This window comes from Oncorhynchus kisutch, unplaced genomic scaffold (assembly GCF_002021735.2).
Source record: "Oncorhynchus kisutch isolate 150728-3 unplaced genomic scaffold, Okis_V2 Okis09a-Okis19a_hom, whole genome shotgun sequence".
Lineage (NCBI taxonomy): Eukaryota > Metazoa > Chordata > Actinopteri > Salmoniformes > Salmonidae > Oncorhynchus > Oncorhynchus kisutch.
The window spans coordinates 17,560,076-17,704,254 of NW_022261985.1; the positions used below are offsets into that span (position 1 = coordinate 17,560,076).

The window sequence follows — 144,179 nt, forward strand, 5'->3', positions numbered from 1 at the left end:
GTCTAAAGATGCATCTGACGACCTCCAGCGGGGGCAGGATGATCTCATCTGTCTAAAGATGCATCTGACGACCTCCAGCGGGGGCAGGATGATCTCATCTGTCTAAAGATGCATCTGACGACCTCCAGAGGGGGGAAGGATGATCTGATCTGTCTAAAGATGCATCTGACGACCTCCAGAGGGGGCAGGATGATCTCATCTGTCTAAAGATGCAGCTGCCTACCCCCTCTATTCAACCTCCAGCTGCCTACCCCCTCTATTCTACCCCCTCTATTCAACCTCCAGCTGCCTACCCCCTCTATTCAACCTCCAGATGCCTACCCCCTCTATTCAACCTCCAGCTGCCTACCCCCTCTATTCAACCTCCAGCTGCCTACCCCCTCTATTCAACCTCCAGCTGAGTACCCCCTCTATTCAACCTCCAGATGCCTACCCCCTCTATTCAACCTCCAGCTGAGTACCCCCTCTATTCAACCTCCAGATGCCTACCCCCTCTCTTCAACCTGAATTTGTCACAACCCGACTCGTGGGAAGTGAGAAAAGAGCCCATCAGAACAGGGCACAAATAATAATAATAAATGTTGCTCTTTATTTAACCAGCTACATATAAAACCCTCTTTATTTAACCAGCTACATATAAAACCCTCTTTATTTAACCAGCTACATATAAAACCCTCTTTATTTAACCAGCTACATATAAAACCCTCTTTATTTAACCAGCTACATATAAAACCCTCTTTATTTAACCAGCTACATATAAAACCCTCTTTATTTAACCAGCTACATATAAAACCCTCTTTATTTAACCAGCTACATATAAAACCCTCTTTATTTAACCAGCTACATATAAAACCCTCTTTATTTAACCAGCTACATATAAAACCCTCTTTATTTAACCAGCTACATATAAAACCCTCTTTATTTAACCAGCTACATATAAAACCCTCTTTATTTAACCAGCTACATATAAAACCCTCTTTATTTAACCAGCTACATATAAAACCCTCTTTATTTAACCAGCTACATATAAAACCCTCTTTATTTAACCATGCTACATATAAAACCCTCTTTATTTAACCGTGCTACATATAAAACCCTCTTTATTTAACCGTGCTACATATAAAACCCTCTTTATTTAACCAGCTACATATAAAACCCTCTTTATTTAACCAGCTACATATAAAACCCTCTTTATTTAACCAGCTACATATAAAACCCTCTTTATTTAACCAGCTACATATAAAACCCTCTTTATTTAACCAGCTACATATAAAACCCTCTTTATTTAACCAGCTACATATAAAACCCTCTTTATTTAACCAGCTACATATAAAACCCTCTTTATTTAACCAGCTACATATAAAACCCTCTTTGTTTAACCAGCTACATATAAAACCCTCTTTGTTTAACCAGCTACATATAAAACCCTCTTTATTTAACCAGCTACATATAAAACCCTCTTTATTTAACCAGCTACATATAAAACCCTCTTTATTTAACCAGCTACATATAAAACCCTCTTTATTTAACCAGCTACATATAAAACCCTCTTTATTTAACCAGCTACATATAAAACCCTCTTTATTTAACCAGCTACATATAAAACCCTCTTTGTTTAACCAGCTACATATAAAACCCTCTTTATTTAACCAGCTACATATAAAACCCTCTTTGTTTAACCAGCTACATATAAAACCCTCTTTATTTAACCATGCTACATATAAAACCCTCTTTATTTAACCAGCTACATATAAAACCCTCTTTGTTCATTGAAAATGGTGAATAGCTCACCACACATTAATGTTGGGTTGTATTGGAGAGTCTCAGTCTTAAATAGCTCACCACACATTAATGTTGGGTTGTATTGGAGAGTCTCAGTCTTAAATAGCTCACCACACATTAATGTTGGGTTGTATTGGAGAGTCTCAGTGTTAAATAGCTCACCACACATTAATGTTGGGTTGTATTGGAGAGTCTCAGTCTTAAATAGCTCACCACACATTAATGTTGGGTTGTATTGGAGAGTCTCAGTCTTCAATCATTTTCCACACACAGTCTGTGTCTGTATTTAGTTTTCATGCTAATGAGGGCCCAGAATCCACTCTCACATAGGTACAGTGGGGCAAAACAATTAATACAGGTAACGAGTGGAGGACAGAGGAGCCTCTTAAAGAAGAAGTTACAGGTCTGTGAGAGCCAGAAATCTTGCTTGTTTGTAGGTGACCAAATACTTATTTTCCACCATAATTTGCAAATAAATTCATAAAAAATCCTACAATGTGATTTTCTGGATTTTTTTTCTTCTCATTTTGTCTGTCATAGTTGAAGTGTACCTATGATGAAAATTACAGGCCTCTCTCATCTTTTTAAGTGGGAGAACTTGCACGATTGGTGGCTGACTAAATACTTTTTTGCCCCACTGTATGTGCACAAATAATATAAAGGGCATCAGTGTCTTAACAGCAGGATTTGCCAAGGCAGGATACTCTGAGCGCAGAAATCTGGCTGTGGCTTCTGATTAAATTAAATTCACAGAACCGCTTGTTGCAATTTCGATGAGGCTCTCTTGTTCAGATATCGGTAAGTGGACTTAAGGCAAGGCATGAAAAGGGATAACATATCCAGTTGTGGCATCTGTTTCAGGAAATTACCTGGGTAATTGTGCACCCAACTCACTCAGGTGCTTCACTATATCACATTTGACATTGTCCATAAGCTTGAGTTCATTTGCACACAAAAAAATATTTAATAATGGAAATACCTGTGTTGTCTTTGTTAATGCAGACATGGAAGAGCTCCCACTTCTTAATCATAGCCTCAATTTTGTCCCGCACATTGAGTATAGTTGCGGAGAGTCCCTGTAATCCTAGATTCAGATCATTCAGGTGAGAAAAAACGTCACCCAGTCAGTCGTGTGAGAAACTCATCATCAAGCGATCAGAATGAATGGTCAATCAAGAAAACTTTAAGCTCGTCTCTCAATTTACCAGGAGCTGAGCCAGGCCTGTTGACTCATCCAGCTGTAACAGACATATACCAGGAGCTGAGCCAGGCCTGTTGACTCATCCAGCTGTAACAGACATATACCAGGAGCTGTGCCAGGCCCTGTTGACTCATCCAGCTGTAACAGACATATACCAGGAGCTGAGCCAGGCCTGTTGACTCATCCAGCTGTAACAGACATATACCAGGAGCTGTGCCAGGCCCACCACGTCTGTTGACTCATCCAGCTGTAACAGACATATACCAGGAGCTGTGCCAGGCCTGTTGACTCATCCAGCTGTAACAGACATATACCAGGAGCTGAGCCAGGCCTGTTGACTCATCCAGCTGTAACAGACATATACCAGGAGCTGAGCCAGGCCTGTTGACTCATCCAGCTGTAACAGACATATACCAGGAGCTGAGCCAGGCCTGTTGACTCATCCAGCTGTAACAGACATATACCAGGAGCTGAGCCAGGCCCTGTTGACTCATCCAGCTGTAACAGACATATACCAGGAGCTGTGCCAGGCCTGTTGACTCATCCAGCTGTAACAGACATATACCAGGAGCTGTGCCAGGCCTGTTGACTCATCCAGCTGTAACAGACATATACCAGGAGCTGAGCCAGGTGTCTGTTGACTCATCCAGCTGTAACAGACATATACCAGGAGCTGAGCCAGGTGTCTGTTGACTCATCCAGCTGTAACAGACATATACCAGGAGCTGAGCCAGGCCTGTTGACTCATCCAGCTGTAACAGACATATACCAGGAGCTGAGCCAGGCCTGTTGACTCATCCAGCTGTAACAGACATATACCAGGAGCTGAGCCAGGTGTCTGTTGACTCATCCAGCTGTAACAGACATATACCAGGAGCTGTGCCAGGCCCTCCACGTCTGTTGACTCATCCAGCTGTAACAGACATATACCAGGAACTGTGCCAGGCCTGTTGACTCATCCAGCTGTAACAGACATATACCAGGAGCTGAGCCAGGCCACGTCTGTTGACTCATCCAGCTGTAACAGACATATACCAGGAGCTGTGCCAGGCCCTCCACGTCTGTTGACTCATCCAGCTGTAACAGACATATACCAGGAGCTGTGCCAGGCCCTCCACGTCTGTTGACTCATCCAGCTGTAACAGACATATACCAGGAGCTGAGCCAGGCCTGTTGACTCATCCAGCTGTAACAGACATATACCAGGAGCTGAGCCACGTCTGTTGACTCATCCAGCTGTAACAGACATATACCAGGAGCTGTGCCAGGCCTGTTGACTCATCCAGCTGTAACAGACATATACCAGGAGCTGAGCCAGGCCTGTTGACTCATCCAGCTGTAACAGACATATACCAGGAGCTGAGCCAGGCCTGTTGACTCATCCAGCTGTAACAGACATATACCAGGAGCTGAGCCAGGCCTGTTGACTCATCCAGCTGTAACAGACATATACCAGGAGCTGAGCCAGGCCTGTTGACTCATCCAGCTGTAACAGACATATACCAGGAGCTGAGCCAGGCCTGTTGACTCATCCAGCTGTAACAGACATATACCAGGAGCTGTGCCAGGCCCTCCACGTCTGTTGACTCATCCAGCTGTAACAGACATATACCAGGAGCTGAGCCAGGTGTCTGTTGACTCATCCAGCTGTAACAGACATATACCAGGAGCTGAGCCAGGCCCTCCACGTCTGTTGACTCATCCAGCTGTAACAGACATATACCAGGAGCTGAGCCAGGCCTGTTGACTCATCCAGCTGTAACAGACATATACCAGGAGCTGAGCCAGGCCTGTTGACTCATCCAGCTGTAACAGACATATACCAGGAGCTGAGCCAGGCCTGTTGACTCATCCAGCTGTAACAGACATATACCAGGAGCTGAGCCAGGCCTGTTGACTCATCCAGCTGTAACAGACATATACCAGGAGCTGAGCCAGGCCTGTTGACTCATCCAGCTGTAACAGACATATACCAGGAGCTGAGCCAGGCCTGTTGACTCATCCAGCTGTAACAGACATATACCAGGAGCTGAGCCAGGCCTGTTGACTCATCCAGCTGTAATGCATATAATTCACTGGCTGTTGTGTGAAGCAGTAATTGTTTCAAAACATCTCCTGCCATGTCACTGATGCGTCATGAAACAGTGTTTGATGGAGCCATTGTCTGTATAGTTTTTTGGGGCCTTTTCCCCCAGCATTGTCCCAGCCAACAGGAAGAATGAAGTCCTCCACAATAGTATGGGACTTGCCTATCCCACCCACTCGGTAGCTCACCATATAAAACGCTTCTAGCTCCTTCTAATTAATGGTATATGTTGCTTTTATACATGTCTTACTACTCAAAAGTCTTTATTTTCACTCAAAAAACTCCTGTGGATTATTTTTCAAATTGACATGTTTTGTTTCTAAATGTCTTTGCAAGAGAGAAGGTTTCCTGTGAGAGAGTAACGGTTAACGTGATTGGATGAGCAACGGTTAACGTGATTGGATGAGCAACGGTTAACGTGATTGGATGAGCAACGGTTAACGTGATTGGATGTTAATTATTTGACTAGGATACCTGTATGTGACTTTGTTATTACACTGAACACTAGATGATAATTGTATTTTTGGAAACGAGGCTGATCAGGCGAGAGAAAAAAAACATTGGAAAATATAAAACGGACCGTTTGAAAATGTGAATCACATTTTTACTTGGCGTACCCCCGACAGCACCCCGTACCCCAGTTTGGGAAAACCTGGACGAATCAACCTTGATCTGGCAGTGTTCCTGTTTGAGGTAAGTTAGTGCTGTGCTGGAACAAACCCCTGCACCCCTTCTCTAGGACCAGGGTTAGTGACCACTGGGGTAACATGTTGTACTACAACTGTGGTCAGATCTCTGTTTTCCAACAGTACATTTTAAACACCACGAACCAGGAAGTGATTTCAGAATACCGTTAGTTTATTGGACAAAACAGCCAGAAATGGAAAAACCGCATAACTAAGAACTACTATCGAGAAGAAAATAAATGTGCAAAACCATGGAAAGACATTGACAGATTGGAAAGCGGATCAGAGGCTGGCCAATGGATCAGAGGCTGGCCAATGGATACGGTTGAATTATATGATTGGCAGGTTCGCTGTGTGTGATTAGTCTGACTGTGTAGAGACAATCCAAACAGGTTTTAATGGAAATTAAAGTGGACATTTATTTCTGTAACGTAACTAAATGCACCCTGTAGATAGATATCCATAAGATCAGTTATAATCAACAAGAAACCCTCTGGAATTACAAACACAAAGTTGATGCTGGTTGATGTGCTGCCATGGCAACACATCAGAAGATGTTCAGTTAAAGGCCCTCAGTCTCCCTGACCCCTCCACTGTTTCTGGCCGTACCACCAGACTACCCCTCCACTGTTACTGTCCGTACCACTAGACTCCCCCTCCGCTGTTACTGTCCGTACCACTAGACTCCCCCTCCACTGTTTCTGTCCGTACCACTAGACTCCCCCTCCACTGTTTCTGTCCGTACCACCAGACTCCCCCTCCACTGTTTCTGTCCGTACCACCAGACTCCCCCTCCACTGTTTCTGGCCGTACCACTAGACTCCCCCTCCACTGTTTCTGTCCGTACCACCAGACTCCCCCTCCACTGTTTCTGTCCGTACCACCAGACTCCCCCTCCGCTGTTTCTGTCCGTACCACTAGACTCCCCCTCCACTGTTACTGTCCGTACCACTAGACTCCCCCTCCGCTGTTACTGTCCGTACCACTAGACTCCCCCTCCGCTGTTACTGTCCGTACCACTAGACTCCCCCTCCACTGTTTCTGGCCGTACCACTAGACTCCCCCTCCACTGTTTCTGCCCATACCACTAGACTGATACAGTGATCTCCAACAGTATTGAGACAGGGACCCATTTTGGTTGTTTTGGCTCTGTACTCCAGCACTATGGATTGGAAATGAGACAGTGACTATGAGGTTAAAGTGCAGACTGTCAGATTTAATTTGAGGGTATTTTCATCCATATTGGGTGAACCGTTTAGAAATTACAGCCCTTTTTGACCATAGTCCCCCTATTTTAAGGGACCAACAGTATTGGGACAAATTCACTGGTGTATTACAGTGGTAAAACACATTGTCCCAGATTCTTAGAACACGATGACGACATCCAGCTGTGACTCTATAAACGTGGATGTCCCAGATTCTTAGAACACGATGACGACATCCAGCTGTGACTCTATAAACGTGGATGTCCCAGATTCTTAGAACACGATGACGACATCCAGCTGTGACTCTATAAACGTGGATGTCCCAGATTCTTAGAACACGATGACGACATCCAGCTGGGACTCTATAAACGTGGATGTCCCAGATTCTTAGAACACGATGACGACATCCAGCTGTGACTCTATAAAACGTGGATGTCCCAGATTCTTAGAACACGATGACGACATCCAGCTGTGACTCTATAAACGTGGATGTCCCAGATTCTTAAAACCCGATGACGACATCCAGCTGGGACTCTATAAACGTGGATGTCCCAGATTCTTAGAACACGATGACGACATCCAGCTGGGACTCTATAAACGTGGATGTCCCAGATTCTTAGAACACGATGACGACATCCAGCTGGGACTCTAGAAACGTGGATGTCCCAGATTCTTAGAACACGATGACGACCTCCAGCTGTGACTCTATAAACATGGATGCATTGGCTGTTTGTTTTGGTTGTAGATCAGATCATTTTGTGCCCAATACAAATAATGGTCATTTGGAGTCACTTTTACCTTTTTAAATAAGAATAGAACATGTTTCTGAACACTTCTACATTAAAAGTGGATTAATTCAGGATTATCCGTAACCATGGTAGCATCTACATTAATGTAGAAGCGTTCAGAAACATATTCTATTCTTATATACAATAAAAGTGACTCCAAAGGACCTGTTTCTAGTCCTACTGGGAGAAAGAGGAACAACCAGAATGGTTTCTAGTCCTACTGGGAGAAAGAGGAACAACCAGAATGGTTTCTAGTCCTACTGGGAGAAAGAGGAACAACCAGAATGGTTTCTAGTCCTACTGAGAGAAAGAGGAACAACCAGAATGGTTTCTAGTCCTACTGGGAGAAAGAGGAACAACCAGAATGGTTTCTAGTCCTACTGGGAGAAAGAGGAACAACCAGAATGGTTTCTAGTCCTACTGGGAGAAAGAGGAACAACCAGAATGGTTTCTAGTCCTACTGGGAGAAAGAGGAACAACCAAAATGGTTTCTAGTCCTACTGGGAGAAAGAGGAACAACCAAAATGGTTTCTAGTCCTACTGGGAGAAAGAGGAACAACCAAAATGGTTTCTAGTCCTACTGGGAGAAAGAGGAACAACCAAAATGGTTTCTAGTCCTACTGGGAGAAAGAGGAACAACCAAAATGGTTTCTAGTCCTACTGGGAGAAAGAGGAACAACCAAAATGGTTTCTAGTCCTACTGGGAGAAAGAGGAACAACCAAAATGGTTTCTAGTCCTACTGGGAGAAAGAGGAACAACCAAAATGGTTTCTAGTCCTACTGGGAGAAAGAAGAACAACAGGAATGGTTTCTAGTCCTACTGGGAGAAAGAGGAACAACCAAAATGGTTTCTAGTCCTACTGGGAGAAAGAGGAACAACCAAAATGGTTTCTAGTCCTACTGGGAGAAAGAGGAACAACCAAAATGGTTTCTAGTCCTACTGGGAGAAAGAGGAACAACCAAAATGGTTTCTAGTCCTACTGGGAGAAAGAAGAACAACATGAATGGTTTCTAGTCCTACTGAGAGAAAGAGGAACAAAAGGAATGGTTTCTAGTCCTACTGGGAGAAAGAAGAACAACAGGAATGGTTTCTAGTCTTACTGGGGGAAAGAGGAACAACAGGAATGGTTTCTAGTCCTACTGGGAGAAAGAAGAACAACAGGAATGGTTTCCAGTCCTACTGGGGGAAAGAGGAACAACAGGAATGGTTTCTAGTCCTACTGAGAGAAAGAGGAACAACAGGAATGGTTTCTAGTCCTACTGAGAGAAAGAGGAACAACAGGAATGGTTTCTAGTCCTACTGAGAGAAAGAGGAACAACAGGTATGGTTTCTAGTCCTACTGTAGCAGGTCAAGACTTGTTCATTATTTGAAAAACAGCTGATTTGAGGTAATTGATTTTCCTCACGGAATTAACAAACACAACATGTAAAATTTAAATCAGTCAAACAGTGTCTTAAAATATCCAATCAATGGGTGATACTGTGTCCAAACACAGGGTAGATGGGGGGGTGTTGTGTACAGACTGTTAAAAGTGCTGTGGAGTTTACAGAAGGTCCCCCTCCAACCCCTACAGGGCTGAGGTCTCAGACACTAGGGAACAGCAACACGGGCTCAGACAGCCCTCCTCTCCTCCTGCTCTTCTCATTTCAGGCCCGTCTCAGCCTGTTGCGCCGGTGGCTCCTGTTACTGAACATCAGGTGAGGGTCAAACGTATATCTGCAGAGAGAAGAACAGAGGGGTGGGTTAGAGCTAGGTGGTCTGTAGAGAGGAGAGGGGTGGGGTAGAGCTGGGTGGTCTGTAGAGAGGAGAGGGTTAGAGCTGGGTGGTCTGTAGAGAGGAGAGGGGTGGGTTAGAGCTAGGTGGTCTGTAGAGAGGAGAGGGGTGGGTTAGAGCTGGGTGGTCTGTAGAGAGGAGAGGGTTAGAGCTGGGTGGTCTGGGGAGAGGAGAGGGTTAGAGCTGGGTGGCCTGGGGAGAGGAGAGGGTTAGAGCTGGGTGGTCTGGGGAGAGGAGAGGGTTAGAGCTGGGTGGTCTGGAGAGAGGAGAGGGGTGGGTTAGAGCTAGGTGGTCTGTAGAGAGGAGAGGGGTGGGTTAGAGCTAGGTGGTCTGTAGAGAGGAGAGGGGTGGGGTAGAGCTGGGTGGTCTGGGGAGAGGAGAGGGTTAGAGCTGGGTGGTCTGGGGAGAGGAGAGGGTTAGAGCTGGGTGGTCTGGGGAGAGGAGAGGGTTAGAGCTGGCTGGTCTGGGGAGAGGAGAGGGGTGGGTTAGAGCTAGGTGGTCTGTAGAGAGGAGAGGGGTGGGTTAGAGCTAGGTGGTCTGTAGAGAGGAGAGGGGGGGGGGGGTAGAGCTGGGTGGTTGGTCAGTGTACCGTGCATACCGTGTATCGTAGACCCCAGGGGTCCTACAGGACTGTCCAGAACAGGACTGGAGCATCATCAGTCTGTGGTTCATCTTCTCCAGGACTTCCTGGTCGATGGTCTTAGCCAGGTTAATGAGCTGGTAGGGGTCAACTGTAATGTTATATACCTCTACAAACACCTGGGGAACACAGAGAGAGAGTTAGTTATTACTAATGACCTGGTAGGGGTCTACTGTAATGTTATACACCTGGGGAACACAGAGAGAGAGTTAGTTATTACTAATGACCTGGTAGGGGTCTACTGTAATGTTATACACCTGGGGAACACAGAGAGAGAGTTAGTTATTACTAATGACCTGGTAGGGGTCTACTGTAATGTTATACACCTGGGGAACACAGAGAGAGAGTTAGTTATTACTAATGACCTGGTAGGGGTCTACTGTAATGTTATACACCTGGGGAACACAGAGAGAGCGTTAGTTATTACTAATGACCTGGTAGGGGTCTACTGTAATGTTATACACCTGGGGAACACAGAGAGAGAGTTAGTTATTACTAATGACCTGGTAGGGGTCTACTGTAATGTTATACACCTGGGGAACACAGAGAGAGATATTAGCTGGTGAGACATGTCTACACATCCCTAGTGACTAAACAGTTCTCTCCCTTTTACCTCGTTGTCATCAAACTCGCAGTACTGGAGGTTGGCAGAGGGGGCGACGGTACGAACGCAGGCATATGTGTTGTTGAAGGAGTCCTCACACACACAGTCAGGGAAACATACGGAGACCCCAGGACCCAGCAGGGGGCAGGCGGGATCAGACACATTAGACCCCTCCCCTTCATACTCCACCAGGAAGTCTGTTCTCCACGTAGTGCTGTTCACAGATCCCTCCTGACACAGAGAATACACACACCAGTTAAACACAGATCCCTCCTGACACAGAGAATACACACACCAGTTAAACACAGATCCCTCCTGACACAGAGAATACACACAACTGCCACCATGTCTAGGCTGCGTTGCGCTAGGCTACTGGGCTGCGTTGCGCTAGGGCCTACATTGCGCTAGGGCTACTGGGCTGCGTGCGCTAGGCTACTGGGCTGCGTTGCGCTAGGCTACTGGGCTGCGTTGCGCTAGGCTACTGGGCTGCGTTGCGCTAGGCTACTGGGCTGCGTTGCGCTAGGCTACTGGGCTGCGTTGCGCTAGGACTGGGCCTAGGCCTGGCTGCGTTGCGCTAGGCTACTGGGCTGCGTTGCGCTAGGCTAACTGGGCTGCGTTGCGCTAGGCTACTGGCTGCGTTGCGCTAGGCTACTGGTTGCGTTGCGCTAGGCTACTGGCTGCGTTGCGCTAGGCTCATTGCGCTGCGTTGCGCTAGGCTACGTTGCGCTAGGCTACTAGGCTGCGTTGCCTAGGCTATAGGCTGCGTTGCTGCTAGGCTACTAGGCTGCGTTGCGCTAGGGCTACGTGTGCTAGGCTGCAGTTGTGCTAGGCTACTAGGCTTGCGTTGTGCTAGGCTGCGTTGTGCTAGGCTGCGTTGTGCTGGCTGCGTTGTGCTAGGCTGCGTTGTGCTAGGCTGCGTTGTGCTAGGCTGCGTTGTGCTAGGCTGCGTTGTGCTAGGCTGCGTTGTGCTAGGCTGCGTTGTGCTAGGCTGCGTTGTGCTAGGCTGCGTTGTGCTAGGCTGCGTTGTGCTAGGCTGCGTTGTGCTAGGCTGCGTTGTGCTAGGCTGCGTTGTGCTAGGCTGCGTTGTGCTAGGCTGCGTTGTGCTAGGCTGCGTTGTGCTAGGCTGCGTTGTGCTAGGCTGCGTTGTGCTAGGCTACGTTGTGCTAGGCTACGTTGTGCTAGGCTACTAGGCTGCGTTGACGTTGTACTAGGTGTGATATATAGTATAGTGGGTCTGTATGGGGTTCTCACCAGTACAGACAGGTAGGACATGACTTTGTACTAGGTGTTTATATATAGTATAGTGGGTTCTCACCAGTACAGACAGGAAGGACATGCCGTCCATGGCAGTCTTGCTGACGTTGTAACCGGCCATGTCCAGGATGGTAGGACCCAGGTCAACGTTCTGGACCGCCAGGCCCGGTGGTCTGGTTAGGCTTGATGTTGGGCCCTCGGATCAGCAGAGGAACTCTTATATCAGACTCATACAGCTGCCTCTTATCCAAGGGGAGAGAGAACTGACCTGGGGGGAGGGTGGGGGGAGGAGAGGGGATGGGGGGGGGGTCAGCAGAGTGGTATCCAGTGGGAGGAGAGAACTGACCTGGGGGGGTGGGAGGAGGAGGAGAGGGGGGGGGGGGGGGGGTCAGCAGAGTGGTATCCAGGGGGAGAGAGAGAACTGACCTGGGGGGGTGGGGGGAGGAGAGGGGGGGGGGGGGGGGGTCAGCAGAGTGGTATCCAGGGGGAGAGAGAACTGACCTGGGGGGTGGGAGGAGGAGAGGGGGGGGGGGGGGGGTCAGCAGAGTGGTATCCAGGGGGGAGAGAGAGAACTGACCTGGGGGGGGGGGGGGGGTCAGCAGAGTGGTATCCAGGGGAGAGAGAACTGACCTGGGGGGTGGGAGGAGGAGAGGGGGGGGGGGTCAGCAGAAGTGGTATCTATCCTCTTAGGAGGGGGTGGAGCTTACTTTTCTGAAGGCAGTGTGTGTGTTGTTTACCTGAATCAAGTGTGTTGTGTACCTGTGTCAGGTGTGTTGTGTACCTGTGTCAGGTGTGTTGTGTACCTGTGTCAGGTGTGTTGTGTATCAGGTGTGTTGTGTTTTTTAAATATATTTTACCTTTATTTAACTAGGCAAGTCAGTTAAGAACAAATTCTTATTTTCAATGACGGCCTAGGAAGAGTGAGTTAACTGCCTTGTTCAGGGGCAGAACGACAGATTTGTACCTTGTCAGCTGGGGGGTTTGAACTTGCAACCTTCTGGTTACTAGTCCAACGCTCTAACCACTAGGCTACCTGCCGTGTACCTGTGTGGTATCCGTTGTCTGAGGTAAAGATGATGTAAGTGTTGTCCAGTTCCCCTCTGACCTCTAACCTCTTCACCACCTTCTCCACCAAGTCATCCACTGACAGCAGAGTACGCCACCTAGTGGGGTGGAGGGCAAACATTACTCAAAGGATAGGGGGGGATACATTATAACTCATAAAGGATACATTATAACTCATAAAGGATAGGGGGGGATACATTATAACTCATAAAGGATAGGGGGGGATACATTATAACTCATAAAGGATACATTATAACTCAAAGGATAGGGGGGGATACATTATAACTCATAAAGGATACATTTATAACTCAAAGGATAGGGGGGGGATACATTATAAACTCATAAAGGATACATTATAACTCATAAAGGATAGGGGGGGATACATTATAACTCATAAAGGATAGGGGGGGATACATTATAACTCAAAGATAGGGGGGGATACATTATAACTCAAAGGATACATTATAACTCATAAAAGGATAGGGGGGGATACATTATACATCATAAAGGATAGGGGGGGGATACATTATAACTCATAAAGGATAGGGGGGGATACATTATAACTCATAAAGGATAGGGGGGGATACATTATAACTCATAAAGGATACATTATAACTCCATAAAGGATAGGGGGGGATACATTATAACTCATAAAGGATACATTATAACTCATAAAGGATACATTATAACTCATAAAGGATAGGGGGGGATACATATAACTCATAAAGGATACATTATAACTCATAAAGGATAGGGGGGGATACATTATAACTCATAAGGATAGGGGGGGGGATACATTATAACTCATAAAGGATAGGGGGGGGATACATTATAACTCATAAAGGATAGGGGGGGATACATTATAACTCATAAAGGATAGGGGGGGGGGGATACATTATAACTCATAAAGGATAGGGGGGGATACATTATAACTCATAAAGGATAGGGGGGGGGATACATTATAACTCATAAAGGATAGGGGGGGGGATACAGTATAACTCATAAAGGATAGGGGGGGGGATACATTATAACTCATAAAGGATACATTATAACTCATAAAGGATAGGGGGGGATACATTATAACTCATAAAGGATACATTATAACTCATAAAGGATAGGGGGGGATACATTATAACTCATAAGGATAGGGGGGGGATACATTATAACGCATAAAGGATAGGGGGGATACATTATAACTCATAAAGGATAGGGGGGGATACATTATAACTCATAAAGGATACATTATAACTCATAAAGGATACATTATAACTCATAAAGGATAGGGGGGGATACATTATACTCATAAAGGATAGGGGGGGATACCTTATAACTCATAAAGGATACATTATAACTCATAAAGGATAGGGGGGGATACATTATAACTCATAAAGGATAGGGGGGGGATACATTATAACTCATAAAGGATAGGGGGGATACATTATAACTCAAAGGATACATTATAACTCATAAAGGATAGGGGGGGATACATTATAACTCATAAAGGATAGGGGGGGATACATTATAACTCATAAAGGATAGGGGGGGATACATTATAACTCATAAAGGATAGGGGGGGATACATTATAACTCATAAAGGATAGGGGGGATACATTATAACTCATAATGTATCCCCCCCCTATCCTTTATAACTCATAAAGGATAGGGGGGCATTGTGAGAGAAGATGGGAGGAGAGAGAAGAGGAGGTACTACTAACCGTTTCCTGTAGGCCTCGTCCAGCAACTCGATAGAGGAGTTGGTCATGGGAGTCTTGGCCTGTCTGATCAGCCAGTGCTTGTCCTGGAGGTCATTATGGGACAGACAGAGCACTAATTAACTGGTAGGTCTCTGCGGTGTGTTGAGAGGTCAGACGTGGCCATCAGACAGTGGGAAAGGAGAGGGGATACCTAGTCTGAAAGCACTGAAATGTGTCTTCAGCATTTAACCCAACCCCTGAGGTGCGGGGGACTGCCTTAATCCACGTCAACGACATCAGCTCCCGTAAAGCATTACTGTTAGGGGTAACTGCCTTGCTCAAGAGAAGAACGTCTCGGGGGTTCGAACCAGAAACCTTTCGGGTTACTGGCCCTACGCTAGGCTACACGTCACCCCTAAAAACGGTAAGAGAGGACGAAGAGACGTTCCCCCCTAAAACGGTAGAGAGGACGAAGAGACGTTCCCCCCTAAAACGGTAGAGATATGGTATGGGTGGTGTGGTATGATTGGTGTGGTGTGGTTGGTGTGGTTGCTGTGGTGTGGTGTGGTTGGTGTGGTTGTTGTGGTGTGGTTGTTGTGGTGTGGTATGGTTGTTGTGGTATGGTTTGGTTGTTGTGGTATGGTATGGTGTGGTTGGTGTGTGGTATGGTTGGTGTGGTATGGTTGGTGTGGTGTGGGTGGTGTGGTATGGTTGTGTGGTATGTGTGGTGTGGTTGTTGTGGTATGGTATAGGTGGTGTGGGATGATTGGTGTGGTGTGGTTGGTGTGGTATGGTGTGGTTGCTGTGGTATGGTTGGTGTGGTATGGTTGGTGTGGTATGGTATGGTATGGTTGCTGTGGTGTGGTGTGGTTGGTGTGGTTGTTGTGGTGGTGTGGTATGGTTGTTGTGGTATGGTTTGGTTGTTGTGGTATGGTATGGTGTGGTTGGTGTGTGGTATGGTTGGTGTGGTGTGGGTAGTGTGGTTTGGTTGTTGTGGTGTGGTATGGTTGTGTGGTATGTGTGGTATGGTATGGTGTGGTGTGGTTGTTGTGGTATGGTTGGTGTGGTGTGGTTGTTGTGGTATGGTTGGTGTGTGGTATGGTTGGTGTGTGGTGTGGTTGGTGTGTGGTGTGGTTGTTGTGTAGTGGTTGTTGTGGTATGGTATGGTTGGTGGGGTATGGTTGGTGTGGTGTGGTTGGTGTATGGTATGGTTGGTGTGGTTGTTGTGGTGTGGTATGGTTGGTGTGTGGTGTGGTAGGGTTGGTGTGGTATGGTTGGTATGGTTGTTGTGGTATGGTTGTTGTGGTATGGTTGGTGTGGTATGGTATGGTTGGTGTGGTATGGTTGTTGTGGTGTGGTATGGTATGGTTGGTGTGGCATGGTTGTTGTGGTGTGGTATGGTTGTTGTGGTGTGGTATGGTGTGGTATGGTTGGTGTGGTGTGGTTGTTGTGGTATGGTTGGTGTGGTTGTTGTGGTGTGGTATGGTATGGTTGTGGTGGTGTGGTATGGTATGGTTGTTGTGGTATGGTATGGTTGGTATGGTGTGGTTGTTGTGGTTGTTGTGGTGTGGTATGGTATGGTTGTTGTGGTATGGTTGGTGTGGTGTGGTTGGTGTGGTGTGGTGGTTGTTGTGGTGTGGTGTGGTGTGGTATGGTTGGTGTGGTTGTTGTTGTATGGTTGGTGTGGTGTGGTTGTTGTGGTATGGTGTGGTTGTTGTGGTATGGTTGGTGTGGTGTGGTTGTTGTGGTATGGTTGGTGTGGTGTGGTTGTTGTGGTGTGGTTGTTGTGGTATGGTTGGTGTGGTGTGGTTGGTGTGGTGTGGTTGTTGTGGTATGGTGTGGTTGTTGTGGTATGGTGTGGTTGTTGTGGTATGGTTGGTGTGGTGTGGTGTGGTTGTTGTGGTATGGTTGTTGTGGTATGGTATGGTTGTTGTGGTGTGGTATGGTTGTTGTGGTATGGTATGGTTGTTGTGGTATGGTTGTTGTGGTATGGGTGGTGTGGTTGTTTTGGTATGGTTGTTGTGGTGTGGTATGGTTGTTTTGGTATGGTTGTTGTGGTGTGGTATGGTTGTTTTGGTATGGTTGTTGTGGTGTGGTATGGTTGTTTTGGTATGGTTGTTGTGGTGTGGTATGGTTGTTTTGGTATGGTTGTTGTGGTGTGGTATGGTTGTTGTGGTATGGTATGGTTGTTTTGGTATGGTTGTTGTGGTGTGGTGTGGTTGGAATGGGTGGTATGGTGTGGTGTGGTTGGTATGAGTGGTATGGTGTGGTGTGGTTGGTGTGGTGTGGTATGGTGTGGTATGGTGTGGTATGGTATGGGGTGGTTGGTATGGTTGGTGTGGTGTGGTATGGTTGGTATGGTGTGGTATGGTTGGTGTAGTTGTGGTATGGTTGGTGTGGTAGGGTTGGTGTGGTAGGGTTGTTGTTGTATGGTTGGTGTGGTGTGGTTGTTGTGGTATGGTGTGGTTGTTGTGGTATGGTTGGTGTGGTGTGGTTGTTGTGGTATGGTTGGTGTGGTGTGGTTGTTGTGGTATGGTGTGGTTGTTGTGGTATGGTTGGTGTGGTGTGGTTGTTGTGGTATGGTGTGGTTGTTGTGGTATGGTTGGTTGTGGTGTGGTTGGTGTGGTGTGGTTGTTGTGGTATGGTTGTTGTGGTATGGTATGGTTGTTGTGGTGTGGTATGGGTTGTTGTGGTATGGTTGTTGTGGTGTGGTGTGGTATGGTTGTTTTGGTATGGTTGTTGTGGTATGGTGTGGTTGTTGTGGTATGGTTGGTGTGGTGTGGTTGTTGTGGTATGGTGTGGTTGTTGTGGTATGGTTGTGTGGTGTGGTTGGTGTGGTGTGGTTGTTGTGGTATGGTTGTTGTGGTATGGTATGGTTGTTGTGGTGTGGTATGGTTGTTTGTGGTATGGTTGTTGTGGTGTGGTGTGGTATGGTTGTTTTGGTATGGTTGTTGTGGTGTGGTGTGGTATGGTTGTTTTGGTATGGTTGTTGTGGTGTGGTATGGTTGTTTTTGGTATGGTTGTTGTGGTGTTGGTATGGTTGTTTTGGTATGGTTGTTGTGGTGTGGTATGGTTGTTTTGGTATGGTTGTTGTGGTGTGGTATGGTTGTTTTGGTATGGTTGTTGTGGTGTGGTATGGTTGTTTTGGTGTGGTATGGTTGTTTTGGTATGGTTGTTGTGGTGTGGTATGGTTGTTTGGTATGGTTGTTGTGGTGTGGTATGGTTGTTTTGGTATGGTTGTTGTGGTGTGGTATGGTTGTTTTGGTATGGTTGTTGTGGTGTGGTATGGTTGTTTTGGTATGGTTGTTGTGGTGTGGTATGGTTGTTTTGGTATGGTTGTTGTGGTGTGGTATGGTTGTTTTGGTATGGTTGTTGTGGTGTGGTATGGTTGTTTTGGTATGGTTGTTGTGGTGTGGTATGGTTGTTTTGGTATGGTTGTTGTGGTGTGGTATGGTTGTTTTGGTATGGTTGTTTTGGTATGGTTGTTGTGGTATGGTTGTTTTGGTATGGTTGTTGTGGTGTGGTGTGGTTGGAATGGGTGGTATGGTGTGGTGTGGTTGGTATGAGTGGTATGGTGTGGTGTGGTTGGTGTGGTGTGGTATGGTGTGGTATGGTTGGTATGGTATGGGGTGGTTGGTATGGTTGGTTGTGGTGTGGTATGGTTGGTATGGTGTGGTATGGTTGGTGTAGTTGTGGTATGGTTGGTGTGGTAGGGTTGGTGTGGTAGGGTTGTTGTAGTATGGTTGGTGTGGTGTGGTATGGTGTGGTATGGTGTGGTATGGTGTGGTTGGTGTTGTATGGTTGTTGTGGTATGGTTGTTGTGGTATGGTAGGGTTGTTGTGGTATGGTATGGTATGGTTGTTGTGGTATGGTATGGTTGTTGTGGTATGGTTGGTATGGTATGGTGTGGTTGTTGTGGTATGGTTTGTATGGTGTGGTGTGGTTGGTGTAGTATGGTTGGTGTAGTATGGTTGGTGTGGTTGTGGTATGGTATGGTGTTGTATGGTTGGTTGGTGTGGTTGTGGTATGGTTGTTGTGGTGTGGTGTGGTATGGTTGTGTATGGTTGGTGTGGTATGGTTGGTATGGTGTGGTTGGAATGGTATGGTATGGTTGGTGTGGTTGGTGTGGTGTGGTTGGTATGGTGTGGTTGGTGTGGTATGGTGTGGTTGGTATGGTATTAATTTTTTTTAATTTTACCTTTATTTAACCAGGCAAGTCAGTTAAGAACAAATTCTTATTTTCAATGACGGCCTAGGAACAGTGGGTTAACTGCCTGTTCAGGGGCAGAGCGACAGATTTGTACCTTGTCAGCTCGGGGGTTTGAACTCGCAACCTTCCGGTTACTGGTTGGTGTGGTGCGGTATGGTTGGTATGGTGTGGTTGGTGTGGTATGGTGTGGTATAGTGTGGTTGGTATGGTGTGGTGTGGTATGGTGTGGTTAGTGTGGTGTGGTATGGTTAGTGTGGTGTGGTGTGGTTGGTGTGGTATGGTGTGGTTGTTGTGATATGGTTGTTGTGGTATGTTGTGGTATGGTGTGGTATGGTTGGTGTGGTATGGTTGGTATGGTTGGTATGGTAGGTGTGGTGTGGTGTGTATGGTTGTTGTGGTATGGTATGTATGGTGTGGTATAGTTGCTGTGGTTGTTTCCATGTTTAGAGCCTACCTTCCCATGGACGTTGAAGTTGGGGTCTCGAGGGGCCTTGAGGTCCTTGAAGCGGTCCTGGTACTGCGGGGCGGGGGTCCAGGGGGCGTGGGGGGCGGGGGTCGAAACCATCATGAAGAACGGACGGTAGTTAGACTTATACTGGAGGAAGTCTAGAGACATGTTGGTCTGGAGAGGACAGAGACAGAGGTAGTTAGACTGGAGGAAGTCTGGAGAGGACAGAGACCGAGGTAGTTAGACTGGAGGAAGTCTAGAGAGGACAGAGACAGAGGTAGTTAGACTGGAGGAAGTCTGGAGACATGTTGGTCTGGAGAGGACAGAGACAGAGGTAGTTAGACTGGAGGAAGTCTAGAGACATGTTGGTCTGGAGAGGACAGAGACAGACTGGAGGAAGTCTAGAGACATGTTGGTCTGGAGAGGACAGAGACAGAGGTAGTTAGACTGGAGGAAGTCTAGAGGCATGTTGGTCTGGAGAGGACAGAGACAGAGGTAGTTAGACTGGAGGAAGTCTAGAGACATGTTGGTCTGGAGAGGACAGAGACAGAGGTAGTTAGACTGGTGTTGATCCCAGACTGATGCTGTAGTGATCAGACCAGGAGTTAGTGGACAGAGATAGAGGTGGTTAGGTGTGTCCTTCAGTAGGACTACTAGCAGATCTTCTTACCAGTACGTCTGTCAGGTAGTCTTCACTGTAGTTCCCTCCATGCTTCTTAGGCTTCCCATTCACAGACAGTGTGTAGTTGTAGTACCGAGAGTTCCTCTCCTGAATAGAACACAGACAGTGTAGTACCTAGAGTTCCTCTCCTGAATAGAACACAGACAGTGTAGTACCGAGAGTTCCTCTCCTGAATAGAACACAGACAGTGTAGTACCGAGAGTTCCTCTCCTGAATAGAACACAGACAGTGTAGTACCGAGAGTTCCTCTCCTGAATAGAACACAGACAGTGTAGTACCTAGAGTTCCTCTCCGGAATAGAACACAGACAGTGTGTAGTTGTAGTACCGAGAGTTCCTCTCCTGAATAGAACACAGACAGTGTAGTACCTAGAGTTCCTCTCCTGAATAGAACACAGACAGTGTAGTACCTAGAGTTCCTCTCCTGAATAGAACACAGACAGTGTAGTACCGAGAGTTCCTCTCCTGAATAGAACACAGACAGTGTAGTACCGAGAGTTCCTCTCCTGAATAGAACACAGACAGTGTAGTACCTAGAGTTCCTCTCCTGAATAGAACACAGACAGTGTAGTACCTAGAGTACCTCTCCTGAATAGAACACAGACAGTGTGTAGTTGTAGTACCTAGAGTTCCTCTCCTGAATAGAACACAGACAGTGTGTAGTTGTAGTACCGAGAGTTCCTCTCCTGAATAGAACACAGACAGTGTAGTACCGAGAGTTCCTCTCCTGAATAGAACACAGACAGTGTGTAGTTGTAGTACCGAGAGTTCCTCTCCTGAATAGAACACAGACAGTGTAGTACCGAGAGTTCCTCTCCTGAATAGAACAGACAGTGTAGTACCTAGAGTTCCTCTCCTGAATAGAACACAGACAGTGTAGTACCGAGAGTTCCTCTCCTGAATAGAACACAGACAGTGTAGTACCGAGAGTTCCTCTCCTGAATAGAACACAGACAGTGTAGTACCGAGAGTTCCTCTCCTGAATAGAACACAGACAGTGTAGTACCTAGAGTTCCTCTCCTGAATAGAACACAGACAGTGTAGTACCGAGAGTTCCTCTCCTGAATAGAACACAGACAGTGTAGTACCTAGAGTTCCTCTCCTGAATAGAACACAGACAGTGTGTAGTTGTAGTACCGAGAGTTCCTCTCCTGAATAGAACACAGACAGTGTAGTACCGAGAGTTCCTCTCCTGAATAGAACACAGACAGTGTAGTACCTAGAGTTCCTCTCCTGAATAGAACACAGACAGTGTAGTACCTAGAGTTCCTCTCCTGAATAGAACACAGACAGTGTAGTACCTAGAGTTCCTCTCCTGAATAGAACACAGACAGTGTGTAGTTGTAGTACCGAGAGTTCCTCTCCTGAATAGAACACAGACAGTGTAGTACCGAGAGTTCCTCTCCTGAATAGAACACAGACAGTGTGTAGTTGTAGTACCGAGAGTTCCTCTCCTGAATAGAACACAGACAGTGTAGTACCTAGAGTTCCTCTCCTGAATAGAACACAGACAGTGTAGTACCTAGAGTTCCTCTCCTGAATAGAACACAGACAGTGTAGTACCGAGAGTTCCTCTCCTGAATAGAACACAGACAGTGTATCTATGTCACTACAGTATTTAAATATTAAATGAATAAGTGAAGGAGATAAAGTTGACCGTCGTATCTAGATTCAGTAGACTACAGAGGTGATAAAGTTGTCTGTCGTGTTTCTAGATTCAGAAGACCACAGAGGAGATAAAGTTGACCGTCGTATCTAGATTCAGTAGACTACAGAGGTGATAAAGTTGTCTGTCGTGTTTCTAGATTCAGTAGACTAGAGGTGATAAAGTTGTCTGTCGTGTTTCTAGATTCAGTAGACCAGAGGAGATAAAGTTGACCGTCGTATCTAGATTCAGTAGACTACAGAGGAGATAGTTGTCTGTCGTGTTTCTAGATTCAGTAGACTACAGAGGAGATAGTTGTCTGTCGTGTTTCTAGATTCAGTAGACTAGAGGTGATAAAGTTGTCTGTCGTGTTTCTAGATTCAGTAGACTACAGAGGAGATAGTTGTCTGTCGTGTTTCTAGATTCAGTAGACTATAGGTGATAAAGTTGTCTGTCGTGTTTCTAGATTCAGTAGACCAGAGGAGATAAAGTTGACCGTCGTATCTAGATTCAGTAGACTACAGAGGAGATAGTTGTCTGTCGTGTTTCTAGATTCAGTAGACTACAGAGGAGATAGTTGTCTGTCGTGTTTCTAGATTCAGTAGACTAAGAGGAGATAGTTGTCTGTCGTGTTTCTAGATTCAGTAGACTAAGAGGAGATAGTTGTCTGTCGTGTTTCTAGATTCAGTAGACTAGAGGTGATAAAGTTGTCTGTCGTGTTTCTAGATTCAGTAGACTACAGAGGAGATAAAGTTGTCTGTCGTGTTTCTGCCGGAACACTCAACTTTTTCCTGATCCTGACTTTTAGTGACCTCTAACCCCAGTTACCCTTGCAGATATAGTAAACAAGGTATGTCAACAATCTTTGATTGATGTGATTTTCCTTCCCAGAGGAAAAACTAGGCCAGAGCAAGCAGCAGACACAGCACCGTTGATTAATGATTGAGTCAGGAATACTGGCAGAAATACGTCTCTGGGGGTCAAAGTGGACCATTAGATTAGACTCACTAGACTGCTGAGGTGACATGTTGTTCTCACCAGAGTCTAGACTGATGTTGTGACGTTAGTAATATAGTGTATAAATGTAGTCTCACCAGTCCGACCCAGTAGTCCCATCCCAGAGGAACGTGCTCCACTCCTCCTGCATCTGGGTTCCCATACTGAAACAGAGACAGTTTTCATACTGAGACAAAGGCAGTTTCCATACTGAGACAGAGACAGTTTCCATACTGAGACAGAGACAGTTTCCATACTAAACCACATGTATAGCCAGTTTCCATACTGAAAGAGTCAGAGAGCCAGAACGAGAGTCAGTTTCCATACTGAATCACAGAGTCAGAACGAGAGTCAGTTTCCATACTGAAAGAGTCAGAGAGACAGAACGAGAGTCAGTTTCCATACTGAAACACAGAGTCAGAGAGACAGAACGAGAGTCAGTTTCCATACTGAATCACAGAGTCAGAGAGACAGAACGAGAGTCAGTTCAGAGATTCAGAGCCAGACAGGGTGACCTCCTCTACATAGATGCATAGTGTGTGACTCAGTAGTTAGGAACAGACTCAGTGGTAAGGGTTAGGGTTAGAGGGTAAGGGTTAGGGTTAGGAACAGACTCAGTGGTAAGGGTTAGGGTTAGAGGGTAAGGGTTAGGGTTTAGGGTAAGGGTTAGGAACAGACAGAGAGTTAGGGTTAGGGTTGACTCAGTGGTAAGGGTTAGGGTTAGTGTGTGACTCAGTGGTTAGGAACAGACAGGGAGTTAGGAACAGACAGGGAGTTAGGAACAGACAGGGAGTTAGGAACAGACAGGGAGTTAGGAACAGACAGGGAGTTAGGAACAGACAGGGAGTTAGGAACAGACAGGGAGTTAGGAACAGACAGGGAGTTAGGAACAGACAGAGTTAGGTGACTAGGAACAGACAGAGTTAGGTGACTAGGAACAGACAGAGTTAGGTGACTAGGAACAGACAGAGAGTTAGGGACATAGGAACAGACAGAGAGTTAGGTGACTAGGAACAGACAGTTAGGTGACTAGGAACAGACAGAGAGTTAGGGACATAGGAACAGACAGAGAGTTAGGTGACTAGGAACATATCAGCATCCTTCTACTGTTACCTACATGTTGATGATGCTCTCTAGTGTAACCTACATACATGACAGGACATGATGATGCTCTCTAGTGTAACCTACATACATGACAGGACATGATGATGCTCTCTAGTGTAACCTACATACATGACAGGACATGATGATGCTCTCTAGTGTAACCTACATACATGACAGGACATGATGATGCTCTCTAGTGTAACCTACATACATGACAGGACATGATGATGCTCTCTAGTGTAACCTACATACATGACAGGACATGATGATGCTCTCTAGTGTAACCTACATACATGACAGGACATGATGATGCTCTCTAGTGTAACCTACATACATGACAGGACATGATGATGCTCTCTAGTGTAACCTACATACATGACAGGACATGATGATGCTCTCTAGTGTAACCTACATACATGACAGGACATGATGATGCTCTCTAGTGTAACCTACATACATGACAGGACATGATGATGCTCTCTAGTGTAACCTACATACATGACAGGACATGATGATGCTCTCTAGTGTAACCTACATACATGACAGGACATGATGATGCTCTCTAGTGTAACCTACATACATGACAGGACATGATGATGCTCTCTAGTGTAACCTACATACATGACAGGACATGATGATGCTCTCTAGTGTAACCTACATACATGACAGGACATGATGATGCTCTCTAGTGTAACCTACATACATGACAGGACATGATGATGCTCTCTAGTGTAACCTACATACATGACAGGACATGATGATGCTCTCTAGTGTAACCTACATACATGACAGGACATGATGATGCTCTCTAGTGTAACCTACATACATGACAGGACATGATGATGCTCTCTAGTGTAACCTACATACATGACAGGACATGATGATGCTCTCTAGTGTAACCTACATACATGACAGGACATGATGATGCTCTCTAGTGTAACCTACATACATGACAGGACATGATGATGCTCTCTAGTGTAACCTACATACATGACAGGACATGATGATGCTCTCTAGTGTAACCTACATACATGACAGGACATGATGATGCTCTCTAGTGTAACCTACATACATGACAGGACATGATGATGCTCTCTAGTGTAACCTACATACATGACAGGACATGATGATGCTCTCTAGTGTAACCTACATACATGACAGGACATGATGATGCTCTCTAGTGTAACCTACATACATGACAGGACATGATGATGCTCTCTAGTGTAACCTACATACATGACAGGACATGATGATGCTCTCTAGTGTAACCTACATACATGACAGGACATGATGATGCTCTCTAGTGTAACCTACATACATGACAGGACATGATGATGCTCTCTAGTGTAACCTACATACATGACAGGACATGATGATGCTCTCTAGTGTAACCTACATACATGACAGGACATGATGATGCTCTCTAGTGTAACCTACATACATGACAGGACATGATGATGCTCTCTAGTGTAACCTACATACATGACAGGACATGATGATGCTCTCTAGTGTAACCTACATACATACATGACAGGACATGATGATGCTCTCTAGTGTAACCTACATACATACATGACAGGACATGATGATGCTCTCTAGTGTAACCTACATACATACATGACAGGACATGATGATGCTCTCTAGTGTAACCTACATACATACATGACAGGACATGATGATGCTCTCTAGTGTAACCTACATACATGACAGGACATGATGATGCTCTCTAGTGTAACCTACATACATGACAGGACATGATGATGCTCTCTAGTGTAACTTACATACATGACAGGACATGATGATGCCGTCTAGTGTAACCTACATACATGACAGGACATGATGATGCTCTCTAGTGTAACCTACATACATGACAGGACATGATGATGCTCTCTAGTGTAACCTACATACATGACAGGACATGATGATGCTGTCTACTGTAACCTACATACATACATACATGACAGGACATGATGATGCTCTCTAGTGTAACCTACATACATGACAGGACATGATGATGCTCTCTAGTGTAACTTACATACATGACATGATGATGCCGTCTAGTGTAACTTACATACATGACAGGACATGATGATGCTCTCTAGTGTAACCTACATACATGACATGATGATGCTCTCTAGTGTAACCTACATACATGACATGATGATGCTCTCTAGTGTAACCTACATACAGGACATGATGATGCTCTCTAGTGTAACCTACATACAGGACATGATGATGCTCTCTAGTGTAACCTACATACATGACAGGAGATGTGAAGATGCTGTGTGTGGTATGGTTGTGGCATACTGTAACCTACATACATGACAGGAGATGTGAAGATGCTGTGTGTGGTATGGTTGTGGCATACTGTCATATTGCTGAAGACTTGTCCAAAGTAAATGCTGTTTTGAATTGAATAACCTGGTTGAGGTGTTTCCCAGTGGTAGGGTTAGTGGTAGAGTTAGATAGGTGAGGTATATTTACCTGGTTGAGGTGCTTCCCAGTGTAGAAGGTCTGGTAACCAGCGTAGGGTTAGTGGTAGAGTTAGGTAGGTGAGGTATATTTACCTGGTTGAGGTGCTTCCCAGTGTAGAAGGTCTGGTAACCAGCGTAGGGTTAGTGGTAGAGTTAGATAGGTGAGGTATATTTACCTGGTTGAGGTGCTTCCCAGTGTAGAAGGTTTGGTAACCAGCGTAGGGTTAGTGGTAGAGTTAGGTGGTAGAGTTAGATAGGTGAGGTATATTTACCTGGTTGAGGTGCTTCCCAGTGTAGAAGGTCTGGTAACCAGCGTAGGGTTGGTGGTAGAGTTAGATAGGTGAGGTATATTTACCTGGTTGAGGTGCTTCCCAGTGTAGAAGGTCTGGTAACCAGCGTAGGGTTGGTGGTAGAGTTAGATAGGTGAGGTATATTTACCTGGTTGAGGTGCTTCCCAGTGTAGAAGGTCTGGTAACCAGCGTAGGGTTAGTGGTAGAGTTAGATAGGTGAGGTATATTTACCTGGTTGAGGTGCTTCCCAGTGTAGAAGGTCTGGTAACCAGCGTAGGGTTAGTGGTAGAGTTAGTGGTAGAGTTAGTAGTAGAGTTAGGTGGTAGAGTTGGGTGGTAGAGTTGGGTGGTAGAGTTGGGTGGTAGAGTTAGGTGGTAGAGTTAGATAGGTGAGGTATATTTACCTGGTTGAGGTGCTTCCCAGTGTAGAAGGTCTGGTAACCAGCGTAGGGTTAGTGGTAGAGTTAGGTGGTAGAGTTAGTGGTAGAGTTAGGTGGTAGAGTTAGGTGGTAGAGTTAGGTAGGTGAGGTATATTTACCTGGTTGAGGTGCTTCCCAGTGTAGAAGGTCTGGTAACCAGCGTAGGGTTAGTGGTAGAGTTAGGTGGTAGAGTTGGGTGGTAGAGTTGGGTGGTAGAGTTGGGTGGTAGAGTTGGGTGGTAGAGTTAGGTGGTAGAGTTAGGTGAGGTATATTTACCTGGTTGAGGTGCTTCCCAGTGTAGAAGGTCTGGTAACCAGCGTAGGGTTAGTGGTAGAGTTGGGTGAGGTATATTTACCTGGTTGAGGTGCTTCCCAGTGTAGAAGGTCTGGTAACCAGCGTAGGGTTAGTGGTAGAGTTAGGTGGTAGAGTTAGGTGGTAGAGTTAGGTGGTAGAGTTAGGTGGTAGAGTTAGATAGGTGAGGTATATTTACCTGGTTGAGGTGCTTCCCAGTGTAGAAGGTCTGGTAACCAGCGTAGGGTTAGTGGTAGAGTTAGGTGGTAGAGTTGGGTGGTAGAGTTGGGTGGTAGAGTTGGGTGGTAGAGTTAGGTGGTAGAGTTAGGTGGTAGAGTTAGGTGGTAGAGTTAGGTGAGGTATATTTACCTGGTTGAGGTGCTTCCCAGTGTAGAAGGTCTGGTAACCAGCGTAGGGTTAGTGGTAGAGTTGGGTGGCAGAGTTGGGTGGTAGAGTTGGGTGGTAGAGTTGGGTGGTAGAGTTAGTGGGAGAGTTGGGTGGTAGAGTTAGTGGTAGAGTTAGTGGTAGAGTTAGGTGGTAGAGTTGGTGAGGTATATTTACCTGGTTGAGGTGCTTCCCAGTGTAGAAGGTCTGGTAACCAGCGTAGGGTTAGTGGTAGAGTTAGGTGGTAGAGTTGGGTGGTAGAGTTGGGTGGTAGAGTTGGGTGGTAGAGTTGGGTGTAGAGTTGGGTGGTAGAGTTAGGTGGTAGAGTTAGGTGGTAGAGTTAGGTGGTAGAGTTAGGTGGTAGAGTTAGGTGGTAGAGTTAGGTGGTAGAGTTAGGTGGTAGAGTTGGGTGGTAGAGTTAGTGGTAGAGTTAGGTGGTAGAGTTAGGTGGTAGAGTTAGGTGGTAGAGTTAGATAGGTGAGGTATATTTACCTGGTTGAGGTGCTTCCCAGTGTAGAAGGTCTGGTAACCAGCGTAGAGTTAGGTGGTAGAGTTAGATAGGTCAGGTATATTTACCTGGTTGAGGTGCTTCCCAGTGTAGAAGGTCTGGTAACCAGCGTAGAGTTAGGTGGTAGAGTTAGGTGGTAGAGTTGGGTGGTAGAGTTGGGTGGTAGAGTTGGGTGGTAGAGTTGGGTGGTAGAGTTGGGTGGTAGAGTTGGGTGGTAGAGTTGGGTGGTAGAGTTGGGTGGTAGAGTTGGGTGGTAGAGTTGGGTGGTAGAGTTGGGTGGTAGAGTTGGGTGGTAGAGTTAGATAGGTGAGGTATATTTACCTGGTTGAGGTGCTTCCCAGCGAAGAAGGTCTGGTAACCAGCGTAGAGTTAGGTGGTAGAGTTGGGTGGTAGAGTTGGGTGAGGTATATTTACCTGGTTGAGGTGCTTCCCAGCAAAGAAGGTCTGGTAACCAGCGTAGGGTTAGTGGTAGAGTTAGGTGGTAGAGTTAGTGGTAGAGTTGGGTGGTAGAGTTGGGTGGTAGAGTTGGGTGGTAGAGTTGGGTGGTAGAGTTGGGTGGTAGAGTTAGATAGGTGAGGTATATTTACCTGGTTGAGGTGCTTCCCAGCGAAGAAGGTCTGGTAACCAGCGTAGAGTTAGGTGGTAGAGTTGGGTGGTAGAGTTGGGTGGTAGAGTTGGGTGGTAGAGTTGGGTGAGGTATATTTACCTGGTTCAGGTACTTCCCAGCAAAGAAGGTCTGGTAACCAGCGTAGGGTTAGTGGTAGAGTTGGGTGGTAGAGTTGGTGAGGTATATTTACCTGGTTGAGGTACTTCCCAGCGAAGAAGGTCTGGTAACCAGCGTAGGGTTAGTGGTAGAGTTAGGTGGTAGAGTTGGGTGGTAGAGTTGGGTGGTAGAGATGGTGAGGTATATTTACCTGGTTCAGGTACTTCCCAGCGAAGAAGGTCTGGTAACCAGCGTAGGCCTGTAGTAGAGCAGGGAAGGTCTTGGGCTCCTGAGTCTTCTGCCAGGCCGTGCTGCTGCAGTTCCCCTCCAGAGTGTTGTTGATCACATGGTGGTTATGAGGATACTTTCCTGTTAGGATGCTGGCTCTGCTGGGACAGCACAGTGGGCTGGCTACAAACTGGGATAAACACAACAACATACTCCCATCAGCATGTCTCCTGGTGCAGTGCAACTACACTCATTCATCTCCAGTCCTGCCCCTGAAACCCTCATCATGCATTCATCTCCTTCCAGAAGGAACCTGCAGGTAAGCATTTGGTTGTACGATGAACAGGATACTCACAGCGTTGGAGACCAACCCTAACCCCTAACAGGATACTCACAGCGTTGGAGACCAACCCTAACCCCTAACTCTGAACAGCATACTCACAGCGTTGGAGACCAACCCTAACCCCTAACAGGATACTCACAGCGTTGGAGACCAACCCCTAACAGGATACTCACAGCGCTGGAGACCAACCCTAACCCCTAACAGGATACTCACAGCGTTGGAGACCAACCCTAACCCCTAACCCTGAACAGGATACTCACAGCGTTGGAGACCAACCCTAACCCCTAACCCCTAACAGGATACTCACAGCGTTGGAGACCAACCCTAACCCCTAACCCCTAACAGGATACTCACAGCGTTGGAGACCAACCCTAACCCCGAACAGGATACTCACAGCGTTGGAGACCAACCCTAACCCCGAACAGGATACTCACAGCGTTGGAGACCAACCCTAACCCCTAACAGGATACTCACAGCGTTGGAGACCAACCCTAACCCCTAACAGGATACTCACAGCGTTGGAGACCAACCCTAACCCCTAACAGGATACTCACAGCGTTGGAGACCAACCCTAACCCTGAACAGGATACTCACAGCGTTGGTAAAGGTGATCCCTGCTTCACCAATCAGTTTCTTGGTCTTGTTCAGTGGGGTCTGAAGAAACACAAAGCGGGTTTTAGAATGTCCCATCCTGAAACCTCAGCTCACAGACACACCTGTTCCGGTAACTTATTTCACACTGATCTGTCATCAACATCTGGCGGTCCTAAACTTTACAATAATAACATCTGAAAAATGTACCTGGATTACAGCATCAAACAGTATCATAAGACTCTCCTGGCCAGACTTCTAGTATACCTACTGAGCATACTGAACTAGTTCAGACTGGCTGCCAAAGACCTGGACTGTGAGAGCAGGGCCCTGCTAAACAATAAGGTGAGAATAGAACCTACTGAAAACATGTCTGCCTTGGGATTTAGGCTAGTTTAGAGAGGAGGAACTGATCACGGGTTTATGAAGGGCCCAGTCCATCAGCTTTAGCTATTGCTGTAGTCGTGTGTATCAAGACTCTCAGAAGTAGGATTGCTGATCAGGGATCAGGTTCCCCCCGTCCATGTAATATTATCCATTATGGAAGGACATCTAAACTGATCAGGGATCAGCAGGACTCCTGACATTTGACACATCCAGTCATGATATGGATTGTTCTGTAGGCTGGTGAGATCGGGGACATGATTAGGCTAGGCAGGCTTGAGGGGGTAGATAACCTAGCAGGTCATGATCAACTTTTGCAAAACAACACACCCTCAACATAGCTGGGCTATATGTGATGGTTATCTATTTATCTAACTCCGCAGCCTAACCGTTAACTAAAAGGTAAACACTGCGCGCATCAGCCCATAGCAGTTCCAACCTAACGTTAGTTCTTCAAACACACCACCAATATATTAAACTAATGTTGTAAACTGATTTACCATGCCCCCAATATATTAAACTAATGTTGTAAACTGATTTACCATGCCCCCAATATATTAAACTAATGTTGTAAACTGATTTACCATGCCCCCAATATATTAAACTAATGTTGTAAACTGATTTACCATGCCCCCAATAACGACGTCCAGATCATCGGTGAGGATCAAAACAACGTTGGGTCTGTGATACCACTTGGCAACGACACAGCAGCGGTTATTCAACAGCAAGGTGACGCAGATTAAGAGACAATTCAATAACGTTGGCAGATTTAACCGAATCGAGCTCATGTTTCACTGTGAAATTAAAGACGGTGTCTTCTCGCTGCGACTCCTAAATTGATAAAAGCGTGAAACTTAGTTAGGAAAATGCTCCTGTGAGGGGGGTTAGAATGACTCGAATAAGTAAGAGCTTTCGGGTCACGGATTTGTATACACCTTCAGAATAAGAGTCAAATCAAGCGTTATTTATACAGCACATTTCAGACAGAATGCAACGCAGTGGAGTACCATAGTATGAGTCATATTACCCATAAAACCTAGTGGTCAAACAAGGAAATAGTTCCAGTCATTTTTCCATCATTCATTTTTCCCATAAGAGATTTTTAGAAACACGTAAAATAATGTCTGTTTTGATAACAGTGTAAATCTCCAGGACAAGGTGACTTGCGGATGTCGCAGGGTTAAATGCTAAACACGTTTCGGTTGAGTGCATTCAGTTGTTCAACTGGCTAGGTATCCTCTTCCCCTTTCCCTTCTAATTAGCTAGATCATCATATCGATGGTTAGAAAAGCCTTTTACACATTTAAATCAACATTTCGAACAGGATGCTTGACAAAAACTGCTGGGGTTTCAAACAACAATTAACTATGTAAACTATTACAGCCCAGGCTTCAACCATATCTGTCTAAATCAGGGTTGAATATTTTCCCGGTATTTTACAAATGTTCCATCCTGAGAATAAATCACTTTTCTCGCTGGTTAACCCTGTCTTTCCGCCAAAACCGAACACTCAGACATCATTACAGATAGCCAGGGACACACCTCATCACTCAGACATCATTACAGATAGCCAGGGACACACCTCATCACTCAGACATCATTACAGATAGATAGCCAGGGACACACCTCATCACTCAGACATCATTACAGATAGCCAGGGACACACCTCATCACTCAGACATCATTACAGATAGCCAGGGACACACCTCATCACTCAGACATCATTATAGATAGCCAGGGACACACCTCATCACTCAGACATCATTACAGATAGCCAGGGACACACCTCATCACTCAGACATCATTATAGATAGCCAGGGACACACCTCATCACTCAGACATCATTACAGATAGCCAGGGACACACCTCATCACTCAGACATCATTATAGATAGCCAGGGACACACCTCATCACTCAGACATCATTACAGATAGCCAGGGACACACCTCATCACTCAGACATCATTACAGATAGCCAGGGGCAGTAGGGATGACCAGGGATGTTCTGTTAGTGAGTCCACCAGATCAGAGGCAGTAGAGACGACCAGGGATGTTCTGTTTAGTGAGTCCACCAGATCAGAGGCAGTAGAGACGACCAGGGATGTTCTGTTTAGTGAGTCCACCAGATCAGAGGCAGTAGGGACGACCAGGGATATTCTGTTTGGTGAGTCCACCAGATCAGAGGCAGTAGAGACGACCAGGGATGTTCTCTTGATAAGTGTAAAGTAAATAGTAAAGTACAGTACTTAAGTAGTACTTTACACCACTGGTTGGTCTGATGGGAGTCCATGATGTCATTGGGCTCCTCCGTTACTTGACGAACAATAGAGGAGCAATAGAGAACAAAAGCCCCCCCTCCCCCTCCCTCCCCCTCCCTGACACTTGTGCTTGACGGGACTTACCTGGACCACCTTATGAGATGTGCCTTTTAAGTAGAGGAGCAATAGAGAACAAAAGCCCCCCCCTCCCCCTCCCTCCCCCTCCCTGACACTTGTGTTTGACGGGACTTACCTGGACCACCTTATGAGATGTGCCTGTTAAGTAAACCAGGTGTTAAATTAGGTAGAAGGAAGACTGAAGTGCCAATGCTATTGTTAATACTGTCAATGCTCTTGTCAATATGGTAAATGCTATAATATTATTTGTGCTATTAAGGCTATTATCTATTTCCCTTTTTTTATATTGGCTACCACAATTCTAAGTCTGGTAACATTTCCTAATAAAATGTACCACATTTCGACCATTTGTATTATTTTTTACAATCGTCAGTTCGAGACTATTATTTTGAAGGATAATGGTTCATTTGCTGCACAGTGGTCATGTGCTGCCTGACAACAGAAGCCCCGGTCAGCTGATCTACCATGTGCACCCGCACGACTTGGGGTATGACGTCAATATGAGGAAAACGTTCAATTGAACATGTCAATACAATTAAAAAATTAAAAATAAAATAAAATAATGTCAATATAAAAATAAACAACAAAAAATAAACATGTCAATATAGTCGGCAGGTTTCATTATCATGTTCCTTCGTTTTTCTCCACACAGATATTATATATGGAATAATCGGGACATATTGTTTAAAAATACTTCTTTGTTTTTAGAATATTGGTTCTGAAATAATATCCTATTGGTGCCAACTGGTAAATGCAGAGGCTCTTTTACTCAGTTATAAGGAATTCTTATCCCTTTACAAGGTCCCTGTAACACCTAAAGATGTTTCCATAGTTTTAGACGCCATTCCCTCAGGTGTTGCTTTATGATTCAGGAACGTGACCCTCAGAGCCTACCTTCTATTGACCTTCTATTGACCTTCTATTGCCCTTCTATTGACTTCTATTGACTTTCTATTGACCTTCCGTTGACCCTGTTGACTCATCAGTAGGAAAGATTTGTTTTTATTTCGGTCCATTCAACAACAATAGAGCTATAGGAACCTTGTTTCAACAGGATGTTGATTCTATCTCATGTCATGTTGGTCCATTCAACAACAATAGAGCTATAGGAACCTTGTTTCAACAGGATGTTGTGTCTATCTCATGTCATGTTGGTCCATTCAACAACAATAGAGCTATAGGAACCTTGTTTCAACAGGATGTTGATTCTATGTCATGTTGGTCCATTCAACAACAATAGAGCTATAGGAACCTTGTTTCAACAGGATGTTGTGTCTATCTCATCTCATGTCATGTTGGTCCATTCAACAACAATAGAGCTATAGGAACCTTGTTTCAACAGGATGTTGTATCTATACCTCATGTCATGTTGGTCCATTCAACAACAATAGAGCTATAGGAACCTTGTTTCAACAGGATGTTGATTCTATGTCATGTTGGTCCATTCAACAACAATAGAGCTATAGGAACCTTGTTTCAACAGGATGTTGTGTCTATCTCATCTCATGTCATGTTGGTCCATTCAACAACAATAGAGCTATAGGAACCTTGTTTCAACAGGATGTTGATTCTATGTCATTCCCTATTGGAACGGTTTTATTGATAATATCTGTTGGGGACAAGTTTGGATGTTGCTCCACACATACCTACTTATTCACAACATGAAGGAAGTTTCTTTTTAAATTATTTATAAACATTATCCTGCCAACCACTATATGAAGAAGTTTAGGAAAAGCATCAATTCAAGTTGTACCTTTTGTAATGACCACCCAGAAACAGTGTTGCATTGTGTTCATGTAAGGGATCTGGGGCAAGACATCAGTAGATTTATAATTGAACACATTTATGAAGATTTTACACTATTATGGAGAGATGTAGTGCTTGGACTCTTTACCTATGATATAAATAATTTGAAACAATTTTATGTAATTCATTTCATCAATTATTTTGGCAAAATTTCATATTCACAAATGTAAATTTACAAACATCGCATTTACTTACCTTACAAAAATAAATTGAACTATATTCTAAGACAATGGAATACTCTGTTATATGATAAAATGTGTTTATTTCCCTTAAGGGCCTTGTGTAATGTGATATTGTACCCACTAGCCCCGCCCCCAGCCCCGCCCCCAGCCCCGCCCCCAGCCCCGCCCATAGCCCCGCCCCTAGCCTATGTCCTTTATATATTCTTTATATATACTCGTGTTCCCCCATGTACTTTTTGCATTTAAAAAACATGTTAATGCAAAAATAAATGTTTCATTGGAACTTGTTGATAGGTCTATTTTATAACCTACATTGAGGTATTCCTATAAAATGGACTTTATTTGGACTGCATAGTTCAATATTTTTGTGTCACAAACCACGTTTCCATCTACCTTTTTTATGCGAGTAAAGTCATACCATATTAAAAAATAACATAATGACAGCTGTGATGAAAACAGGAAGTTTCGGTACAATTGTATACATGTTGACAGATAATTTGTTCGTTCAACATGGTGGAATCGTTTTGTGATGGTAAAATATATTATGTGAGAAATGGCGGTGGAAACGCCTTTATGTTAACATATTGATATAATAACCGTCATACTGTATCAAAGTAAACTTGGAGCGACGCGATGACATGTTGTCTCCCACGACATCATCTCCCACTACGACTCGGGAAACGGTGCGGTTTATCAGGTTACAGGTGAAATGAATTATATGATCAACTTCACCGGGTAGTGAAAGTCATGGTGATGAGCTTGATGCTCTTTTCCGACACATATACTGGGTCTCATTCTGGTGACATGATGATCAATGCTTCACTGCCGATTGACAAAAACAAAATATTCTCGCTATTGTCCATAACAATCTCATCATGTAGACTAGCCTACCCGCACTGGTGAGGGAAAACGCATCATTTCATAATCCAGAATGTTGAATATTCACATGAAAATCTATCTTCAATTGGATGAAAACATAGCTATAGTAACGGAAATATACAGTTTAAACTGTTGTTTATATCACAGGGCTACAAACGAGGGAGAAAACAGCCTGATATTGTCTTACTGCCATATTTATTACTTCATTGTAACATGAGGACTAGGCTTTAAGAATCCTCTAAATCCTCATCAATAGACGGTTATTATCTGCGCTGTAATTCTACATTGTCACCGTACACCGCTCTGCTGAGATGACCGGTCAATTCGGCTCCTCTCTGAGTGGTCAGGGGGTGTTGATGTGGAGGAGCGCCGCAGCACTGGGGAACTGTAGCGGTTGCGGCTGAATCAAGTTGGTCAGTGCTTTTCGAAACCCTTGGGACGTCCCTAACCTTAACCCCCTACCTAACCATTTAACCATCAAATTCAATGGGAGGCACGTCCCAAAGATATCGGATAGCATGGACAGAAGATGTTTCCAGTGGGCTGGACTACTCACCCCGGAGGGGCGGCAGATTGCGAACTTTCAGGAAGGAAACTAGTCGCTCCCGGTCACAGCCCTGCCTCCTGAGTAGTGGAATGGAATGCACCCGGAACTCACTTCCTCTTGAAGACGAGTGTTGAATTAAGAAAGTAGTTGCACCTGTTCCCATGAAACGTTCATGTTTGGAGAGATGGCAACTTGACAAGCACAAGAATAACAGTAGCGAACGGGACAGCGTGTTGTAATGTCGTCCCAGGCTGAGAACGTGGCGGAACTTTTAGAAATAGACATATGTGACGGCGACATCTGCTCGGAGGGGGAGAGCGGAGTGTTCATCAACTCAGGTACAGGTGCGTCATTCTTAGACGGCTTCTCGGCGTTTCAGCAGTGGACCGGACCTAGATCTCGTTCCTCTTCAGGCCACAACAACACAGACTTTGTCTCAAAGAGACCGAGAGAAACATCATCCCCGAGTCTGTATCCCCAGAACGGCCTGGGGTCTGGAGCCGGTGATCGTGTGACCCTTGGCGACCTCCAGGGTCAGGATCTCCGAGCCCCCCGCTCCTCCATAGTGGACTGTCTGTTGGTGGAGCTCTATGACACCTACAGCAGCGCTCGGCTCAGTGTTGACAGCCCGGATAGCAGTACCGAGGCGTCCAGCTCTGAGCTGTTCTGCCGCAGTAATACTGGATCCAGCTTCCTCCAGGAACTACAGGAGAAACACACCAGGAGACACCAGATCATCTACCTGTCTCAGAAAGGTGAGAGAGTTTTATTCTATTTGTATACCTTTTTTATTTAACGAGGAAAGTCAGTTAATAACAAATTCTTATTTACAATGACGGCCTCCCGGGGAACGGTGGGTTAACTGGTCTAGGAACGGTGGGTTAACTGGTCTAGGAACGGTGGGTTAACTGGTCTAGGAACGGTGGGTTAACTGGTTTAGGAACGGTGGGTTAACTGGTTTAGGAACGGTGGGTTAACTGGTCTAGGAACGGTGGGTTAACTGGTCTAGGAACGGTGGGTTAACTAACTGGTCTAGGAACGGTGGGTTAACTAACTGGTCTAGGAACGGTGGGTTAACTAACTGGTCTAGGAACGGTGGGTTAACTGGTCTAGGAACGGTGGGTTAACTGGTCTAGGAACGGTGGGTTAACTGGTCTAGGAACGGTGGGTTAACTGGTCTAGGAACGGTGGGTTAACTGGTCTAGGAACGGTGGGTTAACTGGTCTAGGAACGGTGGGTTAACTGGTCTAGGAACAGTGGGGTTAACTGGTCTAGGAACGGTGGGTTAACTGGTCTAGGAACGGTGGGTTAACTGGTCTAGGAACGGTGGGTTAACTGGTCTAGGAACGGTGGGTTAACTGGTCTAGGAACGGTGGGTTAACTGGTCTAGGAACGGTGGGTTACTGGTTTAGGAACGGTGGGTTAACTGGTCTAGGAACGGTGGGTTAACTGGTCTAGGAACGGTGGGTTAACTGGTTTAGGAACGGTGGGTTAACTGGTCTAGGAACGGTGGGTTAACTGGTCTAGGAACGGTGGGTTAACTGGTTTAGGAACGGTGGGTTAACTGGTCTAGGAACGGTGGGTTAACTGGTTTAGGAACGGTGGGTTAACTGGTTTAGGAACGGTGGGTTAACTGGTCTAGGAACGGTGGGTTTACTGGTTTAGGAACGGTGGGTTAACTGGTCTAGGAACGGTGGGTTAACTGGTTTAGGAACGGTGGGTTAACTGGTTTAGGAACGGTGGGTTAACTGGTCTAGGAACGGTGGGTTTACTGGTTTAGGAACGGTGGGTTAACTGGTTTAGGAACGGTGGGTTAACTGGTCTAGGAACGGTGGGTTAACTGGTCTAGGAACGGTGGGTTAACTGGTCTAAGAACGGTGGGTTAACTGGTTTAGGAACGGTGGGTTAACTGCCTTGTTCTGGGGCAGAACGACAGATTTCTACCTTGTCAGTTTTGGGGATTTTATCGAGCAACCTTTCGGTTACTGACCCAATGTTATAACCACTACCTGCTGCACTATATATATTGATCCTTTTGTCCAAAAAACTGTTCCATTAAATAGCAAATGTGCCATTCGCTCTAGCCACCAGCTCTAGGATACAGTGGGGGGGTCCAGCTCTAGGATACAGTGTGTGGGGGGGGGGGTCCAGCTCTAGGATACAGTGGGGGGGTCCAGCTCTAGGATACAGTGGGGGGGTCCAGCTCTAGGATACAGTGTGTGGGGGGGGGGGGTCCAGCTCTAGGATACAGTGGGGGGGTCCAGCTCTAGGATACAGTGGGGGGGTCCAGCTCTAGGATACAGTGTGTGGGGGGGGGGGTCCAGCTCTAGGATACAGTGGGGGGGTCCAGCTCTAGGATACAGTGGGGGGGTCCAGCTCTAGGATACAGTGTGTGGGGGGGGGGGTCCAGCTCTAGGATACAGTGGGGGGGTCCAGCTCTAGGATACAGTGGGGGGGGGGGGGGGTCCAGCTCTAGGATACAGTGGGGGGGGGGGGGGGGGTCCAGCTCTAGGATACAGTGGGGGGGGGGGTCCAGCTCTAGGATACAGTGGGGGGGTCCAGCTCTAGGATACAGTGGAGGGGGAGTCCAGCTCTAGGGTACAGGGGAGGGGGGGGGGTCCAGCTCTAGGATACAGTGTGTGGGGGGGGGGGGGGTCCAGCTCTAGGATACAGTGTGGGGGGGTCCAGCTCTAGGATACAGTGGGGGGGGTCCAGCTCTAGGATACAGTGGGGGGGGGAGTCCAGCTCTAGGATACAGTGGGGGGGTCCAGCTCTAGGATACGGTGGGGGGGTCCAGCTCTAGGATACAGTGGGGGGTTCCAGCTCTAGGATACAGTGTGTGGGGGGGGGGGGGTCCAGCTCTAGGATACAGTGGGGGGGTCCAGCTCTAGGATACAGTGGGGGGGGGAGTCCAGCTCTAGGATACAGTGGGGGGGTCCAGCTCTAGGATACGGTGGGGGGGTCCAGCTCTAGGATACAGTGGGGGGGTCCAGCTCTAGGATACAGTGTGTGGGGGGGGGGGGTCCAGCTCTAGGATACAGTGGGGGGGTCCAGCTCTAGGATACAGTGTGTGGGGAGGGGGGGGTCCAGCTCTAGGATACAGTGTGTGGGGGGGGGGGGTCCAGCTCTAGGATACAGTGGGGGGGTCCAGCTCTAGGATACAGTGTGTGGGGGGGGGGGGGTCCAGCTCTAGGATACAGTGGGGGGGTCCAGCTCTAGGATACAGTGGGGGGGTCCAGCTCTAGGATACAGTGTGTGGGGGGGGGGGGTCCAGCTCTAGGATACAGTGGGGGGGTCCAGCTCTAGGATACAGTGGGGGGGTCCAGCTCTAGGATACAGTGTGTGGGGGGGGGGGGGGGTCCAGCTCTAGGATACAGTGGGGGGGTCCAGCTCTAGGATACAGTGGGGGGGGGGGGGGGGGGGTCCAGCTCTAGGATACAGTGGGGGGGGGGGGTCCAGCTCTAGGATACAGTGGGGGGGTCCAGCTCTAGGATACAGTGGAGGGGGAGTCCAGCTCTAGGGTACAGGGGAGGGGGGGGGGGGGGTCCAGCTCTAGGATACAGTGTGTGGGGGGGGGGGGGTCCAGCTCTAGGATACAGTGTGGGGGGGGGGGGGGGTCCAGCTCTAGGATACAGTGGGGGGGTCCAGCTCTAGGATACAGTGGGGGGGGGAGTCCAGCTCTAGGATACAGTGGGGGGGTCCAGCTCTAGGATACGGTGGGGGGGTCCAGCTCTAGGATACAGTGGGGGGGTCCAGCTCTAGGATACAGTGTGTGGGGGGGGGGGGGGTCCAGCTCTAGGATACAGTGGGGGGGTCCAGCTCTAGGATACAGTGGGGGGGGGAGTCCAGCTCTAGGATACAGTGGGGGGGTCCAGCTCTAGGATACGGTGGGGGGGTCCAGCTCTAGGATACAGTGGGGGGGTCCAGCTCTAGGATACAGTGTGTGGGGGGGGGGGGGTCCAGCTCTAGGATACAGTGGGGGGGTCCAGCTCTAGGATACAGTGTGTGGGGGGGGGGGGGTCCAGCTCTAGGATACAGTGTGTGGGGGGGGGGGGGTCCAGCTCTAGGATACAGTGGGGGGTCCAGCTCTAGGATACAGTGTGTGGGGGGGGGGGGGTCCAGCTCTAGGATACAGTGGGGGGGTCCAGCTCTAGGATACAGTGGGGGGGTCCAGCTCTAGGATACAGTGTGTGGGGGGGGGGGGGGGGTCCAGCTCTAGGATACAGTGGGGGGGTCCAGCTCTAGGATACAGTGTGTGGGGGGGGGGGGGTCCAGCTCTAGGATACAGTGGGGGGGGGGGGGGGGGGGAGTCCAGCTCTAGGGTACAGGGGAGGGGGGAGTCCAGCTCTAGGGTACAGTGGAGGGGGGAGTCCAGCTCTAGGGTACAGTGGAGGGGGGAGTCCAGCTCTAGGGTACAGTGGAGGGGGGAGTCCAGCTCTAGGGTACAGTGGAGGGGGGAGTCCATCTCTAGGATACAGTGGGGGGGTCCAGCTCTAGGATACAGTGTGTGTGGGGGGGGGGGGGGGTCCAGCTCTAGGATACAGTGGGGGGGTCCAGCTCTAGGATACAGTGGGGGGGTCCAGCTCTAGGATACAGTGTGTGTGGGGGGGGGGGGGGGGGGGGTACAGCTCTAGGGTACACTGGCGGGGGGAGTCCAGCTCTAGGGTACAGTGGAGGGGGGAGTCCAGCTCTAGGATACAGTGGAGGGGGGAGTCCAGCTCTAGGGTACAGGGGAGGGGGGAGTCCAGCTCTAGGGTACAGGGGAGGGGGGAGTCCAGCTCTAGGGTACAGGGGAGGGGGGAGTCCAGCTCTAGGGTACAGGGGAGGGGGGAGTACCGCTCTAGGGTACAGTGGAGGGGGGAGTCCAGCTCTAGGGTACAGTGGAGGGGGAGTCCAGCTCTAGGATACAGTGGAGGGGGGAGTCCAGCTCTAGGGTACAGTGGAGGGGGGAGTCCAGCTCTAGGGTACAGTGGAGGGGGGAGTCCAGCTCTAGGATACAGTGGAGGGGGGAGTCCAGCTCTAGGGTACAGTGGGGGGAGTCCAGCTCTAGGGTACAGTGGAGGGGGGAGTCCAGCTCTAGGGTACAGTGGAGGGGGGAGTCCAGCTCTAGGGTACAGTGGAGGGGGGAGTCCAGCTCTAGGGTACAGTGGGGGGAGTCCAGCTCTAGGATACAGTGGAGGGGGGAGTCCAGCTCTAGGGTACAGGGGAGGGGGGAGTCCAGCTCTAGGGTACAGGGGAGGGGGGAGTCCAGCTCTAGGGTACAGTGGAGGGGGAGTCCAGCTCTAGGGTACAGTGGGGGGGCCAGCTCTAGGGTACAGTGGGGGGGTCTAATGTACAGTGGGGGGGTCCAGCTCCAGGGTACAGTGTGGGGGGGTCCAGCTCCAGGGTACAGTGGGGAGAGTCCAGCTCTAATATACAGTGGGAGGGGGGTCCAGCTCTTGGGTACAGTGTGGAGGGGTCCAGCTCTTGGGTACAGTGGGGGGGGGGGTCCAGCTCTTGGGTACAGTGTGGGGGGGTCCAGCTCTTGGGTACAGTGGGGGGAGTCCAGCTCCAGGGTACAGTGGGGAAAGTCCAGCTCTAATATACAGTGGGAGGGGGTCCAGCTCTTGGGTACAGTGTGGGGGGTCCAGCTCTTGGGTACAGTGTGGGGGGGGGTCCAGCTCCAGGGTACAGTGGGGGAGTCCAGCTCCAGGGTACATTGGGGAGAGTCCAGCTCTAATATACAGTGGGAGGGGGGTCCAGCTCCAGGGTACAGTGTGGGGGAGTCCAGCTCTTGGGTACAGTGGGGGGAGTCCAGCTCCAGGGTACAGTGGGGGGAGTCCAGCTCCAGGGTACAGTGGGGAGAGTCCAGCTCCAGGGTACAGTGGGGAGAGTCCAGCTCTAATATACAGTGGGAGGGGGGTCCAGCTCCAGGGTACAGTGGGGGGGTCTAATGTTCAGTGGGGGGGTCCAGCTCTTGGGTACAGTGTGTGGAGGTCCAGCTCTTGGGTACAGTGTGGGGGGGGGGTCCAGCTCCAGGGTACAGTGGGGGGAGTCCAGCTCCAGGGTACAGTGGGGAGAGTCCAGCTCTAATATACAGGGGGGCGGTCTAATGTACAGTGGGGTGGTCCAGCTCTAGGGTACAGTGGGGGGGGGGGGGGGGGTCCAGCTCCAGGGTACAGTGGGGGTGGTCCAGCGCTAGGGTACAGTGGGGGGGAGGGGGGTCCAGCTCCAGGGTACAGTGGGGGTGGTCCAGCGCTAGGGTACAGTGGGGGGGGGGGGGGTCCAGCTCCAGGGTACAGTGGGGGTTCCAGCTCTAATGTACAGTGGGGGGGGTCCAGCTCCAGGGTACAGTGGGGGGGGGGGGGGTCCAGCTCCAGGGTACAGTGGGGGGGGGGGGGTCCAGCTCCAGGGTACAGTGGGGGGGGGGGTCCAGCTCCAGGGTACAGTGGGGGGGGTCCAGCTCTAGGGTACAGGGGAGGGAGGAGTCCAGCTCTAGGGTACAGGGGAGGGGGGGAGTCCAGCTCTAGGGTACAGGGGAGGGGGGAGTCCAGCTCTAGGGTACAGGGGAGGGGGGAGTCCAGCTCTAGGGTACAGTGGAGGGGGAAGTCCAGCACTAGGATACAGTGGAGGGGGGAGTCCAGCTCTAGGGTACAGTGGAGGGGGGAGTCCAGCTCTAGGGTACAGTGGAGGGGGGAGTCCAGCTCTAGGGTACAGTGGAGGGGGGAGTCCAGCTCTAGGATACAGTGGAGGGGGGAGTCCAGCTCTAGGGTACAGTGGGGGGGGGGGGGGGGGAGTCCAGCTCTAGGGTACAGTGGGGGGAGTCCAGCTCTAGGGTACAGTGGAGGGGGGAGTCCAGCTCTAGGGTACAGTGGAGGGGGGAGTCCAGCTCTAGGGTACAGTGGGGGGAGTCCAGCTCTAGGGTACAGTGGGGGGAGTCCAGCTCTAGGATACAGTGGAGGGGGGAGTCCAGCTCTAGGGTACAGGGGAGGGGGGAGTCCAGCTCTAGGGTACAGTGGAGGGGGGAGTCCAGCTCTAGGGTACAGTGGAGGGGGAGTCCAGCTCTAGGGTACAGTGGGGGGGCCAGCTCTAGGGTACAGTGGGGGGGTCTAATGTACAGTGGGGGGGTCCAGCTCCAGGGTACAGTGTGGGGGGGTCCAGCTCCAGGGTACAGTGGGGAGAGTCCAGCTCTAATATACAGTGGGAGGGGGTCCAGCTCTTGGGTACAGTGTGGAGGGGTCCAGCTCTTGGGTACAGTGGGGGGGGGGGGGTCCAGCTCTTGGGTACAGTGGGGGGAGTCCAGCTCCAGGGTACAGTGGGGAAAGTCCAGCTCTAATATACAGTGGGAGGGGGTCCAGCTCTTGGGTACAGTGTGGGGGGGTCCAGCTCTTGGGTACAGTGTGGGGGGGGGGGTCCAGCTCCAGGGTACAGTGGGGGAGTCCAGCTCCAGGGTACAGTGGGGAGAGTCCAGCTCTAATATACAGTGGGAGAGGGGTCCAGCTCCAGGGTACAGTGTGGGGGGGTCCAGCTCTTGGGTACAGCGGGGGGAGTCCAGCTCCAGGGTACAGTGGGGGGAGTCCAGCTCCAGGGTACAGTGGGGAGAGTCCAGCTCCAGGGTACAGTGGGGAGAGTCCAGCTCTAATATACAGTGGGAGGGGGGTCCAGCTCCAGGGTACAGTGGGGGGGTCTAATGTTCAGTGGGGGGGTCCAGCTCTTGGGTACAGTGTGGGGAGGTCCAGCTCTTGGGTACAGTGTGGGGGGGGGGGTCCAGCTCCAGGGTACAGTGGGGAGAGTCCAGCTCTAATATACAGTGGGGCGGTCTAATGTACAGTGGGGTGGTCCAGCTCTAGGGTACAGTGGGGGGGGGGGGGGGTCCAGCTCCAGGGTACAGTGGGGGTGGTCCAGCGCTAGGGTACAGTGGGGGGGAGGGGGGTCCAGCTCCAGGGTACAGTGGGGGTGGTCCAGCGCTAGGGTACAGTGGGGGGGGGGGGGGTCCAGCTCCAGGGTACAGTGGGGGTTCCAGCTCTAATGTACAGTGGGGGGGGTCCAGCTCCAGGGTACAGTGGGGGGGGGGGGGTCCAGCTCCAGGGTACAGTGGGGGGGGGGGGGTCCAGCTCCAGGGTACAGTGGGGGGGTCCAGCTCTAGGGTACAGTGGGGGGGTCCAGCTCCAGGGTACAGTGGGGGGGGTCCAGCTCTAATGTACAGTGGGGGGGGTCCAGCTCCAGGGTACAGTGGGGGGAGTCCAGCTCTAATATATACAGTGGGAGGGCGGTCCAGCTCTAGGGTACAGTGGGGGGGTCTAATGTACAATGGGGGGGTCCAGCTCCAGGGTACAGTGGGGGGGTCCAGCTCTAGGGTACAGTGGGGGGGTCCAGCTCCAGGGTACAGTGGGGGGGGGTCCAGCTCTAATGTACAGTGGGGGGGGTCCAGCTCCAGGGTACAGTGGAGGGAGTCCAGCTCTAATATATACAGTGGGAGGGCGGTCCAGCTCTAGGGTACAGTGGGGGGGTCTAATGTACAATGGGGGGGTCCAGCTCTTGGGTACAGTGGGGGGAGTCCAGCTCCAGGGTACAGTGTGGGGGGGTCCAGCTCTTGGGTACAGTGGAGGGGGGGGTCCAGCTCTAGGGTACAGTGGAGGGGGGAGTCCAGCTCTAGGGTACAGTGGAGGGGGGAGTCCAGCTCTAGGGTACAGTGGAGGGGGGAGTCCAGCTCTTGGGTACAGTGTGGGGGGGTCCAGCTCTTGGGTACAGTGTGGGGGGGTCCAGCTCTTGGGTACAGTGGAGGGAGTCCAGCTCTAATATACAGTGGGAGGGGGGTCCAGCTCTAGGGTACAGTGGGGGGGTCTAATGTACAGTGGGGGGGTCCAGCTCCAGGGTACAGTGTGGGGGGGTCCAGCTCTTGGGTACAGTGTGGGGGGGGGGGTCCAGCTCCAGGGTACAGTGGGGGGAGTCCAGCTCTAATATACAGTGGGAGGGGGGTCCAGCTCTAGGGTACAGTGGGGGTGATCCAGCTCTAGGGTACGGTGGGGGTCCAGCTCTAGGGTACAGTGGGGGTCCAGCTCTAGGGTACAGTGGGGGTGGGGGGTAGTCCAGCTCTAGGGTACAGTGGGGGTGGGGGGTAGTCCAGCTCTAGGGTACAGTGGGGGTGGGGGGTAGTCCAGCTCTAGGGTACAGTGGGTGTGGGGGTGGTCCAGCTCTAGGGTACGGTGGGGGTGGGGGTCCAGCTCTAGGGTAAAGTGGGGGTCCAGCTCTAGGGTACAGTGGGGGTGGGGGTAGTCCAGCTCTAGGTTACGGTGGGGGTGGGGGGTAGTTGGTCGGAGTTGTAAATGAGAACTTCTTCTCAGCTAGCCTACCTGGTTAAATAAAGGTGAAATATAAATGTCTGTATAAATATATTAGTATTTGCGTTTATAGGCGTTTCCACGGCCATATCTTGCATAATACATTTTACGGACACACAAAGATCCCATGTAATATGAACATGATCTGTAACCATTTTATAAAATTGTACTGAAATGTTGTTAATTTTTTGTATGGTATGGCTTTACTGGCATAAGAACTGTGGCTGGAAACGTGGTCTACTGCGGGCCGTAGAGTCTACTGCGGGCCGTAGAGTCTACTGCGGGCCGTAGAGTCTACTGCGGGCCGTAGAGTCTACTGCGGGCCGTAGAGTCTACTGCGGGCCGTAGAGTCTACTGCGGGCCGTAGAGTCTACTGCGGGCCGTAGAGTCTACTGCGGGCCGTAGAGTCTACTGCGGGCCGTAGAGTCTACTGCGGGCCGTAGAGTCTACTGCGGGCCGTAGAGTCTACTGCGGGCCGTAGAGTCTACTGCGGGCCGTAGAGTCTACTGCGGGCCGTAGAGTCTACTGCGGGCCGTAGAGTCTACTGCGGGCCGTAGAGTCTACTGCGGGCCAATATTACTCTGAATCATAAAATCACATTACAGCTACTATGCCAGTCTGTCACTCACACTTAATGTATTTTGAAGTCTGTTATAAAATGCCGTTTAATGTTTAAAAATGGTTTTATAATGTATATTACTGCCTTATTAGTAGCTGCAGGAACTAATGGGGATCCATAATAAACCCCAGGAAGAGTAGCTGCTACCTTGACAGGAACTAATGGGGATCCATAATAAACCCCAGGAAGAGTAGCTGCTACCTTGACAGGAACTAATGGGGATCCATAATAAACCCCAGGAAGAGTAGCTGCTACCTTGACAGGAACTAATGGGGATCCATAATAAACCCCAGGAAGAGTAGCTGCTGCCTTGGCAGGAACTAATGGGGATCCATAATAAACCCCAGGAAGAGTAGCTGCTGCCTTGGCAGGAACTAATGGGGATCCATAATAAACCCCAGGAAGAGTAGCTGCTGCCTTGGCAGGAACTAATGGGGATCCATAATAAACCCCAGGAAGAGTAGCTGCTACCTTGACAGGAACTAATGGGGATCCATAATAAACCCCAGGAAGAGTAGCTGCTACCTTGACAGGAACTAATGGGGATCCATAATAAACCCCAGGAAGAGTAGCTGCTGCCTTGGCAGGAACTAATGGGGATCCATAATAAACCCCAGGAAGAGTAGCTGCTGCCTTGGCAGGAACTAATGGGGATCCATAATAAACCCCAGGAAGAGTAGCTGCTGCCTTGGCAGGAACTAATGGGGATCCATAATAAACCCCAGGAAGAGTAGCTGCTGCCTTGGCAGGAACTAATGGGGATCCATTATAAATACAAATATACATGACAGCCTGATTATTATTACTACAATGAGCAGCTGATATACAGTATCTATAGTGTTCCAGCTACAGGACCGGTCTCCAGTCAGCCAAGCTGATCTATATATCTATATTGTGTTTCAGCACCAGAAGAGTTGAGCTGTATCATAGGAGAGGTACGCTACAGGACAGGTCTCCAGTCAGCCAAGCTGATCTATATATCTATATTGTGTTTCAGCACCAGAAGAGTTGAGCTGTATCATAGGAGAGGTACGCTACAGGACAGGTCTCCAGTCAGCCAAGCTGATCTATATATCTATATTGTGTTTCAGCACCAGAAGAGTTGAGCTGTATCATAGGAGAGGTACGCTACAGGACCGGTCTCCAGTCAGCCAAGCTGCTGCGCCAGCTGAAGAGGAGAGACCGCCTCAGTCACAAACTCCAGAAGAACTATGACATCATCACCGCCTGTCTGCAGGCCGTGTCCCAGAAGAGAAGTAAGGAGACGCGGTGGCTCCCTGTTTAGTGTGGTGCTCCCTATTCCCTGTCTAGTGTGTGCTCCCTATTCCCTGTCTAGTGTGGTGCTCCCTATTCCCTGTCTAGTGTGGTGCTCCCTATTCCCTGTCTAGTGTGGTGCTCCCTATTCCCTGTCTAGTGTGGTGCTCCCTATTCCCTGTCTAGTGTGGGCTCCCTTTCCCTGTAGGGGTGCTCCCTATTCCCTGTCTAGTGTGGTGCTCCCTATTCCCTGTCTAAGTGTGGTGCTCCCTATTCCCTGTCTAGTGTGGTGCTCCCTATTCCCTGTCTAGTGTGGTGCTCCCTATTCCCTGTCTAGTGTGGTGCTCCCTATTCCCTGTCTAGTGTGGTGCTCCCTTTCCATGTCTAGTGTGTGCTCCCTATTCCCTGTCTAGTGTGGTGCTCCCTATTCCCTGTCTAGTGTGGTGCTCCCTATTCCCTGTATTGCCCTGACCACACCCTCCAGACGGTGTGCCCAGGGCCTCCAGACGGTGTGCCCAGGGCCTCCACTTTTCCAACATTTTATTGTTACAGCCTGAATTTAAAATGGATTCAATTTAGGTTGTTTTGCTGTGTACCGGTGTTCCCTATATTTATATCTATATTTATATCTATATTTATATCTATATTTATACTATATTTATATCTATATCTATATCTATATTTATATCTATATTTATATCTATATTTATATATATATTTATATCTATATTTATATCTATATTTATATCTATCTTTATATTTATATCTATATTTATATCTATCTTTATATTTATATCTATATTTATATCTATATTTATATCTATATTTATATATATATTTATATCTATATTTATATCTATATTTATATCTACATTTATATTATATCTATCTTTATATTTATATCTATATTTATATTTATATTTATATTTATATCTATATTTATATCTATCTTATATTTATATCTATATTTATATCTATATTTATATCTATATTTATCTATATTTATATCTATCTTATATTTATATCTATATTTATATCTATCTTTATATTTATATCTATATTATATCTATCTTTATATTTATATCTATCTTTATATTTATATCTATATTTATATCTATCTTTATATTTATATCTATATTTATATTCTATCTTTATATTTATATCTATATTTATATTTATATCTATATTATATCTATATTTATATCTATCTTTATATTTATATCTATATTTATATCTATCTTTATATTTATATCTATATTTATATCTATATTTATATCTATATTATATCTATTATATCTATTTATTTATATCTATATTATATTTATATCTATATTTATATCTATATTTATATCTAATTTATATATATCTTATTTTATCTATATTTATATCTATCTTTTATATTTATATCTATATTATATATTCTATTCTTTATATTTAATATCTATATTTATATCTATCTTTATATTTATAATCTATATTTTATAATCTATCTTTTATTATTTATATCTATGATTTATATTTATATCTAATATTTATATCTATATTTATAATCTTATCTTTATATATATCTATATTTATATCTATCCTTTTATACTTATATATCTATATGTTATATCTAAATTTATATCTATTATTTATATCTATATTTATATCTATATTATATTTAGTATCTATTTATATTTATATCTATATTTATATCTATATTTATATCTATCTTTATATTTATATCTATATTTATATCTATCTTTATATCTATATCTATATTTATATCTATCTTATATTTATATATAATTTATATCTATCTTTATATTTATATCTATATTTATATTTATATTATATATCTATATATACTATATTTATACCTCCTCATATTATATATCTTTATATTATATCTATATTTATATTTATATCATATTTATATCTATATTATATCTATATTTATATCTATCTTTATATTTATATCTATATTTATATTTATATCTATATTTATATCTATATTTATATCTATCTTATATTTATATCTATATTTATATCTATATTTATATTTATATCTATATTTTAATCTATATTTGAATCTATATTTATATCTATCTTTATATTTATATCTATATTTATATCTATCTTTATATTTATATCTATATTTTAATCTATATTTATTTATTTATATCTATATTTATATCTATATTTATCTATATCTATATTTATATCTATATTTATCTATATCTATATTTATCTATATTTATATCTATATTTATATCTATATTATATCTATATTTATCTATATTTATCTATATTTATCTATATTTATATCTATATTATCTATATTTATATCTTACTTTATCTATATTTATATCTATATTTATATCTATATTTATATCTATATTTATCTATATCTATTTATCTATATTTATCTATATTTATCTATATTTATATCTATATTTATCTATATTTATATCTATATTTATATCTATCTTTATATTTATATCTATATTTATATCTATATTTATATCTATATTTATATCTATATTTATCTATATCTATATTTATCTATATTTATATCTATATTTATATCTATCTTTATATTTATATCTATATTTATATCTATATTTATATCTATATTTATCTATATTTATATCTATATTTATCTATATTTATATCTATATTTATATCTATCTTTATATTATATCTATATCTATCTTTATATTTATATTTATATTTATATCTATATTTATATCTATATTTATATCTATATTTATATCTATATTTATATCTATATTTATCTATATTTACATCTATCTTTATATCTATCTTATATTTATATCTATATTTATATCTATATTATATCTATATTTATATCTATATCTATATTTATCTATATTTATATCTATATTTATATCTATATTTATATCTATATTTATATCTATATCTATATTTATATTTATATTTATCTATTTATTTATATCTATATTTATCTATATTTATATCTATATTTATATCTATATCTATATTATATCTATATTTATATCTATATTTATATCTATATCTATATTTATATTTATATTTATCTATTTATTTATATCTATATTTATCTATATTTATATCTATATTTATATCTATATTTATATTTATATCTATATTTATATTTATATCTATATTTATATCTATATTTATATCTATATTTATATCTATATTTATATCTATATTTATATTTATATCTATATTTATATCTATATTTATATTTATATTTATATCTATATCTATATTTATATATATTTATATCTATATTTATATATATTTATATCTATATTTATCTATATTTATCTATATTTATATCTATCTTTATATTTATATCTATATTTATATATATTTATATCTATATTTATATATATTTATATCTATATTATATATATTATATCTATATTTATATCTATATTATCTATATTTATATCTATATTTATATATATTTATATCTATATTTATCTATATTATCTATATTTATATCTATATTTATATCTATATTTATATCTATATTATATCTATATTTATATATTTTTATATACATTTATATCTATATTTATATCTATATTTATATCTATATTTATATCTATATTTATATCTATATTTATATCTATATTTATATCTATATTTATATCTACATTTATATATATTTATATATATATTTATATCTATATTTATATCTATATTTATATATATATTTATATCTATATTTATATCTATATTTATATCTACATTTATATATATTTATATATATATTTATATCTATATTTATATCTATATTTATATATATTTATATCTACATTTATATTTATATCTATATTTATATCTATATTTATATCTATATTTATATCTATATTTATATCTACATTTATATATATATTTATATCTATATTTATATCTATATTTATATCTATATTTATATCTATATTTATATCTATATTTATATCTATATTTATATCTATATTATATATATATTTATATCTATATTTATATCTATATTTATATATATTTATATCTACATTTATATTTATATCTATTTATCTATATTTATCTATATTTATATCTATATTTATCTATATTTATCTATATTTATATCTATATTTATCTATATTTATCTATATTTATCTATATTTATCTATATTTATATCTATATTTATCTATATTTATCTATATTTATATCTATATTTATATCTATATTTATATCTATATTTATATCTATATTTATCTATATTTATATCTATATTTATATCTATATTTATCTATATTTATATCTATCTTTATATCTATTTCTATTTCTATATTTTTGGGGGGCAATGAGCACATTTGAGGTCTTGGGAGCGGAAACTTGAACATTGAGAAAGTTGTGCAACTTCCGGTGCACGTTCACAGTTTTAGACAGTAGCCAATAGGCTGTGCCCTTACAGTTTCAGTAGCCAATAGGCTGTGCCCTTACAGTTTTAGACAGTAGCCAATAGGCTGTACCCTTACAGTTTCAGACAGTAGCCAATAGGCTGTACCCTTACAGTTTCAGTAGCCAATAGGCTGTATCCTTACCGTTTAGACAGTAGCCAATAGGCTGTACCCTTACAGTTTCAGTAGCCAATAGGCTGTGCCCTTACAGTTTCAGTAGCCAATAGGCTGTGCCCTTACAGTTTCAGTAGCCAATAGGCTGTACCCTTACAGTTTCAGTAGCCAATAGGCTGTACCCTTAGTTTCAGTCAGTAGCCAATAGGCTGTACCCTTACAGTTTCAGTCAGTAGCCAATAGGCTGTACCCTTACAGTTTCAGACAGTAGCCAATAGGCTGTACCCTTACAGTTTCAGTAGCCAATAGGCTGTACCCTTACAGTTTCAGTAGCCAATAGGCTGTACCCTTACAGTTTCAGTAGCCAATAGGCTGTGCCCTTAGTTTTAGACAGTAGCCAATAGGCTATTGTGGCTATTTGAGCATAATGTAGTCCTACCAACAAAACCAACAGAACAAATCCCATAACATTTTCACATGGCAATAGCTTCTGATTTCTATGGCCTACAGTAGTCTATATGTGGTGTTCAGGCCTACAGTAGTCTATATGTGGTGTTCAGGCCTACAGTAGTCTATATGTGGTGTTCAGGCCTACAGTAGTCTATATGTGGTGTTCAGGCCTACAGTAGTCTATGTGTGGTGTTCAGGCCTACAGTAGTCTATGTGTGGTGTTCAGGCCTACAGTAGTCTGTGTGGTGTTCAGGCCTACAGTAGTCTATGTGTGGTGTTCAGGCCTACAGTAGTCTATGTGTGGTGTTCAGGCCTACAGTAGTCTATATGTGGTGTTCAATTCAGGCCTACATTGAAGGGCTTGACATTAATGATAGATTTGACTTGATCTTTAACACCATGGGTCTGTACATTGTATTGTGTTGTATGATGCAAGAAACCACGTTACAAAATTAAACGTATTGTTATTACCATGCAGTAAAGTAGACCACATTGTGAGCTACCCTTCCGCCTATTGGCTTATTTGCATATTCAAGCCTGTCTCAAAATACAACACTGCCCCTTTAAGACATAAGCTTGTTTACGTCGACTTTTCAGACTGCTTGAAATGTAGCCGACACGTGTTGTGCTTTGGAAACAGTAACTCCCCATTGCTGACCTAATACGTATCTATACTTGGGCTAATAACTCGCTAACTAGCAAAGAATATCGACAATAGTGCACTGGTCTGAATAGCGCATTCACTCGCTGGTGATGGGAAGACCGCTGGTGGACAACCCCCACCAATAGAGTTGCGCTCTGGCTCTGCCTACAATAACATCACAGATTCAATCTAGCGAAGTTACATTTGTTTTGTTTCATTGAAAAGGGCCAGATTTTATTATGTTGATTTGATCACAGAAAAAATGGTTGATCTGCAAACTAATGGAGTGAATTTCCGTCTCTTGCGTCTCTGCGTGCATCATGGCGTTAAACCAGCAGTCCAGGAGGAAGTGCGCAGCCGCATTGTTGCCTACAACAAACAACACGCCACAATGTCAGCGGGATTATGCTTTTTGTAATGTTTACAAATGACTTAATGAAAAGCTTAAATGTCTTGTCATAAGTATTCGATCCCTTTGTTATGAAGAGCCTAAATACTTTCAGGAGTAAACATTTGCTTAACAAGTCACATAATAAGTTGCATGGACAATAATAGTGTTTAACGTGTTTTTTTTAATGACTTCCTCATCTCTGCTTTCCACCAGACACTGGGAGATAAATTCACCTTTCAGTTGGACAATAACCTGTAACAAGCTCAGATCTACACTGGAGTTGCTTACCAATTAGACATTGAATGTTCCTGAGGGGCCTAGTTACCGTTTTGACTTAATTCTGCTTGAAGATCTATAGCAAGACTTGAAAATGGCTGTCTAGCAATGATCAACAATCAACTTAAGTTTGAACATAAAAAAACAAGTTTTCAAATGTTGTATAATTCAGCTTTAGGAAGCTCTTTGAGATTTACCCATAACGACCCACAGCTGTAGAAAGCTCTTTGAGATTTACCCATAACGACCCACAGCTGTAGAAAGCTCTTTGAGATTTACCCATAACGACCCACAGCTGTAGAAAGCTCTTTGAGATTTACCCATAACGACCCACAGCTGTAGAAAGCTCTTTGAGATTTACCCATAACGACCCACAGCTGTAGAAAGCTCTTTGAGATTTACCCATAACGACCCACAGCTGTAGAAAGCTCTTTGAGATTTACCCATAACGACCCACAGCTGTAGAAAGCTCTTTGAGATTTACCCATAACGACCCACAGCTGTAGAAAGCTCTTTGAGATTTACCCATAACGACCCACAGCTGTAGAAAGCTCTTTGAGATTTACCCATAACGACCCACAGCTGTAGAAAGCTCTTTGAGATTTACCCATAACGACCCACAGCTGTAGAAAGCTCTGAGATTTACCCATAACGACCCACAGCTGTAGAAAGCTCTTTGAGATTTACCCATAACGACCCACAGCTGTAGAAAGCTCTTTGAGATTTACCCCTAACGACCCACAGCTGTAGAGCTGAGATTTACCCATAACGACCCACAGTTGTAGAAAGCTCTTCGAGATTTACCCATAACGACCCACAGCTGTAGAGCTGAGATTTACCCATAACGGCCCACAGCTGTAGAGCTCTGAGATTTACCCATAACGACCCACAGCTGTAATCGCTGTCAAAGGTGATTATGTAGTGACTCGGGGGAGTGCATACTTATGTAGTGACTCGGGGGAGTGCATACTTATGTAGTGACTCGGGGGAGTGCATACTTATGTAGTGACTCGGGGGAGTGCATACTTATGTAGTGACTCGGGGGGGTGCATACTTATGTAGTGACTCGGGGGAGTGCATACTATGTAGTGACTCGGGGGAGTGCATACTTATGTAGTGACTCGGGGGAGTGCATACTTATGTAGTGACTCGGGGGAGTGCATACTTATGTAGTGACTCGGGGGAGTGCATACTTATGTAGTGACTCGGGGGAGTGCATACTTATGTAGTGACTCGGGGGAGTGCATACTTATGTAGTGACTCGGGGGAGTGCATACTTATGTAGTGACTCGGGGGAGTGCATACTTATGTAGTGACTCGGGGGAGTGCATACTTATGTAGTGACTCGGGGGAGTGCATACTTATGTAGTGACTCGGGGGAGTGCATACTTATGTAGTGACTCGGGGGAGTGCATACTTATGTAGTGACTCGGGGGAGTGCATACTTATGTAGTGACTCGGGGGAGTGCATACTTATGTAGTGACTCGGGGGAGTGCATACTTATGTAGTGACTCGGGGGAGTGCATACTTATGTAGTGACTCGGGGGAGTGCATACTTATGTAGTGACTCGGGGGAGTGCATACTTATGTAGTGACTCGGGGGAGTGCATACTTATGTAGTGACTCGGGGGAGTGCATACTTATGTAGTGACTCGGGGGAGTGCATACTTATGTAGTGACTCGGGGGAGTGCATACTTATGTAGTGACTCGGGGGAGTGCATACTTATGTAGTGACTCGGGGGAGTGCATACTTATGTAGTGACTCGGGGGAGTGCATACTTATGTAGTGACTCGGGGGAGTGCATACTTATGTAGTGACTCGGGGAGTGCATACTTATGTATTCAGAGATTTGTTTTCATTTTCCAAAAATGTGCTAACATTTCTAAAAACATGTTTTCACTTTGTCATTATGGGGTTTTGTGGGTAAATGGGGGGGATTAATGCTGTAACACAACAAAATGTGGATTAAGTCAAGGGGTATGAATATGTTCTGCTGTCTGTTCTCTGCCTCCACCCAACCCAGTTGACCCCCCCTTCAGTTGGTGATGTCATTGTTTCTGGGAGGATGGATGTTTGCCCCCCCCCCCCCCTTCAGTGTGTGATGTCATTGTCTTCAGGGAGGATGGATGTTTGCCCCCCCCCCCTTCAATTGGTGATGTCATTGTCTTCAGGGAGGATGGATGTTTGCCCCTCCCCCCCTTCAGTTGGTGATGTCATTGTCTTCAGGGTGGATGGATGTTTGCCCCCCCCCTTCAGTTGGTGATGTCATTGTCTTCAGGGAGGATGGATGTTTGACCCCCCCCCCCTTCAGTGTGTGATGTCATTGTCTTCAGGGAGGATGGATGTTTGCCCCCCCCCTTCAGTGTGTGATGTCATTGTCTACAGGGTGGATGGATGTTTGCTCCCCCCCCCCCCCCCTTCAGTTAGTGATGTCATTGTCTTCAGGGAGGATGGATGTTTGACCCCCCCCCCCCCTTCAGTTGGTGATGTCATTGTCTTCAGGGTGGATGGATGTTCTCCCCTCCCCCCCCTTCAGTTGGTGATGTCATTGTCTTCAGGGTGGATGGATGTTCTCCCCCCCCCCCCCCCCTTCAGTTGGTGATGTCATTGTCTTCAGGGTGGATGGATGTTCCCCCCCTTCAGTTGGGGATGTCATTGTCTTCAGGTGGATGGATGTTCTCCCCTCCCCCCCCTTCAGTTGGTGATGTCATTGTCTTCAGGGTGGATGGATGTTCCCCCCCTTCAGTTGGTGATGTCATTGTCTTCAGGTGGATGGATGTTCTCCCCTCCCCCCCCCTTCAGTTGGTGATGTCATTGTCTTCAGGGTGGATGGATGTTCCCCCCCCCTTCAGTTGGTGATGTCATTGTCTTCAGGGTGGATGGATGTTCCCCCCCCTTCAGTTGGTGATGTCATTGTCTTCAGGGTGGATGGATGTTCCCCCCCTTCAGTTGGGGATGTCATTGTCTTCAGGGAGGATGGATGTTCCCCCCCTTCAGTTGGTGATGTCATTGTCTTCAGGGTGGATGGATGTTGGCTGTGCAGGTTTGCTCTTATTAACCAGGAAGTGGTATGGGTGTTTCCCCAGAGAGCTGAGTAGACTAGCATGTTCCACATCTCAGCACCATATTATAACCTACCAACACCATTCCTCAATATCCTGCCCAGTGCCCACCCAGACGGTGATCTATGTCTGCTTGGATAGGTTGTTTTCACACAGTACTTTCCAGCAGGGCTCCATGATCTACAGTAGATGTGGAACTGTAGACAGGCAAGTGCAGGATCTGTACATCTGGTTACTCCATTCTTACAGCTCACTTTTCTTAATGTCCTTCTCTGTTTGATCAACATGCAGCATGGCACCTACCATGGAGGTATAGTATGTAGTAACAGGGATCAGCATGGCACCTACCATGGAGGTAAAGTATGTAGTAACAGGGATCAACATGGCACCTACCATGGAGGTAAAGTATGTAGTAACAGGGATCAACATGGCACCTACCATGGAGGTAAAGTATGTAGTAACAGGGATCAACATGGCACCTACCATGGAGGTATAGTGTATGTAACAGGGATCAACATGGCACCTACCATGGAGGTATAGTGTATGTAGTAACAGGGATCAACATGGCACCTACCATGGAGGTAAAGTGTATAGTAACAGGGATCAACATGGCACCTACCATGGAGGTAAAGTGTATGTAGTAACAGGGATCAACATGGCACCTACCATGGAGGTATAGTATGTAGTAACAGGGATCAACATGGCACCTACCATGGAGGTATAGTGTATGTAGTAACAGGGATCAACATGGCACCTACCATGGAGGTATAGTGTATGTAGTAACAGGGATCAACATGGCACCTACCATGGAGGTATAGTGTATGTAGTAACAGGGATCAACATGGCACCTACCATGGAGGTATAGTATGTAGTAACAGGGATCAACATGGCACCTACCATGGAGGTATAGTATGTAGTAACAGGGATCAACATGGCACCTACCATGGAGGTATAGTATGTAGTAACAGGGATCAACATGGCACCTACCATGGAGGTATAGTGTATGTAGTAACAGGGATCAACATGGCACCTACCATGGAGGTATAGTGTATGTAGTAACAGGGATCAACATGGCACACACTATACCTCCATGGTAGGTGCCATGTTGATCCCTGTTACTACATACTATACCTCCATGGTAGGTGCCATGTTGATCCCTGTTACTACATACACTATACCTCCATGGTAGATGTAGTAACAGGGATCAACATGGCACCTACCATGGAGGTATAGTATGTAGTAACAGGGATCAACATGGCACCTACCATGGAGGTATAGTATGTAGTAACAGGGATCAACATGGCACCTACCATGGAGGTATAGTATGTAGTAACAGGGATCAACATGGCACCTACCATGGAGGTATAGTATGTAGTAACAGGGATCAACATGGCACCTACCATGGAGGTATAGTATGTAGTAACAGTGTGTAAAGTGGGAGTTGTCTTCTCACAGGACCAGCAGCATGTTACAGTACCTCTACCTGAAGTCATCTGGCTGAGACATGCCTTGTTATCTAGTGATCTAGCAGCGATGACTGTCTCTCCATTCACAATGGCTCTCTTTTTGGGGTTGTTGCTCTGCCGAGCTTCCCCTCTCCACCCCTCCCTTCACATTACTTCATCACGGCTTTCTTCTCCTCCCGCCACCATACCGCATCCATCCATCCCTCCCTCCCTGTGACGCTGGGTAGGGGTGTATACCCGGGCAGCAGCTCCTGAGACCGCTGCAGAGCCGCATCTCCTCCGTATGGTTAGAGGGACAACTGATCATCGATTAAGACAGATTTATATATTCTAGCAACTCTTGAATCAATGTTTTAAATGCATAATTGCGCGCGATATCCTCCTGGATGGATCGGACATCAAGGCCATTTCCTGTGTGCGCGAGACTGTTGACAGTTATTGGGTTGGACCGGAGACGGAAAGATCAATGTGATTGATCAACCTCCCTGCTCCCTGGAAGACATCGGGCTGTCGTGGAGCAGTTGGGCGACGGGATTCGCGTGGGACGGAGGGAATAACGGACATTTTTAGATTGAAGCAGCGCACAAAGGGGAATAAACATCAATGTAGTCTACCGACAATTACTTTTAGGCTACATGGTGCTTGTTTCGGTTTGATTGGGAAATGAAGCAGGCCCGGTTTAACGCGGGGAGGAGGGCTCGGTCTGGGCCGTGTGTGTTGCGGCAGGGTTCGAGCGGTGTCGGTAACATCATCAGTAACGTCCTGAAGAAAAGGAACGGAATCTCCCGGAGAGCGCCCCGTCTGCTCTGCACGCTCGAGCCAGGTGATCGAACGGAGCCCTTTCAGCTCCGGCCTGATTGATACTCTGTTTGTTTTTGTCTCAGGGGAGGGAGCGCTGTGGTCTTGTCTGTACAGAATAACATGTCACTGCTAGTTGTGGTGGCGTCATGGGGGTTGTTCATTCATTGTGGTTCTGAAATCATGGCGATAGTTTACAAGGCGTTTCATTCATGTGATTCCCCGTCAACCTTGTGTTAGGGCTGATAGGACTGATATAACTAAAGCCCTGTAGTTGAATTCCTTCATGTCGTCTTGTATTGGATGCAGCTGTCCGATGTAGCCTAGCTACATGTAGCCTAGCCCATAGGTCTAGTCATATCTATCTCTAGGAGGAGGGTGTCATGGTCGCTGTAATGTAAACACAGTGTCGGGGGCGACTCTGGTGGCCAGCAGCTGACCAGCTATAGAAGATCTGACCAGATCTCAACATGGAGGAGACAGACAGCGCCCAGAGAGACCCAGGTTGGAGCTATACTCTAAACTGTATAAAAGGTTAGTGTAGGTGGGGAGAGTTAGAGAGACCGGTGTGAGCTGGTAGCATGAAGCCGTGCAGAGCGGGGCAAATGGCGGCTGTGTGGTCGCTGGCTGGCCGCCAGACAGGTTAGGGCTGGAGGAACGGGTTCAGTCTGAATCATTCTCTTTCCCGTTTGTTTCATTTAAGGATGCTCTGATCTGGGTTATAGTTTCGTTACTTCCGTTGTGTGAGTTTCAGAGCGTCAGGTTGTGGTAGTTAAGACCTGTAGTAGTGTAACTCGAGAGCGAAGCCGGAAAGGATTCAGCACCACAGTGGCGGACAGCAACATCTAATAAAACACAACCTGGGGCGAATTCGTCATGCAAACGTTTACCGTTTAAGAACCAAACGGAGGCAAACAGAGCAAAACGATAGTTTTTATTGGACAAATCCAGGTAGATGCCACCCTGTTTTAGTTCTGTTTGCTCCCGTTTTTAAGAAACGTTTTGAAACCGAATTGGCTTAATGAATAGCCCCAGAGAGCCTAGCACCTCACAGCTGTTCGGTGGTGCTGAAAACAGATTAAGAGTAAATCATTGGAAGAACGCAAAGTCATTGTCACTAATATATTTCCACATCGCCATGTTTCAGTACTATGATACATGTGATTTGTTTAGCCCGGGTGCACACGGATAGCAGTGACGTCATTACATGTGATTTGTTTAGCCCGGGTGCACACGGATAGCAGTGACGTCATTAGTAATGGACATGCTTATTTTCCTCCCCGCATGTCACTGTACTTAGACGGATGACATTATGTACCTGATTAGTCAGTAGGCCTCGTTAGAGAGCTTTCCGTGTGTGTGGTGACTGACCGTTCTGCTACTGTGGAGTTCTTCAGTCTGTACATTGTTCTCTGTAGGAGTGGACACCAGGTTAAAGTTCACCATCGAACCTTCTCTGGGCAAGAACGGCTTCCAACAGGTCAGTATGGTCGTGTCCCATCACATCTTTAGCCCCGTTTCAGGTGTCTGGATCTGATCTGTGTGAATCTGATCTGTCTGTTCTCTCTCTCCCCAGTGGTATGATGCTCTGAAGGCTGTGGTCAGACTTCCTACAGGCATCCCTAAAGAGTGGAGGAAGAGGGTACGTCCATAGTAGTGCTACTGATATAACAGATGTGATGGTTCTTCCCATCTCTCTAGTGGTGTTTATTCTGACTGGCCAGCCAGAAGTCCCAGTTGATTGGTGTTTATTCTGACTGGCCAGCCAGCGGTCCCAGTTGATTGGTGTTTATTCTGACTGGCCAGCCAGAGGTCCCAGTTGATTGGTGTTTATTCTGACTGGCCAGCCAGCGGTCCCAGTTGATTGGTGTTTATTCTGACTGGCCAGCCAGCGGTCCCAGTTGATTGGTGTTTATAATGACTGTCGACAGAAGGAAACACATCAGATGTGCAGGACAAGCAGTATTTTGATGGCTGTAGATTTGTCTGTTACCATGGAAATACCTGTGCATTAGCCAGGTGGTAATGCAGCCATTACAACTAGAGCATGCTAGCTAACTCTCCTGTAGAACACTGTGAGGGCCCACTGGGACAGGCTGAATTTCTTCAGCTTCCTGAGGTTGAAGAGTCGCCGTCATGCCTTCTTCGCTACGGTGTCAGTGTGGTTTGACCATTTCAGCTCCTCTGAGATGGGTACGCAGAGGAACTTGAGGTTTTTGACAGTCTCCACGGCTGCCCGATTGATGAGGATGGGGACATGCCCAGCCTGGTTCCTCCTGAAGTCCACAATCAGCTTCTTTGCTTTGCTGATGTTCAGGGAGAGGTTGTTAACCTGACACCACACTGTCAGACTGCCTACCTCCTCTCTGTAGGTTGTCTGGTCGTTGTTCATGGAGAGGTTGTTTACCTGACACCACACCGTCGGACTGCCTACCTCCTCTCTGTAGGTTGTCTCGTTGTTCAAGGAGAGGTTGTTTACCTGACACCACACCGTCAGACTGCCTACCTCCTCTCTGTAGGTTGTCTCGTTGGTAATCAGGTCTACTGACTCGTCGTCAGTGAACTTGATGATGGAACTGTGTGAGGCCAGTCGTGTGTGTGTACAGGGAGTACAGAAGGTGCTTGATGTGCTTAAATGTTGTGCTCTGAAGTTCAAGTACTGGAATATCTTGAGAATCTGACATTTTCTCCAGTTGGATGAAATGTACTTGAATTAAAATGAAGAGAACAGAATATTATCAAATGTTAATATGAAAAATGTATTGGTCTTGTGAATTCATTTCCAGGCAGACTAGAGTTTTATTTCCTCACGTGTTTCGCGCTCTGGTTGCCAGGGGAGCTCGCTCATTCTGCCCACACTGCCACTCAGCCAGGTAGGTACAGAACTGACTGACTTGGTTGCTGGCAAACGTCACATCGATAGGCAAATGTAGATTCAATCTTGCCTGGCAGGATATTGATTTTTATGAATGGGTTTTGCCAGACCTGTTAATTAACCAGTTTAGTTAATTATCGTTTACCCATTTATTGCATTGATCAATACTCAGAAGACTTCTTGACCTGAGTTCTAATCGTTGATCAACGCTCAGAAGGCTTCTTGATCTGAGTTCTAATCGTGCCTACCTCTGAGTGGAATCATGAATGATTCATGCGTGCTCATTATGTTCGACTGCTCCCTCTGAATCATGAATAATATGTGCTCGTTATGTTCCCTTGGATTTACCTTCTTAGCAGCTCGTTCATTCACCACTCTGTCCAACAGGAAACGCCGCCCATGACATACAGTAGGGAGAGAGGTGAAATGGCTTAGTCCAGCCCTAAAGTGGCAGAGAGGTGAAAAGAAATGGCTTAGTCCAGCCCTAAAGTGGCAGAGAGGTGAAAAGAAATGGCTTAGTCCAGCCCTAAAGTGGCAGAGAGGTGAAAAGAAATGGCTTAGTCCAGACCTAAAGTGGCAGAGAGACAGTGGGGATGTTTTAAAACTTCTCTTAACACTATCATATCTATTTTGTGAAGTGCACCAGTCCCTCCTGCAGCAAAGCACCCCCACAACATGATGCTGCCACCCCCACAACATGATGCTGCCACCCCCACAACATGATGCTGCCACCCCCGTGCTTCACGGTTTGGATGGTGTTCTTCGGCTTCCTCCAAACATAATGTTGGTCATTATGGCCAAACGGTTCTATTTTTGTTTCATCAGACCAGAGGACATTTCTCCAAAAAGTACGATCTTTGTCCCCATGTGCCGTTGCAAACCGTAGTCTGGCTTTTTTTATGGAGGTTTTGGAGCAGTGACTTCTAACTTGCTGAGCGGCCTTTCAGGTTATGTCGATATAGGACTCGTTTTACTGTGGATATAGATACTTTTGTACCTGTTTCCTCCAGCATCTTCACAAGGTCCTTTGCTGCTGTTCTGGAATTGATTTGCACTTCTCGCACCAAACTACGTTCATCTCTAGGAGACAGAATGCGTCTCCTTCCTGAGTGGTATGACAGCTGTGTGGTCTCATGGTGTTTATACTTGCATACTATTGTTTGTACAGATGAACGTGGTACCTTCAGGCGTTAGGAAATTGCTCCCAAGGATGAACCAGACTTGTGGAGGTCTACACATTTTTTTCTGAGGTCTTGGCTGATTTCTTTTGATTTTCCCATGATGTCAAGTAAGGATACACTGAGTTTGAAGGTAGGCCTTCAAATACATCCACAGGTACACCTCCAATTGACTCAAATTATGTCAATTAGCCTATCAGAAGCTTCTAAAGACATGACTTAATTTTCTGGAATGTTTCAAGCTGTTTAAAGGCACAGTCAACTTAGTGTATGTAAACTTCTGACCCACTGGAATTGTGATACAGTGAATTACAAGTGAAATTATCTGTCTGGAAACAATAGTTGGAAAAATTACTTGTGTCATGTACAAAGTAGATGTCCTAACCGACTTGCCAAAACTATAGTTTGTTAACAAGACATTTTTGGAGTGTTTGAAAAATGAGTTTTAATGACTCCAACCTCAGTGTATGTGAACTAGTTTTAATGACTCCAACCTCAGTGTATGTAAATGAGTTTTAATGACTCCAACCTCAGTGTATGTAAACTAGTTTTAATGACTCCAACCTGAGTGTATGTAAACTAGTTTTAATGACTCCAACCTAAGTGGATGTAAACTAGTTTTAATGACTCCAACCTCAGTGTATGTAAACTAGTTTTAATGACTCCAACCTCAGTGTATGTGGACTTCCCACTTCAGCTGTACGTTGCCCTCGTTGTCCTCTGCAGTTGTTTTGCTCAAAGCAGAACGAGGGGCTCGTCTGATAGGGCGGCATTGGCGTCCGCGACATGGCTGGCTTTTATTGTAATCCGTGAAAGTTAGGAGCCACAAACGCCTCGTGTCCGACCCGCTCAATTGCTCCTCCACTTTGTCCTATACTTCTGCTTTGCCATCTTGATCAATCTGTGTAGGTCGTATTTGTTCTGTTTAACCAAACTAGTGTCCCTGGTCACCTTGCCCGAAGCACCATCAATCTCCTTCAGAGATGACCCCTGGCTTCTTCACCTGCTGGATCGTCTGAGACCAGCCGAACAACTGATGAAACTGAGGAGTATTTCTGTCTGTAATAAAGCCCCATTGTGGGAACAGAGTAATTCTGATTGGCTGGGCCTGGCTCCCCTGAGGTGGCCCGATGACCTCCCAGGCCCACCCATTGCTGTGCGCCTGCCCACTCATGTGAAATTCATAGATTAGGCCCTAATTTATTTATTTCAGTTGACTGATTTCCTTCTGTGAACTATAACTTGTTGTGTTTTGTATTTTCATGTATATCTACTGTGTCTCCTCTGTCAGGACTCTTTACTGTGAGTCTCCTCTGTCAGGACTCTTTACTGTGAGTCTCCTCTGTCAGGACTCTTTACTGTGAGTCTCCTCTGTCAGGACTCTTTGCTGTGAGTCTCCTCTGTCAGGACTCTTTGCTGTGTGTCTCCTCTGTCAGGACTCTTTACTGTGGGTCTCCTCTGTCAGGACTCTTTACTGTGTGGGTCTCCTCTGTCAGGACTCTTTACTGTGTGGGTCTCCTCTGTCAGGACTCTTTACTGTGTGTCGTCTAAGCACTAGTGTGTACAGTATAACTATATATGAATACTCTGTGTTCTCCAGGTATGGCTGACTCTAGCTGACCAGTACCTCCACAGTATCTCTATCGACTGGGACAAAACTCTGCGCTTCGCTTTCAACGAACGCAGTAACCCTGACGATGACTCACTGGGCATCCAGATTGTTAAGGTAACACCCAGGCTGCTGTTTGTGTAGCAGGATATTTGTACATGGAATGCATCATGGAAAACAACAGCTGTTCCCTCTTTCCCTTGTTCAGAGAGAACCATGAATTAGCAGGACAAGGTCCATACCCCTCTCCTCTCTCTCTCCCTCTTTCTCTCTCCTTCCTTTCTCTCTCTCTCTCTCCCTCTTTCTCTCTCCTTCCTTTCTCTCTCTCTTTCTCTCTCCTTCCTTTCTCTCTCTCCCTCTCTCTCTCCCTCGTTCTCTTTCCTTCCTTTCTCTCTCTCTCTTTCTCTCTCCTTCCTTTCTCTCTCTCCCTCTCTCTCTCTTTCTCTCTCCTTCCTTTCTCTCTCTCCCTCTCTCTCTCTCTCTCTCTCTCTTTCTCTCTCTCTCCCTCTTTCTCTCTCCTTCCTTTCTCTCTCTCTCCCTCCTTCCTTTCTCTCTCTCTCTCCTTCCTTTCTCTCTCTCCTCTCTCTCTCTCTTTCTCCTTCCTTTCTCTCTCTCTTTCTCCTTCCGTTCTCTCTCTCTCTCTCTCCTTCCTTTCTCTCTCTCTCCCTGTAAAACTGTTGTGTTATATCATTAAATGCAGTCCTCTGGTTTGGCTGACTACAGTCTTGTTATTTCATGCGGTCTCCTGGTATGGCTGAATTAAGTCTTGTTGTTCATTAGGACCTACACAGGACAGGTTGTAGTTCATACTCCGGCCAGGAGGGGGAGCAGGACCGGGTGGTGCTGAAGAGGGTACTCCTGGCGTACGCTCGCTGGAATAAGGCTGTAGGATACTGTCAGGGCTTCAACGTACTGGCAGCGCTAATACTGGAGGTTACAGAGGGCAACGAGAGCCACGCACTCAAGGTACACTCCAACACTGCTGTGAAAGGGGATGATTTATTACACTCCAACACTGCTGTGAAAGGGGATGATTTATTACACTCAACACTGCTCTGAAAGGGGATGATTTATTACACTCCAACACTGCTGTGAAAGGGGATGATTTATTACACTTCAACACTGCTCTGAAAGGGGATGATTTATTACACTCCAACACTGCTCTAAAAGGGTATGATTTATTACACTCCAACACTGCTCTGAAAGGGGATGATTTATTACAACAACACTGCTCTGAAAGGGGATGATTTATTACACTCCAACACTGCTCTGAAAGGGGATGATTTATTACACTCCAACACTGCTCTGAAAGGGGATGATTTATTACACTCCAACACTGCTCTGAAAGGGGATGATTTATTACAACAACACTGCTCTGAAAGGGGATGATTTATTACAACAACACTGCTCTGAAAGGGGATGATTTATTACACTCCAACACTGCTCTGAAAGGGGATGATTTATTACACTCCAACACTGCTCTGAATGGGGATGATTTATTACACTCCAACACTGCTGTGAAAGGGGATGATTTATTACACAACAACACTGCTCTGAAAGGGGATGATTTATTACACTCCAACACTGCTGAAAGGGGTTGATTTATTACACTCCAACACTGCTGTGAAAGGGGATGATTTATTACAACAACACTGCTGTGAAAGGGGATGATTTATTACAACAACACTGCTCTGAAAGGGGATGATTTATTACAACAACACTGCTCTGAAAGGGGATGATTTATTACAACAACACTGCTCTGAAAGGGGATGATTTATTACAACAACACTGCTCTGAAAGGGGATGATTTATTACACTCCAACACTGCTCTGAAAGGGGTTGATTTATTACACTCCAACACTGCTCTAAAAGGGGTTGATTTATTACAACACTGCTCTGAAAGGGGTTGATTTATTACAACACTGCTCTGAAAGGGGTTGATTTATTACACTCCAACACTGCTGTGAAAGGGGATGATTTATTACACAACAACACTGCTCTGAAAGGGGATGATTTATTACACTCCAACACTGCTCTGAAAGGGGATGATTTATTACAACACTGCTCTGAAAGGGGATGATTTATTACAACAACACTGCTCTGAAAGGGGATGATTTATTACACTCCAACACTGCTGTGAAAGGGGATGATTTATTACAACAACACTGCTCTGAAAGGGGATGATTTATTACACTCCAACACTGCTCTAAAAGGGGATGATTTATTACACTCCAACACTGCTCTGAAAGGGGATGATTTATTACAACAACACTGCTCTGAAAGGGGTTTATTTATCTGTTGTACTCATTCTAACTGATCCTCCGTCTCTCCTCCAGGTGATGATCTACCTGATAGACAAGGTGCTACCAGAGAGTTATTTTGCCAACAACCTGCGTTCTCTGTCTGTGGACATGGCTGTGTTTAGAGATCTCCTGAGGATGAAGCTGCCTCATCTCTCACAGCACCTACACCTCCTGCAGAAGACTGCTGATAGAGAGGCTGGAGGTGGGTCTGTCTGTCTCTGTCATACGGACCTCTACAACTCCCTGACTAACGCCAGAGTGTGATATGGACCAGACTAATGCCAGAGTGTGATATGGACCAGACTAATGCCAGAGTGTGATATGGACCAGACTAATGCCAGAGTGTGATATGGACCAGACTAATGCCAGAGTGTGATATGGACCAGACTAATGCCAGAGTGTGATATGGACCAGACTAATGCCAGAGTGTGATATGGACCAGACTAATGCCAGAGTGTGATATGGACCAGACTAATGCCAGAGTGTGATATGGACCAGACTAATGCCAGAGTGTGATATGGACCAGACTAATGCCAGAGTGTGATATGGACCAGACTAATGCCAGAGTGTGATATGGACCAGACTAATGCCAGAGTGTGATATGGACCAGACTAATGCCAGAGTGTGATATGGACCAGACTAATGCCAGAGTGTGATATGGACCAGACTAATGCCAGAGTGTGATATGGACCAGACTAATGCCAGAGTGTGATATGGACCAGACTAATGCCAGAGTGTGATATGGACCAGACTAATGCCAGAGTGTGATATGGACCAGACTAATGCCAGAGTGTGATATGGACCAGACTAATGCCAGAGTGTGATATGGACCAGACTAATGCCAGAGTGTGATATGGACCAGACTAATGCCAGAGTGTGATATGGACCAGACTAATGCCAGAGTGTGATATGGACCAGACTAATGCCAGAGTGTGATATGGACCAGACTAATGCCAGAGTGTGATATGGACCAGACTAATGCCAGAGTGTGATATGGACCAGACTAATGCCAGAGTGTGATATGGACCAGACTAATGCCAGAGTGTGATATGGACCAGACTAATGCCAGAGTGTGATATGGACCAGACTAATGCCAGAGTGTGATATGGACCAGACTAATGCCAGAGTGTGATATGGACCAGACTAATGCCAGAGTGTGATATGGACCAGACTAATGCCAGAGTGTGATATGGACCCAGACTAATGCCAGAGTGTGATATGGACCAGACTAATGCCAGAGTGTGATATGGACCAGACTAATGCCAGAGTGTGATATGGACCAGACTAATGCCAGAGTGGGATATGGACCAGACTAAGGGGCAATGCCAGAGGGTGTGATATGGACCAGACTAATGCCAGAGTGTGATATGGACCAGACTAATGCCAGAGTGTGATATGGACCAGACTAATGCCAGAGTGTGATATGGACCAGACTAATGCCAGAGTGTTGATATGGACCAGACTAATGCCAGAGTGTGATATGGACCAGACTAATGCCAGAGTGTGATATGGACCAGACTAAGGCCAGAGTGTGATATGGACCAGACTAATGGCCAGAGTGTGATATGGACCGACTAATGCCAGAGTGTGATATGGACCAGACTAATGCCAGAGTGTGATATGGACCAGACTAATGCCAGAGTGTGATATGGACCAGACTAATGCCAGAGTGTGATATGGACCAGACTAATGCCAGAGTGTGATATGGACCAGACTAATGCCAGAGTGTGATATGGACCAGACTAATGCCAGAGTGTGATATGGACCAGACTAATGCCAGAGTGTGATATGGACCAGACTAATGCCAGAGTGTGATATGGACCAGACTAATGCCAGAGTGTGATATGGACCAGACTAATGCCAGAGTGTGATATGGACCAGACTAATGCCAGAGTGTGATATGGACCAGACTAATGCCAGAGTGTGATATGGACCAGACTAATGCCAGAGTGTGATATGGACCAGACTAATGCCAGAGTGTGATATGGACCAGACTAATGCCAGAGTGTGATATGGACCAGACTAATGCCAGAGTGTGATATGGACCAGACTAATGCCAGAGTGTGATATGGACCAGACTAATGCCAGAGTGTGATATGGACCAGACTAATGCCAGAGTGTGATATGGACCAGACTAATGCCAGAGTGTGATATGGACCAGACTAATGCCAGAGTGTGATATGGACCAGACTAATGCCAGAGTGTGATATGGACCAGACTAATGCCAGAGTGTGATATGGACCAGACTAATGCCAGAGTGTGATATGGACCAGACTAATGCCAGAGTGTGATATGGACCAGACTAATGCCAGAGTGTGATATGGACCAGACTAATGCCAGAGTGTGATATGGACCAGACTAATGCCAGAGTGTGATATGGACCAGACTAATGCCAAGAGTGTGATATGGACCAGACTAATGCCAGAGTGTGATATGGACCCAGACTAATGCCAGAGTGTGATATGGACCAGACTAATGCCAGAGTGTGATATGGACCAGACTAATGCCAGAGTGTGATATGGACCAGACTAATGCCAGAGTGTGATATGGACCAGACTAATGCCAGAGTGTGATATGGACCAGACTAATGCCAGAGTGTGATATGGACCAGACTAATGCCAGAGTGTGATATGGACCAGACTAATGCCAGAGGTGATATGGACCAGACTAATGCCAGAGTGTGATATGGACCAGACTAATGCCAGAGTGTGATATGGACAGCCTACGCCAGAGTGTGATATGGCCCAGACTAATGCCAGAGTGTGATATGGACCAGACTCTAATGCCAGATTGTGATATGGACCAGACTAATGCCAGAGTGTGATATGGACCAGACTAATGCCAGAGTGTGATATGGACCAGACTAATGCCAGAGGTGTGTATGGACAGACTAATGCCAGAGTGTGATATGGACCAGACTAATGCCAGAGTGTGATATGGACCAGACTAATGCCAGATTTGTGATATGGACCAGACTAACGCCAGAGTGTGATATGGACAGACTAACGCCAGAGTGTGATATGGACCAGACTAACGCCAGAGGTGATACGGACCTCTACAACTCCCCTGACTAACGCCAGTCTGTGTCTTCCAGGCAGCTACGAGCCATCCCCTGACCAACGTGTTCACGATGCAGTGGTTTCGGACCATGTTTGACTACTTGCCTGCCCCCAACACCGTGCTAAAGATCTGGGACTCTGTGTTCTTCGAAGGTTCTGAGGTTTCTGCTGAGGTGGCCTTCTGGCCATCTGGTCATCACCTGGGGGAGTGAGTACCCTAACCCCTACACACTGTAAACCCTAACCCTACACACTGTACTCCCTACATCTGTAACCCTACCCCTACACACTGTATCCCTACCCCTACACACTGTATCCCTAACCCATACACCACTGTATCCACTAACCCCCGTACACACTGTAACCCGAGACCCCTACACACTGTATCCCTACACTCTGTAACCCTAACCCCTAACCCCTACACACTGTATCCGTACACCCCTACACACTGTATCCCTAACCCCTACACACTGTATCCCTAACCCCTACACACTGCTACCCCTAACCCCTAACCTCTACACACTTGTGTATAACTAACCCCTAACCTCTACACACTGTACCCCTAACCCCTACACACTGTATCCCTAACCTCTAAACACTGTCATCCTAACCTCTACACACTGTATCCCTAACCTCTACACACTGTATCCCTACAACACTGTATCCCTAACCCTACACACTGTACCCATAACCCCTACACACGTATCCCTAATCCCTACACACTGTATCAGTAACCCCTACACACTGTATCCCTAACCCCTAACACACTGTACCCCATAACCCCTACACACTGTATCCCTAAACCCCTACACACTGTATCCCTAACCCCTACACACTGTACCCATAACCCCTACACACTGTATCCCCTAACCCATACAGCCCACTGTATCCCTAACCCTCTACACACTGTATCCCTAACCTCTACATACTGTATCCCTAACCTCTACACTACTGTATCCCTAACCCTCTACACCACTGTATCCCTAACCCCTACACACTGATCCCGAACCCCTACACACTGTATCCTAACCCTACCACTGTATCCCTACACTCTGTAACCCTAACCCCTAACCCCTACACACTGTATCCCTAACCCCTACACACTGTATCCCTAACCCCTAACCCCTACACACTGTACCCCTAACCCCTACACACTGTATCCCTAACCTCTACACACTGTACCCCTAACCCCTACACACTGTAACCCTAACCCCTAACCCATACACACTGTAACCCCTAACCCCTACACACTGTATCCCTAACCCCCTACACACTGTATCCCTAACCCCTACACACTGTAACCCTAACCCCCTACACCACTGTATCCCTAACCACTACATACGTATCCCTAACCACTAACTACTGTATCCCTAACCTCTACACACTGTATCCCTAACCTCTACACACTGTAATCCCTAACCTCTACACACTGTATCCCTACACTCGTAACCCTAACCCCTACCCCTACACACGGTATCCCCTAACTCTACATACTGTATCCCTAACCCCTACACACTGTATCCCTAACCCCTACATACTGTATCCCCTAACCCCTACACAAGGTATCCCGAACCCCTACACACGGTATCCCTACCCCCTACACACTGTATCCCTAACCCCTAACCCCTACACACTGTACTCCTAACCCCTACACACTGTATCCCTAACCCCTAACCCCTACACACTGTATCCTAACCCCTACACACTGTATCCTAACCCCTACACACTGTACCCCTAACCCCTACACACTGTATAACTAACCCCTAACCTCTACACACTGTACCCCTAACCCCTACACACTGTATCCCTAACCTTTCCTACACACTGTATCCCTAACCTCTACACACTGTATCCCTAACCCTACACACTGTATCCCTAACCCATACACACTGTATCCCTAACCCCTACACACTGTATCCCTAACCCCTACACACTGTACCCATAACCCCTACACACTGTACCCATAACCCCTACACACTGTATCCATAACCCCTACACACTGTATCCCTAACCCCTACACACTGTATCCCTAACCCCTACACACTGTACCCATAACCCCTACACACTGTATCCCTAACCCCTACACACTGTATCCCTAACCCCTACACACTGTATCCCTAACCTCTACACACTGTATCCCTAACCCCTACACACTGTATCCCTAACCCCTACACACTGTATCCCTAACCCCTACACACTGTATCCCTAACCCCTACACACTGTATCCCTAACCCCTACACACTGTATCCCTAACCCCTACACACTGTATCCCTAACCCCTACACACTGTATCCCTAACCCCTACACACTGTATCCCTACACTCTGTAACCCTAACCCCTAACCCCTACACACTGTATCCCTACACTCTGTAACCCTAACCCCTAACCCCTACACACTGTATCCCTAACCCCTACACACTGTATCCCTAACCCCTAACCCCTACACACTGTATCCCTAACCTATACACACTGTATCCATAACCCCTACACACTGTAACCCTAACCCCTACACACTGTACCCCTAACCCCTACACACTGTATCCCTAACCCCTACACACTGTATCCCTAACCCCTACACACTGTATCCCTAACCCCTACACACTGTAACCCTAACCACTACATACTGTATCCCTAACCACTACATACTGTATCCCTAACCTCTACACACTGTATCCCTACACTCTGTAACCCTAACCCCTAACCCCTACACACTGTATCCCTAACCCCTACACACTGTATCCCTAACCCCTACACACTGTATCCCTAACCCCTACATACTGTATCCCTAACCCCTACACACTGTATCCCTAACCCCTACATACTGTATCCCTAACCCCTACACAAGGTATCCCGAACCCCTACACACGGTATCCCTAACCCCTACACACTGTATCCCTAACCCCTAACCCCTACACACTGTACTCCTAACCCCTACACACTGTATCCCTAAACCCTAACCCCTACACACTGTAACCCTAACCCCTACACACTGTATCCCTAACCCCTACACACTGTAACCCTAACCCCTAACCCCTACACACTGTAACCCTAACCCCTACACACGGTATCCCTAACCCCTACACACTGTATCCCTAACCCCTAACCCCTACACACTGTACCCCTAACCCCTACACACTGTATCCCTAACCCCTACACACTGTAACCCTAACCCCTACACACTGTACCCCTAACCCCTACACACTTTACCCCTAACCCCTACACACTGTACCCCTAACCCCTACACACTGTACTCCTAACCCCTACACACTGTATCCCTAACCCCTACACACTGTATCCCTAACCCCTACACACTGTATCCCTAACCCCTACACACTGTATCCCTAACCCCTACACACTGTATCCCTAACCCCTACACACTGTATCCCTAACCCCTACACACTGTACTCCTAACCCCTACACACTGTATCCCTAACCCCTAACCCCTACACACTGTACTCCTAACCCCTACACACTGTATCCCTAACCCCTAAACCTACACACTGTATCCCTAACCCCTAACCCTACACACTGTACCCCTAACCCTACACACTGTACCCCTAACCCCTACACACTGTACCCCTAACCCCTACACACTGTATCGCTAACCCCTACACACTGTATCCCTAACCCCTACACACTGTACCCCTAACCCCTACACACTGTATCCCTAACCACTAAACCTACACACTGTATCCCTAACCCCTAACCCTACACACTGTACCCCTAACCCTACACACTGTACCCCTAACCCTACACACTGTACCCCTAACCCTACACACTGTACCCCTAACCCCTACACACTGTACCCCTAACCCCTAACCCCTACACACTGTATCCCTAACCCCTAACCTCTACACACTGTATCCCTAACCCCTACACACTGTATCCCTAACCCCTACACACTGTATCCCTAACCCCTACACACTGTATCCCTAACCCCTACACACTGTATCCCTAACCCCTACACACTGTATCCCTAACCCCTACACACTGTAACCCTAACCCCTACACACTGTATCCCTAACCCCTACATACTGTATCCCGAACCCCTACACAAGGTATCCCGAACCCCTACACACGGTATCCCTAACCCCTACACACTGTATCCCTAACCCCTACACACTGTATCCCTAACCCCTACACACTGTAACCCTAACCCCTAACCTCTACACACTGTACCCCTAACCCCTACACACTGTAACCCTAACCCCTAACCCCTACACACTGTACCCCTAACCCCTACACACTGTACCCCTAACCCCTACACACTGTATCCCTAACCCCTACACACTGTATCCCTAACCCCTACACACTGTATCCCTAACCCCTACACACTGTATCCCTAACCCCTACACACTGTATCCCTAACCCCTACACACTGTATCCCTAACCCCTACACACTGTATCCCTAACCCCTACACACTGTAACCCTAACCCCTACACACTGTATCCCTAACCACTACATACTGTATCCCTAACCACTACATACTGTATCCCTAACCCCTACACACGGTATCCCGAACCCCTACACACGGTATCCCGAACCCCTACACACGGTATCCCTAACCCCTACACACGGTATCCCTAACCCCTACACACGGTATCCCTAACCCCTACACACGGTATCCCTAACCCCTACACACTGTACCCCTAACCCCTACACACTGTACCCCTAACCCCTACACACTGTACCCCTAACCCCTACACACTGTACCCCTAACCCCTACACACTGTACTCCTAACCCCTACACACTGTATCCCTAACCCCTACACACTGTATCCCTAACCCCTACACACTGTACCCCTAACCCCTACACACTGTAACCCCATAACCACTACACACTGTACCCCATAACCCCTACACACTGTACCCCTACCCCTACACACTGTACCCTAAACCCCTACACACTGTACCCCTAACCCCTGACACACTGTACCCCTAACCCTCACACACTGTACCCCATAACCCCTACAACACTGTACCCCATAACCCCTACACACTGTACACCTAACCCCTTACACCACTGTTACCCCTAAACCCCTACACAACTGGTATCCCTAACCCCCTACACCTGTATTCCCACCTACACACGTATCCCTACCCTACACAATGTATCCCTAACCCCTACCACCACTGTATCCCTAACCCCTACACACTGTATCCTACACACTGTATCCCTAACCCCTACACACTGTACCCCTAACCCTACACACTGTACCCCTAACCCCTACACACTGTACCCCTAACCCCTACACACTGTACCCCTAACCCCTACACACTGTATCCCTAACCCCTACACACTGTACTCCTAACCCCTACACACTGTATCCCTAACCCCTACACACTGTATCCCCTAACCCCTACACACTGTATCCCTAACCCCTACACACTGTACTCCTAACCCCTACACACTGTATCCCTAACCCCTACACACTGTACTCCTAACCCCTACACACTGTATCCCTAACCCCTACACACTGTATCCCTAACCCTACACACTGTATCCCTAAACCCCTACACACTGTATCCCTAACCCCTATACACTGTACCCCTAACCCCTACACACTGTACCCCTAACCCCTACACACTGTACCCCTAACCCCTACACACTGTACCCCTAACCCTACACACTGTACCCCTAACCCCTACACACTGTATCCCTAACCCCTACACACTGTACCCCTAACCCCTACACACTGTACCCCATAACCCCTACACACTGTACTGTACCCATAACCCCTACACACTGTATCCCTAACCCCTACACACTGTATCCCTACCCCTACACACTGTATCCCTAACCCCTACACACTGTATCCCTAACCCCTACACACTGTATCCCTAACCCCTACACACTGTATCCCTAACCCCTACACACTGTATTCCCTAACCCCTACACACTGTATCCTAACCCCTACACACTGTATCCCTAACCCCTACACACTGTATTCCCTAACCCCTACACACTGTATTCCCTAACCCCTACACACTGTATCCCTAACCCCTACACACTGTATCCCTAACCCCTACACACGGTATCCCTAACCCCTACACACTGTATCCCTAACCCCTACACACTGTATCCCTAACCCCTACACACTGTATCCCTAACCCCTACACACTGTATCCCTAACCCCTACACACTGTATCCCTAACCCCTACACACTGTATCCCTAACCCCTACACACTAACCCCTACACACTGTATCCCTAACCCCTACACACTGTATCCCTAACCCCTACACACTGTATCCCTAACCCCTACACACTGTATCCCTACCCCTACACACTGTATCCCTAACCCTACACACTGTAGTCCCTAACCCCTACACACTGTATCCCTAACCCCTACACACTGTATCCCTAAACCCCTACCACCACACTGTAACCCCTAACCCCTACACACTGTACCCCTAACCCCTACACACTGTACCCCAACCCCTACACACTGTATCCCTAACCCCTAACCCCTACACACTGTATCCCTAACCCCTATACACGGATCCCTAACCTCTACACACTGTACCCCTTCACACTGTACCCCTAACCCCTACACACTGTACCCCTAACCCCTACACACTGTACCCCTAACCCTACACACTGTATCCCTAACCCCTACACACTGTACCCCTAACCCCTACACCATGTACCCCTAACCCCTACACACTGTATCCCTAACCCCCTACACACTGCATCCCTAACCCTACACCACTGTATCCCTAACCCCTACACACTGTATCCTAACCCCTACACACTGTATCCCTAACCCCTACACACGGTATCCCCTACCCCTAACCCCTACACACTGTATCCCTAACCCCTACACACTGTATCCCTAACCCCTACACACGGTATCCCCTAACCCCTACACACGGTATCCCTAACCCATAACCCCTACACACTGTATCCCTAACCCCTATACACTGTATCCCTAACCTCTACGCACTGTACCCATTCACACTGTATCCCTAACCCCTACACACTGTACCCCTAACCCCTACACACTGTATCCCTAACCCCTACACACTGTACCCCTAACCCCTACACACTGCATCCCTAACCCCTACACACTGCATCCCTAACCCCTACACACTGCATCCCTAACCCCTACACACTGCATCCCTAACCCCGACACACTGTATCCCTAACCCCTACACACTGCATCCCTAACCCCTACACACTGTATCCCTAACCCCTACCTACTGTATCCCTAACCCCTATACACTGTATCCCTAACCCCTACACACTGTATCCCTAACCCCTACACACTGTATCCCTAACCCCTACACACTGTATCCCTAACCCCTACACACTGTATCCCTAACCCCTACACACTGTATCCCTAACCCCTACACACTGTATCCCCCTAACCCCTACACACTGTATCCCCCTAACCCCTACACACTGTATCCCCCTAACCCCTACACACTGTATCCCTAACCCCTACACACTGTATCCCTAACCCCTACACACTGTATCCCTAACCCCTACACACTGTATCCCTAACCCCTACACACTGTATCCCTAACCCCTACACACTGTATCCCTACACACTGTATCGCTACACACGGTATCCCTAACCCCTACACACGGTATCCCTAACCCCTACACACGGTATCCCTAACCCCTAACCCCTTCACATGGTATCCCTAACCCCTACACACGGTATCCCTAACCCCAACACACGGTATCCCTAACCCCTAACCCCTACACACTGTACCCCTTCACACTGTATCCCTAACCCCTACACACTGTACCCCTAACCCCTACACACTGTATCCCTAACCCCTACACACTGTATCCCTAACCCCTACACACTGTATCCCTAACCCCTACACACTGTATCCCTAACCCCTACACACTGTATCCCTAACCCCTACACACTGTATCCCTAACCCCTACACACTGTATCCCTAACCCCTACACACTGTATCCCTACACACTGTATCCCTAACCCCTACACACTGTATCCCTACACACTGTATCCCTAACCCCTACACACTGTACCCCTAACCCCTACACACTGTAACCCCCAGGCATATAGAGTACTGTCAGACAGCAGATGAGTTCTACAGCACCATGGGATGGATCACTCAGGAGATGTTGGAGAACAGCCTCATAGACTGTAGCCACCTCATGCAGGTGAGAGATGTTGGAGTGCGGCCTCGTAGACAGTAGCCACCTCACGCGTGTTGGAGAGCGGCCTCGTAGACAGTAGCCACCTCACGCGTGTTGGAGAGCGGCCTCGTAGACTGTAGCCACCTCATGTAGGTGAGAGATGTTGGAAAGCGTCCTCGTAGACTGTAGCCACCTCACGCGGGTTGGAGAGCTCCCTCGTAGACTGTAGCCACCTAACGCGGGTTGGAGAGCTCCCTCGTAGACTGTAGCCACCTAACGCGGGTTGGAGAGCTCCCTCGTAGACTGTAGCCACCTAACGCGGGTTGGAGAGCTCCCTCGTAGACTGTAGCCACCTAACGCGGGTTGGAGAGCTCCCTCGTAGACTGTAGCCACCTAACGCGGGTTGGAGAGCTCCCTCGTAGACTGTAGCCACCTAACGCGGGTTGGAGAGCTCCCTCGTAGACTGTAGCCACCTAACGCGGGTTGGAGAGCTCCCTCGTAGACTGTAGCCACCTAACGCGGGTTGGAGAGCTCCCTCGTAGACTGTAGCCACCTAACGCGGGTTGGAGAGCTCCCTCGTAGACTGTAGCCACCTAACGCGGGTTGGAGAGCTCCCTCGTAGACTGTAGCCACCTAACGCGGGTTGGAGAGCTCCCTCGTAGACTGTAGCCACCTAACGCGGGTTGGAGAGCTCCCTCGTAGACTGTAGCCACCTCATGCGGGTTGGAGAACGGCCTCGTAGACTAGCCACCTCATGTAGGTGAGAGATGTTGGAGAGCGGCCTCGTAGACTGTAGCCACCTCACGCGGGTTGGAGAGTGGCCTCGTAGACTGTAGCCACCTCATGCGGGTTGGAGAACGGCCTCGTAGACTGTAGACACCTCACGCGTGTTGGAGAGCTCCCTCGTAGACTGTAGCCACCTAATGCGGGTTGGAGAGCTCCCTCGTAGACTGTAGACACCTCACGCGGGTTGGAGAGCTCCCTCGTAGACTAGCCTCCTCACGCGGGTTGGAGAGCTCCCTCGTAGACTGTAGCCTCCTCACGCGGGTTGGAGAGCGGCCTCGTAGACTGTAGCCACCTCATGCGGGTTGGAGAGCGGTCTCGTAGACTGTAGCCACCTCATGTAGGTGGGAGATGTTGGAGAGCGGCCTCGTAGACTGTAGCCACCTAACGCGGGTTGGAGAGCTCCCTCGTAGACTGTAGCCACCTAACGCGGGTTGGAGAGCTCCCTCGTAGACTGTAGCCACCTAACGCGGGTTGGAGAGCTCCCTCGTAGACTGTAGCCACCTAACGCGGGTTGGAGAGCTCCCTCGTAGACTGTAGCCACCTAACGCGGCTTGGAGAGCTCCCTCGTAGACTGTAGCCTCCTCACGCGGGTTGGAGAACGGCCTCGTAGACTAGCCACCTCATGCAGGTGAGAGATGTTGGAGAGCGGCCTCGTAGACTGTAGACACCTCACGCGGGTTGGAGAGCGGCCTTGTAGACTGTATCCACCTCACGTGGGTTGGAGAGCGGCCTTGCAGACTGTAGCCACCTAACGCGGGTTGGAGAGCGGCCTCGTAGACTGTAGCCACCTAACGCGGCTTGGAGAGCTCCCTCGTAGACTGTAGCCACCTCATGCGGGTTGGAGAACGGCCTCGTAGACTGTAGATACCTCATGTAGGTGAGAGATGTTGGAGAGCGGCCTCGTAGACTGTAGACACCTCACGCGGGTTGGAGAGCTCCCTCGTAGACTGTATCCACTTAACGCGGCATGGAGAGCTCCCTCGTAGACTGTAGCCACCTAACGCGGGTTGGAGAGCTCCCTCGTAGACTGTAGCCACCTAACGCGGGTTGGAGAGCTCCCTCGTAGACTGTAGCCACCTAACGCGGGTTGGAGAGCTCCCTCGTAGACTGTAGCCACCTAACGCGGGTTGGAGAGCTCCCTCGTAGACTGTAGCCACCTAACGCGGGTTGGAGAGCTCCCTCGTAGACTGTAGCCACCTAACGCGGGTTGGAGAGCTCCCTCGTAGACTGTAGCCACCTAACGCGGGTTGGAGAGCGGCCTCGCAGACTGTAGCCACCTAACGCGGGTTGGAGAGCGGCCTCGTAGACTGTAGCCACCTCACGCGGGTTGGAGAGCGGCCTCGTAGACTGTAGCCACCTCACGCGGGTTGGAGAGCTCCCTCGTAGACTGTAGCCACCTAACGCGGGTTGGAGAGCTCCCTCGTAGACTGTAGCCACCTAACGCGGGTTGGAGAGCTCCCTCGTAGACTGTAGCCACCTAACACGGGTTGGAGAGCTCCCTCGTAGACTGTAGCCACCTAACGCGGGTTGGAGAGCTCCCTCGTAGACTGTAGCCACCTAACGCGGGTTGGAGAGCTCCCTCGTAGACTGTAGCCACCTAACGCGGGTTGGAGAGCGGCCTCGTAGACTGTAGCCACCTCACGTGGGTTGGAGAGCGGCCTCGTAGACTGTAGCCACCTAACGCGGGTTGGAGAGCGGCCTCGTAGACTGGTAGCCACCTAACGCGGGTTGGAGAGCGGCCTCGTAGACTGTAGCCACCTAACGCGGGTTGGAGAGCGGCCTCGTAGACTGTAGCCACCTAACGCGGGTTGGAGAGCGGCCTCGTAGACTGTAGCCACCTAACGCGGGTTGGAGAGCGGCCTCGCAGACTGTAGCCACCTAACGCGGGTTGGAGAGCGGCCTCGCAGACTGTAGCCACCTAACGCGGGTTGGAGAGCGGCCTCGTAGACTGTAGCCTCCTCACGCGGGTTGGAGAGCGGCCTCGCAGACTGTAGCCACCTAAGGCGGGTTGGAGAGCGGCCTCGTAGACTGTAGCCTCCTCAAGCGGGTTGGAGAGCGGCCTCGCAGACTGTAGCCACCTAACGCGGGTTGGAGAGCGGCCTCGTAGACTGTAGCCACCTAACGCGGGTTGGAGAGCTCCCTCGTAGACTGTAGCCACCTAACGCGGGTTGGAGAGCTCCCTCGTAGACTGTAGCCACCTAACGCGGGTTGGAGAGCTCCCTCGTAGACTGTAGCCACCTAACGCGGGTTGGAGAGCTCCCTCGTAGACTGTAGCCTCCTCACGCGGGTTGGAGAGCGGCCTCGTAGACTGTATCCACCTAACGCGGGTTGGAGAGCGGCCTCGTAGACTGTAGCCACCTAACGCGGCTTGGAGAGCGGCCTCGTAGACTGTAGCCACCTAACCCGGGTTGGAGAGCTCCCTCGTAGACTGTAGCCACCTAACGTGGGTTGGAGAGCTCCCTCGTAGACTGTAGCCTCCTCACGCGGGTTGGAGAGCTCCCTCGTAGACTGTAGCCACCTAACGCGGGTTGGAGAGCGGCCTCGCAGACTGTAGCCACCTAACGCGGGTTGGAGAACGGCCTCGTAGACTGTAGCCACCTAACGCGGGTTGGAGAGCGGCCTCGTAGACTGTAGCCACCTAACGCGGGTTGGAGAGCTCCCTCGTAGACTGTAGCCACCTAACGCGGGTTGGAGAGCTCCCTCGTAGACTGTAGCCACCTAACGCGGGTTGGAGAGCTCCCTCGTAGACTGTAGCCACCTAACGCGGGTTGGAGAGCGGCCTCGTAGACTGTAGCCACCTAACGCGGGTTGGAGAGCGGCCTCGTAGACTGTAGCCACCTAACGCGGGTTGGAGAGCTCCCTCGCAGACTGTAGCCACCTAACGCGGGTTGGAGAGCTCCCTCGTAGACTGTAGCCACCTAACGCGGGTTGGAGAGCTCCCTCGCAGACTGTAGCCACCTAACGCGGGTTGGAGAGCGGCCTCGTAGACTGTAGCCACCTAACGCGGGTTGGAGAGCGGCCTCGTAGACTGTAGCCTCCTAACGCGGGTTGGAGAGCGGCCTCGTAGACTGTAGCCACCTAACGCGGGTTGGAGAGCTCCCTCGTAGACTGTAGCCACCTAACGCGGGTTGGAGAGCGGCCTCGTAGACTGTAGCCACCTAACGCGGGTTGGAGAGCGGCCTCGTAGACTGTAGCCACCTAACGCGGGTTGGAGAGCTCCCTCGTAGACTGTAGCCACCTAACGCGGGTTGGAGAGCTCCCTCGTAGACTGTAGCCACCTAACGCGGGTTGGAGAGCGGCCTCGTAGACTGTAGCCACCTAACGCGGGTTGGAGAGCTCCCTCGTAGACTGTAGCCACCTCATGCGGGTTTGAGAGCTCCCTCGTAGACTGTATCCACCTCACGCGGGTTGGAGAGCGGCCTCGTAGACTGTAGCCACCTAACGCGGGTTGGAGAGCTCCCTCGTAGACTGTAGCCACCTAACGCGGGTTGGAGAGCGGCCTCGTAGACTGTAGCCACCTAACGCGGGTTGGAGAGCGGCCTCGTAGACTGTAGCCACCTAACGCGGGTTGGAGAGCGGCCTCGTAGACTGTAGCCACCTCACGCGGGTTGGAGAGCTCCCTCGTAGACTGTAGCCACCTCATTCAAAAATCTTTGAAAAATGAAAAGCTGAAATAATATCTAATTTACATAAGTATTCACACCCCTGAGTCAATACGTTGTCTTGTTAGACTTCAGTGCAGATTTGGACATGATTGATCATAGCCTGCTGCTGGAAAGACATGTGCTATGGTTTTACACCCCCCCCCCCCCCCCGCTATAATGTGGATGAAGAGTTACCTTTCTAACAGAACAGTGGGTGTTATTTAATGGAAGCCTCTCCAACATAATCCAGGTAGAATCAGGCATTCTCCAGGGCAGCTGTTTAGGACCCTTGCTTTTTTCAATGTTTACTAACGACATGCCACTGACTGAGTAAAGCCAGAGTTTCTATGTATGCGAATGACTCATTATACACATCAGCTACTACAGCGACTGAAATGACTGCAACACTCAACAAAGAGCTGCAGTTAGTTTCAGAGTGGGTGGCAAGGAATAAGTTAGCCCTAAATATTTATAAAACTAAAAGCATTGTATTTGGAACAAAACACTCACTAAACCTCAACTAAATCTTGTAATAGATCATTTGGAAATTGAGCAAGTTGAGGTGACTAAACTTCTTGGAGTTACCGTGGATTGTAAACTGTCATGGTCAAAACATGTTGATGCAGTAGTAGCTAAGATGGGGAGAAGTCTGTCCATAAGAAAGCTCTGCTCTACCTTAACAACACTATCAACAAGGCAGGTCCTACAGGCCCTAGTTTCTACCTTCTTAACAACACTATCATCAAGGCAGGTCCTACAGGCCCTAGTTTCTACTTTCTTAACAGCACAATCAACAAGGCAGGTCCTACAGGCCCTAGTTTAGTCACACCTGGACTACTGTTCAGTCGCGTGGTCAGGTGACACAAAAAATGACTTAAAAAATTGCAATTGTCTCAGGACAGCACGGCTGGCCCTTGGATGTAGACAGAGCGCTAACATTAATAATATGCATGTCAATCTCTCCTTGCTCAAAGTGGAGGAGAGATTGACTTCATCACTACTTGTATTTATGAGAGGTATTGACATGTTGAATGCACCGAGCTGTCTGTCTGAACTACTGGCACACAGCTCAGACACCCATGCATACCCCACAAGACATGCCACCAGAAGTCTCTTCACAGTCCCCCAGTCCAGAACAGACTATGGGAGGCGCACAGTACTACATAGAGTCATGACTACATGGAACTCTATTCCACAGTACTACATAGAGCCATGACCACATGGAACTCTATTCCACAGTACTACATAGAGCCATGACTACATGGAACTCTATTCCACAGTACTACATAGAGCCATGACTACATGGAACTCTATTCCACAGTACTACATAGAGCCATGACCACATGGAACTCTATTCCACAGTTCTACATAGAGCCATGACTACATGGAACTCTATTCCACAGTACTACATAGAGCCATGACTACATGGAACTCTATTCCACAGTACTACATAGAGCCATGACTACATGGAACTCTATTCCACAGTACTACATAGAGCCATGACTACATGGAACTCTATTCCACAGTACTACATAGAGCCATGACTACATGGAACTCTATTCCGCAGTACTACATAGAGCCATGACTACATGGAACTCTATTCCGCAGTACTACATAGAGCCATGACTACATGGAACTCTATTCCGCAGTACTACATAGAGCCATGACTACATGGAACTCTATTCCGCAGTACTACATAGAGCCATGACTACATGGAACTCTATTCCGCAGTACTACATAGAGCCATGACTACATGGAACTCTATTCCGCAGTACTACATAGAGCCATGACTACATGGAACTCTATTCCGCAGTACTACATAGAGCCATGACTACATGGAACTCTATTCCGCAGTACTACATAGAGCCATGACTACATGGAACTCTATTCCGCAGTACTACATAGAGCCATGACTACATGGAACTCTATTCCGCAGTACTACATAGAGCCATGACTACATGGAACTCTATTCCGCAGTACTACATAGAGCCATGACTACATGGAACTCTATTCCGCAGTACTACATAGAGCCATGACTACATGGAACTCTATTCCGCAGTACTACATAGAGCCATGACTACATGGAACTCTATTCCGCAGTACTACATAGAGCCATGACTACATGGAACTCTATTCCGCAGTACTACATAGAGCCATGACTACATGGAACTCTATTCCGCAGTACTACATAGAGCCATGACTACATGGAACTCTATTCCGCAGTACTACATAGAGCCATGACTACATGGAACTCTATTCCACAGTACTACATAGAGCCATGACTACATGGAACTCTATTCCACAGTACTACATAGAGCCATGACTACATGGAACTCTATTCCACAGTACTACATAGAGCCATGACTACATGGAACTCTATTCCACAGTACTACATAGAGCCATGACTACATGGAACTCTATTCCACAGTACTACATAGAGCCATGACTACATGGAACTCTATTCCGCAGTACTACATAGAGCCATGACTACATGGAACTCTATTCCACATCAGGTAACTGTACAGTACTACATAGAGCCATGACTACATGGAACTCTATTCCACAGTACTACATAGAGCCATGACTACATGGAACTCTATTCCACAGTACTACATAGAGCCATGACTACATGGAACTCTATTCCGCAGTACTACATAGAGCCATGACTACATGGAACTCTATTCCACATCAGGTAACTGTACAGTACTACATAGAGCCATGACTACATGGAACTCTATTCCACATCAGGTAACTGTACAGTACTACATAGAGCCATGACTACATGGAACTCTATTCCGCAGTACTACATAGAGCCATGACTACATGGAACTCTATTCCACAGTACTACATAGAGCCATGACTACATGGAACTCTATTCCACATCAGGTAACTGTACAGTACTACATAGAGCCATGACTACATGGAACTCTATTCCACAGTACTACATAGAGCCATGACTACATGGAACTCTATTCCACAGTACTACATAGAGCCATGACTACATGGAACTCTATTCCGCAGTACTACATAGAGCCATGACTACATGGAACTCTATTCCACATCAGGTAACTGTACAGTACTACATAGAGCCATGACTACATGGAACTCTATTCCACATCAGGTAACTGTACAGTACTACATAGAGCCATGACTACATGGAACTCTATTCCGCAGTACTACATAGAGCCATGACTACATGGAACTCTATTCCACAGTACTACATAGAGCTCTATTCCACATCAGGTAACTGATGCAGCAGTAGAATCAGTTTGAAAAACACCTTATGGAACAGCAGGGACTGTGGAGCAACACAAACATAGGCACAGACACACACACACACACACATGCTAGCATACGCACTATACACACACACACATGAATTTAGTACTGTAGATATGTGGTAGTGGTGGAGGGGCCTGAGGGCAAACGGTGTCTTGTGAAATCTATGAATGTATTGTAATGTTTTAAAAATTGTATAAACTGCATTAACTTTGCTGGCCCCCAGAAGAGTAGCTGCTGCCTTGGCAGGAACTAATGGGGATCCATAATAAACCCCAGGAAGAGTAGCTGCTGCCTTGACAGGAACTAATGGGGATCCATAATAAACCCCAGGAAGAGTAGCTGCTGTCTTGACAGGAACTAATGGGGATCCATAATAAACCTCAGGAAGAGTAGCTGCTGTGAACTAATGGGGATCCATAATAAACCTCAGGAAGAGTAGCTGCTGTCTTGACAGGAACTAATGGGGATCCATAATAAACCCCAGGAAGAGTAGCTGCTGTCTTGACAGGAACTAATGGGGATCCATAATAATTTTATTTTACCTTTATTTTACTAGGCAAGTCAGTTAAGAACAAATTCTTATTTTCAATGACGGCCTAGGAACAGTGGGTTAACTGCCTGTTCAAGGGCAGAACGACAGATTTTGTACCTTGTCAGCTCGGGGATTTGAACTTGCAACCTTTCGGTTACTAGTCCAATGCTCTATGTCCAATGCTCTATGTCCAATGCTCTAACCAGTAGGCTACACTGCCGCCCCACTAGGCTAAACCTCAGGAAGAGTAGCTGCTGTCTTGCCAGGAACTAATGGGGATCCATAATAAACCTCAGGAAGAGTAGCTGCTGTCTTGACAGGAACTAATGGGGATCCATAATAAACCTCAGGAAGAGTAGCTGCTGTCTTGACAGGAACTAATGGGGATCCATATTAAACCTCAGGAAGAGTAGCTGCTGTCTTGACAGGAACTAATGGGGATCCATATTAAACCTCAGGAAGAGTAGCTGCTGTCTTGACAGGAACTAATGGGGATCCATATTAAACCCCAGGAAGAGTAGCTGCTGTCTTGACAGGAACTAATGGGGATCCATAATAAACCCCAGGAAGAGTAGCTGCTGTCTTGGCATGAACTAATGGGGATCCATAATAAACCCCAGGAAGAGTAGCTGCTGCTTTGGCAGGAACTAATGGGGATCCATAATAAACCCCAGGAAGAGTAGCTGCTGCTTTGGCAGGAACTAATGGGGATCCATAATTAACCCCAAGAAGAGTAGCTGCTGCTTTGGCAGGAACTAATGGGGATCCATAATAAACCCCAGGAAGAGTAGCTGCTGCTTTGGCAGGAACTAATGGGGATCCATAATAAACCCCAGGAAGAGTAGCTGCTGCCTTGGCAGGAACTAATGGGGATCCATAATAAACCCCAGGAAGAGTAGCTGCTGCCTTGGCAGGAACTAATGGGGATCCATAATAAACCCCAGGAAGAGTAGCTGCTGCCTTGGCAGGAACTAATGGGGATCCATAATAAACCCCAAGTAGAGTAGCTGCTGCTTTGGCAGGAACTAATGGGGATCCATAATAAACCCCAGGAAGAGTAGCTGCTGCTTTGACAGGAACTAATGGGGATCCATAATAAACCCCAGGAAGAGTAGCTGCTGCCTTGGCAGGAACTAATGGGGATCCATAATAAACCCCAGGAAGAGTAGCTGCTGCCTTGGCAGGAACTAATGGGGATCCATAATAAACCCCAAGAAGAGTAGCTGCTGCTTTGACAGGAACTAATGGGGATCCATAATAAACCCCAGGAAGAGTAGCTGCTGCCTTGGCAGGAACTAATGGGGATCCATAATAAACCCCAAGAAGAGTAGCTGCTGCTTTGACAGGAACTAATGGGGAACTATAATTCAACCACACCTTTTATTTTTTTACCTTAGCTAGGCAAGTCAGTGAAGAACAAATTCTTATTTTCAATGATTGCTTTGGAACAGTTGGCTAACTGCCTTGTTCAGGGGCAGAATGACAGAGTTGTACCTTGTCAGCTCGGGGATTTGATCTTTCAACCTTTCAGTTACTAGTCCAACGCTCTAACCACTAGGCTACCCTGCTGGTTACTAGTCCAACGCTCTAACCACTAGGCTACGCTGCTGGTTACTAGTCCAACGCTCTAACCACTAGGCTACGCTGCTGGTTACTAGTCCAACACTCTAACCACTAGGCTACGCTGCTGGTTACTAGTCCAACGCTCTAACCACTAGGCTACCCTGCTGGTTACTAGTCCAACGCTCTAACCACTAGGCTACCTGCTGGTTACTAGTCCAACGCTCTAACCACTAGGCTACGCTGCTGGTTACTAGTCCAACGCTCTAACCACTAGGCTACCCTGCTGGTTACTAGTCCAACGCTCTAACCACTAGGCTGCCCTGCTGGTTACTAGTCCAACACTCTAACCACTAGGCTACGCTGCTGGTTACTAGTCCAACACTCTAACCACTAGGCTACGCTGCTGGTTACTAGTCCAACACTCTAACCACTAGGCTACCTGCTGGTTACTAGTCCAACGCTCTAACCACTAGGCTACCTGCTGGTTACTAGTCCAACGCTCTAACCACTAGGCTACGCTTCCGCCAAATACAAATACTTGGAAGAAGCACCTTTGGCAGCGTTTACAGCTGTGAGTCTTTCTGAGTGAGATTCTAAGAGCTTTGCACACCTGGATTGTACAATATTTGCACATTATTCTTCAAGCTCTGTCAAGTTGGTTGTTGATCATTGCTAGACAGCAATTTTCATGTCTTGCCATAGATTTTCAAGACAATTTTTTATTTTTTTATTTTAATCTTTTTATTTTAAGTTAAAACTGTAACTTGGTTGCTCAGGAACATTCACAATGTCTTCTTGGTCAGCAACGCCAGTGTATATCTGTATATTATTCGCCTACCTCCTCATGCCTTTTGCACACATTGTATATAGACTCCCCCTTTGTTTTCTACTGTGTTATTGACTTGTTAATTGTTTACTCCATGTGTAACTCTTTGTTGTATGCTCACACTGCTATGCTTTATCTTGGCCAGGTCGCAGTTGCAAATGAGAACTTGTTCTCAACTAGCCTACCTGGTTAAATAAAGGTGTTCTCAACTAGCCTACCTGGTTAAATAAAGGTGTTCTCAACTTGCCTACCTGGTTAAATAAAGGTGTTCTCAACTAGCCTACCTGGTTAAATAAAGGTGTTCTCAACTAGCCTACCTGGTTAAATAAAGGTGAAATAAAATAAAAAAATTAAAAAAATTACTGAAGACATTTCAGCTTTTATAACTTATATATATATATATATTATAATTTATATATTTTAACGTAATTTGTAAACATTTCAAAATATATAATTTGTCTGACTTTTTGTGTGTGTAGGCCAGTAACAAAACCTTTATTTCATCCATTGTAAATTCAGTAGTCATCTATCTATTCTGAACGCACTGTGTATCCACTCTAACACAAAACCTTTATTTCATCCATTGTAAATTCAGTAGTCATCTATCTATTCTGAACGCACTGTGTATCCACTCTAACACAAAACCTTTATTTCATCCATTGTAAATTCAGTAGTCATCTATCTATTCTGAACGCACTGTGTATCCACTCTAACACTCTAAAGCCTTTATTTACATCCACATCCATTTAGTAGTGAGTCATTTAGCAGACTCTCTGATCCAGAGCCACTATAGTAGTGAGTCATTTAGTAGACTCTCTTATCCAGAGCCACTACAGTAGTGAGTCATTTAGCAGACTCTCTTATCCAGAGCCACTATAGTAGTGAGTCATTTAGCAGACTCTCTTATCCAGAGCCACTATAGTAGTGAGTCATTTAGCAGACTCTCTTATCCAGAGCCACTATAGTAGTGAGTCATTTAGCAGACTCTCTTATCCAGAGCCACTACAGTAGTGAGTCATTTAGCAGACTCTCTTATCCAGAGCCACTATAGTAGTGAGTCATTTAGCAGACTCTCTTATCCAGAGCCACTATAGTAGTGAGTCATTTAGCAGACTCTCTTATCCAGAGCCACTATAGTAGTGAGTCATTTAGCAGACTCTCTTATCCAGAGCCACTATAGTAGTGAGTCATTTAGCAGACTCTCTTATCCAGAGCCACTACAGTAGTGAGTCATTTAGCAGACTCTCTTATCCAGAGCCACTATAGTAGTGAGTCATTTAGCAGACTCTCTTATCCAGAGCCACTATAGTAGTGAGTCATTTAGCAGACTCTCTTATCCAGAGCCACTACAGTAGTGAGTCATTTAGCAGACTCTCTTATCCAGAGCCACTACAGTAGTGAGTCATTTAGCAGACTCTCTTATCCAGAGCCACTATAGTAGTGAGTCATTTAGCAGACTCTCTTATCCAGAGCCACTATAGTAGTGAGTCATTTAGCAGACTCTCTTATCCAGAGCCACTATAGTAGTGAGTCATTTAGCAGACTCTCTTATCCAGAGCCACTATAGTAGTGAGTCATTTAGCAGACTCTCTTATCCAGAGCCACTATAGTAGTGAGTCATTTAGCAGACTCTCTTATCCAGAGCCACTACAGTAGTGAGTCATTTAGCAGACTCTCTTATCCAGAGCCACTATAGTAGTGAGTCATTTAGCAGACTCTCTTATCCAGAGCCACTATAGTAGTGAGTCATTTAGCAGACTCTCTTATCCAGAGCCACTATAGTAGTGAGTCATTTAGCAGACTCTCTTATCCAGAGCCACTATAGTAGTGAGTCATTTAGCAGACTCTCTTATCCAGAGCCACTATAGTAGTGAGTCATTTAGCAGACTCTCTTATCCAGAGCCACTATAGTAGTGAGTCATTTAGCAGACTCTCTTATCCAGAGCCACTATAGTAGTGAGTCATTTAGCAGACTCTCTTATCCAGAGCCACTATAGTAGTGAGTCATTTAGCAGACTCTCTTATCCAGAGCCACTATAGTAGTGAGTCATTTAGCAGACTCTCTTATCCAGAGCCACTATAGTAGTGAGTCATTTAGCAGACTCTCTTATCCAGAGCCACTATAGTAGTGAGTCATTTAGCAGACTCTCTTATCCAGAGCCACTACAGTAGTGAGTCATTTAGCAGACTCTCTTATCCAGAGCCACTCCAGTAGTGAGTCATTTAGCAGACTCTCTTATCCAGAGCCACTATAGTAGTGAGTCATTTAGCAGACTCTCTTATCCAGAGCCACTATAGTAGTGAGTCATTTAGCAGACTCTCTTATCCAGAGCCACTACAGTAGTGAGTCATTTAGCAGACTCTCTTATCCAGAGCCACTCCAGTAGTGAGTCATTTAGCAGACTCTCTTATCCAGAGCCACTATAGTAGTGAGTCATTTAGCAGACTCTCTTATCCAGAGCCACTATAGTAGTGAGTCATTTAGCAGACTCTCTTATCCAGAGCCACTACAGTAGTGAGTCATTTAGCAGACTCTCTTATCCAGAGCCACTCCAGTAGTGAGTCATTTAGCAGACTCTTTTCCAGAGAGACTTAGTAGTGAGTCATTTAGCAGACTCTTTTCCAGAGAGACTTAGTAGTGAGTCATTTAGCAGACTCTTATCCAGGGAGACTTAGTAGTGAGTCATTTAGCAGACTCTCTGATCCAGAGAGACATTTTCAAATTTGTTGGTACTGGTCCCTCGTGGGAATCGAACCCACAACCCTGCCGCTGCAACTGCCAACTGAGCCACACGGGACCAATCAGAATGCATGGATGTAATATCGGAGGAAAAAGCCCTTTCTCCTCCTCTGTGTTTCCCAGCTGTTTAAGCTGCCACCCTGATCCCTCTTTTCTCTCCAGACGGTGTACTCCATGGCTGTGTTTCCATTCCCTCAGCTGGCTGAACTCCGAGAGAAATACACCTACAACATCACCCCCTTCCCCACCTCCAACCCCAACGGCAGGTTGGTCAATGTCCCTACAGCATCACCCCTCCCCCACCTCCAACCCCAGGTTGGTCAATGTCCCTACAGCATCACCCCCTCCCCCACCTCCAACCCCAACGGCAGGTTGGTCAATGTCCCTACAGCATCACCCCCTCCCCCACCTCCAACCCCAGGTTGGTCAATGTCCCTACAGCATCACCCCCTTCCCCACCTCCAACCCCAACGGCAGGTTGGTCAATGTCCCTACAGCATCACCCCCTTCCCCACCTCCAACCCCAACGGCAGGTTGGTCAATGTCCCGTAATGTGTCTATCAGCTGATATCTACAGGCTGGTAAAGTGATGTTGTATCCCAGAGGAGGTCTCTGGGGCTGGTAAAGTGATGATGTTGTGTCCCAGAGGAGGTCTCTGGGGATGGTAAAGTGATGATGATGATGATGTTGTATCCCAGAGGAGGTCTCTGGGGCTGGTAAAGTGATGATGATGTTGTATCCCAGAGGAGGTCTCTGGGGCTGGTAAAGTGATGATGATGTTGTATCCCAGAGGTGGTCTCTGGGGCTGGTAAAGTGATGATGATGATGATGTTGTATCCCAGAGGAGGTCTCTGGGGCTGGTAAAGTGATGATGATGATGTATCCCAGAGGAGGTCTCTGGGGCTGGTAAAGTGATGATGATGTTGTATCCCAGAGGAGGTCTCTGGGGCTGGTAAAGTGATGATGATGATGATGATGATGTTGTATCCCAGAGGAGGTCTCTGGGGCTGGTATAGTGATGATGATGTTGTATCCCAGAGGAGGTCTCTGGGGCTGGTATAGTGATGATGATGTTGTATCCCAGAGGAGGTCTCTGGGGCTGGTATAGTGATGATGATGTTGTATCCCAGAGGAGGTCTCTGGGGCTGGTAAAGTGATGATGATGATGTATCCCAGAGGAGGTCTCTGGGGCTGGTAAAGTGATGATGATGTTGTATCCCAGAGGAGGTCTCTGGGGCTGGTAAAGTGATGATGATGTTGTATCCCAGAGGGGGTCTCTGGGGCTGGTAAAGTGATGATGATGATGTATCCCAGAGGAGGTCTCTGGGGCTGGTAAAGTGATGATGATGATGTTGTATCCCAGAGGAGGTCTCTGGGGCTGGTAAAGTGATGATGATGATGATGTATCCCAGAGGAGGTCTCTGGGGCTGGTAAAGTGATGATGATGTTGTATCCCAGAGGGGGTCTCTGGGGCTGGTAAAATGATGATGATGATGTATCCCAGAGGAGGTCTCTGGGGCTGGTAAAGGGATGATGTATCCCAGAGGAGGTCTCTGGGGCTGGTAAAGTGATGATGATGTTGTATCCCAGAGGAGGTCTCTGAGGCTGGTAAAGTGATGATGTTGTATCCCAGAGGAGGTCTCTGGGGCTGGTAAAGTGATGATGTTGTATCCCAGAGGAGGTCTCTGGGGCTGGTAAAGTGATGTTGATGTTGTATCCCAGAGGAGGTCTCTGGGGCTGGTAAAGTGATGATGGTGTTGTATCCCAGAGGAGGTCTCTGGGGCTGGTAAAGTGATGATGATGTTGTATCCCAGAGGAGGTCTCTGGGGATGGTAAAGTGATGATGATGATGATGTATCCCAGAGGAGGTCTCTGGGGCTGGTAAAGTGATGATGTATCCCAGAGGAGGTCTCTGGGGCTGGTAAAGTGATGATGATGTTGTATCCCAGAGGAGGTCTCTGGGGCTGGTAAAGTGATGATGATGTTGTATCCCAGAGGAGGTCTCTGGGGCTGGTAAAGTGATGATGATGTTGTATCCCAGAGGAGGTCTCTGGGGCTGGTAAAGTGATGATGATGTTGTATCCCAGAGGAGGTCTCTGGGGCTGGTAAAGTGATGATGTTGTATCCCAGAGGAGGTCTCTGGGGCTGGTAAAGTGATGATGATGATGTTGTATCCCAGAGGAGGTCTCTGGGGCTGGTAAAGTGATGTTGATGTTGTATCCCAGAGGAGGTCTCTGGGGCTGGTAAAGTGATGATGATGTTGTATCCCAGAGGAGGTCTCTGGGGCTGGTAAAGTGATGATGATGTTGTATCCCAGAGGAGGTCTCTGGGGCTGGTAAAGTGATGATGATGTTGTATCCCAGAGGAGGTCTCTGGGGCTGGTAAAGTGATGATGTTGTATCCCAGAGGAGGTCTCTGGGGCTGGTAAAGTGATGATGATGATGATGTATCCCAGAGGAGGTCTCTGAGGCTGGTAAAGTGATGATGTTGTATCCCAGAGGAGGTCTCTGGGGCTGGTAAAGTGATGATGTTGTATCCCAGAGGAGGTCTCTGGGGCTGGTAAAGTGATGTTGATGTTGTATCCCAGAGGAGGTCTCTGGGGCTGGTAAAGTGATGATGATGTTGTATCCCAGAGGAGGTCTCTGGGGCTGGTAAAGTGATGATGATGTTGTATCCCAGAGGAGGTCTCTGGGGCTGGTAAAGTGATGATGATGTTGTATCCCAGAGGAGGTCTCTGGGGCTGGTAAAGTGATGATGATGTTGTATCCCAGAGGAGGTCTCTGGGGCTGGTAAAGTGATGATGTTGTATCCCAGAGGAGGTCTCTGGGGCTGGTAAAGTGATGATGTTGTATCCCAGAGGAGGTCTCTGGGGATGGTAAAGTGATGATGATGATGATGTATCCCAGAGGAGGTCTCTGGGGCTGGTAAAGTGATGATGTATCCCAGAGGAGGTCTCTGGGGCTGGTAAAGTGATGATGATGTTGTATCCCAGAGGAGGTCTCTGGGGCTGGTAAAGTGATGATGATGTTGTATCCCAGAGGAGGTCTCTGGGGCTGGTAAAGTGATGATGATGTTGTATCCCAGAGGAGGTCTCTGGGGCTGGTAAAGTGATGATGATGTTGTATCCCAGAGGAGGTCTCTGGGGCTGGTAAAGTGATGATGTTGTATCCCAGAGGAGGTCTCTGGGGCTGGTAAAGTGATGATGATGATGATGTATCCCAGAGGAGGTCTCTGGGGCTGGTAAAGTGATGATGTTGTATCCCAGAGGAGGTCTCTGGGGCTGGTAAAGTGATGTTGATGTTGTAACCCAGAGGAGGTCTCTGGGGCTGGTAAAGTGATGATGATGTTGTATCCCAGAGGAGGTCTCTGGGGCTGGTAAAGTGATGATGATGTTGTATCCCAGAGGAGGTCTCTGGGGCTGGTAAAGTGATGATGATGTTGTATCCCAGAGGAGGTCTCTGGGGCTGGTAAAGTGATGATGTTGTATCCCAGAGGAGGTCTCTGGGGCTGGTAAAGTGATGATGATGATGATGTATCCCAGAGGAGGTCTCTGAGGCTGGTAAAGTGATGATGTTGTATCCCAGAGGAGGTCTCTGGGGCTGGTAAAGTGATGATGTTGTATCCCAGAGGAGGTCTCTGGGGCTGGTAAAGTGATGTTGATGTTGTATCCCAGAGGAGGTCTCTGGGGCTGGTAAAGTGATGATGATGTTGTATCCCAGAGGAGGTCTCTGGGGCTGGTAAAGTGATGATGATGTTGTATCCCAGAGGAGGTCTCTGGGGCTGGTAAAGTGATGATGATGTTGTATCCCAGAGGAGGTCTCTGGGGCTGGTAAAGTGATGATGATGTTGTATCCCAGAGGAGGTCTCTGGGGCTGGTAAAGTGATGATGTTGTATCCCAGAGGAGGTCTCTGGGGCTGGTAAAGTGATGATGTTGTATCCCAGAGGAGGTCTCTGGGGATGGTAAAGTGATGATGATGTATTCCAGTGGTGGTCTAGGTGGCTGGGAGGGTGATGAAGACGAGGATGAAGATGAAGATGCAGTGGTGACAGCAGCGTTGGGATGTTTGGGTCCACTGGGGGGGCTGTTAGCTCCAGAACTACAGCGGTACCAGAGACACATTAAAGGTTGGTCTGACCCCTGACCTCTTACCTATTATCATGTACAGGACCCATACGTCAGCATCTCACTGTTAGTCTACACCTGTTGTTTACCAAGAATGTGACAAATAACATGTGATTTAATCCTCATCAAGAGTTAATGTTTGTACCAGTGTCTCTCTCTACCCCCCCCCCCCCCCACTTGATCCTTCAATCTCTCATTCTCTAAAAGGGTCAAGGCCTTCACACCATTCTTTAGTCTCAACACTGTTAGCACCTTGATGCACTTCTGAGGGAGATTGGAATCAAATCTGTCACTGAACGTGGAATGTTAGTGATTATCTAGTAAGCCAAGTAGACATCCATGAGACTGGACAGAGTAGGTGACCTGTATATACAGAATAAAGACTGGACAGAGTAGGTGACCTGTATATACAGAGTAAAGACTGGACAGAGTAGGTGACCTGTATATACAGAATAAAGACTGGACAGAGTAGGTGACCTGTATATACAGAATAAAGACTGGACAGAGTAGGTGACCTGTATATACAGAGTAAAGACTGGACAGAGTAGGTGACCTGTATATACAGAATAAAGACTGGACAGAGTAGGTGACCTGTATATACAGAATAAAGACTGGACAGCGTAGGTGACCTGTATATACAGAATAAAGACTGGACAGAGTAGGTGACCTGTATATACAGAGTAAAGACTGGACAGAGTAGGTGACCTGTATATACAGAGTAAAGACTGGACAGAGTAGGTGACCTGTATATACAGAATAAAGACTGGACAGAGTATGTGACCTGTATATGCAGAATAAAGACTGGACAGAGTAGATGACCTGTATATACAGAATAAAGACTGGACAGAGTAGGTGACCTGTATATACAGAGTAAAGACTGGACAGAGTAGATGACCTGTATATACAGAATAAAGACTGGACAGAGTAGGTGACCTGTATATACAGAATAAAGACTGGACAGAGTAGGTGACCTGTATATACAGAGTAAAGACTGGACAGAGTAGGTGACCTGTATATACAGAATAAAGACTGGACAGAGTATGTGACCTGTATATGCAGAATAAAGACTGGACAGAGTAGATGACCTGTATATACAGAATAAAGACTGGACAGAGTAGGTGACCTGTATATACAGAGTAAAGACTGGACAGAGTAGATGACCTGTATATACAGAATAAAGACTGGACAGAGTAGGTGACCTGTATATGCAGAATAAAGACTGGACAGAGTAGGTGACCTGTATATGCAGAATAAAGACTGGACAGAGTAGGTGACCTGTATATACAGAATAAAGACTGGACAGAGTAGGTGACCTGTATATGCAGAGTAAAGACTGGACAGAGTAGGTGACCTGTATATGCAGAATAAAGACTGGACAGAGTAGATGACCTGTATATGCAGAATAAAGACTGGACAGAGTAGATGACCTGTATATGCAGAGTAAAGACTGGACAGAGTAGGTGACCTGTATATGCAGAATAAAGACTGGACAGAGTAGATGACCTGTATATGCAGAATAAAGACTGGACAGAGTAGATGACCTGTATATGCAGAATAAAGACTGGACAGAGTAGATGACCTGTATATGCAGAATAAAGACTGGACAGAGTAGATGCACTGGGTTTATACAGAATAAAGACTGGACAGAGTAGATGACCTGTATATACAGAATAAAGACTGGACAGAGTAGATGACCTGTATATGCAGAATAAAGACTGGACAGAGTAGATGACCTGTATATGCAGAATAAAGACTGGACAGAGTAGATGACCTGTATATGCAGAATAAAGACTGGACAGAGTAGATGACCTGTATATGCAGAATAAAGACTGGACAGAGTAGATGACCTGTATATGCAGAATAAAGACTGGACAGAGTAGATGACCTGTATATGCAGAATAAAGACTGGACAGAGTAGATGCACTGGGTTTATACAGAATAAAGACTGGACAGAGTAGGTGACCTGTATATACAGAATAAAGACTGGACAGAGTAGGTGACCTGTATATGCAGAATAAAGACTGGACAGAGTAGATGCACTGGGTTTATACAGAATAAAGACTGGACAGAGTAGGTGACCTGTATATGCAGAATAAAGACTGGACAGAGTAGGTGACCTGTATATAAGGAATAAAGACTGGACAGAGTAGATGACCTGTATATAAGGAATAAAGACTGGACAGAGTAGGTGACCTGTATATGCATAATAAAGACTGGACAGAGTAGGTGACCTGTATATACAGAATAAAGACTGGACAGAGTAGGTGACCTGTATATGCAGAATAAAGACTGGACAGAGTAGGTGACCTGTATATAAGGAATAAAGACTGGACAGAGTAGATGACCTGTATATACAGAATAAAGGCTGGACAGAGTAGATGCACTGGGTTTATATAAAATAAAGGCTGGACAGAGTAGATCCACTGTGTATATATAAAATAACTGAATACCCTTCAAATTAGTGGGTTTGGCTATTTGAGCCACACCCATCGCTGACAGGTGCATAAAATCGAGCACACAGCCATGCAATCTCCATAGACAAACATTAGCAGTAGAATGGCCTTACTGAAGAGCTCAGTGACTTTCAATTTTGCACCGTCATAGGATGCCACCTTTCCAACGAGTCAGTTCGTCAAATTTCTGTCCTGGTCTATATAGAGAAGATGTGTTGGCGTGTGTGATCATCTGTCTGTATAGATACAACGCTCACTACCGAGTTCCAAACTGCCTCTGAAAGCAACGTCAGCACAAGAACTGTTAGTCGGGAGCTTCATGAATTGGGTTTCCATGGCCGAGCAGCCGCACACAAGCCTAAGATCACCATGCACAATGCCAAGCCTTGGCTAGTGTGGACGCCATTGGACTCTGGAGCAGTGGAATCGCGTTCTCTGGAGTGATGAATCATGGTACAGCATATAATGAAATTCTAGATGATTCTGTGCTTCCAACTTTGTTAACAGTTTGGGGAAGGCCTTTCCCGTTTCAGCATAACAAAGCCCCCGTGCACAAAGCAAGGTCCATACAGAAATGGTTTGTTGAGATTGGTGTGGAAGAACTTTACTGGCCTGCACAGAGCCCTGACCTCAACCCATCAAACAACTTTGGGATGAATCGCCCAACATCAGTGCCCGACCTCACTAATGCTATTGTTGCTGAATGGAAGCAAGTCCCCGCAGCAATGTTCCAACATTGGAAAGCCTTCCCAGAAGAGTGGAGGCTGTTATAGCAGCAATGTTCCAACATTGGAAAGCCTTCCCAGAAGAGTGGAGGCTGTTATAACAGCAATGTTCCAACATCTAGTGGAAAGCTTTCCCAGAAGAATGGAGGAGGCTGTTATAGCAGCAATGTTCCAACCTCTAGTGGAAAGCCTTCCCAGAAGAGTGGAGGCTGTTATAGCAGCAAAGGAGGGACCAACTCCATATTAATGCCCATGACTTTGTAATGAGATGATGGCTGAGCAGGTCTCCACATACTTTTACAGTGCAGTGTATGTAGACCTAGAGTCCTGCTCTCTCCTCCAGCAAGGTCCATTAGTTTCATGTAGTGGTAGACAGGACTCCAGCCAGGTCCCATTAGTTTAATGTAGTGGTAGACAGGACTCCAGCCAGGTCCCATTAGTTTAATGTAGTGGTAGACAGGACTCCAGCCAGGTCCCATTAGTTTAATGTAGTGGTAGACAGGACTCCAGCCAGGTCCCATTAGTTTAATGTAGTGGTAGACAGGACTCCAGCCAGGTCCCATTAGTTTAATGTAGTGGTAGACAGGACTCCAGCCAGGTCCCATTAGTTTCATGTAGTGGTAGACAGGACTCCAGCCAGGTCCATTAGTTTAATGTAGTGGTAGACAGGACTCCAGCCAGGTCCATTAGTTTAATGTAGTGGTAGACAGGACTCCAACCAGGTCCCATTAGTTTAATGTAGTGGTAGACAGGACTCCAGCCAGGTCCCATTAGTTTAATGTAGTGGTAGACAGGACTCCAGCCAGGTCCCATTAGTTTAATGTAGTGGTAGACAGGACTCCAGCCAGGTCCATTAGTTTAATGTAGTGGTAGACAGGACTCCAGCCAGGTCCCATTAGTTTAATGTAGTGGTAGACAGGACTCCAGCCAGGTCCCATTTAGTTTAATGTAGTGGTAGACAGGACTCCAGCCAGGTCCCATTAGTTTAATGTAGTGGTAGACAGGACTCCAGCCAGGTCCCATTGGTTTAATGTAGTGGTAGACAGGACTCCAGCCAGGTCCCATTAGTTTCATGTAGTGGTAGACAGGACTCCAGCCAGGTCCATTAGTTTAATGTAGTGGTAGACAGGACTCCAGCCAGGTCCATTAGTTTAATGTAGTGGTAGACAGGACTCCAGCCAGGTCCCATTTAGTTTAATGTAGTGGTAGACAGGACTCCAGCCAGGTCCCATTGGTTTAATGTAGTGGTAGACAGGACTCCAGCCAGGTCCCATTAGTTTAATGTAGTGGTAGACAGGACTCCAGCCAGGTCCCATTGGTTTAATGTAGTGGTAGACAGGACTCCAGCCAGGTCCATTAGTTTAATGTAGACAGGACTCCAGCCAGGTCCCATTAGTTTAATGTAGTGGTAGACAGGACTCCAGCCAGGTCCCATTAGTTTAATGTAGTGGTAGACAGGACTCCAGCCAGGTCCCATTAGTTTAATGTAGTGGTAGACAGGACTCCAGCCAGGTCCCATTAGTTTAATGTAGACAGGACTCCAGCCAGGTCCCATTAGTTTAATGTAGTGGTAGACAGGACTCCAGCCAGGTCCCATTAGTTTAATGTAGTGGTAGACAGGACTCCAGCCAGGTCCCATTAGTTTAATGTAGTGGTAGACAGGACTCCAGCCAGGTCCCATTAGTTTAATGTAGTGGTAGACAGGACTCCAGCCAGGTCCATTAGTTTCATGTAGTGGTAGACAGGACTCCAGCCAGGTCCATTAGTTTCATGTAGTGGTAGACAGGACTCCAGCCAGGTCCCATTAGTTTAATGTAGTGGTAGACAGGACTCCAGCCAGGTCCCATTAGTTTAATGTAGACAGGACTCCAGCCAGGTCCCATTAGTTTAATGTAGACAGGACTCCAGCCAGGTCCCATTAGTTTAATGTAGTGGTAGACAGGACTCCAGCCAGGTCCCATTAGTTTAATGTAGTGGTAGACAGGACTCCAGCCAGGTCCCATTAGTTTAATGTAGACAGGACTCCAGCCAGGTCCCATTAGTTTAATGTAGACAGGACTCCAGCCAGGTCCCATTAGTTTAATGTAGACAGGACTCCAGCCAGGTCCCATTAGTTTAATGTAGACAGGACTCCAGCCAGGTCCCATTAGTTTAATGTAGACAGGACTCCAGCCAGGTCCCATTAGTTTAATGTAGACAGGACTCCAGCCAGGTCCCATTAGTTTAATGTAGACAGGACTCCAGCCAGGTCCCATTAGTTTAATGTAGACAGGACTCCAGCCAGGTCCCATTAGTTTAATGTAGACAGGACTCCAGCCAGGTCCCATTAGTTTAATGTAGACAGGACTCCAGCCAGGTCCCATTAGTTTAATGTAGACAGGACTCCAGCCAGGTCCCATTAGTTTAATGTAGACAGGACTCCAGCCAGGTCCCATTAGTTTAATGTAGACAGGACTCCAGCCAGGTCCCATTAGTTTAATGTAGACAGGACTCCAGCCAGGTCCCATTAGTTTAATGTAGACAGGACTCCAGCCAGGTCCCATTAGTTTAATGTAGACAGAAATCCAGCCAGGTCCCATTAGTTTAATGTAGACAGGACTCCAGCCAGGTCCCATTCGTTTAATGTAGACAGGACTCCAGCCAGGTCCCATTAGTTTAATGTAGACAGGACTCCAGCCAGGTCCCATTAGTTTAATGTAGACAGGACTCCAGCCAGGTCCCATTAGTTTAATGTAGACAGGACTCCAGCCAGGTCCCATTAGTTTAATGTAGACAGGACTCCAGCCAGGTCCCATTAGTTTAATGTAGACAGGACTCCAGCCAGGTCCCATTAGTTTAATGTAGACAGGACTCCAGCCAGGTCCATTAGTTTAATGTAGACAGGACTCCAGCCAGGTCCCATTAGTTTAATGTAGACAGGACTCCAGCCAGGTCCCATTAGTTTAATGTAGTGGTAGACAGGACTCCAGCCAGGTCCCATTAGTTTCATGTAGTGGTAGACAGGACTCCAGCCAGGTCCATTAGTTTCATGTAGTGGTAGACAGGACTCCAGCCAGGTCCATTAGTTTAATGTAGTGGTAGACAGGACTCCAACCAGGTCCCATTAGTTTAATGTAGTGGTAGACAGGACTCCAGCCAGGTCCCATTAGTTTAATGTAGTGGTAGACAGGACTCCAGCCAGGTCCCATTAGTTTAATGTAGTGGTAGACAGGACTCCAGCCAGGTCCATTAGTTTAATGTAGTGGTAGACAGGACTCCAGCCAGGTCCCATTAGTTTAATGTAGTGGTAGACAGGACTCCAGCCAGGTCCCATTTAGTTTAATGTAGTGGTAGACAGGACTCCAGCCAGGTCCCATTAGTTTAATGTAGTGGTAGACAGGACTCCAGCCAGGTCCCATTGGTTTAATGTAGTGGTAGACAGGACTCCAGCCAGGTCCCATTAGTTTCATGTAGTGGTAGACAGGACTCCAGCCAGGTCCATTAGTTTAATGTAGTGGTAGACAGGACTCCAGCCAGGTCCATTAGTTTAATGTAGTGGTAGACAGGACTCCAGCCAGGTCCCATTTAGTTTAATGTAGTGGTAGACAGGACTCCAGCCAGGTCCCATTGGTTTAATGTAGTGGTAGACAGGACTCCAGCCAGGTCCCATTAGTTTAATGTAGTGGTAGACAGGACTCCAGCCAGGTCCCATTGGTTTAATGTAGTGGTAGACAGGACTCCAGCCAGGTCCATTAGTTTAATGTAGACAGGACTCCAGCCAGGTCCCATTAGTTTAATGTAGTGGTAGACAGGACTCCAGCCAGGTCCCATTAGTTTAATGTAGTGGTAGACAGGACTCCAGCCAGGTCCCATTAGTTTAATGTAGTGGTAGACAGGACTCCAGCCAGGTCCCATTAGTTAATGTAGACAGGACTCCAGCCAGGTCCCATTAGTTTAATGTAGTGGTAGACAGGACTCCAGCCAGGTCCCATTAGTTTAATGTAGTGGTAGACAGGACTCCAGCCAGGTCCCATTAGTTTAATGTAGTGGTAGACAGGACTCCAGCCAGGTCCCATTAGTTTAATGTAGTGGTAGACAGGACTCCAGCCAGGTCCATTAGTTTCATGTAGTGGTAGACAGGACTCCAGCCAGGTCCATTAGTTTCATGTAGTGGTAGACAGGACTCCAGCCAGGTCCCATTAGTTTAATGTAGTGGTAGACAGGACTCCAGCCAGGTCCCATTAGTTTAATGTAGACAGGACTCCAGCCAGGTCCCATTAGTTTAATGTAGACAGGACTCCAGCCAGGTCCCATTAGTTTAATGTAGTGGTAGACAGGACTCCAGCCAGGTCCCATTAGTTTAATGTAGTGGTAGACAGGACTCCAGCCAGGTCCCATTAGTTTAATGTAGACAGGACTCCAGCCAGGTCCCATTAGTTTAATGTAGACAGGACTCCAGCCAGGTCCCATTAGTTTAATGTAGACAGGACTCCAGCCAGGTCCCATTAGTTTAATGTAGACAGGACTCCAGCCAGGTCCCATTAGTTTAATGTAGACAGGACTCCAGCCAGGTCCCATTAGTTTAATGTAGACAGGACTCCAGCCAGGTCCCATTAGTTTAATGTAGACAGGACTCCAGCCAGGTCCCATTAGTTTAATGTAGACAGGACTCCAGCCAGGTCCCATTAGTTTAATGTAGACAGGACTCCAGCCAGGTCCCATTAGTTTAATGTAGACAGGACTCCAGCCAGGTCCCATTAGTTTAATGTAGACAGGACTCCAGCCAGGTCCCATTAGTTTAATGTAGACAGGACTCCAGCCAGGTCCCATTAGTTTAATGTAGACAGGACTCCAGCCAGGTCCCATTAGTTTAATGTAGACAGGACTCCAGCCAGGTCCCATTAGTTTAATGTAGACAGGACTCCAGCCAGGTCCCATTAGTTTAATGTAGACAGGACTCCAGCCAGGTCCCATTAGTTTAATGTAGACAGAAATCCAGCCAGGTCCCATTAGTTTAATGTAGACAGGACTCCAGCCAGGTCCCATTCGTTTAATGTAGACAGGACTCCAGCCAGGTCCCCATTAGTTTAATGTAGACAGGACTCCAGCCAGGTCCCATTAGTTTAATGTAGACAGGACTCCAGCCAGGTCCCATTAGTTTAATGTAGACAGGACTCCAGCCAGGTCCCATTAGTTTAATGTAGACAGGACTCCAGCCAGGTCCCATTAGTTTAATGTAGACAGGACTCCAGCCAGGTCCCATTAGTTTAATGTAGACAGGACTCCAGCCAGGTCCCTTAGTTTTAATGTAGACAGGACTCCAGCCAGGTCCCATTAGTTTAATGTAGTGGTAGACGGGGTTATCTGGGAAGGTGTCATGTCAGCTGCTGTTGATGTCAGACCTGAAAACACAGGAACAGCTGTGTCTCTCTACATGGTGTCAACACTGAGGTAATTTCCGAGGTGATAATTGAATCTCTCCTCTCCAGACCAGCGTGGGGGGGAGCAGGGCGGTAACATGGCAGACCTGAGTCCCGGGGCGGTGGATGGTGGCGGCAGAGCGGAGCATCAAGCGGCCATCAACAGCATGCTGCAGGAGAGGATGAGTACTGACATCAGCGCTCTGAAGAAACAATACTCACGTATCAAGAGACATCAGCAACAACAGGCCAGGCAGCTGTACATACACACAGGTAACACACTGTCAACTCTACACACACACTGTCAACTCTACACAACAACAGGCCAGGCAGCTGTACATACACACAGGTAACACACTGTCAACTCTACACACACACACTGTCAACTCTACACAACAACAGGCCAGGCAGCTGTACACACACAGAGGTAACACACTGTCAACTCTACACAACAACAGGCCAGGCGGCTGTACATACACACAGGTAACACACTGTCAACTCTACACACACACTGTCAACTCTACACACACACACACTGTCAACTCTACACACACACACACACACACACACACACACACACACACACACACACACACACACACACACACACACACAGGTAACACACTGTCAACTCTACACACACACACACACACACACACACAGGTAACACACTGTCAACTCTACACAACAACAGGCCAGGCAGCTGTACACACACACAGGTAACACACTGTCAACTCTACACACACACACTGTCAACTCTACACAACAACAGGCCAGGCAGATGTACACACACAAAGGTAACACACTGTCAACTCTACACAACAACAGGCCAGGCAGCTGTACACACACACAGGTAACACACTGTCAACTCTACACACACACACTGTCAACTCTACACAACAACAGGCCAGGCAGATGTACAGACACACAGGTAACACACTGTCAACTCTACACAACAACAGGCAGGCAGCAGTACATACACACAGGTAACACCACTGTCAACTCTACACACACACACGCCCACAGGTAACACACTGTCAACTCTATACACACACACACACACACACACACACACACACACACACACAACACACACACACACACACACACACACACACACACACACACACACGTATATTGATCCGTATACCACGGGTATTACAAAGCATTTATTTATACTGTTATAATTATGTTGGTAACCACCAACACATCTGTATACATCTATACAGACAGATGGTCACACCAACACATCTGTATACATCTATACAGACAGATGGTCACACCAACACATCTGTATACATCTATACAGACAGATGGTCACACCAACAACATCTGGTCCCTATACATCTATACAGACAGATGGTCACACCAACACATCTGTATACATCTATACAGACAGATGGTCCACACCAACACATCTGTATACATCTATACAGACAGATGGTCACACCAACACATCTGTATACATCTATACAGACAGATGGTCACACCAACACATCTGTATACATCTATACAGACAGATGGTCACACCAACACATCTGTATACATCTATACAGACAGATGGTCACACCAACACATCTGTATACATCTATACAGACAGATGGTCACACCAACACATCTGTATACATCTATACAGACAGATGGTCACACCAACACATCTGTATACATCTATACAGACAGATGGTCACACCAACACATCTGTATACATCTATACAGACAGATGGTCACACCAACACATCTGTATACATCTATACAGACAGATGGTCACACCAACACATCTGTATACATCTATACAGACAGATGGTCACACCAACACATCTGTATACATCTATACAGACAGATGGTCACACCAACACATCTGTATACATCTATACAGACAGATGGTCACACCAACACATCTGTATACATCTATACAGACAGATGGTCACACCAACACATCTGTATACATCTATACAGACAGATGGTCACACCAACACATCTGTATACATCTATACAGACAGATGGTCACACCAACACATCTGTATACATCTATACAGACAGATGGTCACACCAACACATCTGTATACATCTATACAGACAGATGGTCACACCAACACATCTGTATACATCTATACAGACAGATGGTCACACCAACACATCTGTATACATCTATACAGACAGATGGTCACACCAACACATCTGTATACATCTATACAGACAGATGGTCACACCAACACATCTGTATACATCTATACAGACAGATGGTCACACCAACACATCTGTATACATCTATACAGACAGATGGTCACACCAACACATCTGTATACATCTATACAGACAGATGGTCACACCAACACATCTGTATACATCTATACAGACAGATGGTCACACCAACACATCTGTATACATCTATACAGACAGATGGTCACACCAACACATCTGTATACATCTATACAGACAGATGGTCACACCAACACATCTGTATACATCTATACATAACAAAGACAGATGCAGTCACACCAACACATCTGTATACATCTATACAGACAGATGGTCACACCAACACATCTGTATACATCTATACAGACAGATGGTCACACCAACACATCTGTATACATCTATACAGACAGATGGTCACACCAACACATCTGTATACATCTATACAGACAGATGGTCACACCAACACATCTGTATACATCTATACAGACAGATGGTCACACCAACACATCTGTATACATCTATACAGACAGATGGTCACACCAACACATCTGTATACATCTATACAGACAGATGGTCACACCAACACATCTGTATACATCTATACAGACAGATGGTCACACCAACACATCTGTATACATCTATACGGACAGATGGTCACACCAACACATCTGTATACATCTATACGGACAGATGGTCACACCAACACATCTGTATACATCTATACGGACAGATGGTCACACCAACACATCTGTATACATCTATACGGACAGATGGTCACACCAACACATCTGTATACATCTATACGGACAGATGGTCACACCAACACATCTGTATACATCTATACGGACAGATGGTCACACCAACACATCTGTATACATCTATACGGACAGATGGTCACACCAACACATCTGTATACATCTATACGGACAGATGTGGTGGTGTCTATAGATGGATAGATTGAGGAGGTGTTTGTGACCGTCTCTCTGTCAGGAAGCAGCAGGCTCTGGAACGGAGGGGGGTTTCTGGGCTGCTGTTAGCTGGTCTGGGGTTAGGATCTGCTGTTAGCTGGTCTGGGGTCAGGATCTGCTGTTAGCTGGTCTGGGGTCAGGATCTGCTGTTAGCTGGTCTGGGGTCAGGATCTGCTGTTAGCTGGTCTGGGGTCAGGATCTGCTGTTAGCTGGTCTGGGGTCAGGATCTGCTGTTAGCTGGTCTGGGGTCAGGATCTGCTGTCAGCTGGTCTGGGGTCAGGATCTGCTGTCAGCTGGTCTGGGGTCAGGATCTGCTGTCAGCTGGTCTGGGGTCAGGATCTGCTGTCAGCTGGTCTGGGGTCAGGATCTGCTGGTCTGGGGTCAGGATCTGCTGGTCTGGGGTTAGGATCTGCTGTTGGCTGGTCTGGGGTTGGATGGTGTTGGCCTGGGGTTGGATGGTGTTGGCCTGGGGTTGGATGGTGCTGGCCTGGGTTGGATGGTGCTGGCCTGGGTTGGATGGTGCTGGCTCTTATCTGTGACTGACAGAAGAGTGTCAGTCTGTCTTTCCTGTTGGCTCCCCATCTGAACACGGCATCACTTAATAGCGATCTACTACTTGTGTAACAGACTTCCATTGGATTTGGCTCCCGAGCTTCTATTCCCCAAACTATTTTTCTAACTCCCAGATGTGTCTGTCTTCAGTAATCAGGACTCAAAGCTCCTTATAACCCAAAGCAGTATTTTATGTAACTCTGTAAGCTTCTTCATCTTGTTCCCATGATAAATGTAAGCTCTGTGCTGAGGTCTGAGGTTGAGCCAGAGCCAGATTGTTGTCTTAATGCTAGATGTTTCTTATTGCTGCATGTGGAATCCTCTTTATATTCACGTCATGCTATGGTGTTATTATTGTCCTGCTGCTGCAGTAGGCAGACAGAACATTGACCTGTGTGTGTTCTCTCTGTAGATAGATGTCCAGCCACCAGCGTGTTAGCATCTCAGCTACATCCTTCTCCTGTCGTCAACCACCTGTTGCTAGGCAGGAAGCCCAGGAACAGCCTGAAACACCCTCCCTCCAGCCTGCGAGGTGTCCCCCTGCCTCAGGCACAGTCCAGCCCTGCCACCCCTGGCCCCGCCCCTAACCCCACCCCTAGCGGGGAGAGGGGGAGGAACAGACTGGTATCTCAGGCTGAAGACTGTCAGAGCAGGGTGGGGTCCCCCTGGCGTGCCCACGTACGTGCCCACCGCAGGAACATATCCCGGGCACGGGTACAGCTAGGGTATGGAGACATGGAGGATAGACACCCTCATCAGGCGGAGGAGGACAGACACCCTCATCAGGCGGAGGAGGACAGACACCCTCATCAGGCGGAGGAGGACAGACACCCTCATCAGGCGGAGGAGGACAGACACCCTCATCAGGCGGAGGAGGACAGACACCCTCATCAGGCGGAGGAGGACAGACACCCTCATCAGGCGGAGGAGGACAGACACCCTCATCAGGCGGAGGAGAGAGATGGAGTGGGTGAGGGAAAGGCTGATGATGAGGGTAGTCACCTCCCTGTGTCTCCTGCCCAGGCCTCCAGTAAGGAGGTGCCAGCTGTGGTGGAAGAGGAGGAGCACCTGTTGTCTCTAGAGCTGGACTCTGGATCAGAACTAAACCAGACCCCACCTCCACTACCCTCCTCTCCTAGAGAGACTGACCCAGACACACTACCCTCCTCTCCTAGAGAGACTGACCCAGACACACTACCCTCCTCTCCTAGAGAGACTGACCCAGACACACTACCCTGCTCTCCTAGAGAGACTGACCCAGACACACTACCCTCCTCTCCTAGAGAGACTGACCCAGACACACTACCCTCCTCTCCTAGAGAGACTGACCCAGACACACTACCCTCCTCTCCTAGAGGGACTGACCCAGACACACTACCCTCCTCTCCCACCATCCCAGAGCTGCCTGTCCTGCCTCCTCTTCCTCGACCACCCTCATCACACCACCACCACCATCAACAGTCTGACCCTTTAATCTCCTCTCAGAACATCTACTGTATGAGACTCTCTCCTGGTAGCCCTGTTACCCTCACTAACCCCCCTCCCCCTGTTACCCTCACTAACCCCCCTCCCCCTGTTACCCTCACTAACCCCCCACCCCCTGTTACCCTCCCTAACCCTCCTCCTCCTGTTACCCTCCCTAACCCTCCTCCTCCTGTTACCCTCTCTAACCCCCCTCCCTCTGTTACCCTCTCTAACCCCCCTCCTCCTGTTACCCTCTCTAACCCCCCTACTCCTGTTACCCTCTCTAACCTCCCTACTCCTGTTACCCTCTCTAACCCCCCTCCTCCTACTCCCCTCTCTAACCCCCCTCCTCCTGGTACCCTCACTAACCCCCCTCCTCCCCTCTCTATCCCTCCTCCCCTTACTAACCCCCCTACTCCTGTTAACCTCTCTAACCCTCCTCCTCCCCTCTCTAACCCCCCTCCTCCCCTCTCTAACCCCCCTACTACCCTCACTAACCCTCCTCCTGGTACCCTCTCTAACCCCCCTACTACCCTCACTAACCCTCCTCCTGTTACCCTCACTAACCCTCCTCCCCCTACTCCCCTCTCTAACCCCCCTCCTCCTGGTACCCTCACTAACCCACTTCCTCCCCTCTCTATCCCTCCTCCCCTCTCTAACCCCCCTCCTCCCCTCACTAAGCCTCCTCCTGGTACCCTCTCTAACCCCCCTACTCCCCTCTCTAACCCCCCTACTCCTGTTACTCCCCCTACTCCCCTCTCTAACCCCCCTACTACCCTCACTAACCCTCCTCCTGGTACCCTCACTAACCCTCCTCCTGGTACCCTCTCTAACCCCCCTACTCCCCTCTCTAACCCCCCTACTCCTGTTACCCTCTCCAACCCCCCTCCTACACTCTCTAACCCCCCTACTACCCTCACTAAGCCTCCTCCTGGTACACTCTCTAACCCCCCTACTCCCCTCTCTAACCCCCCTACTCCTGTTACCCCCCCTCCTCCCCTCTCTAACCCCCCTACTCCCCTCTCTAACCCCCCTACTACCCTCACTAACCCTCCTCCTGGTACCCTCACTAACCCTCCTCCTGGTACCCTCTCTAACCCCCCTACTCCCCTCTCTAACCCCCCTACTCCTGTTACCCTCTCCAACCCCCCTCCTACCCTCTCTAACCCCCCTCCTACCCTCACTAACCCCCCTACTCCCGTCTCTAACCCCCCTACTCCTGTTACCCTCACTAACCCCCCTACTCCCGTCTTTAACCCCCCTACTCCCCTCTCTAACCCCCATACTCCTGGTACACCGCTATCCCCCTCCCTCCCTCTCTTCTGCCCCCCCACGCCCCAGGACCAACCCGGGGCCACCCCCCAGCAGGTGTTCTCTCCCTCCCTCCCTCTCTCCTGCCCCTCCACCCCCCAGCAGGTGTTCTCTCCCTTCCCGAGTGTGAAACAGCACAGGAGGTCAGCTGCAGCCCGTAACCTGGGTCTCTACGGTCCCACAGCCAGAACCCCCACAGTTCACTTCCCTCAGCTCAGCCTGAACCGTCCCTCCTCCACTCTCTCCACCAGGAAGCGCTAGAGGCCACGCTTCACTGACTGACTGGCTCTGGAAAATATACAGCCAGATTCTCTCTGATGGTCTGGATCTGTGGCATTGGGACAGGGGACTGTACCTGAGAGGAACAGGCAGGGACAGTATCAGCTATGGTCTGATCCACTGCTGTAGTTAGGCCCTTAACTCTTCACAGTGTAGGCCACTCCCCTCTCAACCACTGGGAGAGGAAGAGCTGCTATGAAACCCACTATGTTGTAGTCATCTCCCTGCAGGAAGCTGTAAACTGGGTCTGTCTGGCTGAATGTCATCATGGGACATCTCTGTCCACTCACCTTCTCTTCCAGGTCAAGTTCTCTTCACCATAACACAATGTTGAACCCTTAAAGCTCCTTCCTCCTCTCAGCTGATTTCTGTTTCCACTTCCTGTCTGCCTGTTACTTCCTGTCAATGTCTCTCCACAGTAAGACTCCATACTGAAAGATCCATAGACCATATCATGCCATTGATCTGATTGTATTGTTGGTAAATGAACCCCCACCATCCTGGTGTCAGAGGTCACTGCACTCCTAATAAAGAAGGTGAAAGGATGCTGTCGGCTGTTTCATTTTATCTTGGTAAGAGCTCCATTCAATGTTCTGAGACGATAACACAGACCTTCCATGCTACAGGTTGACCGTCTCGCCCGGTTTCAGAGCTTTAGCGAGCTTGAAATGTACAAGTACTTTCCCATTGAGCAGATATATGCAGCGTCTCCACTAACGTTGCCTTTAAACTTCAGTAACACTGTAGCTCTGAACTCAGGGTTATAACACTGTAGCTCTGAACTCAGGGTTATAACACTGTAGCTCTGAACTCAGGGTTATAACACTGTAGCTCTGAACTCAGGGTTATAACACTGTAGCTCTGAACTCAGGGTTATAACACTGTAGCTCTGAACTCAGGGTTATAACACTGTAGCTCTGAACTCAGACCATATAACACTGTAGCTCTGAACTCAGACCATATAACACTGTAGCTCTGAACTCAGACCATATAACACTGTAGCTCTGATCTCAGGGTTATAACACTGTAGCTCTGAACTCAGACCATATAACACTGTAGCTCTGAACTCAGACCATATAACACTGTAGCTCTGAACTCAGGGTTATAACACTGTAGCTCTGAACTCAGACCATATAACACTGTAGCTCTGAACTCAGGGTTATAACACTGTAGCTCTGAACTCAGACCATATAACACTGTAGCTCTGAACTCAGACCATATAACACTGTAGCTCTGAACTCAGACCATATAACACTGTAGCTCTGAACTCAGACCATATAACACTGTAGCTCTGAACTCAGGGTTATAACACTGTAGCTCTGAACTCAGGGTTATAACACTGTAGCTCTGAACTCAGGGTTATAACACTGTAGCTCTGAACTCAGACCATATAACACTGTAGCTCTGAACTCAGGCCGTACGGATTGAATCGAGCCCTAGGGAGGGAGCCAGGGTGGTCTAGGGAGGGAGCCAGGGCTGTGTAGGGGGGAGCCAGGGTGGTCTAGGGAGGGAGCCAGGGTGGTGTAGGGAGGGAGCCAGGGTGGTCTAGGAGGGAGCCAGGGTGGTCTAGGAGGGAGCCAGGGTGGTCTAGGGAGGAACCAGGGTGGTCTAGGAGGGAGCCAGGGTGGTCTAGGGGGGAACCAGGGTGGTCTAGGGAGGGAGCCAGGGTGGTCTAGGGGGGAACCAGGGTGGTCTAGGGAGGGAGCCAGGGTGGTGTAGGGAGAGAGCCAGGGTGGTGTAGGGAGGGAGCCAGGGTGGTCTAGGGAGGGAGCCAGATGGGGACAGGAGAAACATTAGCAAGAGGAACTTCACAGGGTAAAGAGTGTGTGCCAGTGTGTGTAGCATTTCATAAACTAAAGGAATGTCCCATCTAGATGATGAGGGAAAGTCATTAAGAACATGGAAAGTCATTAAGCTCTTCTGTCCACATACTGGTTATTTTGGATATTACTGCTGTCCTCCTCATGGTTATAATGGGTATTACTGCTGTACTCTACATGGTTATAATGAATATTACTGCTGTACTCTTCATGGTTATCATGAATATTACTACTGTACTCTACATGGTTATAATGGATATTACTGATGTCCTCCTCATGGTTATAATGGGTATTACTGCTGTACTCTACATGGTTATAATGGATATTACTGATGTTCTCCTCATGGTTATAATGGGTATTACTGCTGTACTGTACATGGTTAACATGGATATTACTGCTGTCCTCCTCATGGTTATAATGGGTATTACTGCTGTACTCTACATGGTTAAAATGGATATTACTGCTGTCCTCCTCATGGTTATAATGAGTATTACTGCTGTCCTCTACATGGTTATAATGGGTATTACTGCTGTACTCTACATGGTTATAATGGGTATTACTGCTGTACTCTACATGGTTATAATGGATATTACTGCTGTCCTCCTCATGGTTATAATGGGTATTACTGCTGTACTCTACATGGTTATAATGGGTATTACTGCTGTACTCTACATGGTTATAATGGGTATTACTGCTGTACTCCTCATGGTTATAATGGGTATTACTGCTGTACTCTACATGGCTATAATGGGTATTACTGCTGTACTCTACATGGTTATTATAGTTATCACTGCCGCCCGTCTAGCATCACTACTCTGGACGGTTCTGAATATGTGGACAACTACAAATACCTAGGTGTCTGGTTTAACTGTAAACTCTCCTTCGAGACTCACGTTAAGCATCTCCAATCCAAAATTAAATCTAGAATCGGCTTCCTAATTTGAAACAAAGCATCCTTCACTCATGCTGCCAAACATACCCTCGTAAAACTGACTACTCCCTAGAAAGGCCAGAACCTAGGAAGAAACCTAGAGAGGAACCAGGCTATGAGGAGTGGCCAGTCCTCTTCTGGCTGTGCCAGGTGGAGATTATAACAGAACATGGCCAAGATGTTCAAATGTTCATAAATGACCAGCAGGGTCAAATAATAATAATCTCAGTGGTTGTAGAGGGTGCAACAGGGTCAGCACCTTGAGTAAATGTCATTTGGCATTTCATAGCTGAGCATTGATAGTATCTCTACCGCTCCTGCTGTCTCTAGAGAGTTGAAAACAGCAGGTCTGGGACAAGGTAGCACGTTCGGTAAACAGGTCAGTATTCCATAGCCGCAGGCAGAACAGTTGAAACTGGAGCAGCAGCACGGCCAGGTGGACTGGGGACAACAAGAAGTCATCATGCCAGGTAGTCCTGAGGAATGGTCCTAGGGCTCAGGTCCTCCGAGAGAAAGAAAGACAGAGAGAATTAGAGAGAGCATACTTAAATTCACACAGGACACCGGATAAGACAGGAGAAATACTCCAGATATAACAGACTGACCCTAGCCCCCCGACACATAAACTACTGCAGCATAAATACTGGAGGCTGAGACAGGAGGGGTCAGGAGACACTGTGGCCCCATCCAACGATACCCCCGGACAGGGCCAGGCAGGATATGACCCCACCCACTTTGCCAAAGCACAGCCCCCACACCACTTGAGGGATATCTTCAACCACCAACTTACCATCCTGAGACAAGGCCGAGTATAGCCCACGAAGATCTCCGCCTCGACACAAACCCAAGGGGGGTGCCAACCCAGACAGGAAGATCACGTCAGTGACTCAACCCACTCAAATGACACACCCCTCCTAGGGACGGCATGGAAGAGCACCAGTAAGCCAGTGACTCAGCCCCTGTAATAGGGTTAGAGGCAGAGAATTCCAGTGGAGAGAGGGGAACCGGCAAGGGTGGTTCGTTGCTCTAGTGCCTTTCCGTTCACCTTCACACTCCTGGGCCAGACTAAACTCAATCATATGACCCACTGAAGAGATGAGTCTTCAATAAAGACTTAAAGGTTGAGACTGAGTCTGCGTCTCTGACATGGGTAGGCAGACCATTCCATAAAAATGGAGCTCTATAGACGATAGACCTGCCTCCAGCTGTTTGCTTAGAAATTCTAGGGACAATTAGGAGGCCTGCGTCTTGTGACCGTAGCGTACGTGTAGGTATGTACAGCAGGACCAAATCAGAGAGATAGATAGGAGCCAGCCCATGTAATGCTTTGTAGGTTAGCAGTAAAACCTTTAAATCAGCCCTTGCCTTAACAGGAAGCCAGTGTAGGGAGGCTAGGGAGACCCTGTATACAGCCTCACATTTCCGGAGGACGTCATTTCCGGTCACAACTTGCAGACTTGTTTTCGAGTTGCTGTGCGTTTTGTTGCCAACCTATTTTGCTACCTGACAACTTTACGTTTTTTACTTTTAATTACCGTTTATATATATATATATATATATTTTTTTTTCCTCAACTTTTTCACTCCGGACGCTTTATCTGGACACGATTCCTCAGGACCTCCAACAGCCGAAGCTAAGTAGTAACATTAACATGATGCCTTCTAATTGCAGTCGCTGTACTCGCCTTACGGCTTATGACGAGGATAGCTGTGCTGCAAGCCCAGCTTCAGACGCAATCGTTAGGCAAGGGTAATTTCAGTGTAGGAAAGGATGAAACAGCGTCTGTGCCACCAGTAAGTACAGATAGTAGTATAAATCCCCTGGCACAGTCCCCGCAGCCGGACAACTTTCTCACGGTTTCTGGAAGGAAATGCTGTAGGAACGCTCAACCGGTGTCGCTCATTCAGCCGACAGAAACTTTCAACCTGTTTTCCCCATTAAGCAGCGAGTCGGAGTCAGAGGCCGAGTCTTCTCTGGTCTCTACTCCTCTCGTTACGGGGTCTGAGACGCCAAAGCTTCCCACCATTAGCTCTGACAAATTGAAAACTCTAGTCATTTGCGACTCCATTACCCGCAGTATTAGACTTAAAACGAATCATCCAGCGATCATACACTGTTTACCGGGGGGCAGGGCTACCGACGTTAAGGCTAATCTGAAGATGGTGCTGGCTAAAGCTAAAACTGCAGAGTGTAGAGAGTATAGAGATATTGTTATCCACGTCGGCACCAACGATGTTAGGATGAAACAGTCAGAGATCACCAAGCGCAACATAGCTTCTGCGTGTAAATCAGCTAGAAAGATGTGTCGGCATCGAGTAATTGTCTCTGGCCCCCTCCCAGTTATAGGGAGTGATGAGCTCTACAGCAGAGTCTCACAACTCAATCGCTGGTTGAAAACTGTTTTCTGCCCCTCCCAAAAGATAGAATTTGTAGATAATTGGCCCTCTTTCTGGGACTCACCCACAAACAGGACCAAGCCTGACCTGCTGAGGAGTGACGGACTCCATCCTAGCTGGAGGGGTGCTCTCATCTTATCTACCAACATAGACAGGGCTCTAACTCCTCTAGCTCCACAATGAAATAGGGTGCAGGCCAGGCAGCAGGCTGTTAGCCAGCCTGCCAGCATAGCGGAGTCTGCCACTAGCATAGTCAGTGTAGTCAGCTCAGCTATCACCATTGAGACCGTGTCTGTGCCTCGACCTGGGTTGGGCAAAACTAAACATGGCGGTGTTCGCCTTAGCAATCTCACTAGGATAAAGACCACCTCCATTCCTGTCAGTATTGAAAGAGATCATGATACCTCACATCTCAAAATAGGGCTACTTAATGTTAGATCCCTTACTTCAAAGGAAATTATAGTCAATGAACTAATCACTGATCATAATCTTGATGTGATTGGCCAGACTGAAACATGGCTTAAGCCTGATGAATTTACTGTGTTAAATGAGGCCTCACCTCCTGGCTACACTAGTGACCATATCCCACGTGCATCCCGCAAAGGCGGAGGTGTTAGCAAATTTAAATTTACCAAAAAAAAATGACGTTTTCGTCTTTTGAGCTTCTAGTCATGAAATCTAGACATGTTGGACAAAACCCACTGAGTCGACGATGGCTCCCAAAGCCTTTTGGAGTGGGTCTGAGGACTTTTCTATGTGAATTTTAAACTCACCAAAAATTAGAATATTATCTGCTATGACTACAAGGTCCAATAGGAATTCAGGGAACTCAGTGAGGAATGCTGTATATGGCCCAGGAGGCCTGTAAACAGTAGCTATAAAAAGTGATTGAGTAGCTGCATAGATTTCATGACTAGAAGCTCTTTTTTTTTGTAAATTGAAATTTGCTATCATAAATGTTAGCAACACCTCCACCTTTGTGGGATGCGTGGGGGGTATGGTCACTAGTGTAACCAGGAGGTGAGGCCTCATTTAACACATCAAATTCATCAGGCTTAAGCCATGTTTCAGTCAGGCCAATCACATCAAGATTACAATCTCTTTCAATAATGGCAGGAATGGAGGAGGTCTTTATCCTGGTGAGATTGCTAAAGCGAACACCTCCATGTTTAGTTTTGCCCAACCCAGGTCGAGGCACGGACATGGTCTCAATGAGGATTGCTGAGCTGACTACTGTACACTGACTGTGCTAGTGGCAGACTCCACTAAGCTGGCAGGCTGGCTAACAGCCTGCTGCCTGGCCTGCACCCTATCTCATTGTGGAGCTAGAGGAGTTAGAGCCCTGTCTATGTTGGTAGATAAGATGAGAGCACCCCTCCAGCTAGGATGGAGCCCGGCACTCCTCAAGCAAGTCAGGCTTGGTCCTGTTTGTGGGTGAGTCCCAGAAAGAGGGCCAATTATCTACAAATTCTAACTTTTGGGAGGGGTAGAAAACAGTTTTCCATCAGCGATTGAGTTGTGAGACTGCTGTAGAGCTCACCACTCCCTATAACTGGGAGGGGGCCAGAGACAATTACTCGATGCCGACACATCTTTCTAGCTGATTTACACGCTGAAGCTATGTTGCGCTTGGTGACCTCTGACTGTTTCATCCTAACATTGTTGGTGCCGATGAGGATAACATCTCAATACTCTCTACACTCGCCAGTTTTAGCTTTAGCCAGCACCACCTTCAGATTAGCCTTAACGTCGGTGGCCCTGCCCCCTGGTAAAGTGTATGATCGCTGGATGATTCGTTTTAAGTCTAATATTGAGAGTAATGGAGTCTCCAATGACTAGGGTTTTCAATTTGTCAGAGCTAGTGGTGGGAAGCTTCGAGGTCTAAGACCCCGTAATGGGAGGAGGAGAGACCAGAGAAGGCTCGGCATCTCAGACCACGTAATGGGAGGAGGAGAGACCAGAGAAGGCTCGGCATCTCAGACCCCGTAATGGGAGGAGGAGAGACCAGGCAAGGCTCGGCATCTCAGACCCCGTAATGGGAGGAGGAGAGACCAGAGAAGGCTCGGCATCTCAGACCCCGTAATGGGAGGAGGAGAGACCAGAGAAGGCTCGGCATCTCAGACCCCGTAATGGGAGGAGGAGAGACCAGAGAAGGCTCGGCATCTCAGACCCCGTAATGGGAGGAGGAGAGACCAGAGAAGGCTCGGCATCTCAGACCCCGTAATGGGAGGAGGAGAGACCAGAGAAGGCTCGGCATCTCAGACCCCGTAACGGGAGGAGGAGAGACCAGAGAAGGCTCGGCCTCTGACACCGTAATGGGAGGAGGAGAGACCAGAGAAGGCTCGGCATCTCAGACCCCGTAATGGGAGGAGTAGAGACCAGAGAAGGCTCGGCCTCTGACACCGTAATGGGAGGAGTAGAGACCAGAGAAGGCTCGGCATCTCAGACCCCGTAATGGGAGAAGTAGAGACCAGAGAAGGCTCGGCCTCTGACACCGTAATGGGAGGAGTAGAGACCAGAGAAGGCTCGGCATCTCAGACCCCGTAATGGGAGGAGGAGAGACCAGAGAAGGCTCGGCCTCTGACACCGACCCGTTGCTTAATGAGGAGAACCGGTTGAAAGTTTCTGTCTGCTGAATGAGCAACACCGGTTGATTCCTACAGCATTTCCCTCCAGAAACCATGAGAAAGTTGTCCGGCTGCGAGAAGATTTCTACAACTATCTGTACTTACTGGTGGCACAGACGCTGTTTCATCCTTTCCTACACTGAAATTACCCTTGCCTAACGATTGCATCTGAAGCTGGGCTTGTAGCACAGCTATCCTCGCCATAAGGCGATCGTTCTCCTGTATATTATGAGAACAGCGACTGCAATTCGAAGGCATCATGTTAATGTTACTACTTAGCTTCGGCTGTTGGAGGTCCTGACGAACCATGTCCAGATAAAGTGTCCGGAGTGAAAAAGTTGAATGAAAAGTTGAGCGAGTGGAAAAAATTAAAATATAAAACGGTAATTATAAAGTAAAAACCGTAAAGTTGGCAGTTAGCAGAGTAATGTTAGCAACAAACCTCACAGCAGCACGTAAACATGGGTAGAACTACCTCCACCCTGTCTGACTGATGGGTAGAACTACTACCACCCTGTCTGACTGATGGGTAGAACTACTACCACCCTGTCTGACTGATGGGTAGAACTACCTCCACCCTGTCTGACTGATGGGTAGAACTACTACCACCCTGTCTGACTGATGGGTAGAACTACCTCCACCCTGTCTGACTGATGGGTAGAACTACTACCACCCTGTCTGACTGATGGGTAGAACTACTACCACCCTGTCTGACTGATGGGTAGAACTACTACCACCCTGTCTGACTGATGGGTAGAACTACCTCCACCCTGTCTGACTGATGGGTAGAACTACCTCCACCCTGTCTGACTGATGGGTAGAACTACTACCACCCTGTCTGATTGATGGGTAGAACTACTACCACCCTGTCTGACTGATGGGTAGAACTACAACAACCCTGTCTGACTGATGGGTAGAACTACCAACACCCTGTCTGACTGATGGGTAGAACTACCTCCACCCTGTCTGACTGATGGGTAGAACTACCACCACCCTGTCTGACTGATGGGTAGAACTACCTCCACCCTGTCTGACTGATGGGTAGAACTACTACCACCCTGTCTGACTGATGGGTAGAACTACTACCACCCTGTCTGACTGATGGGTAGAACTACTACCACCCTGTCTGACTGATGGGTAGAACTACTTCCACCCTGTCTGACTGATGGGTAGAACTACTACCACCCTGTCTGACTGATGGGTAGAACTACTACCACCCTGTCTGACTGATGGGTAGAACTACTACCACCCTGTCTGACTGATGGGTAGAACTACTACCACCCTGTCTGACTGATGGGTAGAACTACTACCACCCTGTCTGACTGATGGGTAGAATTACTACCACCCTGTCTGACTGATGGGTAGAACTACTACCACCCTGTCTGACTGATGGGTAGAACTACCTCCACCCTGCCTGACTGATGGGTATAACTACTACCACCCTGTCTGACTGATGGGTAGAACTACTACCACCTGGTCTTACTGATGGGTAGAACTACTACCACCCTGTCTGACTGATGGGTAGAACTACTACCACCTGGTCTTACTGATGGGTAGAACTACTACCACCCTGTCTGACTGATGGGTAGGAGTACTACCACCCTGTCTGACTGATGGGTACGACTACTACCACCCTGTCTGACTGATGGGTAGAACTACTACCACCCTGTCTGAGTGATGGGTAGAACTACCTCCACCCTGTCTGACTGATGGGTAGAACTACTTCCACCCTGTCCTCTTTCTGAGGACCTCTTCATCTCACTAACCTTGCCAGTCTGTCTGTTCTGTTCTGGAGGATTCTTTACTGAGATCTAATTAAACCATTAATCTGTTTCTAATCTGACGCACACAGCTCGAGACAGCTCCTAGCCAGTCACACACAGCCCGAGACAGCTCCTAGCCAGTCACACACAGCCCGAGACAGCTCCTAGCCAGTCGCACACAGCCCGAGACAGCTCCTAGCCAGTCACACACAGCCGTAGATAGCTCCTAGCCAGTCCCGCACAGCTCTAGATAGCTCCTAGCCAGTCACACACAGCCGTAGATAGCTCCTAGCCAGTCACACACAGCCGTAGATAGCTCCTAGCCAGTCACACACAGATCGAGACAGCTCCTAGCCAGTCCCGCACAGCCCTAGATAGCTCCTAGCCAGTCCCGCACAGCCCTAGATAGCTCCTAGCCAGTCCCGCACAGCCCTAGATAGTTCCTAGCCAGTCACACACAGCCATAGATAGCTCCTAGCCAGTCACACACAGCCATAGATAGCTCCTAGCCAGTCCCGCACAGCTCTAGATAGCTCCTAGCCAGTCCCGCACAGCTCTAGATAGCTCCTAGCCAGTCACACACAGCCATAGATAGCTCCTAGCCAGTCACACACAGCCATAGATAGCTCCTAGCCAGTCCCGCACAGCTCTAGACAGCTCCTAGCCAGTCACACACAGCTCGAGACAGCTCCTAGCCAGTCCCACAGAGCTCCTAGCCAGTCCCACACAGCCCTACAGAGCTCCTAGCCAGTCCCACACAGCCCTACAGAGCCCCTAGCCAGTCACACACAGCCCTACAGAGACCCTAGCCAGTCACACACAGCCCTACAGAGCTCGTAGCCAGTCACACACAGCCCTACAGAGCTCATAGCCAGTCCCACACAGCCCTACAGAGCTCCTAGCCAGTCACACACAGCCCTACAGAGCCCCTAGCCAGTCACACACAGCCCTACAGAGCTCCTAGCCAGTCACACACAGCTCTACAGAGCTCCTAGCCAGTCAGACTCCCAGAGACAGCTTCTAGCTAGTCACACAAACACACACACCCTTACATATTCCCACAACCCTGAGTGGCCCCTAGCCAGTTCCATCCAGTAAATATCCCGTAAAGACCTGACTCTGGAGAGGAGATGGTAACAGAGAGGCATCAGGAGTCTCATGGGAGAGCTGTCTCCAGCTGTTTCTCAAACATTTAACAAGACTCCTAGACACTCTCACATAAAGAGACATAGTGGCACTGAGGGATGCAGATATCTACAGGGAAGAGAGACTACACCCAGACCAGACATACGTTACTGTGTTCTACTCTACTGTCTCCATATATTACTGTCTCCGTACATTGCTGTGTTCTACACTACTGGCTCCATGCATTACTGTGTTCTACACTACTGTCTCCGTACATTACTGTGTTCTACACTACTGGCTCCATGCATTACTGTGTTCTACACTACTGTCTCTGTACATTACTGTGTTCTACACTACTGTCTCTGTACATTACTGTGTTCTACACTACGGTCTCCATACATTACTGTGTTCTACACTACTGTCTCCATACATTACTGTGTTCTACACTACTGTCTCCATACATTCCTGTGTTCTACACTACTATCTCCATGCATTACTGTGTTCTACACTACTGTCTCCATACATTACTGTGTTCTACACTACTGTCTCCATACATTCCTGTGTTCTACACTACTGTCTCCATACATTACTGTGTTCTACACTACTGTCTCCATACATTACTGTGTTCTACACTACTGTCTCCGTACATTACTGTGTTCTGCACTACTGTCTCCGTACATTACTGTGTTCTGCACTACTGTCTCCGTACATTACTGTGTTCTACACTACTGTCTCCATACATTACTGTGTTCTACACTACTGTCTCCACACATTACTGTGTTCTACACTACTGTCTCCGTACATTACTGTGTTCTGCACTACTGTCTCCGTACATTACTGTGTTCTACACTACTGTCTCCGTACATTACTGTGTTCTGCACTACTGTCTCCGTACATTACTGTGTTCTACACTACTGTCTCCACACATTACTGTGTTCTACACTACTGTCTCCATACATTACTGTGTTCTGCACTACTGTCTCCATACATTACTGTGTTCTACACTACTGTCTCCACACATTACTGTGTTCTACACTACTGTCTCCATACATTACTGTGTTCTACACTACTGTCTCCATACATTACTGTGTTCTACACTACTGTCTCCATACATTACTGTGTTCTACACTACTGTCTCCACACATTACTGTGTTCTACACTACTGTCTCCGTACATTACTGTGTTCTACACTACTGTCTCCATACATTACTGTGTTCTACACTACTGTCTCCATACATTACTGTGTTCTACACTACTGTCTCCACACATTACTGTGTTCTACACTACTGTCTCCGTACATTACTGTGTTCTGCACTACTGTCTCCATACATTACTGTGTTCTACACTACCATATATAGATCCCTATGGGCCCTGCTTAAAAGTTGTGCACTACTAAGGGAATAGGGTGCCATTTTGAGGTGGGGTGAAAGTGAGGAGGAAGGGACTGGTGTCCCCTCAGAGCATCTTGTGGTGTTTTACATCAGTGTTCCTCAGTGTGCGTACCACCACCAGTCTATCAGGGGAGGCTGGTGGACAATGGAAGAATTGTTATAGAGGGGCTGGATGTGTATTGGGGCTGGTCCCAAAAGGCAAACTATTCTCTATGTAGTGCACTACTTTTGACCATCGCCCATAGGGAATAGGATGCTATTTGTAGCAGGGGCTGGCTGCTGGCGGGACGGAGAGTGATGACATCACAGCTCTTATGACAGACCAGGTTAACCCTAACCCTAACAGACCACATGGACCCAATTAACACTACAGCCTCTCTGTCTGGACCAGGAGAAACAACCCTAACAGACCACATGGACCCAATTAACACTACAGCCTCTCTGTCTGGACCAGGAGAAACAACCCTAACAGACCACATGGACCCAATTAACACATCACAGCCTCTCTGTCTGGACCAGGAGAAACAACCCTAACAGACCACATGGACCCAATTAACACTACAGCCTCTCTGTCTGGACCAGGAGAAACAACCCTAACAGACCACATGGACCCAATTAACACTACAGCCTCTCTGTCTGGACCAGGAGAAACAACCCTAACAGACCACATGGACCCAATTAACACATCACAGCCTTTTACCTGCAGACTGTCATCACAGCCTTTTATCTACAGACTGTCATCACAGGCTTTTACCTGCAGACTGTCATCACAGCCTTTTATCTGCAGACTGTCATCACAACCTTTTACCTGCAGACTGTCATCACAGTCTTTTACCTACAGACTGTCATCATGTCATCACAGCCTTTTATCTGCAGACTGTCATCACAGCCTTTTACCTGCAGACTGTCATCACAGCCTTTTACCTGCAGACTGTCATCACAGTCTTTTACCTACAGACTGTCATCATGTCATCACAGCCTTTTATCTGCAGACTGTCATCACAGCCTTTTACCTGCAGACTGTCATCACAGCCTTTTACCTGCAGACTGTCATCACAGTCTTTTACCTACAGACTGTCATCATGTCATCACAGCCTTTTATCTGCAGACTGTCATCACAGCCTTTTACCTGCAGACTGTCATCACAGCCTTTTACCTGCAGACTGTCATCACAGTCTTTTACCTGCAGACTGTCATCACAGCCTTTTACCTGCAGACTGTCATCACAGCCTTTTACCTGCAGACTGTCATCACATCCTGTTATCTGTTGTTGGAGATTGCCAAGCCTTCCATAGGCCTACAAGGTACAAATACAAACCATGAAAACCATGATCCCGTCATGTCATGCTTTGTTTATTGGTTGTGTGGTGCATTGAAACCTGTTGCTGGGGAAATTCTATGCATATATTTCATTATAAATATGGCATCAATGTTGGAAATCAGATTTTTCCCCTAGCTGATCATTGATCATAGTGTAATGAAACAAGCAGGAAGTGGGACTTCGTCTGTGGTGGTCGGCGAACCCTCAACCTTCAAAATTCAGCCTGAAGCAACAATTAGACCAAAATACATGCAGCCCCTGTTTGAGGTTCTCGCCACAATCCAGGCCCCCTTCGTAAGAGACAGACAGTGGCCAATTTGTGAGGAAGATCAGAAACTGCCTGAGTTCAGGCCCCCTCTGTGGGAGGCTGAGAGTGGCCAATTTGTGAGGAAGATCAGAAACTGCCTGAGTTCAGGCCCCCTCTGTGGGAGGCTGAGAGTGGCCAATTTGTGAGGAAGATCAGAAACTGCCTGAGTTCAGGCCCCCTCTGTGGGAGGCTGAGAGTGGCCAATTTGTGAGGAAGATCAGAAACTGCCTGAGTTCAGGCCCCCTCTGTGGGAGGTCAAAAGTGGCCAATTTGTGAGGAAGATCAGAGTCTGGGAAGCACTGAAGCATTGTGCTTTTTATGAGTCAATGCAGGAAAAATGGGAGTTAAACAGGTGTGGCCTATAAAAATGACTTGTTTGTTCTTTTGTTTGCGAGGTTAGACCTACCAGGTTATTTTTCATTGCCTGTAGCCTAAATGTGTAAAATGCTATTATACATTTGTTTGGCTGGCTCTCGAGAACCAGTCTGCTACAATTAGATTTGGCCTACATACAATTCACTATAGGTACTCAGAAACAATCTGTTTTTCATCATGAACTTCCCATATTCCCCCAGTAGCCAGGTACAAGAGGAGAGAAAAGGACCAGGCTGCATCTTTCAGTCAAAGGTTAAAGGTTAAATCAACAGTGAATTTCACTAGACTGTAATCATGTTTCCCCAGTGGGACAGCAGGGTTCCATAGGCCTGTTAAACCAGGCTACATCTTTTAGTCAAAGGTTAAAGGTTAAATCAACAGTGAATTTCACTAGACTGTAATCATGTTTCCCCAGTGGGACAGCAGGGCTCCATAGGCCTGTTAAACCAGGCTACATCTTTTAGTCAAAGGTTAAAGGTTAAATCAACAGTGAATTTCACTAGACTGTAATCATGTTTCCCCAGTGGGACAGCAGGGCTCCATAGGCCTGTTAAACCAGACTACATCAACAGAATAGTATGGTCACTATGGGAGAACATTATTACATTGTAATAAATACAACATGCAACCATTAGATTAATGAGTATATTTCTCCATTTGATATAATCATGTCTGATTATTTTCCCCTGTATTATATGCTTTTAAATAGCGCTTCAGGATTGAACAGGGAAGCCCAAAAATAACTTGCAATTGGTAGATTCTCTGGAAAATATTAAACCCTAGTTGGGTTTAGAGACATTAGTGTCTAGGAGACAGGGAGCGGGACTGAGGTTGGGTCTATAGACTAGTGTCTATAGGGGAGACAGGGAGCGGGACTGAGGTTGGGTCTATAGACTAGTGTCTATAGGGGAGACAGGGAGCGGGACTGAGGTTGGGTCTATAGACTAGTGTCTATAGGGGAGACAGGAAGCAGGACTGAGGTTGGGTCTATAGACTAGTGTCTATAGGGGAGACAGGGAGCGGGACTGAGGTTGGGTCTATAGACTAGTGTCTATAGGGGAGACAGGGAGCGGGACTGAGGTTGGGTCTATAGACTAGTGTCTATAGGGGAGACAGGGAGCGGGACTGAGGTTGGGTCTATAGACTAGTGTCTATAGGGGAGACAGGGAGCGGGACTGAGGTTGGGTCTATAGACTAGTGTCTATAGGGGAGACAGGGAGCGGGACTGAGGTTGGGTCTATAGACTAGTGTCTATAGGGGAGACAGGGAGCGGGACTGAGGTTGGGTCTATAGACTAGTGTCTATAGGGGAGACAGGGAGCGGGACTGAGGTTGGGTCTATAGACTAGTGTCTATAGGGGAGACAGGGAGCGGGACTGAGGTTGGGTCTATAGACTAGTGTCTATAGGGGAGACAGGGAGCGGACTGAGGTTGGGTCTATAGACTAGTGTCTATAGGGGAGACAGGGAGTGGGACTGAGGTTGGGTCTATAGACTAGTGTCTATAGGGGAGACAGGGAGCGGGACTGAGGTTGGGTCTATAGACTATCGTCTATAAGGGAGACAGGGAGCGGCACTGAGGTTGGGTCTATAGACTAGTGTCTATAGGGAGACAGGGAGCGGGACTGAGGTTGGGTCTATAGACTAGTGTCTATAGGGGAGACAGGGAGCGGGACTGAGGTTGGGTCTATAGACTAGTGTCTATAGGGGAGACAGGGAGCGGGACTGAGGTTGAGTCTATAGACTAGTATCTATAGGGGAGACAGGGAGCGGGACTGAGGTTGGGTCTATAGACTAGTGTCTATAGGGGAGACAGGAAGCGGGACTGAGGTTGGGTCTATAGACTAGTGTCTATAGGGGAGACAGGGAGCGGGACTGAGGTTGGGTCTATAGACTAGTGTCTATAGGGGAGACAGGGAGCGGGACTGAGGTTGGGTCTATAGACTAGTGTCTATAGGGGAGACAGGGAGCGGGACTGAGGTTGGGTCTATAGACTAGTGTCTATAGGGGAGACAGGGAGCGGGACTGAGGTTGGGTCTATAGACTAGTGTCTATAGGGGAGACAGGGAGCGGGACTGAGGTTGGGTCTATAGACTAGTGTCTATAGGGGAGACAGGGAGCGGGACTGAGGTTGGGTCTATAGACTAGTGTCTATAGGGGAGACAGGGAGCGGGACTGAGGTTGGGTCTATAGACTAGTGTCTATAGGGGAGACAGGGAGCAGGACTGAGGTTGGGTCTATAGACTAGTGTCTATAGGGGAGACAGGGAGCGGGACTGAGGTTGGGTCTATAGACTAGTGTCTATAGGGGAGACAGGGAGCGGGACTGAGGTTGGGTCTATAGACTAGTGTCTAGAAGGAGACAGGGAGCGGGACTGAGGTTGGGTCTATAGACTAGTGTCTAGAAGGAGACAGGGAGCGGGACTGAGGTTGGGTCTATAGACTAGTGTCTAGAAGGAGACAGGGAGCGGGACTGAGGTTGGGTCTATAGACTAGTGTCTATAGGGGAGACAGGGAGCGGGACTGAGGTTGGGTCTATAGACTAGTGTCTATAGGGGAGACAGGGAGTGGGACTGAGGTTGGGTCTATAGACTAGTGTCTATAGGGGAGACAGGGAGCGGGACTGAGGTTGGGTCTATAGACTAGTGTCTATAGGGGAGACAGGGAGCGGGACTGAGGTTGGGTCTATAGACTAGTGTCTATAGGGGAGACAGGGAGCGGGACTGAGGTTGGGTCTATAGACTAGTGTCTAGTCGGAGACAGGGAGCGGGACTGAGGTTGGGTCTATAGACTAGTGTCTAGAAGGAGACAGGGAGCGGGACTGAGGTTGGGTCTATAGACTAGTGTCTAGAAGGAGACAGGGAGCGGGACTGAGGTTGGGTCTATAGACTAGTGTCTAGAAGGAGACAGGGAGCGGGACTGAGGTTGGGTCTATAGACTAGTGTCTAGAAGGAGACAGGGAGTGGGACTGAGGTTGGGTCTATAGACTAGTGTCTATAGGGGAGACAGGGAGCGGGACTGAGGTTGGGTCTATAGACTAGTGTCTATAGGGGAGACAGGGAGCGGGACTGAGGTTGGGTCTATAGACTAGTGTCTATAGGGGAGACAGGGAGCGGGACTGAGGTTGGGTCTATAGACTAGTGTCTATAGGGGAGACAGGGAGCGGGACTGAGGTTGGGTCTATAGACTAGTGTCTATAGGGGAGACAGGGAGCGGGACTGAGGTTGGGTCTATAGACTAGTGTCTATAGGGGAGACAGGGAGCGGGACTGAGGTTGGGTCTATAGACTAGTGTCTATAGGGGAGACAGGGAGCGGGACTGAGGTTGGGTCTATAGACTAGTGTCTATAGGGGAGACAGGGAGCGGGACTGAGGTTGGGTCTATAGACTAGTGTCTAGAAGGAGACAGGGAGCGGGACTGAGGTTGGGTCTATAGACTAGTGTCTATAGGGGAGACAGGGAGCGGGACTGAGGTTGGGTCTATAGACTAGTGTCTATAGGGGAGACAGGGAGCGGGACTGAGGTTGGGTCTATAGACTAGTGTCTATAGGGGAGACAGGGAGCGGGACTGAGGTTGGGTCTATAGACTAGTGTCTATAGGGGAGACAGGAAGCAGGACTGAGGTTGGGTCTATAGACTAGTGTCTATAGGGGAGACAGGGAGCGGGACTGAGGTTGGGTCTATAGACTAGTGCCTAGAAGGAGACAGGAAGCAGGACTGAGGTTGGGTCTATAGACTAGTGTCTAGAAGGAGACAGGGAGCGGGACTGAGGTTGGGTCTATAGACTAGTGTCTATAGGGGAGACAGGGAGCGGGACTGAGGTTGGGTCTATAGACTAGTGTCTATAGGGGAGACAGGAAGCAGGACTGAGGTTGGGTCTATAGACTAGTGCCTAGAAGGAGACAGGAAGCAGGACTGAGGTTGGGTCTATAGACTAGTGTCTAGAAGGAGACAGGGAGCGGGACTGAGGTTGGGTCTATAGACTAGTGTCTATAGGGGAGACAGGGAGCGGGACTGAGGTTGGGTCTATAGACTAGTGTCTATAGGGGAGACAGGGAGCGGGACTGAGGTTGGGTCTATAGACTAGTGTCTAGAAGGAGACAGGGAGCGGGACTGAGGTTGGGTCTATAGACTAGTGTCTATAGGGGAGACAGGGAGCGGGACTGAGGTTGGGTCTATAGACTAGTATATATTAGAGGTAGGGAGAGGGGCTGGGGGTTTCTACAGACTATAGTATATATTAGAGGCATGGAGAGGGGCTGAGGGTTTCTGCAGACTGTAGTGTCTAGTCGTAGACAGGGAGGTAGAGGGGCTGAGGGTTTCTGCAGACTGTAGTGTCTAGTAAGGGACAGGGAGAGGGGCTGAGGGTTTCTGCAGACTGTAGTGTCTAGTAAAGGACAGGGAGAGGGGCTGAGGGCTTCTACAGACTGTAGTGTCTAGTAAGGGACAGGGAGAGGGGCTGAGGGTTTCTACAGACTATAGTATATATTAGAGGCAGGGAGAGGGGCTGAGGGTTTCTACAGACTATAGTGTATATTAGAGAGAGGGAGAGGGGCTGGGGGTTTCTAGACTATAGTATATATTAGAGGCAGGGAGAGGGGCTGGGGGTTTCTAGACAATAGTATATATTAGAGGCAGGGAGAGGGGCTGGGGGTTTCTACAGACTATAGTATATATTAGAGGCAGGGAGAGGGGCTGGGGGTTTCTACAGACTATAGTATATATTAGAGGCAGGGAGAGGGGCTGGGGGTTTCTACAGACTATAGTATATATTAGAGGCAGGGAGAGGGGCTGAGGGTTTCTAGACTATAGTATATATTAGAGGCAGGGAGAGGGGCTGGGGGTTTCTAGACTATAGTATATATTAGAGGCAGGGAGAGGGGCTGGGGGTTTCTAGACTATATTATATATTAGAGGCAGGGAGAGGGGCTGGGGGTTTCTACAGACTATATTATATATTAGAGGCAGGGAGAGGGGCTGGGGGTTTCTAGACTATGGTATATATTAGAGGCAGGGAGAGGGGCTGAGGGTTTCTAGACTATAGTATATATTAGAGGCATGGAGAGGGGCTGGGGGTTTCTACAGACTATAGTATATATTAGAGGCAGGGAGAGGGGCTGGGGGTTTCTAGACTATAGTATATATTAGAGGCAGGGAGAGGGGCTGGGGGGTTTCTAGACTAGTATATATTAGAGGCAGGGAGAGGGGCTGGGGGTTTCTAGACTATAGTATATATTAGAGGCAGGGAGAGGGGCTGGGGGTTTCTAGACTATAGTATATATTAGAGGCAGGGAGAGGGGCTGAGGGTTTCTACAGACTATAGTATATATTAGAGGAAGGGAGAGGGGCTGGTGGTTTCTACAGACTATAGTATATATTAGAGGCAGGGAGAGGGGCTGGGGGTTTCTACAGACTATAGTATATATTAGAGGCAGGGAGAGGGGCTGGGGGTTTCTACAGACTATAGTATATATTAGAGGCAGGGAGAGGGACTGGGGGTTTCTAGACTATAGTATATATTAGAGGCAGGGAGAGGGGCTGAGGGTTTCTAGACTATAGTATATATTAGAGGCATGGAGAGGGGCTGGGGGTTTCTACAGACTATAGTATATATTAGAGGCAGGGAGAGGGGCTGGGGGTTTCTAGACTATAGTATATATTAGAGGCAGGGAGAGGGGCTGAGGGTTTCTAGACTATAGTATATATTAGAGGCATGGAGAGGGGCTGGGGGTTTCTACAGACTATAGTATATATTAGAGGCAGGGAGAGGGGCTGGGGGTTTCTAGACTATAGTATATATTAGAGGCAGGGAGAGGGGCTGGGGGTTTCTAGACTATAGTATATATTAGAGGCAGGGAGAGGGGCTGAGGGTTTCTAGACTATAGTATATATTAGAGGCAGGGAGAGGGGCTGGGGGTTTCTAGACTATAGTATATATTAGAGGCATGGAGAGGGGCTTTGGGGTTTCTAGACTATAGTATATATTAGAGGCAGGGAGAGGGGCTGAGGGTTTCTACAGACTATAGTATATATTAGAGGCAGGGAGAGGGGCTGGTGGTTTCTACAGACTATAGTATATATTAGAGGCAGGGAGAGGGGCTGGGGGTTTCTACAGACTATAGTATATATTAGAGGCAGGGAGAGGGACTGGGGGTTTCTAGACTATAGTATATATTAGAGGCAGGGAGAGGGGCTGAGGGTTTCTAGACTATAGTATATATTAGAGGCATGGAGAGGGGCTGGGGGTTTCTACAGACTATAGTATATATTAGAGGCAGGGAGAGGGGCTGGGGGTTTCTAGACTATAGTATATATTAGAGGCAGGGAGAGGGGCTGAGGGTTTCTAGACTATAGTATATATTAGAGGCATGGAGAGGGGCTGGGGGTTTCTACAGACTATAGTATATATTAGAGGCAGGGAGAGGGGCTGGGGGTTTCTAGACTATAGTATATATTAGAGGCAGGGAGAGGGGCTGGGGGTTTCTAGACTATAGTATATATTAGAGGCAGGGAGAGGGGCTGGGGGTTTCTAGACTATAGTATATATTAGAGGCATGGAGAGGGGCTTTGGGGTTTCTAGACTATAGTATATATTAGAGGCAGGGAGAGGGGCTGAGGGTTTCTACAGACTATAGTATATATTAGAGGCAGGGAGAGGGGCTGAGGGTTTCTACAGACTATAGTATATATTAGAGGCATGGAGAGGGGCTGAGGGTTTCTACAGACTATAGTATATATTAGAGGCAGGGAGAGGAGCTGAGGGTTTCTACAGACTATAGTATATATTAGAGGCAGGGAGAGGGGCTGGGGGTTTCTACAGACTATAGTATATATTAGAGGCAGGGAGAGGGGCTGGGGGTTTCTAGACTATAGTATATATTAGAGGCAGGGAGAGGGGCTGAGGGTTTCTAGACTATAGTATATATTAGAGGCATGGAGAGGGGCTGGGGGTTTCTACAGACTATAGTATATATTAGAGGCAGGGAGAGGGGCTGGGGGTTTCTAGACTATAGTATATATTAGAGGCAGGGAGAGGGGCTGGGGGTTTCTAGACTATAGTATATATTAGAGGCAGGGAGAGGGGCTGGGGGTTTCTAGACTATAGTATATATTAGAGGCATGGAGAGGGGCTTTGGGGTTTCTAGACTATAGTATATATTAGAGGCAGGGAGAGGGGCTGAGGGTTTCTACAGACTATAGTATATATTAGAGGCAGGGAGAGGGGCTGAGGGTTTCTACAGACTATAGTATATATTAGAGGCATGGAGAGGGGCTGAGGGTTTCTACAGACTATAGTATATATTAGAGGCAGGGAGAGGAGCTGAGGGTTTCTACAGACTATAGTATATATTAGAGGCAGGGAGAGGGGCTGGGGGTTTCTACAGACTATAGTATATATTAGAGGCAGGGAGAGGGGCTGAGGGTTTCTACAGACTATAGTATATATTAGAGGCATGGAGAGGGGCTGGGGGTTTCTAGACTATAGTATATATTAGAGGCATGAAGAGGGGCTGGGGGTTTCTACAGACTATAGTATATATTAGAGGTAGGGAGAGGGGCTGAGGGTTTCTACAGACTATAGTATATATTAGAGGCATGGAGAGGGGCTGGGGGTTTCTAGACTATAGTATATATTAGAGGCATGGAGAGGGGCTGAGGGTTTCTATAGTATATATTAGAGGAAGGGAGAGGGGCTGGGGGTTTCTACAGACTATAGTATATATTAGAGGCAGGGAGAAGGGCTGGGGGTTTCTAGACTATAGTATATATTAGAGGCAGGGAGAGGGGCTGGGGGTTATAGACTATAGTATATATTAGAGGCAGGGAGAGGGGCTGGGGGTTTCTAGACTATAGTATATATTAGAGGCAGGGAGAGGGGCTGAGGGTTTCTAGACTATAGTATATATTAGAGGCATGGAGAGGGGCTGGGGGTTTCTAGACTATAGTATATATTAGAGGCAGGGAGAGGGGCTGAGGGTTTCTAGACTATAGTATATATTAGAGGCATGGAGAGGGGCTGGGGGTTTCTACAGACTATAGTATATATTAGAGACAGGGAGAGGGGCTGGGGATTTCTAGACTATAGTATATATTAGAGGCAGGGAGAGGGGCTGGGGGTTTCTAGACTATAGTATATATTAGAGGCAGGGAGAGGGGCTGGGGGTTTCTAGACTATAGTATATATTAGAGGCATGGAGAGGGGCTGAGGGTTTCTATAGTATATATTAGATGCAGGGAGAGGGGCTGGGGGTTTCTACAGACTATAGTATATATTAGAGGCAGGGAGAGGGGCTGGGGGTTTCTAGACTATATATTAGAGGCAGGGAGAGGGGATGGGGGTTTCTACAGACTATAGTATATATTAGAGGCAGGGAGAGGGGCTGGGGGTTTCTACAGACTATAGTATATATTAGAGCAAGGGAGAGGGGCTTGGGGTTTCTACAGACTATAGTATATATTAGAGGTAGGGAGAGGGGCTGAGGGTTTCTACAGACTATAGTATATATTAGAGGCATGGAGAGGGGCTGGGGGTTTCTAGACTATAGTATATATTAGAGGCATGGAGAGGGGCTGAGGGTTTCTATAGTGTATATTAGAGGAAGGGAGAGGGGCTGGGGGTTTCTACAGACTATAGTATATATTAGAGGCAGGGAGAAGGGCTGGGGGTTTCTAGACTATAGTATATATTAGAGGCAGGGAGAGGGGCTGGGGGTTTATAGACTATAGTATATATTAGAGGCAGGGAGAGGGGCTGGGGGTTTCTAGACTATAGTATATATTAGAGGCAGGGAGAGGGGCTGAGGGTTTCTAGACTATAGTATATATTAGAGGCATGGAGAGGGGCTGGGGGTTTCTAGACTATAGTATATATTAGAGGCAGGGAGAGGGGCTGAGGGTTTCTAGACTATAGTATATGTTAGAGGCATGGAGAGGGGCTGGGGGTTTCTACAGACTATAGTATATATTAGAGACAGGGAGAGGGGCTGGGGATTTCTAGACTATAGTATATATTAGAGGCAGGGAGAGGGGCTGGGGGTTTCTAGACTATAGTATATATTAGAGGCAGGGAGAGGGGCTGGGGGTTTCTAGACTATAGTATATATTAGAGGCATGGAGAGGGGCTGAGGGTTTCTATAGTATATATTAGATGCAGGGAGAGGGGCTGGGGGTTTCTACAGACTATAGTATATATTAGAGGCAGGGAGAGGGGCTGGGGGTTTCTAGACTATAGTATATATTAGAGGCAGGGAGAGGGGCTGGGGGTTTCTATAGTATATATTAGAGGCAGGGAGAGGGGCTGGGGGTTTCTAGACTATATATTAGAGGCAGGGAGAGGGGCTGGGGGTTTCTACAGACTATAGTATATATTAGAGGCAGGGAGAGGGGCTGAGGGTTTCTAGACTATATATTAGAGGCAGTGAGAGGGGCTGAGGGTTTCTGTAGTATATATTAGAGGCAGGGATAGGGGCTGGGGGTTTCTAGACTATATATTAGAGGCAGGGAGAGGGGCTGGGGGTTTCTAGACTAGTTGTTGAAGCCAAACCCAGGAATTCATTATGTTCTATTAAAACTGTTTCCAGCGTTAGACAGAGATAATCTTGCTGTTGCACGGAGAGAGAGTCAACAGAAACCACTCTTGGATTCAATTTACACTTCATTGTGAACAAAACAAACTATTTTCAAAAAACACAAAATGCTTCCTTGGGAGAGAAGAAAAACCTGGAAATGATCTGAACATTTCACATCAAGGCAGGGATCCTAGGGCTCCTCGTCTGATTGGTTCGGTTGTTTGACAGCTGTATTGGCTCAGGGCCAGATGTCTTTGTTTCAGTTGAGTAATCACACACATAGTTGAACCTCGTCCAGCTTCTCTCTGGTTCTCTCTCTTCTCCCCCTCGTTTCTACATTCTGTGACCATAATGAACCACATCAGCCCTGTTTTCTCCATCAGCTCTGTCGTTCCCAAGAAAATACATTTTCCACTAGTAAGCTATATAGCTACTACATCAGATAAGGATAATACAGTAAGGTAGGCCTACGGCCCAAATGGCACCTTATTCCCTTTATAGTGCACAGGCTCTGGTCAAAAGTAGTGCACTACATAGGGAATAGAGGACCATTTAGGACAGTCTAAATTAGGACTGGAAGGAAAACAACAAACTGACGTGAGAAACAGAACGAGGATAGCCTGGTCCCAGGTCTGAAACAGAACGAGGATAGCCCGGTCCCAGGTCTGAAACAGAACGATGATAGCCCGGTCCCAGGTCTGAAACAGAACGAGGATAGCCTGGTCCCAGGTCTGAAACAGAACGAGGATAGCCTGGTCCCAGGTCTGAAACAGAACGAGGATAGCCCGGTCACAGGTCTGAAACAGAACGAGGATAGCCTGGTCCCAGGTCTGAAACAGAACGAGGATAGCCTGGTCCCAGGTCTGTAACAGAACGAGGATAGCCCGGTCACAGGTCTGAAACAGAACGAGGATAGCCTGGTCCCAGGTCTGAAACAGAACGAGGATAGCCCGGTCACAGGTCTGAAACAGAACGAGGATAGCCTGGTCCCAGGTCTGAAACAGAACGAGGATAGCCTGGTCCCAGGTCTGAAACAGAACGAGGAAAGCCTGGTCCCAGGTCTGTAACAGAACGAGGATAGCCTGGTCCCAGGTCTGAAACAGAACGAGGATAGCCTGGTCCCAGGTCTGAAACAGAACGAGGATAGCCCGGTCCCAGGTCTGAAACAGAACGAGGATTGCCCGGTCCCAGACCTGTTTGTGCTCTAACTCAATTGCTGTCAGTGTAAAACTAGAACCCAGACTAGAACTAGGAGGCCTTGGTTCAGAGATTGTGACCCTCAGATAGAGAGGCAGGAAGTCGTTACAGAACTGTTGGGTTAACATCACGATTCGTAACCAACGAGTGGGATTGAACAGCAGACATGTGAACACACACACCCTCTCTGATCAGAGCGTGTTTAACCGCTCCGTCTCTTCGGAGAGGAAGGCAGGAAGTGTTCCCTGTGTGATGTCACGCTGGGATTACGGCCCACCACCACCTCTCTGATAGATGATCTCTACATTAGGACATACAGATAAACCCTAACCCAACGGGTTACACGCATCATATACACTACAGTCCTCTCCTCCATCTCACACCCCCCTTATCATATCTCTCTGCTCAGGGCCAGTCCTGCTGTGTGGGTGAGAGGGGGAGATAATCCCTGCATACGTGCAGGACTGCAGAGAGAGAAAGTGAAGGGGTGAGGGAATTGGAGAGAGAGAGGGAGAATTATAGCGTAAGGGAGGGGGGGGGAACTGAGTAAATTGGAGAGAGAGAGGGAGAATTATAGCGTAAGGGAGGGGGGGGGGGAACTGAGGGAATTGGAGAGAGAGAGGGAGAATTATAGCGTAAGGGAGGGGGGGGGGGGAACTGAGGGAATTGGAGAGAGAGTGGGAGAATTATAGCGTAAGGGAGGGGGGGGGGAACTGAGTGAATTGGAGAGAGAGAGGGAGAATTATAGCGTAAGGGAGGGGGGGGGGAACTGAGTGAATTGGAGAGAGAGAGGGAGAATTATAGCGTAAGGGAGGGGGGGGGGGGAACTGAGTGAATTGGAGAGAGAGAGGGAGAATTATAGCGTAGGGGTGGGGAACTGAGTGAATTGGAGAGAGAGAGAGAATTATAGCGTAAGGGAGGGGGGGGGACTGAGTGAATCAAAGAGAGAGAGGGAGAATTATAGCGTAAGGGAGGGGGGGGAACTGAGTGAATTGGAGAGAGAGAGGGAGAATTATAGCGTAAGGGGGGGGGGGGGGGGACTGAGTGAATCAAAGAGAAAGAGGGAGAATTATAGCGTAGGGGGGGGACTGAGTGAATTGGAGAGAGAACGAAAGAGTGAATGAGAGAGGTAGAGAGATGGTGAATGAGCAGAGAGAAAAGTAGAGCAGGATAGTGTGATTTATGTTTCAGATTATTTCCTGTGGATTACAGAGTGATGCGTAGAGAAGCCGTCCCCAAGAGGAAGTCTCCAATTATGGAGATTTTCATTGTAGAGACACACCCAGCTCAGGAGTGTGTGTGTGTGTGTGTGTGTGGGGGTTTAAAGGGAGTGTACCTTGGTGCTCTGAACACAGCGTGGGTGGATGTCAGTACAGAAAGACCTCTACCTCTAAATCCCCTGCATCCATCCATCCATCTGACTGACAGGCTGGGATGGTGCTGTACCCTGACAGACTGGGATGGTGCTGTACCCTGACAGGCTGGGATGGTGCTGTGCCCTGACAGACTGACAGGCTGGGATGGTGCTGTACCCTGACAGACTGGGATGGTGCTGTACCCTGACAGACTGGGATGGTGCTGTACCCTGACTGACTGACAGGCTGGGATGGTGCTGTACCCTGACAGGCTGGGATGGTGCTGTACCCTGACAGGCTGGGATGGTGCTGTACCCTGACAGACTGACAGGCTGGGATGGTGCTGTACCCTGACAGACTGACAGGCTGGGATGGTGCTGTACCCAGACTGACTGACAGGCTGGGATGGTGCTGTACCCTGACAGACTGGGATGGTGCTGTACCCTGACAGACTGACAGGCTGGGATGGTGCTGTACCCTGACTGACTGACAGGCTGGGATGGTGCTGTACCATGACAGGCTGGGATGGTGCTGTACCCTGACAGGCTGGGACTGACTGACAGACTGGGATGGTGCTGTACCCTGACAGGCTGGGATGGTGCTGTACTCTGACTGACTGACAGGATGGAATGGTGCTGTATCCTGACAGGCTGGGATGGTGCTGTACCCTGACAGACTGACAGACTGGGATGGTGCTGTACCCTGACAGGCTGGGATGGTGCTGTACCCTGACTGACTGGGACGGTGCTGTACCCTGACAGTCTGGAATGGTGCTGTACCCTGACTGACTGGGATGGTGCTGTACCCTGACAGGCTGGGATTTTGCTGTACCCTCACAGACTGGGATGGCGCTGTACCCTGACAGACTGGGATGGTGCTGGACACTGACAGGCTGGGATGGTGCTGTACCCTGACAGACTGGGATGGTGCTGTACCCTGACAGGCTGGGATGGTGCTGTACCCTGACAGGCTGGGATGGTGCTGTACCCTGACTGACTGGGATGGTGCTGTACCCTGACTGACTGGGATGGTGCTGTACCCTGACAGGCAGGGATGGTGCTGTACCCTGACTGACTGACAGGCTGGGATGTTTCTGTACCCTGACTGACTGAGAGAGATAGAGCCCTCCGAAGAAGCAGAGATGTAGAAGGAGGCAGACAATTAAAAACAAAATCACCTTCTGCCCCCATTCCTCCAGTCACATCACCTTCTGCCCCCACTCTCCACCTACAACATCTCTGCCCCCACTCTCCCCCTACAACATCTCTGCCCCCACTCTCCCCCCTACAACATCTCTGCCCCCACTCTCCCCCTACAACATCTCTGCCCCCACTCTCCCCCCTACAACATCTCTGCCCCCACTCTCCCCCTACACCATCTCTTCCCCCACTCTCCCCCCTACAACATCTCTGCCCCCACTCTCCCCCCTACAACATCTCTGCCCCCACTCTCCCCCTACAACATCTCTGCCCCCACTCTCCCCCCTACAACATCTCTCTGCCCCCACTCTCCCCCTACAACCATCTCTTCCCCCACTCTCCCCCCTATACCATCTTTGCCCCCACTCTCCCCCCTACACCATCTCTTCCCCCACTCTCCCCCCTACACCATCTCTGCCCCCACTCTCCCCCTACACCATCTCTTCCCCCACTCTCCCCCTACACCATCTCTGCCCCCACTCTCCCCCTACACCATCTCTGCCCCCACTCTACCCCCTACACCATCTCTGCCCCCACTCTCCCCCTACAACATCTCTGCCCCACTCTCCCCCTACAACATCTCTTCCCCCACTCTCCCCCTACACCATCTCTGCCCCACTCTACCCCCTACACCATCTCTGCCCCCACTCTCCCCCTACAACATCTCTGCCCCCACTCTCCCCCTACAACATCTCTTCCCCCACTCTCCCCCCAGTCAACATGACCCAGGTGTTTTATGGAGTCAGTCAACATGACCCAGGTGTTTTATGGAGCCAGTCAACACTGAACATGACCCAGGTGTTTTATGGAGCCAGTCAACACTGAACATAACCCAGGTGTTTTATGGAGTCAGTCAACACTGAACATGACCCAGGTGTTTTATGGAGCCAGTCAACACTGAACATGACCCAGGTGTTTTATGGAGCCAGTCAACACTGAACATGACCAAGGTGTTTTATGGAGTCAGTCAACACTGAACATGACCCAGGTGTTTTATGGTGGTCAGTCAACATGACCCAGGTGTTTTATGGAGCCAGTCAACACTGAACATGACCCAGGTGTTTTATGGAGCCAGTCAACACTGAACATGACCCAGGTGTTTTATGGAGCCAGTCAACACTGAACATGACCCAGGTGTTTTATGGAGTCAGTCAACATGACCCAGGTGTTTTATGGAGTCAGTCAATATGACCCAGGTGTTTATGGAGTCAGTCAACATGACCCAGGTGTTTTATGGAGTCAGTCAACACTGAACATGACCCAGGTGTTTTATGGAGTCAGTCAACATGACCCAGGTGTTTTATGGAGTCAGTCAACATGACCCAGGTGTTTTATGGAGTCAGTCAACACTGAACATGACCCAGGTGTTTTATGGAGTCAGTCAACATGACCCAGGTGTTTTATGGAGTCAGTCAACATGACCCAGGTGTTTATGGAGTCAGTCAACACTGAACATGACCCAGGTGTTTTATGGAGTCAGTCAACATGACCCAGGTGTTTTATGGAGCCAGTCAACATGACCCAGGGGTTTTATGGAGCCAGTCAACACTGAACATGACCCAGATGTTTTATGGAGTCAGTCAACATGACCCAGGTGTTTTATGGAGTCAGTCAACATGACCCAGGTGTTTTATGGAGTCAGTCAACATGACCCAGGTGTTTTATGGAGTCAGTCAACATGACCCAGGTGTTTTATGGAGTCAGTCAACATGACCCAGGTGTTTTATGGAGTCAGTCAACATGACCCAGGTGTTTTATGGAGTCAGTCAACATGACCCAGGTGTTTTATGGAGCCAGTCAACACTGAACATGACCCAGGTGTTTTATGGAGTCAGTCAACACTGAACATGACCCAGGTGTTTTATGGAGTCAGTCAACACTGAACATTGCCCAGGTGTTTATGGAGTCAGTCAACACTGAACATGACCCAGGTGTTTTATGGAGTCAGTCAACACTGAACATGACCCAGATGTTTTATGGAGCCAGTCAAAATGCCCCAGGTGTTTTATGGAGTCAGTCAACACTGAACATGACCCAGGTGTTTTATGGAGTCAGTCAACACTGAACATGACCCAGGTGTTTTATGGAGCCAGTCAACATGACCGAGGTGTTTTATGGAGTCAGTCAACACTGAACATGACCCAGGTGTTTTATGGAGCCAGTCAACATGACCCAGGTGTTTTATGGAGCCAGTCAACACTGAACATGACCCAGGTGTTTTATGGAGCCAGTCAACATGACCCAGGTGTTTTATGGAGCCAGTCAACATGACGCAGGTGTTTTATGGAATCAGTCAACACTGAACATGACCCAGGTGTTTTATGGAGCCAGTCAACACTGAACATGACCCAGGTGTTTATGGAGTCAGTCAACATGACCCAGGTGTTTTATGGAGTCAGTCAACACTGAACATGACCCAGGTGTTTTATGGAGTCAGTCAACATGACCCAGGTGTTTTATGGAGTCAGTCAACATGACCCAGGTGTTTTATGGAGTCAGTCAACACTGAACATGACCCAGGTGTTTTATGGAGCCAGTCAACATGACCCAGGTGTTTTATGGAGCCAGTCAACACTGAACATGACCCAGGTGTTTTATGGAGCCAGTCAACATGACCCAGGTGTTTTATGGAGCCAGTCAACATGACGCAGGTGTTTTATGGAATCAGTCAACACTGAACATGACCCAGGTGTTTATGGAGTCAGTCAACACTGAACATAACCCAGGTGTTTTATGGAGTCAGTCAACACTGAACATAACCCATGTGTTTTATGGAGTCAGTCAACACTGAACATGACCCAGGTGTTTTATGGAGCCAGTCAACACTGAACATGACCCAGGTGTTTTATGTAGTCAGTCAACACTGAACATGACTGAGGTGTTTTATGGAGTCAGTCAACACTGAACATGACCCAGGTGTTTTATGGAGCCAGTCAACATGACCCAGGTGTTTTATGGAGCCAGTCAACACTGAACATGACCCAGGTGTTTTATGTAGTCAGTCAACACTGAACATGACTGAGGTGTTTTATGGAGTCAGTCAACACTGAACATGACCCAGGTGTTTTATGGAGCCAGTCAACATGACCCAGGTGTTTATGGATCCAGTCAACACTGAACATGACCCAGGGGTTTTATGGAGTCGGTCAACACTGAACATGACCCAGGTGTTTTATGGAGCCAGTCAACACTGAACATGACCCAGGTGTTTTATGGAGTCAGTCAACACTGAACATGACCCAGGTGTTTTATGGAGCCAGTCAACACTGAACATGACCCAGGTGTTTTATGGAGTCAGTCAACATGACCCAGGTGTTTTATGGAGTCAGTCAACATGACCCAGGTGTTTATGGAGCCAGTCAACACTCAACATGACCCAGATGTTTTATGGAGTCAGTCAACATGACCCAGGTGTTTATGGAGTCAGTCAACACTGAACATGACCCAGGTGTTTTATGGAGCCAGTCAACACTGAACATGACCCAGGTGTTTTATGGAGTCAGTCAACATGACCCAGGTGTTTATGGAGCCAGTCAACATGACCCAGGTGTTTTATGGAGCCAGTCAACACTGAACATGACCCAGGTGTTTATGGAGCCAGTCAAGACTGAACATGACCCAGGTGTTTATGGAGTCAGTCAACACTGAACATGACCCAGGTGTTTTATGGAGCCAGTCAACACTGAACATGACCCAGGTGTTTTATGGAGTCAGTCAACATGACCCAGGTGTTTTATGGAGTCAGTCAACATGACCCAGGTGTTTATGGAGTCAGTCAACACTGAACATGACCCAGGTGTTTTATGGAGTCAGTCAACATGACCCAGGTGTTTATGGAGTCAGTCAACACTGAACATGACCCAGGTGTTTTATGGAGTCAGTCAACATGACCCAGGTGTTTATGGAGCCAGTCAACACTGAACATGACCCAGGGGTTTTATGGAGTCGGTCAACACTGAACATGACCCAGGTGTTTTATGGAGCCAGTCAACACTGAACATGACCCAGGTGTTTTATGGAGTCAGTCAACATGACCCAGGTGTTTTATGGAGTCAGTCAACACTGAACATGACCCAGGTGTTTTATGGAGTCAGTCAACATGACCCAGGTGTTTTATGGAGTCAGTCAACATGACCCAGGTGTTTATGGAGCCAGTCAACACTCAACATGACCCAGGTGTTTTATGGAGTCAGTCAACATGACCCAGGTGTTTATGGAGTCAGTCAACACTGAACATGACCCAGGTGTTTTATGGAGTCAGTCAACATGACCCAGGTGTTTATGGAGTCAGTCAACACTGAACATGACCCAGGTGTTTATGGAGACAGTCAACATGACCCAGGTGTTTTATGGAGTCAGTCAACACTGAACATGACCCAGGTGTTTTATGGAGCCAGTCAAGACTGAACATGACCCAGGTGTTTATGGAGTCAGTCAACACTGAACATGACCCAGGGGTTTTATGGAGTCAGTCAACACTGAACATGACCCAGGTGTTTTATGGAGCCAGTGAACACTGAACATGACCCAGGTGTTTTATGGAGTCAGTCAACATGACCCAGGTGTTTTATGGAGTCAGTCAACATGACCCAGGTGTTTATGGAGCCAGTCAACACTGAACATGACCCAGGTGTTTTATGGAGTCAGTCAACATGACCCAGGTGTTTATGGAGCCAGTCAACACTGAACATGACCCAGGGGTTTTATGGAGTCGGTCAACACTGAACATGACCCAGGTGTTTTATGGAGCCAGTCAACACTGAACATGACCCAGGTGTTTTATGGAGTCAGTCAACACTGAACATGACCCAGGTGTTTTATGGAGCCAGTCAACACTGAACATGACCCAGGTGTTTTATGGAGTCAGTCAACATGACCCAGCTGTTTTATGGAGTCAGTCAACACTGAACATGACCCAGGTGTTTTATGGAGCCAGTCAACACTGAACATGACCCAGGTGTTTTATGGAGCCAGTCAACACTGAACATGACCCAGGTGTTTTATGGAGTCAGTCAACACTGAACATGACCCAGGTGTTTTATGGAGCCAGTCAACACTGAACATGACCCAGGTGTTTTATGGAGCCAGTCAACATGACCCAGGTGTTTTATGGAGCCAGTCTATACTCCTGGGAGGTTAGTTATGAGGTCAGAATTCACTTTACACTGATAAACTCTTTCTATATGTAACATAGTGCTCTATATACTGGGAGGGAGGGAGGGAGAGAGGGAGAGAGAGAGACAATCATGTCTTTAGAGGAGGACAATAGTCTGTTCACCTGGTCTAGTTTGCTGACCTTAGCAGAGATCTGAAGATCTCTCTCTCTCTCTCTGTCTCTGTCTCTGTTGCCCCACTCCTCAGTAGTCTTAATGTACTGTAGTAAGTGATACAGGGTGTGGGTAGGGGCTCGGAAGGGGGGGAGCTCCTGAGGTTACCCAGCCTCTTGTTCTGAAGCAGGGCCATAGCAGAGAGGAGGAAGCTTACCCCTGGGAACTGGAAGAGAGTGAAACTGAGACAGTGTGAAAAGGGAGAGGGGGGAAGAGGAGGAAGAGGGGGAAGGAGAGAGAGGAGGAAGAGGGGGAAGAGGGGGAAGAAGTGGTTGGGCTCCTCCATATCGGCTCTGCATTCTGTTGTTTTATCTTCAGGTGTTCCCAAACTGGGGAACACGCAATGCCGTCGGGGGTATGCCAAATAAAAATGTGATTCAC

At 47.3% G+C, this 144,179-nt stretch overlaps 2 protein-coding genes across 2 annotated transcripts; one reads left to right on the plus strand and one right to left on the minus strand.

The window, feature by feature from the left end:
- Positions 1 to 5,906: 5,906 nt before the first annotated feature.
- Positions 5,907 to 31,402, minus strand: LOC109887151 (N-acetylglucosamine-6-sulfatase-like). Its single transcript, XM_031815414.1, is given in 13 exon segments — positions 5,907 to 9,466; positions 10,122 to 10,282; positions 10,777 to 10,998; positions 12,083 to 12,187; positions 12,189 to 12,289; positions 13,066 to 13,184; positions 14,802 to 14,884; positions 19,445 to 19,612; positions 20,109 to 20,207; positions 22,859 to 22,924; positions 29,144 to 29,350; positions 30,098 to 30,157; positions 31,105 to 31,402. Coding segments are annotated over 13 exon segments (1,623 nt in total). The 5' UTR covers positions 31,267 to 31,402; the 3' UTR covers positions 5,907 to 9,396.
- A 4,925-nt stretch (positions 31,403 to 36,327) lies between these two features.
- Positions 36,328 to 111,081, plus strand: tbc1d30 (TBC1 domain family, member 30). Its single transcript, XM_031815243.1, has 14 exons — positions 36,328 to 37,042; positions 47,318 to 47,482; positions 60,530 to 60,591; positions 60,688 to 60,753; positions 64,765 to 64,890; positions 65,554 to 65,739; positions 67,110 to 67,282; positions 70,182 to 70,343; positions 78,171 to 78,276; positions 91,788 to 91,891; positions 95,612 to 95,751; positions 104,396 to 104,599; positions 108,458 to 109,647; positions 110,851 to 111,081. Exons 1-14 carry the CDS (start codon positions 36,526 to 36,528, stop codon positions 111,079 to 111,081), a joined length of 3,432 nt encoding a protein of 1,143 aa, XP_031671103.1. The 5' UTR covers positions 36,328 to 36,525.
- Positions 111,082 to 144,179: the final 33,098 nt, after the last annotated feature.

What these genes read in the sequence shown, in the direction of transcription:
- tbc1d30 (XM_031815243.1), top strand. Translation starts at nt 36,526, where the DNA reads ATGTCGTCCCAGGCTGAGAACGTGGCGGAACTTTTAGAAATAGACATA. An exon ending in GATAGAGAGGCTGGAGGTGG is followed by an intron (nt 67,283 to 70,181) that starts GTCTGTCTGTCT and finishes GGCAGCTACGAG; the next exon opens with CCATCCCCTGACCAACGTGT. An exon ending in TCACTAACCCCCCACCCCCT is followed by an intron (nt 109,648 to 110,850) that starts GTTACCCTCCCT and finishes CCCACGCCCCAG; the next exon opens with GACCAACCCGGGGCCACCCC.